This window comes from Scyliorhinus canicula, chromosome 13, assembly GCF_902713615.1.
Source record: "Scyliorhinus canicula chromosome 13, sScyCan1.1, whole genome shotgun sequence".
NCBI classification, from domain to species: Eukaryota; Metazoa; Chordata; class Chondrichthyes; order Carcharhiniformes; family Scyliorhinidae; genus Scyliorhinus; species Scyliorhinus canicula.
In genome coordinates this window covers 72,949,637-73,093,815 of record NC_052158.1, presented here as the reverse complement: position 1 = coordinate 73,093,815, position 144,179 = coordinate 72,949,637, and the positions used below count along the sequence as shown (strand labels likewise).

Here is a 144,179-nt window from a genome sequence, read left to right as displayed (position 1 = left end):
GGGATTCTGCAGACTGCTGGTTTCTTTGCCAATGTCCATTTTACCCTGCAATCTTTGCGTTCTTCCATTTTGTGTGAGAAAGTGGCCAACCCAGGTGGCTACACTAAAGTAGACATGCTGAAGGCTTCAGTTCAACACACACCAAGTGAACTGAAAATGTTTCATTGAAACGAGGCTAGGTGCAAATTATTTTACATACAGTAAAACAGCCCCATTTCAGGAACGCAGTTCAGCGCCACCCTCTCAAGGGCAATTAAGGATGAGTATTCCTGGTCTAGGCCTCGTCCCATGAAAGAAGAATTTAAAAACGTAAATGATGGTTCAAATCAAAACTAACATTCTCAATTAACTTGAAATCTGTTCTTGCAAATAAAAGTGCACTTTCAACACCATAACCAGCCAAGCTCACATCTCACGTCCAAAACATAAGACTTGGCTCCTCCCTCTGCAACTGGATCCTCGACTTCCTGGCCCATAGAGCACAATCAGTAAGGATAAACAGAGACATCTCATTCACAATAGCCCTTAATACCGGGGTCCTGTAAGGCTGCATACTTAGCCCCCTACTATATTCCCAAGACATACACGACTGTGTGGCAAAATTCGACTCCAACTCCGTCTACACATTTGCTGATGACGCAACCATAATGGGTTAGATCTCAAACAATGAAAAGTCAGAGTACAGGTTGTAGTGATCTCTATATGTGCATGTACACAAGGGGTTAATGTGAAACCAGTAGCACCACATGATCACTAGAGGGCCGGACCAACAAGAGTATAAAAGGCAACCACATTGGGGCACTTTCCCTCTCTTGGGTGCACTGTGACCAGGGCAATAGCAGACTAGTTCAAATGATTAGTGGAGTTACGTATAGTTACCGTAGTTAGATCTTGTTCACCTTATCACTAGTATCAAAGTTAAAGTAAAGAACTCATGTAATTATTGTTGTAGTTACTCAATAAATCTTTTGTTACTACTGGACGAGTTCGAATCTTCATCATCGAGATTCAGAATACCTCATCACTAACCAAGGATTGAGTAGCACATGTTACCTACCACACAGGTAACAAAACATGGTACCAGGCATGTTGGCTTTAACAGAACTAGTTAGATTAGGTTAGACAAAAAGAGAAGAAAATTCACACTGGATATTCGACTGTGGAAGACTTTGCAGCAAATAGATCCTCGACAACTAACTGTGGGTCTCATTGGACCTCTAGAGCAGCTGGAAACAACCAGTAATTTAAGTTATGACTGGAAAAGATTTGAACAGATATTCCAAATATTTATCGCAGTTAATGATTTAAGCACGGTTTCTGATGCAACAAAAATAGCAATACTACTCTCAATAGGAGGGCATGAAGCTAGAGAAATCTATAATTGCTTTAATTACTTAGAACGTGAAGACAACACCAAATTTGAAGTAATACTCAAAAAATTTGATGAACACTGTAAGAGTCAGTCTGGTGGGATGTTGGAAAGATTTAACTCTTATCATAAATGCCAGAGAAACGGAGGGCACATCACTGATTTTATTACAAATCTCAAGTTAATACCACAAGGCTGTGATTATGCTGATTTCAGAGACACTATGATAATGGTTCAATTATTTTGAAGGAAGAACTTTCACAAGATAAGTATCTAACTCTGAAACTGCTATGCAAAAATGCCGTGCTTATGAACAAAAACAATATCAATACTGTGAGTCTTTACAAACACAGAATCAGTATCTAGAAAACAAAATCGGTAAAAATGGCACGAACACTCACCACGAGGCAGAGGCAGGATCTCACTCAATGCAACGGCACTTTTTGATTGGCAGCCATCTTAAGCAAGAGCGTTCCGGCCAGTACGCACATGCACACTTCTCAAAAAGAAGGAAAACGGCAAAATACACTCGAGATGCCGCGCATGCTCAGTTGCGAAAAGAGCGCACAGTAAAGGAAACTCGAATTGCGCAAGGAACTGACTTTTGGGCTCTTTTAAGGGCCCCCAGCGATACTTGCTCGACGGCTCCTGACGTGGGAAGGTGTCTGCAGCGGATCCCCAGTGGTCTATGATCTTGACCAGGAGTGGGGCCAGCAAAATAGCGGTGGCAGAGCTTAAGAAAAAGCGGGAGAAGAGAATCAAGATGGCAGCCGGCGGAGGCCTCGAGGAATGGAGGCAGTGGGCGCAGTTGCAGCAGGAAACTCTCCAGCTATGTTTTCAGGAGCTTAAAGTGGAGCTGCTAGACTCGCTGAAGGCAAATGCAGACAAGCTGCTGGCGACGCAGGCAGCCCAGGGGGTGGAGATCCGGGAGCTCCGACAACAAGCCTCCGAAAGAGAGGATGAGGCCGCGGCCCTCGCGGTAAAGGTGGACATGCATGAGGCGCTCCATAAGAAGTGGCAGGAGCGGTTCGTGGAGATGGAGAACCGGTCGAGGCGGAAACATTTGCGGATCCTGGGCCTCACGAAGGGGCTGGAGGGGTCAGACCTGGGGGCCTATGTGGTCATCTTGCTGAACTCGCTGATGGGAGCTGGGTCCTTCCAGGGGCGCCTGGAGCTGGAGGGTGGCCACAGAATACTGGCCAGGAGGCCCAAGCTAAATGAGCCTCCACGGGCGGTGCTGGTGCGGTTCCACCGGTTCACTGACCGAGAGTGCGTGCTTAGGTGGGCCAAGAAGGAGCGGAGCAACAAGTGGGAGAACACGGTAGTGCGGATCTACCAGTACTGGAGTGCGGAGGTGGCTAAGCGGAGGGCCGGGTACAACCTGACGAAGGCTTCTGCTCCACAGAAAGAGTATGAAGTTTGGCATGTTACAGCAGGCGCGTCTGTGGGTCACTTTCAAGGACCGGCACTTTTATTATGAGTCCCCGGAGGAGGCGTGGGCCTTTGTGCAGGTAGAGGTTGGACTCTGACTGAGGGTCGGGGGTTTGTAAATAACTGTGTTAACTTTTGGTGGGAAGGGTCTCTGTTTTATGCTGTTTTATGCTGTTTTAAGCTGGTTGTGTGTTGGTTCTTGGGCGGGTGGGGTGCTGTCTTTTTTGCGTGGGAGGGGTCGGGCAGAGGGAAAGCGCGGGCTTTTCTGTTTCCCACGCTGAGGGTGGATGGGGGCGGGGTCGGAGCTGAGAAGCGCGGGCTTTTTTCCCATGCTCGAGCGAGAGGGGGAGGAGGAGGGTCTGCTGATGGGTCTGGGGGAGGAGGAGTAGCCCCACGTTGGGGGGGGATCGGAGGTGTGGCGGGAGTCACCGCGGTCAACAGAAGTTGGCTGGCTCACGGGAGTGCTACGGAGGGAGTAACGCAGCTGGGAGGGGATCTAACCTGGGGGGGGGGGGAAGGGGGCGATGGGGTGGTGGAGGGGGGGGTGTACCGGGTTGCTGCTGAAATGGCCAGGAAGGAGCTGGAGTATGCGGGGGGGGGGGGGGGGGGGGGGGGGGGGGGGGGGGGGGGCGGGCCGGAAGGGTTTGCCGCCGTGGGGAACGAGCCGAGCGGAGGGCGCTGGCCTGGGGCGGGCAGGGGACGGGTTATGGCTAGTCGGCAGGGGAGAGGGGCAGGGAGCCCTCTGATCCGGCTGATAACTTGGAATGTGAGGGGGCTGAATGGGCCGGTCAAACGGGCTCTTGTGTTTACACACCTGAAGGGGCTGAAGGCGGACGTGGCTATGCTCCAGGAGACGCACCTGAAGGTGACGGACCAGGTTAGACTGAGGAAGGGCTGGGCAGGCCAGGTGTTTCATTCGGGGCTGGATGCAAAAAATCGGGCGGGTGGCGATTCTGGTGGGAAAAAGGGTGTCGTTTGAGGCGTCAAAGGTGGTGGCTGACAGTGGAGGGAGGTATGTGATGGTGAGCGGCAAGTTGCAAGGGGAGCGGGTGGTGCTGGTGAATGTCTATGCCCCAAATTGGGATGATGCGGGTTTTATGCGGCACATGCTGGGCCGCATTCCGGATCTAGAGACGGGGGGCCTGATACTGGGGGGTGACTTTAACACAGTGGTCGATCCCCCATTGGATCGATCCATGTCCAGGACGGGCAGGAGGCCCGCGGCGGCTAAGGTGTTGAGGGGGTTTATGGCCCAGATGGGAGGGGTGGATCCTTGGAGGTTCGTGAGGCCGAGGGCCAGGGAGCATTCATTTTTTTCCCACGTGCATAAAGCCTATTGCCGGATCGATTTTTTTGTCTTGAGCAGGGGGCTGATTTAGAGGGTGAAGGACGCCAAGTATTCGGCCATAGTCATTTTGGACCATGCCCCGCACTGGGTAGACCTTGATCTGGGGGAGGAGAGGGACCAGCGCCCGCTCTGGCGCCTGGAGGTGGGACTGCTGGCGGATGAGAAGGTGGGCGGGCGGGTTCGGGTGTGTAGCAAGAGGTACTTAGAGGCCAGTGATAATGGGGAGGTCCGGGTGGGGGCGGTTTGGGAGGCATTGAAGGCGTTGATTAGAGGGGAGTTGATTTCCATCCGAGCCCATTGGGAGAAGGGAGAGCAAAGAGAAAGGGAGAGGTTGGTGGGGGAGATGGTGAGGGTGGACAGGAGATACGCGGAGGCTCCGGAGGAGGGACTGTTGGGGGAGTGACGTAACCTTCAGGCCAAGTTCGACTTGCTGACCACCGAAAAGGCGGAAGCTCAGTGGAGGAAGGCACAGGGAGCGGTGTACGAATATGGGGAGAAGGCGGGTAGGATGCTGGCGCATCAGCTACGTAAATGAGACGCGGCCAGGGAGATTGGTGGAGTGATGGATAGGGGAGGCAATGTGGTGCGAAGGGGGGTGGACATTAATGGGGTCTTCAGGGGCTTTTATGGGGAACTGTACCCCCCGGTGGAGGGGGGGGGGGGAGGAATGGGGCGTTTTTTGGATAGGCTGAGATTTCCGAAGGTGGAGGAGGGACAGGTGGAGGGGCTGGGGGCGCCGATTGAGCTGGAGGAGCTGGTCAAAGGGATAGGCAGCATGCAGTCGGGGAAGGCGCCAGGGCTGGATGGGTTTCCGGTCGAATTTTACAAAATGTATGCAGACCTATTGGGCCCCCTGTTGGTTAGAACCTTTAACGAGGCGGGGGGGGGGTGGCTTTGTCACAGGCGCTGATTTCCTCGATCCTTAAACGGGACAAGGACCCCCTACAGTGTGGATCATATAGGCCAATCTCGTTGTTAAATGTGGATGCCAAGCTGTTGGCGAAGATCTTGGCCACAAGGATAGAGGACTGTGTGCCAGGGGTCATTCATGAGGACCAGACAGGGTTTGTGAAGGGAAGGCAGCTGAACACCAATATACGCAGGCTTCTGAATGTTATAATGATGCCGGCGGTAGAAGGGGAGGCGGAGATAGTGGTAGCATTGGACGTGGAGAAGGCCTTTGATAGGGTTGAGTGGGGGTACTTGTGGGAGGTGCTGGAAAGGTTTGGGTTCGCGGAGGGGTTTGTCAGTTGGGTGAGGCTGTTATATGAGGCCCCGATGGCAAGCGTAGCCACGAATAGGAGGAGATTGGAGTACTTTCGGTTGTACCGGGGGACGTGTCAGGGGTGTCCCCTGTCCCCTTTTCTCTTTGCATTGGCAATTGAGCCGCTGGCCATGGCGTTGAGGGAGTCGAGGAATTGGAGGGGTCTGGTGTGGGGTGGGGAGGAGCACCAAGTGTCATTATACGCAGATGACTTGTTGCTTTATGTGGCGGACCCAGTGGGGGGAATGCCGGAGGTGATGCAGATCCTTAGGGAATTTGGGGACTTTTCTGGGTACAAGCTCAACCTGGGTAAGAGTGAGCTGTTCGTCGTGCATCCGGGGATCAGGAGGAGGGAATTGGTAGGCTCCTGCTGAAAAGGGCGGGGAGGAGCTTTCGATACCTGGAAGTTCAGGTGGCTAGGAGCTGGGGGGCCCTTCACAAGCTTAACCTCACTAAGCTGGTGGAGCAAATGGAGGAGGAGTTCAAAAGATGGGACATGTTGCCGCTGTCGCTGGCGAGCAGGGTGCAGTCCGTCAAGATGACGGTGCTCCCAAGGTTTTTGTTCCTGTTCCAGTGCCTCCCCATCCTTATCCCGAAGGCCTTTTTCAGGAGGGTCAATAGGGGTATTACGGGATTTGTATGGGCGCATGGGACTCCGATGGTGAGAAGGGTGTTTCTGGAGCGGGGCAGGGATGGGGGGGGTGGGGTGGCTGGTGTTGCCCAACCTCTGTGGGTACTACTGGGCTGCCAATGCAGCGATGGTGCGTAAGTGGGTAATGGACGGGGCGGGGGCAGCATGGAAGAGGATGGAGATGGCGTCCTGCGTGGACACGTGCCTGGAGGCACTGGTAACGGCGCCGTTGCCGCTCCCTCCAACGAGGTATACCACGAGCCCAGTGGTGGCGACTACCCTCAAAATTTGGGGGCAATGGAGACGGCATAGGGGGGAGGTGGGGGGCTCGATGGAGTCCCCGATATGGGGGAACCACCGGTTTGTTCCAGGGAGCATCGATGGCGGGTTTCTCGGCTGGCACAGGGTAGGTATTAGGAGTTTGAGGGACCTGTTTGTGGATGGGAGGTTCACGAGCCTGGGTGAGTTAGAGGGGAAGTTTGGGCTCCCCCCAGGGAACATGTTTAGGTACATGCAGGTTAGGGCGTTTGCCAGGCAGCAGGTGGAGGGGTTCCCTCTGCTGCCCCCATGTGGGGTACGGGTCAGGGTGCTCTCGGGGGTGTCGGTTGGAGGGGGGAGGATCTCGGACGTGTACCACGTCATGCAGGAGGTGGATGAGGCCTCGGTGGAGGAGCTGAAGGGTAAATGGGAGGAGGAGCTGGGTGAGGAGATTGAGGAGGGGACGTGGGCGGATGACCTGGAAAGAGTGAATTCCTCCTCTTTCTGTGCGAGGCTTAGCCTCATACAGTTCAAGGTGCTGCACAGGGCCCACATGACTGGGATGAGGATGAGTAGGTTTTTCGGGGGCGAAGACAGGTGTGCTAGGTGCTCGGGGAGCCCAGCGAACCACGCCCATATGTTCTGGGCATGCCCAGCGCTGGGGGAGTTTTGGAAGGGGGTAGCAAGGACGGTGTCGAGGGTGGTAGGATCCAGGGTCAAGCCAGGTTGGGGACTCACAATTTTTGGGGCTGCAGTGGAGCCGGGAGTGCAGGAGGCGAAAGAGTGTTCTGGCCTTTACGTCCCTAGTAGCCCGGTGGAGGATCTTGCTTCAATGGAAGGATGCGAGGCCCCCAAGCGTGGAGGCCTGGATCAATGACATGGTGGGGTTCATCAAATTGGAGAAGGTGAAATTTGCCCTGAGGGGATCAGTACAGGGGTTCTTTAGGCGGTGGCAGCCTTTCCTGGACTTCAACGCAGAACGGTAGGAAAATAGGCCGGCAGCAGCAGCAACTCCCGGGGGAGGGGGGTGGGGCAGGGAGGGAGGGAGCGGGGGGGGGGGGGGGGGGTGTTTGTTTCGGGGGAAGGGAGAAATGTGTATATGTGTTTATTGAATATGCCGGGTGTTTATCTATTTCTCCTTTTTGTAGTTACTGGGGGGGGTTCGTTTTGGGGGTTAGTGTGTTTTTCTTTTTGTTGTTGTCATTTTCTGTTTTTGATATATTTTTGAAAATCTCAATAAAAATTATTTAAAATGATGTCAGAGGACCTGGACCACACCCAATTAAAAGGGAAATGCACAAAAATTAACAAAAATAAATTTAAAGCTGCAAAACCCAATTTTCTTACCTCAAAAGACAGAACAATGCACGAACTTACACCAGCAGTTGAAAATAACTTTCACAACACCCTGGAACAAGCAGTCTGCACCACCCAAAGTGAAGAGCACAATGACAACTCCGAAACCAAATAAGATGATTTGTTCATTGAACATGAAGACAACGATAACAGCTCCGAAACAAAAGAGATGATTTGTCTACCAAACAATACACACAATACTACTCAGACATGACTGAGTTATTCAGATATGCTGATCACAGCATCAGCAACATGGTTGCAAAGCTCAACACGACTCTACTTATGGTAGATGAATCCAATACCATGATGCCATGGCAGATCGTCGATACATTGGATGACAGCAATACCCAAGAAGAAGATAACGCCACACAGAGAGCACAGAATGACTCCGTTGAGAGATCAAAGATCGAGTCTACAGCGAGAACACTGCATGACTCCACAGAGAGAGCGATGACAGACTCCACAGAGAGAGTGATGAAAGACTCCAAGAGAGAGCGATGAAAGACTCCACAGACGGAGCAATGAAAGACCACAGAGAGAGCGACGCAAGACTCCACAAAGAGAGCGATGCAAGCCTCCACATACAACTCGGCGACAGGCTCAAATATGGAAGCAAGCAAACACTCCATAGCGAACGCCATGCATGAACAAGACCATGAAGGTCTATAAAGCTTAATTGAGCCACCAGAAGGAGACTATGATAGTCTACCCAGCTTATTTCAGCAACCAGAAGAAGACTATGAAAGTCTACCCAGCTCATTTAACCAACAAGAAGACACTCCCAGCTCATTTAACCAACAAGAAGACACTGAACGTCTACCCACTGTATGTGAGACAAGTGACGAAGAAATCACAATTCCCATACAGGATATGCAGGATCACAGCGAGAGTGACACATCTCAGCTTGTCTGCACAGAAGCACTCAACCATCAGAGGAGGGCTACTCATGAGTCCACGAGAGACCACATCAAATGAAATCGTGAAGATTTTGACTCCAGAAGAAGAGCACCAGGAGCCCAGAGAGACCATGTCAATTGAAATCTTGAAGATTTTGGCTCCAGAAAAGGAGCACCAAGTGTCCAGAGTGACCAAGTCAATAGAAATCCTAAAGATTTTAACTCCAAAAGAGGAGTGTAGCCATCTGGGATGGCCACTTAAAATAAGAATTATGGACGGTCGCAAAGCATAACAGGAAAAATGGCCAATGTAAGGTTCAGGCAGGCTCAGAGCCTGAATGTCTATTTGTGAATGAAAAATCCAGGCAGCATCAAAACCCCCAACCAATTAGCGTGTTGATGGCCCATCTCCGTAAGACAAAAGACTGATGCTTGTGCAACCGATACAATCCCAGACATTTCGGCACCACTTCCTGTACTCAGGAAGCATCAACCACAGGCTCAATGACCGCTTAGGACATGCCCGGCCATCAAGGCACCCGCCAATTTATTGGCTCAAATCAAATCTAGTGATCAAGAATTACCCAATTAATGGGGTCCAAACTGAAGGACCGCCAAAAAGAGCGCAAAACTCCCCAACGATAAAGAGCGACTGCCATGTGTTCGACCTCTCTTCGACCTGGCACTCCGGCAACGTCTACCTCCAATTGCAGCACTGTGGCGGTGGAGTTGATCCTATGCAGTGCTTCGCTCCGGAGTCCCCACCCTATCTCAATCCCCAGGTCCTCCTCCCATTTCTTTCTTGTTGCGTCCAGTACGGTGACGGCCCTTTCTATTAGTCGGTCATATATGTCACTACAGTTTCCCTTGTCTAGTATGCTTGCGTCCAGTCGTTCTTCCAGTAGTGTCTGTTGTGGCATTTGTGGGTATGTCCTTGTCTCCTTTCGTAGTAAGTTTTTAAGCTGCAGATACCTTACCCTGGCTAGCTGAAATTTCTCTGTCAATTCGTCCAGTGTTGCGACCCTACATCCATGTATAGGCCCCTGACTGACACCTTTTGAAGGTGGCGTCAGTCAGTGCTGGTGTGAACCTATGGTTGTTGCAGATGGGAGCCTTGTCCGACATTTTGGTCAGGCCAAATTGCTGCCGCAGTTCGTTCCAGGGTTGGAGGGTGGCTATTACCACCGGGCAGCTGGAGTGCTTTTTGGGTGGGGATGGGAGTGCTGCCGTGGCGAGGGCCCAGAGGGAGGTCCCCAGACACGAGGCCTCCTCCGCACGCACCCACTTGGCCTCTGGCTCCTTGATCCATCCCCTTATTCGCTTGGCTGTCGCCACCCAGTGGTACAATTGTACTTTTGGGAGGGCTAGCCCCCCCACCCCTGGATTTTGCACAGAGTCCCACTCTATGCAGATGACCTGCTCCTCTACATTTCAAACCCACAGAGCAGCATGGGCGGAATCATTGCGCTCCTGAAAGAGTTTGGAGCCTTCCCGAGCTACAAACTCAACATGAGCAAAAGCAAGATCTTCCCAGTACACCCGCAAGGGGGGGGGGGGGCAGCACTAAAGGGGCTGCCGTTTAAACAAGCCCAACACAAATTCCGCTACCTGGGGATCCAAATAACCCATGACTGGAAAGGGATCCACAAATGGAACCTCACTAGTCTGACGGAGGAAGTAAAAAAGGACCTGCAAAGATGAAACACATTCCCACTCTCCCTCGCGGGGAGAGTCCAGATGATCAAAATGAACGTACTGCCCAGGTTCCTCTTCCTGTTTAGATCCATTCCGATTTACATCCCCAAGGCCCATTTTTTAAAGCGCTGGACAAACTAATCATGGCATTCGTATTGGGAGGGGGGGAGGGGGGGAGGGGGGGGGTTAAAAATGCTAGGGTCCCAAAGAAGGTCCTACAAAAAAATCAGACAACAAAGATGACATACAGAATCAATACCACAAACACAAGAAAAAGCATAAATCAGACAAAAAAGTGATTCAACCATTCAAATACCTCATTGATGACTTCTTGGTCACTTAACCACAGGAACACTGACGACGTTCACAAAAAATAACAACATCAACATCACCACTTCAACAACAGAAGAAGAAAGCAACTCGACCGAACAAACTCATAAAGTATGGACTCACAATTTTTTAAATTCAGATTGGACTAATAAATATTAATTGGCTTTGTATAATCATCAAGATCATCACAACTTGTACATAACATAATTTGTCTACCTATTTCACGCAAGCGAAAAGCCTAAGAGGTTAACTATATTAACATTTGCTGGACTAACTCATTGATTTTATGTAATGCATTTGCAAACTGCATCCATTATGTTTGTTCAATTTTCTTTACAACATGCAGAAAATATGTAACATGAAAAAAAGGGAGATGTAGCGATCTCTATATGTGCATGTACACAGGGGGTTAATGTGTAATCAGTAGCACCACATAATCACTAGAGTGGTATAAAAGGCAACCACATTGGGTCTTTCTCCCTCTCTTGGGTGCACTGTGACCATGGCAATAGCAGACTAGTTCAAATGATTAGTGGAGTTGCGTATAGTTACCGTAGTTAGATCTTGTTCACCTTATCACTAGTATCAAAGTTAAAGTAAAGAACTCATGCAAGTATTGTTGTAGTTACTCAATAAACCTTTTGTTACTACTGGACGAGTTTGAATCTTCTTCATCGAGATTCAGACTACCTCGTCAGTAATCAAGTATTGAGTAGGACATGTTACCTACCACACAGGTAACAAAACACAGGAGAGAGAGATAGAGAACCTATTGGCAATAATCACTCCCTCAATGTCAACAAAACAAAGGAGCTGGTCATCAACTTCAGGAAGTGAAGTGTCGTACATACCCCTGTCTGTATGAATGGTGCTGAGGTGGAGATGATTGACAGCTTCAAATTCCAAGGTGTTCACATCACCAACAATTTGCCCTGGTCCATCCATACCAATGCTACGACCAAGAAAGCACAACAGCGCTTCTACTCGGCATGTCCACATTGACTCTTACCAATTTTTACAGATGCACCACAGAAAGCATCCTATCGGGCTGCATCACAGCTTGGTATGTCAACTGATCAGCCACAACCGTAAAAGACAACAGAGAGCTGTGAACACCGCCCAGTCCATCACGTGAACCCGCCTCCCATCCATTGACTCTGTCTACACCTCCCACTGCCTTGGGAAAGCGGGCAGCATAATAAAAGACCCTTTGCACCTTGTTATTCTCTCTTCCAACCTCTTCCAGTGGGCAGAAGATAGAAAAGTCTGAGAACACGTACTAACAGATTCAAAAACAGCTTCTTCCCCACTGTTGCCAGACTCCTGAATGACTCTCTTATGGACTGAACTTATCTCTCTATGCATCTTCTCTATTGTTATTAGAACTATATTCCGTATGCTTCACTCAATGTCTATGTATTTACATTGTGTATTTATCGTATGTACTATGTTTTTTCATGCGTGGAACGATCTGCCTGGACTGTACGCAGAACTTTTCACTGTATCTCGGTATACGTGGCAATAAATAAATTTAAATCTAATAATGATAAACCATTCAACATTATGAAAGGTTTACAAGCCAACTGAATGTTCTCCGTCTAGTTTTTTGGTCTTGCCCAGCCCAGAGTCCCTTTTCTCATCAGTCAGGATGTCATTTCCAGATATCAAATGGACTTGACTCATGACTTTGTCATGTTATCTTTGTGTTCTTAAAAAGAAAACTGCCTGTCCTTCCCAACTTCATACCAAAGTAACGGATTGGACAGTCTGGCAGTAAATCAAATTGACTACCACTTTCCCAGAGTATTTGTGGAGCCGACAATCCCCTGCTGGGTATCTAGCACTGCAGTCTGGAGTGGTGGCCTGAACTGTGATAGTGAGTCAATTATTGCCTCTAATTATTGTCGAAAACTATAAGGATAATCGTCTCATTTGCAAATGAGCCCTCTCTTTGTCTCAGCAGCTGCAAGGAAGATTAGAAACCCATGTGAATTGCTCAACTTTAAAAGAGTTGAGTACAATTCACATTTTCTGCGAAAATCGTCAAATAGGTTCTAAGACTAAAGATCAACCTCAGCACTCTTGAAGTTTGGAGGCAATTAACGTGCTGGTTCCAAGATAGGACATGTATGGAGACATGTAGCCCCTGATTCTTGGGCAAGCCCTCCCCTCCCCCGAAGGGCAGGAAAAAAACAGGCAATTTGAGGAAAATCCATATGTTATTTCCTCAAAAGGTCGAGGGAGACTCATTACTGAAAGATAACACCCACTATTCAACACCCAGTTCTCCAGCACTGTATAAGTTATTATCCATAATCACACATTTGGTTGCAAACTAAAAAAGGAATACACAAAGCTGAAAATACCCAGGTGTATTGCCAATATTTGAGCCTGGAATAATTCATTTTCAACCTGTTATTTTCAATGATAATTAGAAGTAGGTTATTCTTTTTAACACAGAAATAGCAAACTGACATATCTCAGGTAGGAATCTATAGTAACAAACTGACTGACTTTAATTGCTTCCTGTGGGACTCCAGAAGACATTACAGTGACTTGGATTGATCCTGACGGACACATGTCATTTGAACAGAAAGTGATGCATTTGTGTTTCATCTGCTCCAAGTGCTCCAGACATGCATAACAACTGACAATTTAACTCACAGACATTACCGCAGATGAGGTATATAATTAAAGTGACTGCTCTAAAATGTCATGTGTACTGTTGGAAATGACTGCTTTGGTTTTACAACAAAGAAACCGTGTGACGAATGAAAAGATTATTAAAAACAGCAGTAATGTAAGTAAACAAACAAATTCACCACAAATTCCTGATCAGAAGATATTCTGCCTTTAGAATATTTGGGGACAGTTTCAGTACAAAACCTTGGGGGTTGTAATAATGCACGTTCACAGAATTCATTAGTAACACAAAAGGCATTTATTAATAAGAAAAATTGCACAGAGACCAACAGCCTCACGGCTGTCCAAGAGCAGCCCACCGGCTGCCCTAATCCCCTATATATCTTCTAGATGTCTTCCGCCTAAGAGAGAACTCCACCTTCTGGGGTGATTAGCCACTCTTATCCAAATTGGACCCTCAAGACAGGTGCCTAAACTAAAACTGTGTGCACTTACGGAGTCCGTATCCTTCCACTCCCAACCTATTCATATATTTGTCGAGATGCCCTTTAAATGCTGCTATCGTATCTGCTCCCACCACCTCCCCAGGAAGCGTGTTCCATATATTTACCACCCTCTGTGTAAAAATCTGTTCTAAACTTTTCCTCATGCACGTAAAACCTGCGTCCCCGAGTACTTGACTCTCCTACCCTAGGGAAGAGCATCTGACTATCCACTCTGTCCATGCCACTCATAACCTTGTAGACCTCTATCAGGTCGCCTCACAACCTCCGTTGTTCCAGTGAGAACAGACTAAGTTTATCCACCCTCTCCGCAAAGCTAATGCCATCCATACCAGGCAACATCCTAGTAAACCTCTTCTGTACCCTCGCCAAAGCAGCCACAGCCTTCTAGTAGTGTGGCGACCAGAATTGTAGACAATGTTCCAAATGAGGCTTAACTAAGGTCCTGCAACATGACTTGCCAATTTTTATATTCAATGCCCCGACTGATAAAGGCCAGCATGCCATATGCCTTCCTGACCATCTTACCCACATGGGTTGCCACTTTCAGTGATCGGTGGATATGCACGCCCAGATCTCTCTGCCTGTCAATACTCGCAAGAGTTCACCAATTACTGTGTAATTCCTACATGCCTTGGACCTTCTGAAGTGCATTCACTCACACTTGTCCGGATTAAACTCCATCTTCCATTTCTCCACCCAAGACTCCAACCAGTTTATATCTTGCTGTATCCTCTGACAATCCTCTTCACTATTCGCAACTCCAGCAATTTTTGTGTCGTATGCAAACTTACTAATCAGACCATCTACATATTCTTTCAAATCATTTATATACACTACAAATAATAAAGGTCCCAGAACTGATCCCTGTGGAATGCCGCTAGTCATAGCCTTCCATTCAGAAAAGCACCCTTCTACTGCTACCCCCTGTCTTCTGTGCCCAAGCCAGTTCTATATCCAACTTGCCAGCTCTCCTCTGATCCCATGTGACTTCACCTTTTGTACCAGTCTACCATGAAGTACCTTATCAAAGGCTTTATTGAAGTCCATGTATACAACATCTACTGTCTTTCCCTCATACATCATCTTTGCACTTCCTCGAAAAACTCAATCAAATTAGTGAGGCATAACCTCCACTTCACAAAACCATACTGTCCATCACTAATAAGTCCATTTGTTTCCAAATGTGAGTAAATCCTATCTCTAAGAATCATTTCCAATAATTTCCCTAACACTAACATAAGGCTCACCGGCCAAGTTCAGAAAAACATGTTAGGTAATTTGTACATTCTGAATTCTCCCTCCGTGTACCCGAACAGTGTGACGACGAGGGGCTTTTCATAGTAACCTCATTGCAGTGTTAATGTAAGCCTACTTGTGACAATAAAGATTATTAAACCATTATTAAACCTATAATTTCCTAGGCAGCATGGTGGTAGCTCTGTAGCCTCGAGGTGCTGAGGTCCCAGGTTTGACCCCAGCTCTGGGTCACTGTCCGTGTGGAGTTTGCACATTCTCCCCGTGTGCGTGGGTTTCACCCCCGCAAAGCAAAGATGTGCATGGTAGGTGGATTAGCCACGCTACATTGCCCCTTAATTGGAAAATTGAATTGGGTATTCTAAATTTAAAAAGAAAATAAACCTGTAATTTCCTGGATTATCCCTGCTGCCCTTCTTAAACAATGGAACAACATTGGCTACTCTCCAGTGCTCTGGAATGCTGCATGTTGCCAATGAAGATCCAAAGAATACTGTCAAGGCCCCAGCAATTTCCTCAATTACCTCAATTATAGTGGGGTAGATCCCATCAGCCCTGGGGACTTATCTACTTTAATACTTTATAAGATGTCGAACACCTCCTCTCCATATCTCCATATGTTGCCCAGTTCTTATGCAACAACTTAAATTTATTTAGTGCCTTTGTCAGAATAAAATCTACCAGGGAGCTTAATAGGAAGTCTGAGCATCTTAAGACGATAATAGGACAGGTGAACAAAACCTTGGTCAAGGAGTTAGATTTTCAGGGATGTCTTGAATGTCTTGAAGGAGGACAGAATGGCTGAGAGTATTGGGGAAGGAGTTCCAGATTTAAAGTACCAGGTAGCTGAACTCCCGGTCACCATTGGCGGAGAATTTAAAATCAGGGCTGCTCAAGAAGGCCAAATCTGGAGAGCACAGATATCTCAGAGGTTTGGGGGCTGGTGAAGGTTTATCGATGCTATGGTGGTAGGAATGTGCAAGGCTCTGGAAGGATTTGAAATTAAAATAATTTTAAAATTGAGGTGGTGCTTTACTGGGAGCGAAGGAACACAACTTCTTATTTTCCTACTTATCACACAATAGTCATTACACATCAGTGACATATAAGAACATAAGAACATAAGAACTAGGAGCAGGAGTAGGCCATCTGGCCCCTCGAGCCTGCTCCGCCATTCAATTAGATCATGGCTGATCTTTTGTGGACTCAGCTCCACTTTCCGGCCCGATCACCATAACCCTTAATCCCTTTATTCTTCAAAAAACTATCTATCTTTACCTTAAAAACATGTAATGAAGGAGCCTCAACTGCTTCACTGGGCAAGGAATTCCATAGATTCACAACCCTTTGGGTGAAGAAGTTCCTCCTAAACTCAGTCCTAAATCTACTTCCCCTTATTTTGAGGCTATGCCCCCTAGTTCTGCTGTCACCCGCCAGTGGAAACAACCTGCCCGCATCTATCCTATCTATTCCCTTCATAATTTTAAATGTTTCTATAAGATCCCCCCTCATCCTTCTAAATTCCAACGAGTACAGTCCCAGTCTACTCAACCTCTCCTCATAATCCAACCCCTTCAGCTCTGGGATTAACCTAGTGAATCTCCTCTGCACACCCTCCAGCGCCAGTACGTCCTTTCTCAAGTAAGGAGACCAAAACTGAACACAATACTCCAGGTGTGGCCGCACTAACACCTTATACAATTGCAACATAACCTCCCTAGTCTTAAACTCCATCCCTCTAGCAATGAAGGACAAAATTCCATTTGCCTTCTTAATCACCTGTTGCACTTGTAAACCAACCTTCTGTGACTCATGCACGAGCACACCCAAGTCTCTCTGAACAGCGGCATGCTTTAATATTTTATCGTTTAAATAATAATCCCGTTTGCTGTTATTCCTACCAAAATGGATAACCTCACATTTGTCAACATTGTATTCCATCTGCCAGACCCGAGCCCATTCACTTAACCTATCCAAATCCCTCTGCAGACTTCCAGTATCCTCTGCACTTTTCGCTTTACCACTCATCTTAGTGTCATCTGCAAACTTGGACACATTGCCCTTGGTCCCCAACTCCAAATCATCAATGTAAATTGTGAACAATTGTGGGCCCAACACGGATCCCTGAGGGACACCACTAGCTACTGATTGCCAACCAGAGAAACACCCATTTATCCCAACTCTTTGCTTTCTATTATTTAACCAATCCTCTATCCATGCTACTACTTTACCCTTAATGCCATGCATCTTTATCTTATGCAGCAACCTTTTGTGTGGCACCTTGTCAAAGGCTTTCTGGAAATCCAGATATACCACATCCATCGGCTCCCCGTTATCTACTGCACTGGTAATGTCCTCAAAAAATTCCACTAAATTAGTTAGGCATGACCTGCCTTTAACGAACCCATGCTGCGTCTGCCCAATGGGACAATTTCTATCCAGATGCCTCGCAATTTCTTCCTTGATGATAGATTCCAGCATCTTCCCTATTACCGAAGTTAAACTCACTGGCCTATAATTTCCTGCTTTCTGCCTACCTCCTTTTTTAAACAGTGGCGTCACGTTTGCTAATTTCCAATCCACCGGGACCACCCCAGAGTCTAGTGAATTTCGGTAAATTATCACTAGTGCATCTGCAATTTCCCTAGCCATCTCTTTTAGCACTCTGGGATGCATTCCATCAGGGCCAGGAGACTTGTCTACCTTTAGCCCCATTAGCTTGCCCATCACTCCCTCCTTAGTGATAACAATCCTCTCAAGGTCCTCACCTGTCATAGCCTCATTTCTATCAGTCGCTGGCATGTTATTTGTGTCTTCCACTGTGAAGACCGACCCAAAAAACCTGTTCAGTTCCTCAGCCATTTCCTCATTTCCCATTATTAAAACTCCCTTCTCATCCTCTAAAGGACCAATATTTACCTTAGCCACTCTTTTTTGTCTTATATATTTGTAAAAACTTTTACTGTCTGTTTTTATATTCTGAGCAAGTTTACTCTCATACTCTATCTTACTCTTCTTTTTAGCTTTTTTAGTAGCTTTCTGTTGCCCCCTAAAGATTTCCCAGTCCTCTAATCTCCCAGCACTCTTTGCCACTTTATATGCTTTTTCCTTCAATTTGATACTCTCCCTTATTTCCTTAGATATCCACGGTCGATTTTCCCTCTTTCTTCCGTCCTTCCTTTTTGTTGGTATAAACCTTTGCTGAGCACTGTGAAAAATCGCTTGGAAGGTTCTCCACTGTTCCTCAACTGTTCCACCATAAAGTCTTAGCTCCCAGTCTACCTTAGCTAGTTCTTCTCTCATCCCCTTGTAATCTCCTTTGTTTAAACACAAAACACTAGTATTTGATTTTACTTTCTCACCCTCCATCTGTATTTTAAATTCCACCATATTGTGATCGCTCCTTCCGAGAGGATCCCTAACTATGAGATCATGAATCAATCCTGTCTCATTACACAGGACAAGATCTAGGACCGCTTGTTCCCTCGTAGGTTCCATTACATACTGTTCTAGGAAACTATCGCGGATACATTCTATAAACTCCTCCTCACGGTTGCCTTGACCGACCTGGTTAAACCAATCGACATGTAGATTAAAATCCCCCATGATAACTGCTGTACCATTTCTACATGCATCAGTTATTTCTTTGTTTATTGCCTGCCCCACCATCTCGTTACTATTTGGTGGCCGATAGACTACTCCTATCAGTGACTTTTTCGCCTTACTATTCCTGATTTCCACCCAAATGGATTCAACCTTATCCTCCATAGCACCGATGTCATCCCTTACTATTGCCCGGATGTCATCCTTAAATAACAGAGCAACACCACCTCCCTTACAATCCACTCTGTCCTTCCGAATAGTTTGATACCCTCGGATATTTAACTCCCAGTCGTGACCATCCTTTAACCATGTTTCAGTAATGGCCACTAAATCATAGTCATTTACGATGATTTGTGCCACCAACTCATTTACTTTATTCCGAATACTACGAGCATTCAGGTAAAGTACACTTATGTTGGTTTTTTTACCTCTGTTTTGAATCTTAACATCTCCAGTTTTATTCCTTTTGTTATTACTGGGCCTATTCACTGTGCTCCCCTCAGTCACTGTACCTTGTACTGTCGCCCTTATGGATTTCTGACTATGTCTTCTCTGCCTTGCACTTTTCCCCTTCCTTTTGTTTCTGTCCCTGTTTTACTACCTTCCAACTTCCAGCATTGGTTCCCATCCCCCTGCCACATTAGCTATAATATGTAGACTGTATATTTATGTAGAAAGCCGATCATTGACTAGAGGCTTGAAATTTACAGCAGCGACAATTGCCCTCTCGCAATAGTTTATAAGTTGCCAACAATTCTTGAATCTCCCCAGCTGAAGCATTGGTTTTACAATAACAAACCACATGAGCAGATACAGACCTCCAGACCTGTGTGTTACATGCCAGGGGCTCTTTTAATATGAAATGAAACCTCTTTAGACTTCCTTGTCCGACGCTGCAGGCTTAGATCAGGGCAAACAGGAATCATTGACAGCACCTGGACGTTGAGGGATATATTCGAGCCTGCTGCTGAAACATGAAGGTGAAAAATAATCTGCTTTGCAGCAGATAGATAGTGTTCGGAAATCAGAAACAGCCGCTCACAGGAAAAGTACAAATTACCATCAAGTTTTAGATGGTAAGGCCCACGCCACAGGAAAACCAAGAAAAGAGGTAAAAATGAGAAAAAATTCAAATGGAAACAATGGCAAAAACTAGTTACCTATGTGTCAAATACAGGAAAACATCCAAACTGGAACGGACGCAACCTTCCCAAAAGGGAACAAAGCCCCCGGCGTTTCCCGGCACTCGCAGTTGGCTATTCAACACGATTCATGTTGAATAAAGGGCCTGAACAGGGAATGTGCATCCGAGACTTCTCATAGCCTCGTTTTTTTTAGAATCGAGATCTCCGCTCACCGGAACTACCCGTTGCACCGAGAGATCGAATGCCATTTTTAAAGAATCTCTGACCATCCCCCCAGCTCAAGCGCAATGTGGGAGGATTCACCAGCCCCCCCCCCCATGCCGACAAACCCCAGCCCGATCGCGCCCACATGCAACAAATGCCAACCTGGCACCCTGGCAGTGCCCCTGCCAGCCTGCAGTGCCAGACCAGGCACCTTGACAGTGCCATCTGCCCCAAGGGTCATTCGGCAGGGGGCCTTCGATCCCCTTGGAGACCCCCATGAGTGTTATTCCATCTGGTCCCAGTTTGTGGGGATCAGTAGCAAATGGCATCGCCCGATGTTCCCGAGGTGAAGGGTTTGAATCCCAAAGTCTCAGGTACCTCGGGAATATGCACATTAGAGTGAGACTTATTGCCTCGCTCTATTATGCAAATTTGATAAAAGGTGATCCCACCCATTGTGGGTAGGATTCACCTTGCAACATCTCTTGAGATTGCGTTGAATCTCGCGAGGCGTTGCAAGCTGGGTAGTTCCCGGAGCGGCGTCTCCTGGCTTTCGATGGCCACACTGTATCCGGAATTCTGCTTTTCCGGCACAGCGTGGCCAGAGTATTGCGCCCGATTAGTCCATTTGAATGAATAGCAATGGAAACATTAAAGAGAAATGTGCCCGAGAAGGGCATATTAACAGATTGCAATGCATCTTAGCTCAGAGTAGTGTAATAAATTGATCAATTGGTTTATTATCAATTCAGCAGTAAACATGCATTTTAATTTGACCACGTGGTCCTGTGCCTTGGGGCCGTTAGCGCTGTGATAACTCCACTGGGCATCGCGGTGTGCTCTTTGTCAGAGTTAATCAGTTGGTTAACCAACCTTTGTATTGACAATGTGTTGGCAACATCGATTTACCATATTTCACTTATTTTAGTAGTAACTTCACTCAACCAATACAGGAAAATGTACTTCAAGTGCATGTTTACCTCACATATTTTCCTATTCATATCATTATTCCGTAAACAATGATATAATGCACACTCAATGATCAAAAAGTGATTGCACATACTCCTTTAGTCTTAACATTCTGCAAACAAAAACATTCTGTTGATATAATTATTAATATCTCACGCTCCATGACAGTGTCTATTACTTATTTGTGCGAATCAGAACTGTAATAAGTTACATTCAATAATACATCGGACAACACCGTATCAACTTTAAAAAATCTAAATAGCCAGTGTTCATTTTGTGAAGTTTTTCAAATAAATTTAGAGTACCCAATTCATTTTTTCCAATTACGGGGCAATTTAGCATGGTAAATCCACCTACCCTGCACATCTTTGGGTTGTGAGGGCGAAATCCACGCAAACATGGGGAGAATGTGCAAACTCCACACGGACAGTGACCCAGAGCCGGGATCGAACCTAGGACCCCGGCGCCGTGATGCAGCTAGGCTAACCATGCTAGCCACCGTGCTGCCACTCATTTTGTGAAGCTGATGTCAGTTATTATATTGGCAAAATGCTCATCCTCATTTGAAATATAATAATAATCATCTTTATTGTCACAAGTAGGTTTACATTAACACTGCAGTGAAGTTACTGTGAAAAGCCCCCAGTCGTCACATTCCGGCGCCTGTTCAGGTACTCAGAGCTCTATTCAGAATTTCCAAATTACCTAACAGCACGTCTTTTGGGACTTGAAGGAGGAAACTGGAGTACCCGGAGGAAACCCATGCAGACATGGGGAGAACGTGCAGACTCCACACTGACAGTGACCCCAGCTGGGAATTGAACCTGGGACCCTGGAGCTGTGAAGTAACAGTGTTACCCACTGTGCTAAATATTCCTCTGACCTCACGCTACTCTAATTCAGTAACCTCCTCATCCCCAGAAGCAGCCTCCAGTCCCAAAAATTCTCTCATTCCTTGTTCTCGTCACTCCATCTCTGTTGGTCACCGTTTCAGGCAGAACACCCTTAACACTTGGTCCTCAAGAACTGTCTTCCTCATTATTGCTGCTTTCCAAGTTTACACAAAACCATTCTCTTCTACCATGTCCTTCCCTATATCCTTTCTAATCTGGGCCTGTTGTTTTGTCCTCCGATTAGGGAGCAATTTGAACTTTGAACGAGGAATGCCACATAAATGTGCAGTCATTGTGTTGATCTCTTACTAAACAAGATGAATGCACCATTCAGAACCACTTTGTGAATGTTTTAATCACTGTGTGCCTCTGTGAATAATCCAATGTAATCTAAGAGCCCATTCCCTTGGTGTCACCATTCCCGCTCATCAGAAAAATCAAGCACCTCAGCGTTTTCTGATGCTGTGGGCACCTTGCTAAAATGGAAGCTCAGAATGTTCTGGAAGGCTGGAATAATTTTAATGGATTATACTAAAGTTCTGTGTATGTTTGAATGTCCACGAACACTTATATGTACAGATCTGAGATAGTGATGTAAAATATACCATTAAATCCACAAGCAGATACTAACTCCTAATTTTTGCAGCTAACGTACTCAGTAATAATGCAATAAATGCTGATAAAGAGTCAGCTGGTCAGGCAGCATCAGCGGAGCGTGAACAAGAGTTAACATTTCAGGTCGATGACCTGTCAATGGAAGTAATGATGCATTTGTTCCGTTGTCTTGGAAACTAAACACTTGCATCTATTTACTTCAGGTTCACTGCATTTCCCCTTAACACACCAGTGAAGCTGTCAGGAAAATAAAAATCCAAACGTTGCAAGACCAGACACATTTCTGTCTTCAGATTCACATCATGCAGTAACCATGGGTTCAATTCAGCAGCAAGTAACATTATTTTTGAACAAGGCGGTAAATACTTTGGGGATGCCTTTACTAAGAGATGAGATGGGTTTTTAAGTATTATACCAGTATCCAAACCATCGATTGAATTACACTGTTGCACCTTCAGTCCAGATACCCATTATTTGTCATTTGAAAGGAATTCAGGACCGGCATGTTCCTGTGAGGAAGAAGGATAAATACGGCAAATTTCAGGAACCTTGGGTAACGAGAGATATTGTAGGCCTCTTCAAAAAGAAAAAGGAGGCATTTGTCAGGGCTAGAAGGCTGGGAACAGACAAAGCCTGTGTGGAATATAAGGAGAGTAGGAAGGACCTTAAGCAAGGAGTCAGGAGGGCTAGAAGGGGGTCACGAAAGGTAATTGGCAAATAGGATTAAGGAAAATCCCAAGGCTTTTTACATGTACATAAAAAGCAAGAGGGTAGCCAGGGAAAGGGTTGGCCCACTGAAGGATAGGCAAGGGAATCTATGTATGGAGCCAGAGGAAATGGGCGAGGTACTAAATTAATACTTTGCATCAGTATTCACCAAAGAGAAGGAATTGGTGGATGTTGAGTCTGGAGAAGGGTGTGTAGATAGCCTCGGTCACATTGAGATCCAAAAAGTCGAGGTGTTGGGCGTCTTGAAAAATATTAAGGTAGATAAGTCCCCAGGGCCTGATGGGATCTACCCCAGAATACTGAAGGAGGCTAGAAATGAAATTGCTGAGGCCTTGACAAAAATCTTTGGATCCTCACTGTCTTCAGATGATGTCCTGGAGGACTGGAGAAGAGCCAATGTTGTTCCTTTTTTCAAGAAGGGTAGCAAGGATATTCCAGGGAACTACAAGCCGGTGAGCCTTACGTCAGTGGTAGGGAAATTACTGAAGAGAATTCTTCGAGACAGGATCTACTCCCATTTGGAAGCAAATGGATATATTAGTGAGAGGCAGCGTGGTTTTGTGAAGAGGAGGTGGTATCACTAACTTGATAGAGTTTTTCGAAGAGGTCACAAAAATGATTGATGCCGGTAGGGCAGTGGATGTTGTCTATATGGACTTCAGTAAGGCCTTTGACAAGGTCCCTCATGGTAGACTGGTACAAAAGGTGAAATCACACGGGATCGGGGTGAGCTGGCAAGGTGGATACAGAACTGGCTCGGTCATAGAAGGTAGAGAGTAGCAATGGAAGGGTGCTTTTCTAATTGGAGGGCTGTGACTAGTGGTGTTCCGCAGGGATCAGTGCTGGGACCTTTGCTGTTCATAGTATATATAAATGATTTGGAGAAAAATGTAACTGGTCTGATTAGTACATTTGCAGACGACACAAAGGTTGGTGGAATTGCGGATAGCGATGAGGACTGTCAGAGGATACGGCAGGATTTAGATTGTTTGGTGACTTGAGCGGAGAGATGGCAGTTGGAGTTTAATCCGGACAAATGTGAGGTAATGCATTTTGGAAGGTCTAATGCAGGTAGGGAATATAGAGTGAATGGTAGAACCCTCAAGAGTATTGAAAGTCAGAGAGATCTAGGTGTACAGGTCCACAATGTCACAGAAAGGGGCAACACAGGTGGAGAAGGTAGTCAAGAAGGCATACGGTGTGGTGAGATAACCACTGTAGTTATGTGTACTGCAGTAGGGGGATGTATGCCTGTACCTGTAATACAGGTTCCTCCGGTCAGCCCCTGCCGGCTAGCTCCGCCCACAGGGAGCTTATGTATAAATGTATGAGAGCTGCTCAGACCCTCAGTCTACAGTTGCGGATGGAGGGACAACATCGTACAGCAATAAAGCCTCTATTGTACTAGTCTCTCGGCTTTGAGTATAATTGTTAGCGCCACAATTTATTGCTGTACGATTTCCCAGTCACCATGGACATCAGAGTCAAGCCTGACCGTCTGCAGCTGGATCCACATTCGCCTCACGCCAGAAAAGACTTTGATCACTGGCTCGCAGTCTTCGAGGCCTACATCTCTTCAGCACACCCTCCCCCGACGGAGGCTCAGAAAAAGCAACTCCTGTACTCCAGACTTAGCTCCAGCGTCTTTCCGCTCATTCGAGATGCGACCGACTACACCGCAGCTATGGAACTGCTCAAGGAGAATTATGCACCATCGACGAACACCCTGTTTGCGAGGCATCAACTTTCTACTCGCGTCCAGCAGCCGGGTGAGTCAATTGAGGACTTCTGGAGGGCCCTTATACCTCTGGTACGAGACTGCGACTGCCGGGCCCTCACAGCCGCGGAACATTCGGATTTACTCATGCGCGATGCCTTCGTTACAGGCATTGCATCGGACCCCATCCGGCAACGACTGCTGGAAGGGGTCGCCCCCGACCTCGCGGCCGCAAAGGCCCTGGCGCTCTCCATGACGGCCGCCTCCCGTAGTGCGCACACTTACTCCGCTAGCCACTCGGCCCACCCGTCCTACCCCTCGTGGACCCCGCAAACGGCTCCCCAGGCCCATCCGTCCCACCCCTCGTGGACCCCGCAAACGGCCCCCCCAGCAGCCGCCCCCGCGCACTATGCCTGCGCTGCCCGCCGCACCGCACCCCCTGGGGGTCCCCACTGTTACTTCTGCGGCCAACAGAAGCACCCTCGCCAACGCTGCCTGGCCCGCACAGCGACCTGCAAAGCTTGTGGAAAGGAAGGCCACTTTGCAGCGGTGTGTCAAGTCCCGGACGGTCGCCGCTATCGCGCCGCCGGTCCCCACGCCTCAGCCGCTCCCTCAATGGGCCCCGCCGTCCGCTTCCCCCGACCCCACGTGCAATCAGTGGGCGCCGCCATCTTTTGCCGCCCCCGCCACGTGCGCCCCATGGGCGCCGCCATCTTCATCCACCACAGTCATGTGCGTTCCATGGGCGCCGCCATTTTGTTCCGACCCCATAACGTGCGCTCCATGGACGCCGCCATTTTACCCACAGGTACTGCGGATGCCGCCATCTCGTCTCCAGGGGCCGCCATCACGGGACACGGGTCGCTACCGCTCTTCGTCGGACTCATCTGACTCAACCGCCGACCAACCACTGCTCGCCTCCGTTACGCTCGACCAGTCCCGTCCTCGCAACCTGGCACCCTCTTCCACATCGGTGCTGGTCAACGGCCATGTGACCTCCTGCCTCATCGACTCCGGGAGCACCGAGAGCTTCGTCCACCCGGACACGGTAAGGCGCTATTCCCTTGCGATCCATCCCGCCGACCGGCAGATCTCCCTTGCCTCCGGTTCCCACTCTGTCCCAATCCGGGGTTTCTGCCTGGTTAAACTCACTGTACAGGGTGTGGAATTCGACCGTTTCCGTCTGTACATTCTCCCCGACCTCTGCACTTCACTCCTACTAGGCCTGGATTTCCAGTGCAATCTCCAGAGCCTCACCCTCAAATTCGGTGGACCCCTACCTCCCCTCACCGTTTGCGGCCTCGCGACCCTCAAGGTCGAGCCCCCCTCCCTCTTTGCCAATCTGACTGTGGATTGCAAGCCCGTCGCCACCAGGAGCAGACGGTACAGCACCCAGGACAAGGCCTTCATCAGGTCCGAAGTCCAGCGGCTGCTTCGGGAGGGTATCATCGAGGCCAGCAACAGCCCTTGGAGAGCCCAGGTGGTAGTGGTTAAGACCGGGGAGAAGCACAGGATGGTCGTGGACTACAGCCAGACCATCAACCGGTACACGCAGCTCGACGCGTACCCCCTCCCCCGCATTTCTGATATGGTCAATCAGATTGCACAGTACCGGGTCTTCTCTACTATTGACCTGAAATCCGCCTACCACCAGCTCCCCATCCGTAAATCGGACCGTCCCTACACTGCCTTTGAGGCGGACGGTCGTCTGTACCAATTTATGAGGGTTCCCTTCGGCGTCACGAATGGGGTCTCGGTCTTTCAGCGAGAAATGGACCGAATGGTTGACCGGTACGGATTGCAGGCCACCTTCCCGTACCTCGACAATGTCACCATCTGCGGCCATGACCAGCAGGACCATGATGCCAACCTTTATAAATTCCTCCACACCGCATCTCTCCTTAATCTCACGTACAACAAGGAGAAATGCGTGTTCCGCACAGACCGCTTAGCCATCCTTGGCTACGTAGTCCAAAACGGACTACTGGGGCCCGATCCCGACCGCATGCGCCCCCTCATGGAGCTCCCAATTCCCCACTGCCCCAAGGCCCTCAAACGCTGCCTTGGGTTTTTCTCTTATTACGCCCAGTGGGTCCCGCAATACGCAGACAAGGCCCGGCCACTTATCCAGTCCACACATTTTCCCTCTCGGCCGAGGCACAACAGGCCTTCGCCTGCATTCGATCTGACATAGCCAGGGCGGGGATGCACGCCGTAGACGAGACTCTGCCTTTCCAAGTAGAGAGCGACGCTTCAGATGTTGCCCTTGCCGCTACGCTGAATCAGGCCGGCAGACCCGTGGCATTCTTTTCACGCACCCTCCACGCCTCCGAAATTCGGCATTCCTCTGTCGAAAAGGAAGCCCAGGCAATCGTTGAAGCGGTGCGGCACTGGAGGCATTACCTGGCCGGCAGGAGATTCACTCTCCTCACTGACCAACGGTCGGTAGCCTTCATGTTCAACAACACGCAGCGGGGCAAGATCAAGAATGACAAAATCTTGCGGTGGAGAATCGAGCTCTCCACCTTTAACTACGAGATCTTGTATCGCCCCGGCAAACTCAACGAGCCCCCAGACGCCCTCTCCCGAGGTACATGTGCCAGTGCACAAGTGAACCAGCTCCGTGCCTTGCACGACAGCCTTTGCCATCCGGGGGTCACCCGCTTGTACCATCTGATCAAAGCCCGCAATCTGCCCTACTCCGTCGAGGAAGTACGGACAGTCACCAGAGACTGCCAGATCTGTGCGGAGTGCAAGCCGCACTTCTACCGGCCAGATCGCGCGCGCCTGGTGAAAGCATCCCGCCCCTTTGAACGCCTCAGCGTGGACTTCAAAGGGCCCCTTCCCTCTACCGACCGCAACACCTACATCCTTAGTGTGGTCGATGAATTTTCTAGGTTCCCCTTTGCCATCCCATGCCCAGATATGACGTCTGCCACCGTCATCAAGGCCCTGGATTCCATTTTCGCCCTGTTCGGTTTCCCCGACTATATCCACAGTGACAGGGGATCCTCATTCATGAGCGATGAGCTGCGTCAGTTCCTGCTCAGCAGGGGTATCGCCTCCAGCAGGACGACCAGCTACAACCCCCGGGGAAACGGGCAGGTAGAGAGGGAGAACGGGACGGTATGGAGGGCCGTCCAGCTGGCCCTACGGTCCAGGAACCTCCCAGCCGCTCGCTGGCAGCAGGTCCTCCCTGACGCGCTCCATTCCATTCGGTCGCTACTGTGCACCGCAACTAACAATACACCCCATGAACGTGTTTTTGCCTTCCCTAGGAAGTCCACATCCGGAGTGTCGCTCCCGACTTGGCTCACGACTCCGGGCCCAGTCCTTCTCCGTAGGCATGTACGGCACCACAAGCCGGAACCCCTGGTGGACAAAGTACACCTTCTCCACGCCAACCCTCAGTATGCCTACGTGGAGTTCCCCGACGGCCGCCAGGACACAGTCTCGCTCCGGGACCTGGCTCCCTCAGGTGCCGATCCCATGCCCACACCCCTTCCTGCGCCAACCCCAGCGCCCCCCTATTCGTCCCCATCAGGTCCATCCCTCATCCCCCTGCCCACCCTGGAGGACATGGAAGATTTCGGCTTGCTCTCGGAGTCATCCCGCCAGCAGCCAGCACCAACACCGCCAGCACCTGCACCATCACCGCCTGTGCCGACGTCACCACCACAGCTACGCCGATCACAGCGGAACGTCCGACCACCGATTCGGCTCAACCTGTAACCTGCTAACCGGATGGACTCTTGATTTTCCTTGTTGGACCCTCTTGTAAATAGCATCCTTTGTATTAGAGTTACATGTCACCCCCGCCGGACTCATTTTTTACAGGGGGTGAATGTGGTGAGATAACCACTGTAGTTATGTGTACTGCAGTAGGGGGATGTATGCCTGTACCTGTAATACAGGTTCCTCCGGTCAGCCCCTGCCGGCTAGCTCCGCCCACAGGGAGCTTGTGTATAAATGTATGAGAGCTGCTCAGACCCTCAGTCTACAGTTGCGGATGGAGGGACAACATCGTACAGCAATAAAGCCTCTATTGTACTAGTCTCTCGGCTTTGAGTATAATTGTTAGCGCCACATACGGCATGCTTGCCTTCATTGGCCAGGGCATTGAGTATAAGAATTGGCAAGTCATGTTGCAGCTGTATTGAACCTTAGTTAGGCTACACTTGGAGTATAATGTTCAATTCTGATCGCCACACTACCAGAAGGATGTGGAGGCTTTAGAGAGGGTGCAGAAGAGATTTACCAGGATGTTGCCTGGTATGGAGGGCATTAGCTATGTTTTCACTGGAACAACGAAAGTTGACGGGCGACCTGATAGAGGTCCACAAAATTATGAGGGGCATAGACAGAATGGATAGTCAGAGGCTTTTGCCCAGGGTAGAGGGGTCAATTACTAGGGGGCATAGGTTTAAGGCGCGAGGGGCAAGGTTTAGAGTTGATGTACGAGGCAAGTTCTTTACACAGAGGGTAGTGGGTGCCTGGAACCCGGTGCCGGAGGAGGTGGTGGAAGCAGGGTTGATAGTGACATTTAAGGGGCATCTTGACAAATACATGAATAGGATGGGAATAGAGGGATACAGACCTAGGAAGTGTAGAAGATTGTAGTTTAGTTGGGCAGCATAGACAGCACGGGCTTGGAGGGCTGAAGGGGCTGTTCCTGAGCTGTACTTTTCTTTGTTCTTTGTTCCTTGTTCTATTCTCTGTGCAATTGCCCCTGTAGATCAATGGAGGATTTCATTTCCAAAATGATCAGATGTAGAGTCTTTTTTTCTGCTGCTAGCCCATCTGTTGATGAAATAAAACTGTCCTGGCAGATCCAACAGAAATGCCAGTTTGACTTAGTGAAAATAAAATTCCAATGAGGCTATTGCTTATTGATTCAGTTACAGAGCAGATTAATTGGACTGAGAGAACCAGTTGGCAGAGGTTTCATCATGAAAAAGCCAGCCTGGTTGCAAACGGTAGTCTGGGCCTTGCAGGAAGGAGGAAATTCCCAAGGATATAGCAGACACTACCCTGCAAAGAAAAGAGGGAAAATGGAGGAGGTGAGTAACTCTGTGGGATGGGAGAGCTACATTCATACACGACTGACCATCAAAATTGATGTGTTGCTGGTCTAGTGATCCAGAGAATGCGCAGTCAAATCCCATGCTGTTTGAAAATTTCAAATCGCTGAGGATATTCTTTTATCGGCCATAAGCAACTGCTATTAGGAAAAGTGCCCATTCAGGATTTTAGGTTGCCAGCAAGCCACCAAAATGCCATACCCCAGATGAAGCGGTATGTCGTCAGACATCACTTTCTACCCTTGGCAGATTTTTCTACTGTCCAAGATGAGGATCACAAACAATACCGCAACCGTGCTCAAAAAACTCAAATTAAGCATGAGCATAATTACTGGGTTTAACCAATACACTACAACCATTAGTCACAAATACATTACAATAAATTATCCATATGATCACCCATCGAGAATTCAACCCCCTGCCAATCGTATCTTCCGGCAGCTGATTAAGCTGCCCTGTCTTAAGCATTGAATCATCTTTTTCAGTGATCTTTATACCCTTTCTTCCCAATGTGGACAGGATGGTTCATTGACAAGATTTTACTGCCCTGCCAAAATCCACCTTACAATTGTGCAATGAGGCATTCAATTAATCATCAGAGACTCATATGACAATGTCCATTAGTTTCGACTCCTTCATTGATTTTTGACCCAAGCATGGCTATTGCAAGATACTTATGAGTAACGCCCGTTGCGTGGAGAACTAAGGACAACTTTATCCGACAAAGCAAAAAAAAAACTAACCATGTCTTCCAGACTCTCCACATTCCAAAACTAGATATTGTCAATCAAATTCAGTTTGTGTCACCCTCTCGCAGATTTCAGAACAGCCAAGACTAACTGAATAGCATTTTAAAAATCTATCAATCTCTTATCTTTCTGTTTCTCGACATGTTGATGTCTGTGTATGTAAAACTTCTTCAGAATTCTGACTTGACATCAAAGCAAAGCTTAGCTTTAAACATGTCTATCGATTTCGACCCATTTCATGACTCTTTGGGAGCCTAAAAGCTTACCAGTGACTCTCTTCATTTGTTATGAAAACCATTCGGCAGCTTCATATCGCCAACATTCTGTATTTCATTATAAACTACCAATGCTCCCTCGGCTGAATAGCTCCCACAATATCCCAAACACAAATCTTTATTTTTTACTTTTTTTATAAATTTAGAGTACCCAATTATTTTTTCCAATTAAGGGGCAATTTATCACGGCCAATCCACCTACCCTGCACATCTTTGGGTTGTGGGGGTGAAACCCACGCAGATACGGGGAGAATGTGCAAACTCCACACGGACAGTGATCCAGGGTCGGGATTCGAACCCGGGTCCTCAGCGCCGTAGGCAGCAATGCTAACCACTGTGCCACCGTGCTGCCCTCACAAATCTTTATTAACGGTACTAGTACTCATAATTCTTTCCTGGGATGTGGATGCCAATGGCAAGGCAATTACCCATGCTTTAATTGCCGTTGATCTGAGCTAAGCCATTTCAGAGGGTAGTTATGAGTCAACCACATTGCTGTGGGTCTGGAGTCACTTGGCGCTGCTGGCCTTGTTGTGCATTACAAGCCAGCTGTTTAGCCTACTGTTCTGAACCAGCTCCTTGATAGATAGATGCTGTTGTAGTTTGGCAGCTAGCTCCTTCAGGACTCAGTCAGCTCAATCAGTAATGGTGCTACTGAGCAACTGTTAGTGATGGATATGGAATTCCTCAACCTAGAGTACATTTGATGCCCTTGTTATTCTCACTGCGTCTTCTAAGTGGAATACTGATTCACACCTGAAGGGGGCAGGGTGATCAGTTATAATCAGCAGATTGCTTTGACCATGTCAATACTGAGGACTCCTGGAATTATTGATTCTAACTGGATACCATTGTGCCATCGCTTCTGGAGGGTCTTTCCTGCCGGTGGGATATATCCACGGATCAATATAGAGGAGTTTGGGATATCGAGTGGAGAGTATGGTTCGGTAAGTATGACTTGTTGCTGGACTAGTCTGTGGGACAGCTCTCACAATTTTGGCACAATGCCTCAGAGGAGGCCTGGGCAAGTCATGCTTTTGTGAGATCCTACACCTAAGTTGATGCCTGGTGGTCCATCAAGTTTAATTCTTTTATGAATTTTCCGAATTTCCTGTCTATGTCCTCTCTGAAAGACAATCCCAGACAAAAAAAATGGAATTGGAATTATTTTCACTGGGAATTTGGAGGTTATTTACCATGGGCAGAAAGTAGTTCATTTTACTTTATTGATATGAATTGCAGAAAACCGGAGCACCCGATGAAACCCACGCCGAGAGGGGAACAATGTGCAAAATCCACACAGTCACCCAAGGCCGGAATTGAACCGGGTCCCTGGCGTTGTGAGGCAGTGGTGCTAACCATCGTGCCACCATGCCGCCCTGATTCTGTCTCCACAGACACTGCCAGACCTGCTGGGTTTTTCCAGCATTTTCTATTTTTATTTAATATTTTTAGCAATCCGCAATATTTTGCATCTGCTCTAGCATGTTCAAACTTGACAACCGCCCACCTGTAACAGGAGATGGAATTACCACCAGCTTTTCATCTAATGTCTGTGTCAGTAACCCAGGGATGGCTGAAAATTATGCTACCAAGCTCATTGGGCGGAATTTTCCAGCTGCGCCAGCCCCGAGACCCTAAATTACAGCCCAAGGTTAATGGACCTTTAAGTGGTCTGTTAAATTTTCCATTCCTCCCTCACCAATTCCTGCGATGGGGGGGGAGGGAGGGGAAATTTACCCCATCCTTTTGATCGGTGTAAATGATTTGACCAATTAGCACCAGCTGGAGGTTACCTTTGTTGCAGAGTGAACCAAAATTTTTTAAAAAGAGATGCATTGAGAAGAAACAACAGGAAAATAAAATTGTTTTTAGCGTAAGGAGGAAGAAAAGGTTAGTAAAGGCAAATGAGGTGATACAAGCTTTGGGCATGCTTTCTGACCCAGTCTGATCTTTTTAAATGCTGCATCAATGAGCAGTCTTTTCGCAAACTATGTGCAGAGCTCCAGTCAGGTCCTGAGGGCAAGTCTGTTCAGCACTGCCTTGTCACCAGTATAGTGGTCCAAATCAGTGCTCAATTTTAAATCGCTGGTTTCTACCCAGCTGGGATTTGATAGCTATCAACCAATCATCCATCTATAGCCAGGTCGTAGCAGCCTTGATTCTTTGGTCAATTCCCTAAATCTGCATCTTTATAAATTCCTCTTCCTTGACAGGTCCACATCCGTCTGAGTGCGCTTACTGAAATCACCAGCACTGTCACCATATGAAGTTATTTGCTGAAACAGGAAAGTTTTCCAGTCAATGAATAAGATAGCTGGTTTGTTCTGTCACTACCACTGCATCCATTTATGCTCACAGTGCTATTAGGGTGGCTCTATTTTAGCGTTAGTGTTCATGTGCAAGTGGTTTAAACCAGTTCTGCAGGAATTGTGATGCTTAGTAGGAACTGTGGGTCAATCATTTTTTACCTGTATAAACAAGTATCTAGTATTAGGAAAACAAAGGTAGTTTTAAGAGATTTATATTTCTTTAGTAAACATTAGAAACAAGAGTGTTTAATTTAATGTTTCTGTGCCTGGAAGGGCAAAATCTATAGATAGTTAGATTCATGGTGGGCAAAGATGTTTATATGTGTGGGGGTTGGTTAAGTTCCAATTGTGTGACTACTGTGTTTAGAGGGCAACAGTGTGAAAAACAAATAAAAGGCATAAGCATGTGGCGGATGCTTAGCAACAGGAGGTCCATGGAAGGTAAAAAGCTTTGAAGTTTTAGTTCTGGTAATTTGAGAGGAGCTGGCGACTGGGGCAGGATTCTCTGAGCCTCCCTGCCGAAATCGTGATCGGCGCGGGCTGGAGAATGAGCATTAAACCCGAGATCGGGTCCGATGCCGCTCCCCAGAGAATCAACGGCAATTGGGCGCGTGTGGTCGACGCAGCGCCGGTTGAAAGAGGGGGCCATTGAAAGAGGTCCCCGCGGCGATTCACCGAGTGCAGTTGGCCGAGTTCCCGCCGGCTTGGTTCTCTCATGATTCCACCCGGCGGGAACTCGGCGTGGCGACTGTAGACTCAGTCCGTGGCCGCCCTGGTGGGAGGGCGGGGGGATCATTCACGGGGTGGGGAGGGCTTCCAGGATGGCCAGGCTACTGATTGGGGGCCACTGATCTGCGGGCGTGCGCGATCTGGGGGGGGGCTATCTTCTTGGTGCCGGTCCGCGGTGTGGATTGGCCATGTCTCACAGAGCGGCTGATGCAGGTCGCTGCTGTGCGCATATGCAGATCCCCGACCGGAAGTGCAGGGCCCCGTATTGGCAGCCGGAGCTGCGAGGACTACTCCGGGGCCCTGATAGCCCCCTGCAAATCGGAGAATCACACTGGACTTTCTCCAGGTAAGTCCAGAGTGATTTGCGCGCTTTTTCACGCCCATTAGGACATAGCCCCATTTTGGAGAATCCCGCCCAGGATCTCAGGGAGTGAACATCTCTTATCTCTGTCAGAAAAAACACTGGATTGGATGGGAACAGCAAAGAGGCAGTCTCCCTAAAGAACACAATGCAATCCAGATGACTAGGGAAATGGGACAGAAAGACTGTCCAAGAAGTCTGGAGTTAAGGGAAAGAAATTCAAAAAGGGGTCGGTGTGAAATCCTGGACTGGATTCGCTGTTAAAAGTGGAGTGGAAGGTTTGTTTGAAAGTGTCATTGTAAAACCTGGGGCTGGATTCTCCGACCCCCCCGCCGGGTCAAGAATCGGCGGGGGGACGGCGTGAATTCCGCCCCCGCCGTCTCCCGAAGTCTCCGGCGCCAGAGATTCGGCGGGGGCGGGAATCGCACCGCGCCTATCGGCGGGCTCCCCTCGGTGATTCTCGGGCCCGCAATGGCTGAAGTCCCGCTGTTGTCATGCTGCTCCCACCGGCGGGAATAAAACACCTCCCTTACCGGTGGGACTGGCGGCGGGGGCAGGCTCCGAGGTCGATCTGGCCCCAGGGGGGTGCCCCCACGGTGGCCTGGCCCGCGATCAGGGCCCACCGATCGGCGGGCAGGCCTGTGCCGTCGTGGCACTCTTTTCCTTCCGCGTTGGCCATAACCTTCACGATGGCGCTTCACTTCAACCGCTGATGCTCCGGAGCATGCGTCGGAAGTCCCTTCAGCCCCGGCTAGCATGGTGCCAAAGGCCTTTCCCACCGGCCGGTGGGGCGCCATCCACTCCGGAGCGTTGCCTAGCCCCTCAAGGTTATGGCTTTGCCCCCAAAGGTGCGGAGAAATCCGCACCTTTGGGGAGACCTGACGCCGGAATGATTCACGCCACTCCATCCCGCTGGGACCCCCCGCCCTGCCGGATAGGGGAGCATCCCGGCCCTGGATTGTATTTCAGAATGCAAATCGCCAAGAGAAAGTTTTATTTTGAGAGAAGAATTCAATGCATGTTTTGGAAGTGGAGTTTGGAAACTCTCATGTGACAATCATCTGCGGGATTCTGAAGAGAGAACCACAGATACTAACTTGGGTTCAGAGCGGAACATTTACTTGGCCACAGTTACCTTGTGTGCTTAAAAGGGACATTTTGTGTTAATGAGACCATTGTAGCTTAAGTTGTACTTTGTAATCCATGTTAACCTTTAAATCTGTGTGTATTTGTTAACTAAGGGGCGGAGTAAAGGCATATTGTGCGATAATCCAACTTTTCATGTTCAATAAATGCTTCTTCTTGTTATTAAAGCTAATTAGCAGTCCTGCGACCTTGTTCTTCACTTTTTAATAAAGAAAAATAAAAGTTATGGGATGGGATTCTCCGTCGGCCGACACCGGAATTGGGAAACGTGGTTGAGTTCACCCCAAATCCAAATATTCCGGTGCCTCAACAGCGGCGTCAATGCATTCCACTCCGTATATGAAGGAAATGGCATCAGCTTATCATTAGCGGGCAAGGCCTGGTATTCTCCGAGGCCTCCACAATACTTTACCTTCACTGGGGTGATTTCTGAGGCGAGGTTCACTTGAACTTTTAAAAATTGTGAAACAGGCACCTGCTGATGGAAGGGGAGGGGGTATGGAAAATGTCCAACATCGCCGTAGTTTGCTGACAGTTGTGCCGCTGGCTGAGGGGGAGGTGGGGGCTACTGCCAGGGCCATGGGGAGTACTGGGGAGTGGCCGGGAGGTGGACCGTGGGGTCGGCGCAGATGGGCACAGAGCACTGTTGCCACGGCCTGCAAGGCAACCATGCAGTTGCGCATGACACTGACTGCCCACTGTGAACTTAAGGTTACAGATCGTATGTGTCCCCCTCCAGGGCACCCGCCGAGCTGCCCTCTGGCTCCAGCCGACCCATCAGTGGGAAGGGTGTGCTCCAGCGCAACCAGTGCCTTCTTCTTGGCTGGGTGAGTGTGTGTGGGCAGTGAAGTGAGCCACGGCTTGTCAACCTCCCAAGTGTCAATCACTGACCCGGAAAATTGTGCACTGTTTCTAATTGGAATCGATTGTGTTCCATGTGGTGCCGATGCTAACCCCTCCACAGTTGCTGAATCGGTCCTGTTTTGCTGTTGTGGATCCTGTACGCAAATCCTGTCCCGGCGTCAACACTTAGTCTCAGGAACGGATAATTCCACCGTGGGGTTTTTCAGCCAGGGTTAATTCTGGATTCTTCCCATTTAGTTATAACATCAACTGGGATCGTAAAACTACTTTAGGTTCCAGCAAAATGGACAGAATGTCACTGGCCCACAAATGGTGGAACAAGAATGGGGAACCATAGAATCATAGAACCATAGAATCCCTACAGTGCACTAAGAGGGCATTCGGCTCACCGGGTCTGCACCAACCCTGTAAAAGAGCACCTGAACTAGCCCTACCCCCGCTCTATCCTCTGAGCCCCACCTTATCTACACATCTTTGGAAAATAAGGGGCAACTTAGCATGCCCATTCAACCTCACCTGCACTTCTTTGGACACACAGGGCAGCTTGCCAACATAGTTCTCCTGGGTGGGGTATTTTCTCAGGCTCCAAGACTGGATGAATAGGGTGAGGGAGGGAGACTGCAGCCAATTTACATCCCTTAAGGCCTTATTATGGGCTATTTTATGGAGCCAGGCATTTTGACCACTCCCCCATGCTCAGTGCTGGAAAGGCTGCATGGTTCAGGGAGGCAGCATTGCTATGGCACCGCATCAACGTGTCAGCTGTCAGAGCCAGAGACCCATCAGAGATGGAAGTTCTGTGGTCCAAAGCTAGGGCTGCAGACAAGGTTGGTCACCACGATCAGCCCAGGCCTCTTGCCTGCTTCAGCAGGGACCATCTCTCTTGGTTGTACTGCTAAGGCTTCGCAGCTGCCAATGGACTGATTGGACTAGCAACATCAGAAGTTTGCCCACTAGGCAGCAGATCAAGGGGGTGGACAATGAAGAGGCCGCATGTGGTTGAAAGAAAACTTCACCCAGCTCAACCCTGCTCCCACAAGTGCCGACGATGGGGTTAACACTTCACCCCACATCGGGGATCTGATGCCCATATACAATTCAGGCCAACGGATAAAGTGCATCATCACTCAACAGACATTTTACATATTGAAAATTGGGGTGAGGTGAAGATGTGCATGTGGAAATATTCACGCTTTTATTTGTTCCTGGCATAATTGCATAACCTGGATTCATGCTCTTCGTAGCAGGTAAATAGAAACTTGTGTACTTGTTATCACTATATCCTGCTGATTTTGGATCACCTTTGCCCTTGGTAAAATACACACAAAGAACATAAACCATGAGTTCCAAATTCCTGCTGAATAACGAATCAAATCAGCAAAGTTGAAATAATATAATTAAACCAAAAGACACGACAGGGGTTTACAATGCTATAATTTTATCCAGTAAATTCACTTACTCCGTATGACAGTAATATTTCCTGGTGGAAGGAAAACATATCATTTCAACATGGGCACAAATGAACACTCTGACATGTAATGTAATGTGACTGAAGTGCTGCTTTATACATCAATCCACATTCCACAACACAGCAGTTTACACATAAATACACAGTTAGAATGCGGTGAGGGTAGAAAACAAACAACCAGTACCAAGGAACTGACATATTTCCACATTATATAATTCAACTGATTTAAACTAATTCATTTGAAATTTGCAGAAAAAACACAAACAGCACAAATAAGACAGTTGAAATAATATACCTCTCATATCATTCGATATCACATCCATTTATAAGGTTTGAAAGTGTGAAATCATCATTTTCTGTCAACTACAATACCACATTAACTCTGTGTCTGAACCAGAAACTATTCATTTTCCTTTGGTTAAACCAAGTAAAAATATGTAATCATCCCATCCTCTTTTCATTTCCAAACAAAAGGGTGATTGAAAGGATTGCTGTTCTCCTTGACTTTTAGGCACTGTTAGACTTCGGCATGTGGCAATCTTGTTAGAGCAGAGACAGTAACAAAGAGATTTAATAGGGATGTGCAAAATCACGAGGAATTTTGAGAGTGTAATTAAGGAGAAACTGTCTCGCAATGGCAGATGGAATCAAGGGTTATGGGGAAAGGGCAGGAAAGTTGACTTAGGAATGTTGGATCAGCCATGATCCTGTTGAATGGCAGAGCAAGATTGAGGGGCTGAACAGCCTCCTGTTCCTATTTCTTGTGGTCTTATGGGTCAATAATCAGCGGACACAGACTTTAAGGTGATCAGCAAAAGAGCCAGCGACAATTTGAGGAAACATTATTTTTTAAACACCATAAATTATTGTCACGGGCAGAATTTGTGTGTTCCATTTTATTTCCCATGATCAATTTGTTTGCATGTAAAAAAGTATGTGTTTTCTTACTCATAAAAGTAATTGATCCAATTACATTATTTCCAGCAGCAAGCTTCTTGCATGTTTAAAAACAATTGGAGGTTATTTGTTATCACACATATTCCTTAATTTTAAAATGCAATGTCGCACTTAGTCAACGCTCACATGATCACACACACCAAGATTAGTTGCAGATTAAGGTAAAGCAATATAATTCCAATTTATGATTGTCTCAGTCTCTTTTGTGCCAGGCCTGTAATTTCTTTGAAGAGTTGAGCAGGTGAAGATCTTGTGAAGCCAACGATTCCTGGTAAGCTGCGAGGCGTCTTTGGTTTAATTTGTTTTAATGAGGTTGGTTCTCAGATGAACTCGAATTTGCTCCCATTATCAAGGCATTGTTGTTTATTACCATGACTGCTTAGATACCTCACAGCTGATTCACTGGCTTTCTGGTGGACCTTTGTCTGCAGAAAGGCTTTTTTTATTTCAAGAGCATATAAAACATAGCTGTCTCATCATGTGACATTTTTTCAACCCAAAATCCTTTTAAAATAAGCCGGTTGGTGAGGTAAATGCTATGCCCTATGCTGTGGCTTTCACACCTTGATAGAATGAGACAGGCAGTGTCTTTGTATTTGAATGTTCTATTCAATTTGAAATTACGTTTTGAATTAGTTTCAGGAGAAGGCATTGAGTCAACATCAGTCTGAAGGCTTATTTTTAAGCTAAATGATCCTCAAGTGGCCATCTTTTTGTAGTATTTTGCAGCTTTCTAAAATATAAAAATGAATCTGTTCAAAATATACTGGGGCATGACATCATGATGATCTGGAATGAATTGCCTAAGAGGGCAGTTGTAGCAGATTCAATACTTTCCGAAGGGAATCGAATGAATATTAAGGGAAAATATTCAGGGCTATGAGAAAAGAGCAAGGGAGTTTGTCTGATGGATCAATCTACCAAAGAGTCTGCACAGACACAAGGAGGCAAATGGACTTGTGTTGTATCAAAGTAACAGTGTGGTGCAGGATTCCTCCTGGGATATTGGAAAAAGATTTTGTGTGCCCATTCTTCTTGAAATCTAAACTGACTGAAAACTGTGCAGATGATTGCTCAATTAACTCTGACAGATTACAGCATCAAAAACTGGAGGTTTCTTGTTGTGCAAAGGATACGTTTTTGATTGAGGGATCAAAATTGGGCAAGCAGGACAGGGGAGATAACATCCCTGCATTTCAAAAGTAATGACAGGCCTTTTACATCCATCAAGCAGACACATTGAGCCTCTGTTTAATATCTCATCTGAAACATGCGCCGCTGACATTGCAGTTCTCCCTCAGCACTGGGGTGTCAGCCTTGGGGGATTGTTTTGTGCCCAATCCCTGGGGTGGGATTTGAACCCAGAACCTTGTGGCTCAAGGAATAGTGACATAGAGATAATAGAACCCTTCCACAGCGACATAATAGAAAAACATGTGAAATATGAATATTGAACAAAATGTAGACAACACAAATTTCAGAATGGAAGATTGGCCAACCCCATGGAATTCTTTGAAATAACAGAAATGGACAATAAAGACAACAGAGTTGATATAATTGTTCTGGGCCAGGGTTTAGAGAACCCCAAAGCGTATCATGGAGTACACCTGACCCACAACTTTTAATAGCGTGTGGTTATAGGGAGCACACGGGCTAACCTTACAGGTGTAGTGAACAGAGAGTATTTTTTTAAAAGTTTTTTTAAATATAAATTTAGAGCACCCAATTATATTTTCCAATTAAGGGGCAATTTAGCATGGCCAATCCACATACCCTGCACATTTTTTGGGTTGTGGGGGTGAAACCCACGCAGACAATGTACAAACTCCTCACGGACAGTGACCCAGAGCCGGGATTCGAACCCGGGTCCTCAGCGCCGTAGGCAGCAATGCTAACCACTGTGCCACTGTGCTGCCATGTGAACAGAGAGTTAAACTACTTTTACATTAAAACAATGTTTATTTATGAACTCAGTTAACCTTTTTAAGACATACAGTGAACATCTTAGCAACCATCAATTCAAATCCAAAAGAATACAACACTCTAAGTAATCCTTAAACTTTCCTTCTAACATCCATAAAACAAAAAGAACTCTTTGTACAGAAATACATCAGGTTTAACTTCACTACTGAGAACATTTACCACGTTGAAATCATCAAATGGACATTCATAAGCTTGCAGAGATTCATACACATCTTGCTGTGACTGCGGTATCTAAAACAAAAACAGAAAACTAAAACAAAACTAAAAAACACACACATCCAAGTTTTCCCTCAAAGTGAAACTAAAAAGCAGAGTCAGAGCTCTGCTCCACCCACACTCTGACATTACTGCAGCCACTTGAGCACACAAACATTTCTTAAAGTGACATTCCCATGACAATAATAGATTTTGATTTTCATAAGTCTTTCTTGCAGTGTCAATGTAAGCCTTCTTGTGACACTAATAAAGATAATTATTATTATTAACTGGGGTGGAGGAGCAGAGATAACTAGTGGTACAGGTACATAGAATTAGCAATATTAGCAATACAAGTTAATACGGCAATAAAAAAAGCACCTGGGTTAATTTTCTATAAGGATAGAACTAAAAAGCAGAAACATTAGTCGAAATTTCCCAGCCCTTCCCACCAGTGGGATCTTCAGAACTGTTGATGCCGACCCCCCCCGTGGCGCGTTCCCCACCAGCACAAACTCCGGTAGACATCCGCGAGACCAGAAGATCCCACCAAAGGCCAATGGCGAGCCCTTGGAAAATATACCATGGTGGGGGCAGCTGGAAAATCCCACCCCTTATGGAAAAGTGAGAGAAAACTTTGGTTAGGTCACACTCGGAGTACTGTGAATAATTCTGGACTTCATTTTCTAAATAGGATAGAGAGGCATTGGAGAAGGTGGCAGATACTGTACGAGAATGATACCATTCTGAGAGATTATGCGCATCATTTAAAATGATCAGGCATGGCTCTTTTCTGTAGAAAAGTAAAATCCAAGGGATGATCTGATAGAGGTTTTAAAGATTCTGCAAGGTTTTGATTGAGTCAACATAATGAAGGTGTTTCTAATTGCAGGAGAGATCAGAACTCAGGGTCACAAGTACAAGATAGTCATTATTAAATCCAATGGGAAAATTCAGGCAAATTCTTTCAGAGATTAATTTTTCATTATTCATTTCCAGGATTTGGGTGCCGCTGGTTAGGCCAGCGTTTATTGCTGATCTCTAGTTGCCCTTCAGAAGATGATGGTGAGTTGTCTTCTTGAACCGCTGCGGTCCTTGAGGTATAGGTAAACCCACTGTGTTATTAGGGAGGGAGTTCCAATATGTTGCCCCAGCGACAGTGAAGGAACGGCGATATATTTCCAAGTCAAGGTGGTGAGTTACTTGGAGTGGAACCTCCAGGTGGTAGGGTTCCTAGGTATCTGTTGTTCTTGTCCTTCTAGATGGTAGTGGCCATGGATTTAGAAAGTGTCATCTAAGGATCCTTGGTGAATTACTGCAATGCATCTTGCAGATGATGCAAATGGCTGCCACTGTCCGTCAGTGGTGGAGTGTTTGAATGCCTGTGGAATATGGGAGCAATCAAGTGGGCTGTTTTGTCCTGGATTGTGTCAAGCTTCTTGAGTGTTGTTGGAGCTACATTGATCCAGGCAAGTGGAGACTATTCCATTTCACTCTGATTTGTGCCTTGTAGATGGTGGAGAGGCTTTGGGGGGTCAGGAGGTGCGTTACTAGTTGTAGGATTCCTATCCTTTGACCTGCTCTGGTAGACACAGTATTAACGTGGCTAGTCAAGTTCAGTTTCTGATCAATGGTAACCCCATGATGTTGATTGTGGGAGATCCAGCCATGGTAATGCTATTGAACTTCAAGAGGTGGTGGTTATGGCCATTTCCTGGCACAAATGTAACTTGCCATTTGTCAGCCCAAGCCTGGAGTTTGTCCAGGTCTTGCTGCATTTTGACATGGACTGCTTCATTATCTGAGGTGTTGCGCATGGTGCTGTAAACACGCCACACAATGTGATTAAATGCAACTTTTTCAAATCTTGAAAATGCAGTTTTAAATGTTATTAACAAGTGTTCTGATCTCAAAATGTGATTTAAAATGGAATTTGAACACCGAGTTTAGTAAAGGAATTGCACCATAAGGCTTTGCATTTGAAACAAAAGCCTTTAAACAAATTAGGTTCTACCAACTTAACACTATTGCATAAATACTTGAACCTAAAAATCTAAATAACTCTCCTAGTTCTGCTGTTTAGCTCATCCAAGAGTTCCCCGATGCTTTACAGGATCTTGAGAGGATGATACAGATTTCCTTTGCTCATGTGATCATCCACAGTTCCATCAAGCTGCAGTTACTCAGCAATAACTTGCTCATGCCCCCTCCCTTTAGGAGTACGCCTCACAAAGGCCATGGGACATTGTCTGAGGCCCCCCCCCTCCCCCCACACCTCCTCCCCCCCCCCCACCACACCCCGACCAGTTGAGTTCCAGACGGTGTGGGTCTCCATGGTCTCACCTGTCGGGAACTCGGTGTGGTGACTGCGGACTCAGTTCAGTGCCGCCACAGTTGGGGGAGTGCCAATCTGCGGGAAGGGGCTGGGGGCACTGTTGGGGTGTGGTCCAGGGCTCGCGAATTTTGCAGGCTGCATACGGCCGCTGCAGGCTGTCACCGTGCGCAGCCACGGACCCACCAATTCTCCGGGCTCTATCGGCAGCTAGAGCCGGGTGCTCTACGCTGCTCAGTTGCTAGCCCCCAGCCAAACAGAGGATCGGTGGCCGTTTTATGACAAATGTTCGGTCGTAAAATTCCACCGGTCCCACGCTGGCATGGGGACATAGCCTCAGAATTGGAGAATCCATCCCATAGTTTCAGAAATGGAGAATCAGCCCTTAATATTTCTGGACTGCAGCATGAACTGAAGGACTTAAAAATTAAAGTAAATTCTGTTTATTGAAATAATCATTAGTGACCAACACGGGCAACCAGTTCTTTCCATGAATCCTTTGAAAATGTCATAATCTATACTATCTTAATTTTTAAAAAAGAACAGGATTTCAATTAAGTAATTTATTTCTTTCCATTGCATCACATTTGAAGCACAAGACCAACATTTTATTCTCGCAAGTAATTTTTCTGAAGAATCTTACTACGTCAGTCACATCTTCTAGAAGGTAATGTAATTAGTTTACTGGTTTCGAGTTTTGTCTGAACCCGAGTTGAAGCTTGATTGGAAGCACCAAGAACTGAGTCATTATAGGAGTACTTTGTTTGGCTTTCCTGGAATGCTGATTTTTCCAGAATAAATTAATTGAATCATGAGACTCCTAGTTTTCTCACATTCTCTATGAGTTATCACCGCCAAACCCAATAAGATTTTTTAAGTGTCTAATTATTTTAGCCGGTTCCTATTGCTTTTGGAATGAACTCTGGTTTGAAGTCATCGATCACGTATAAATTCTATTTTATGACTATCCTGTCATATCCTGCATGCGGCTTACAGGTTGGGAAGGATGATCTTCCCCATGGTTCTTGCCGAGTACGAACTCCCTTGCAGAGAGGCGGGGGAACTCCATTCAGCTATGTATACAAGGTCGGCCAGTAAGGCACCGACTGTGAGAGACCTAGTAGGGATCTACTCAGAGTTGTATATAACGTAACTGTTATTAAGAACTGTTATAAAGAACTGAAGTTCCTTATTATTAATAGGTGGGGACTTCCTGTGACCTTATTAAGTATCCCATAGATCCAATCATCTTGCAGTTGCAGACAAGTATTCAGCGTCTTATTTACACAGGATTAACCATCACCCTCCAAGGACAGGGAGCTGGATTCTCCGATTTTGAGGCTATGTCCCCATGGCAGTGTGGGAACAGTGGCGTTTTACGACAGAAAAAATGGCGTAAAGCAGCCACTTATGCTCCGTTTCGCTAGGGGCTAGCATCAAGGCAGCGTAGAGCACCCGGCTCTAGCTGCCGATACGGCCCAGAGAATTGCTGGGTCCATGGCCGCGCATACACACAGTGTATGCAGTGGCCGCGCCATGCTACATGGTGCCGGCTGCTTGCGGACCTGGCCCACAAATTCGTCCCCCCCTTTGGCCAGCTCACACTCCCTGGGCCAATCCCCAACAGTGCCCCCAGCCCCTGATAAAGTCCCCCCTGCGCACGGATCGGCCCTCCCCCGACTGTGGCGGCACTGGACTGACGTCACGCTGAGTTCCCGTCGGATGAACCAACACAACCGACTCCGTCTGGAACTAGGCCGGTTGGGGGCAGAGCATCGGGGAGTGGGCCTCAGGCAATGTCCTGAGGCCGTTGATACGGCACACTGCTTTGGAGGTGCCGGAGCATCATGAAAGCGGCACCACCCCCAATTTGGTCATAAACTTTGATTCTCCGGCCGATCGATGAATGCGATTTCAGTGTCGGCAACCGGAGAATCCGGCCCAATAATTCCATAGTGTTATATCTTTGAGTTTGCCGCAAAGAGAAAAGGTATGGAGGTATCCACACTCTGGATTCTTACAAACAGAATGAAAGGTTTTATTTCAGAATATTGCTCGGAAAATCTTAAATGGACAACTGAAGCCCGTGCAAACACTCTGCTAACGTCACTACAGATCACATGATGCTTCACCAGAGCAATGTATTCTCAGATGCCTAACACATCATAATGCCCCCCTTTCCAGGAAACAGGTCAGGTACCCTTTCCCCTCTGAGTTGGAGAGGAAGGCAGATGTGCAGATTAAGCCCTGATGTGGAGATGGGAGTGTATCAATTTAGTTCTGTGGAAAACCCCTTGAATTAAGCTCCTAGATTTTCCTCTGCAACTGTCAATATCTGTAATGGAAAATAGAAAAACATGCCTTTGGTTTTGTGCTGTTGAAATTTTCAGTGCTTAATCTTTTCTTCTCGTTCTGTACAAACTGCAACCCAGAAACTTCACGACAGTAGCCCCTTTCTGCTTTACAAGTTTAAATTGTATCTGAGGGTCTCCTGTTGATGCGACATGTTTAAAATGGTGAGAGATGCCGCATTTGTCATGTAATTTTCAATTATTCCACGGTTAGAAGAAAACGTTGATGACCAGGAAGCTAGCAGTTACTAGTCATTAGCCCTGTTCAAAAAATGCTGTGAAGACTCTCAACATTCTGTTTGACAAATTAATGGAATTTGCTTGAATTTTAAAAAGAAATGAATCATTGTAATACAGCAAACCTCTGTGTACAACAGGCATTAGTCAAGTTGGTTATAGGTACCGGAGATTATATATTTCTGTAAATATCTCACCAGGGTTCATTACTTCAAGAGCTCTTGAAGACAAATGTATACATTAAATGGTGCCATGTACTCTTTTTTGCTTCTGTGAATTGTTTTCCATTGTAATTAAATATTAAATATGACCAGTTTACATTGTGCAAAGTGGTACAAAAGTGTGATATTTTCTCCAATCCAAATTGATGGAGGTGTTGAAGCATCCTTCATATTTTCCAACAAGCAACTTATCACGATCAGAGTAAATTGTTAGAACTGGGCTACATTGGACTGAATAAGCCACATAATGGAGATGCAGACTTCTGTATGTACAAACCTCTGATCCTTGCAAGTGTCATCTCTACAAGAAAATGATCTCAGAAATAGCCCAGGCAGTTAACGTTGTCATTCCATCCTTTTTATTATGGTCGAAGCACACAATTTTTTGCCGCATTTCTTACAATTGTTTTCTTTCGCAACAGGACTTGAGACAGTATACACAATCGCACAAGGATTTAATTGCATTATTCAGGAATCCAATAACATCAGAGCTCCGCTTTAGTCATATTCTTTGACAAGAGTGGAATGGTATTGTCCCATGGAGAAGCATATTATACATAGCACATTAAGCATGCCCAGGCAGAAATACTAAAAATAATCACAGGTTTGATCTGCCATACATTTTACGATAGCGAATCTCAACTGGTAGGGCAGCACATGTGCATGGAATGGTCGTGCCAGACGACAACCAATAGATTGAGTCCATCTTAGCCAGAGATCCATTTTTCAAGAAAGAAGGATAAAGAACATAGTTGAGGAGTGTGGCTGTGATATTAATTACACTCTTCAGTTTGTCTGATTGCAAATATTTGTCAGTGTAGCATAAATGCATCTGATAATGGCTCTCGGCTGCGTTATTACCAGCAAATATCCATTGTGGCCCCTCACAGAATACCATTATCCCTGTGTAACTCAGCATTTCAGATCAGAAATCAATAGCCCGTATCTTCCTCAGAGTGGTAATCTCCAGCAGATTGCCACTATGGCCGGATTTACCTTCACTGGGATTCTGAAGCCCCTGTCTCGCCCAACCTTCCTCACTTAAGACTAGGTACAGCAGCACACCCCCGGCTGCATCAGCGAGGGGGTAACTGGTGCACTGAGGTAAATCACTGCCCCTTTTTACTGCAGTCGTTGGGTAAAGGAGGTGGGGTGGGGAAAGGGACAAATTAAGGGAGCAGGTAAGTTATAGAATTTAGGCAATGGGTGTGGGGTCGCACCTGGCTTGGGGGGGGGGGTGGGGTTTGGACCTGGTGTGTGTGTGGGGGGGGGGGGATCGGACCTGGTGTGGGGGGAGGGGTGGTTGGCTGAGAGGGAGAGGTGTGAGGTCAGTGGGGGAGGGAAGGAGGGGGTCAGTCTGGGATGGAGCTCAGTTTAGGAAGGGCCTCTGTTCAGGATGTAAGGGAGGTAGGGAGGGAGGGAGAGGGTTCAGTCTGGGAGGGGGGGGGGGGGCAGTCCGGGACTGAGGAGTGTCAGCCCAGAAGGAAGGGCGGGGGAGTCAGTCCATGATGGGGGCTCAGTCCAGGAGGGGAGTCAGTCCGGAAAGGGAGGGAGGAGTGGACCAGGACATATGGCGGTGGTGGGGTTGGGCCATCCTTCGGAGGGGAAGGGTTCAGGTCAGGTCTTCGCTGGAAGTGGGTGTGGGAGGCGGGGGAGGCAACCAGGTTGGGTGTAAAGGTATTGTTATGGGTCCTCTGGGGAGGTTGTGTGTGTGGGGTGTCTTGTGTGAGGCTGGGTCTGGGTTTTCAAATAATTATTCCACAGTTCGAACTATTTTTTTCCCTTCTAACTCTTTCAGAGTAAAAGGTAAAGGTAAAGTCGCCATTGTCCCAGATGACCAATGGCTGCTTTCCCCTTTGAGGGGGAGAGCTGACTGGTGGTGGTTTAGCCTGAAGATCACTACACCTCAACCAAGGTGAAAGGCTGAGAAGGCGGGCCCTTCATTAGTAACTATCAGGGTAAAACTGGCAGAACCATCCGATTAACCGATTAAAATTGCTTAGGTCAGATCGTTCCCAGTGTAGCGCAATTGTCCAGAAGAAGTTAGTGCTCCTGGGCAATTGCTGGGTAAACGTGGGAATTCCCTCGAGGAATTTCCAGCACAAAATGGGGGGTACCCCTAAATTTGACTCTGGGGAATCAGGATGTTGTGGGCCATTGCCATTCGAAGCAATCTCATTCTGATCAGCTGTCAGAATAATACTCGTACTTTGAACTTGGTTTACTTTTGGTGGATTTATTGAACATGTTCTGTTTTCTGTCATGCACAGTGTGATCCAACGAATGATGCAAGACTCGCTAGTTAATTTAGCATTTTGAAAATCCAAAGGGGAACGATACAAGATTCAAGATATGCAGCGACTGAAATCAAATAAAGATGGATGGTTGAAATATCAAGCTTACATTTATCAAGCATTTTTCATATTCTCAAGATATGTCTAAATATGTTGTCATGATCAAGATGTGATGAAAATTATATGTGTATTCATCAACTGGAATATTTTGTAGAGTCTTTTTTTCTATGCTGTTAAAAATAGAGAATTGCTGAACTAACACATGGTTCAACCAGTCACCTCCTGCCTTGCAGCAATTTCAAGGTGACAATGGCAATGGCGATGAGGTGCCTGGACCAGTTACCTGTGCACAAAGGAAAATCTTCACAAGACATAAACTCCCATAATGGTCAAAACGTTATCAGGCCTAACACCTGTGTTCAACAAGGGGAGCAGCTGTTAATTAACCTGACAGTAGTAACTCCAAAAACAAAAGGAGCCCTGAATCCAACTAGGGCTGAATTCTCCCGCCATGCCCTTCGCACAAACGAGCAAGACGCAGACCATGGAAAAGTCCATTGATCTTGTGTGGGATTCTGCGGTCGCCAGGCGGATGTGGCTGGAGAATACCGGCCCTAGATTCCAGCCGTGGGAGTATATATCCTGGGTCCAAAGTTGAGGAGGTATCACATGACCTCATTCCACCCCCCCCCCCCCGCCCTCGCCCCCCCAAGCTACATTGTGATAATGTCTGCTGTGAAACTCCTCTTGCACGTGTGTAAAAATTAACCAAATCCTTTCATTTGCATCTTACTTTGAGGTTGAGGTGCAAGTTATTAACAGAGGATTGGAACATTTCCAAATTTAAGGGTTTGGTAAAAATATTCAAAAGGGGAAAATCAGATATAAGAGAGCCTTTCTGTTTATGGACTGGTAGAGAGTAAGGAAATAAGGACAGTTTAAATGGACCCCCCACCCCCCCACCCCCCCCCCCCCACCCCCACCCCCCTGCTGCCCGTGACAATGTTTACAGCACTTTTGAAATGTAACCACTATTATGTACGCAAATATGGTGGCGAATTTATACACAGAAAGGTCCAAAACACAGCAATGATGTAAATGACCGCATAATCATTTTTGGGGGGATATTTATAATAATAATACGAATCTTTATTGTTGCAAGTAGGCTTACATTAACACTGCATTGAAGTTACTGTGAAAAGCCCCGATCGCCACATTTTGGCGCCTGTTCGGGTGCACTGAGAGAGAATTCTAAATGCCCTAATTACCTCACAGCACATCTTTTGGGAATTGTGGGAAGAATGCAGAGCTCCCGGAGGAAACCCATGCAGACAAGGGGAGAAAGTGCAGACTAACCTGGGAATCAAACCTGGAACCCTGGAGCTGTGAAGCAACAGTACTAACCCCCATGCTACCATGCCACCCGTGAGAGGGAAATGTTAGCCAGGACAGAAAGAGAACTCATCATCACGCAGTAGCACGGAGTCTTTTCTGGGCACCTGAACAGGCAGATAGCGCCTCAGTTTTTAAGATTCCATGATGCAATTCTCTTTCAGTATTGCTCCGGAAAGTTAAGCTGGCAAAGTTTTAGGATGAGGACTTCAACCCACAAGCAGCTAACACAGAGTTCGGAGTGCCGTCACTAATAATCTACATTGGACTGCAAACAGAGAATATATGGGAGGTCAGCCATCATTTAAAAGAATACAGGTTGCCATTGTCATGTGAGAGTACCTTTAAGAAGTGGGTGTTTATAAATGGGTGTGTCTATCAATATCTGTAGTGAGAGTACCTTTAAGAAATGGGTGTTTACTAGTGCAGTGATGTCAGAGGGTGGGTGGAGCTGGACTGTCTGTCAGCTTTTTACTTTTGTTTTTGAGCAGGCTGCAGGGTGTATTTTAGTTTCGTTTTCAGAGCTGGATAGCTGCAGTCACAGCTAGAAGATATATGAATCTCTCTCTGTAATCTAAAGACCGTAAATCTATTCTGGAGATTTAAAACTAATAACAGTCATGACTTTAACCAGATGTGCTTCTGGAAAAAGGTGTTTTAAGTTGTATGGATGTTAAAAGGAAAGCTTAAAGGATTACTTAGTGTTGTAGTCTTTGCGGATTGTATTTGAATTAGTGGTTGCTAAGATGTTCACTGTATGTTTTAAACAGGTTAACTTGAGTTCATAGAATAAACATTGTTTTGCTTTAAAAAATACTTTTCCATTTCTGCTGTAACGCACCTGTAGGGTGGGCCCTGTGCTCCCTATACCACAATCTATTAAAAGTTGTGGGTCGGGTGAACTCCATGATACACTTTGGGGTTCTCTAATCCCTGGCCCATAACACCATTTTGAACGAGACATCGATTTTGATGAAAGAACCAATTTAAAATATTCACTGTCCTCATTTTCCTTTCAGATGCTGAGTGATCTGATGTAATTCTTAAGCAGTTTCTATTTTTACTTCAGATGTCAAAATATTAATAATTCTTATCGTCTCTGGGCAGCTGATCTGTCCTTTGACATATTGCAATTCAACTCTGTTATACTGAGCTAACAAAGTTTACAAAATAGTACGGTGAAGGCCAGCAGAGGCAAAGTTACAAATAAATGAATTCGAGGATGAAAGGAAAGAGAACAGCAGCCAGATATTATGCAAAATGAGAAAATGAAGATGTGAGAAAGGATTATATAAATGTTTCTCCACACGATAAGTGAAAAGGATTAACATAAAAGTTCAATGCTATTCTAAAATTAATGTATTCACAGAGCATGACAGACCATTCATATTTCAACTAATGTGAAAAGGTTGAAGACGTTATTAAATTAGTCCAGTCAAGCTGAGGAGCTTGGTGTAGGAAAATCAATGATTTATCAGCACTAAAATGATCTGGAAAGAATAGAATTAGGTTGATGTTTCACAGGACTTATGGTAATCAGCTGGTGACAATGCAAATTTGTTTGATAACTGGAAGGAAGTATGCAATGGCATGCAAAGCACTGCTTTCTTTGTGAGATGAGATGACATTTTCTTATATATTTTACCCGCTTGGCTGATTCACCTGTAATGCAGGAAACTAGTAGAAGTTAATAACCACATTTTTATCATCATGTAATTAGAATATTTCCCTGGAGGTGAGTTTTACATCTGTTATCAGTCCCTAATACAGACTTGCACATGCCTGCACTGATAGCGGTCCCATGCCAAGAATCCTGTTCAAGCCTCACTAAAAGAGGGAGCAATTTCCTTTCAGATTCAATTATACAATAAATAAAGTTAAACAGAGACCTGCAAGGATGGTCACACCCACCGAGAATGTACGTTTGTAATCATACTGGGCACTGCAGGATATGTACAAGGTACCATTTGGAGAGATTTCAGGAAAATATCATTTACTAAGTGTCCATTAGTGCTCAGTTTCCCCTGTTCACTTTTTCTCTTGCATTGGATCAAACATCAAATTCCTCTTGCACTATTTGGACATTTGATTTTTTTTTTCCAACTAGACTACGCGAATGACTGTTCACATAACTCAATGCTATTTAATACATCAACAAGTGCAGTAAAAAATAGGACACAGAGCACTGTAAATAGCTAGAGATAAATTAAGAATCATTTGATTTCCCTTCTCCACATGAAAAAGTCAACGTCTATATAATTAAAATCTTGGCAAGGAATACCTTCTTCCTTTCATCTGTTTTTGGTTCATTGTCACTAAATTGCAAGGTACGATGTGAATTTGTGCCAAGGAGACTCACGGTAACCCAAAGGATTTCTTCTTTACAGATTGTGTATGGCTACTTATTTCAGAACGTGAATCCTTTGATGTAATGTTATTGAGCGCAAAACCTGTGTGTGTACACATCAGGCAAATATGTATCTACCGATGCCACATACAAACATGATACACATAAATCTGTACACATCTATAAACTATCTTTTCTTGCCTAATTATCTGCAGAAGTGTTTACATACTTTTCTCATTAGAACGGAGAAGGATGAGGGGCGACTTGATAGAGGTTTATAAGATGATCAGGGGAATAGATAGAGTAGATAGTCAGAGACTTTTTCCCCGGGTGGAACACACCATTACAAGGGGACATAAATTTAAGATAAATGGTGGAAGATATAGAGGGGATGTCAGAGGTAGGTTCTTTACCCAGAGAGTAGTGGGGGCATGGAATGCACTGCCTGTGGTAGTAGTTGAGTCGGAAAATTTATGGACCTTCAAACGGCTATTGGATAGGTACTTGGATTAGGGTAGAATAAGGGTGGTAGGTTAACTTCTTAAGGGCAGCACGGTAGCATTGTGGATAGCACAATTGCTTCACAGCTCCAGGGTCCCAAGTTCGATTTCGACTTGGGTCACTGTCTGTGTGGAGTCTGCACATCCTCCCCGTGACTGCGTGGGTTTCCTCCGGGTACTCCGGTTTCCTCCCACAGTCCAAAGATGTGCAGGTTGGGTGGATTGGCCATGACAAATTGTCCAAAATTCTATGATTAACCTAGGACAAAAGTTCGGCGCAACATCGTGGGCCGAAGGGCCTGTTCTGTGCTGTATTTCTCTATCTCTATCTATCTATCTTAACTTCCGAAAGAAAATGTTATTTCAGAACATTTTAAAATCAGGAGATTTGGGCGCTATTTAATGCGCAAAAAACAAAGTTCCATTTTAAGCTTGTATAGCAGGGTGTTTCTCGGTGTCTGCAGTGCTAAAAATGACCCAGCTATCTAACATGAGTCTGCTGTTTATTTTGGCCTTGGTTGGAAATGCCCCATCACGGCTGCACTTGCCTAATTTCCTACACTGACGAGCTCAGCTCACTAGTGCAGGAAGATTACTCACGGATCGGGGTGCCGTTTGTAAATACTGCCCTGGTCCTTCGACCCCCGCTCCTCCACCATGCCCTTCGGAACCCCCACTGCTACTATTTGCCTCTTAAGGCATCCTCAACCCCCTCCCCCCCTCTTCACCCCACCTCTTTACGGCAGGGCACCCTGTGCCTGATCCCTGGCGTGGGCAACCATGCACCTTGGCACTGTCAGCTTGACACCTTGGCAGTGCCCCTGCCATCCTCCCACTGCCACCCAGACACCCTGGTAGGACACTGCCAGGCTGCCTGGGTGGCAATGCCAAGGTGCCAGGTTGGCAGAGCTGCCTGGGTGCCAATGGGAGTGCCAGGTTACTACCCTGCCTGACTACTCAGGGGTCTTCAATGCCCCCCCCCCCGAGGTGCCGTCATGCATGTTCCATGTTTGTGCTAAACGGCACCATGGCGAGGTCTTCCAGGGGAGGCCTAGTTCGCAGGCCTTGGGAGAATCTAGCATACATATTTAAATGAGCAGGATGGATCTTGCCCAACCAGAGTGAGATCCAGATTGCAACGTCTCGCGAGATCTAACGAGAATTGTAAATCTTGAGAGATTTACGCCCTCGTCGCGTCACCGAATCAGGTGCAATGAAGCCATTAGATCACGCCCACAATATAAAACATTTTAACCTTATAAAATAAAGATTTAGACAAAGAGAACAGTCATGCCCTGTGCTTTTGAACTGGTAACAATGTCTTGTACCAAGGTGCAAGTTATTGGTGGCATTTTCAAAGGGGTTAACACACAGCCCAAATATATCCACCTACTGCTATTTTTGTGACATCAATGAAGTGCATTGCTGCCGGTTAATCTGTGCAGCAGTACGATAAATATTCTCTATCCTTGCTTCCATAATTCAGATATTCTCAGAATTCCATTTTCGTCTTTTGGTTTTCCTATATGAATGTGTAGATAATTATGGAGAGGGCAGTTTTCCAAAAATGACAAAAAATGGTATGGAATTAATTAAGTTTTTAGTTTATCACACAAATAATTAGACACCAAAATAATGGACAATGTCAATGTTCAAATTCCAAAAGTTGCCTTTTAATTCACAGATCACCTCACGGCATTACTTCGGTGATCCACAATATATAACAGCAACTTTTCAAACCCAATATCACAGTAGAGACCTAAATCCATCTGATGGAGGAGATTTCATGAAACAGCAGGCTATTTTTCTGTGAAGCTGACCAGAAAAATGACATGTTCCATCCAGCCAGGACTTATAAAAAAGCACTTTTACCATGTGTTTCATGGGAGATAAATTGCCACTGCACTTAAGCAATCTGTCATAAGAAAAATTTCAGAAAGACAGGTAATTCCATGTGTGTGGATATTTGCATTTCAGGCCCAATTCAATTTCTCCCCCCATACTGTGGAGATGCCGATGTTGGACTGGGGTAAGCACAGTAAGAAGTCTTACAACACCAGGTTAAAGTCCAACAGGTTTGTTTCAAACACAAGCTTTCGAAGCGCAGCTCCTTTCTCAGGTGAATGGAGAGGTATGTTCCAGAAACATTTATATAGACAAAGCCAGAGATGCTGGACAATGCTTCGAATGCGAGCATTTGCAGGTAATCAAATCATTACAGATCCAGGGAGAGGGATAATCACAGGTTAAAGAGGTGTGAATTGTCTCAAACCAGAACAGTTGGTAGGATTTTGCAAATCCAGGCCAGATGGTGGGGGGTGGATGTAATGCGACATGAATCCAAGATCCCGGTTGAGGCCCCACTCATGCATGCGGAACTTAGCTATAAGTTTTTGCTCGGCAATTCTGCTTGAATGTCCATCACATTACAAGCCATGGGGTTTTTTTTCTCATCACAGAATCACACCTTTTTTTACAGGGCAGATGGTGGCTTCTTGGTCCATCATGGCACATGGGCTCTCCAAATAATTAATTCACCGAGTGCTCTTTCCCCACCTTCGACCCATCATGTTGCACATTTCTCCTTTTTAGATAACGGTTTTGAATGCCTTCATTGAACCTGCCTCCACCGCACACTCATGCAATGCATGCAAGACCTTAACCATTTGCATGTTATTCTTGCTTTTTTGCCAAATACTTTAAATCTGTGTCCTTCTGTTCTCGAACCTTCATACAATCATATGAATTAGGAGGAGGAGTAGACCACTTGGCTCCTCCATTCAATGAGATCGTGGCCGATCTGATTGCAACCTCAACCCCACATTACTGACTACCCCACATAACCTTTCACCCCCTTGTTAACCAAAAAATGGTAAAAGTGCTTTTTTATAAGTCCTGGCTGGATGGAACATGTCATTTTCCCATAACAGCCTCCCCGAACAGGCGCCGGAATGTGGCGACTAGGGGCTTTTCACAGTAACTTCATTTGAAGCCTACTCGTGACAATAAGTGATTTTCATTTTCACAGTATCTCGCTCTGCCTTAAAATTTTCAAAGGTTTTGCTTCCACTGCCTTTTGAGGAAGAGAGTTGAGAGTTGGAGAGACTTACAACCCTTTGAGAGAAAACATTTCTCATCATCTCAGTCTTAAATGAGTGATCCCTTATTTTGAAACAGTGACCCCCTAGATCCCTAGTTCTAGATTCTCTGACAAGAGGAAACATAGGGCAGGATTCTCTGATCCCGCGATGCCATTCTGTTATGGGCCAGGGTTTAGAGACCCCCAAAGTACATCATGGAGTTCACCTGACCCACAACTTTTACTAGATTGTGGTATGGGGAGCATACAGCCCACTCTACAGGTATGGTACAGCAGAAATGGAAAAGTATTTTTTAAAGCAAAACAATGTTTATTCTATGAACATAAGTTAACGTTTTTAAAACATACAGTGAACATTTAGCAACCATTAATTCAAATACAACCCCCAAAGAATACAACACTAAGTAATCCTTACTTTCCTTTTAACATCCATAAGACATAAAAAAATTGTCTTTCAACAAAAGCACATCAGGTTTAAATTCACTACTGAAAACTGTTACAACTCTGAATTCACCAAATGATCAAGAGATAGTCTTTAAATGGCAGAGAGAACATTTCACCTTCTCTGGCTGACTGCAGCTCCAGCACTAAGACACAACCAAGAAAATACAGACGCACCAAAGTTTTTTTCAAAGTGAAACTAAAAAGCAGAGCCAGAGCTCAACTCCATCCACACTCTGACATCACTGCAGTAACTTTAGCAGACTACCATTTCTTAAAGTGACATTCTCATTCCACCTCCCCCCAAGAAAAAATAAACCATCAACTTCAAGATGGTTTCATTTTTCACCTTTTCACTATCCTTTAAGAAATGCACACAGTAAATATACCTTTTCATTTAAAAAAAAAACAGAACACGCAAACAGGTATAATAAGAGAGTCCTTTTTTTGTTCTTCTTCAACTGTAATCCCTCTGGATTGACAGCCTCTTTGAACAAGGTCTCTGCACAATGCATCCATTTCTCTACGCCTCGTCATGTCTCTTTAAAGTCAAATACTTCAGTTCAATCTGATCACAGAGTCCCTTGTAATTCTCTAACACAGGAGCATTAGTTATCACAGCTTTCAGGCAGTCAAATGAATGTTGAAACTCTACTGTCCACTGAATTCTTCAACGTTTCTTCAGCAAGTCCATCAGTGGAACAACCACGCTACAAAACCTTTGCACAAATATTTGATCAAATCCACTCATGCCAAGAAATCGCATTATTTCCCATTGTCTTGAGGGTATCGGAAACTCCTCAATAACTGTTGGTTTCACATCCCGTGTGACCATTCAACCCTTTCCGATTGTATGGCCAAGGAAAGTGTCTTGGGCTTTTCCAAATTCACTTTTGGCTAGGTTTATCATCAAACCCGCCTCCTGAAGTTGATCGGCTAACTCCATCAGATGTTTTAAATGTTCTGTCCATGTCTGGCTGAAAATTACCAGATCGTCGATGTATACCGCACAATTGGATAATCCTGAAACTACTTTGTTAGTTGACTGTTGAAATATGGCTGGGGCGTTTTTCATGCCAAATGGCATAACTTTGAATTGGTATATACCATCTGGAGACACAAAAGCTGAAATCGCCTTTGCCCTTTCTGATAAAGGTACCTGTCAGTAACCTTTAAGTAAATCCAATTTGGAAATAAAGCCAATTGTCCCACTTTCTCAATGTGATCCTCCAAATGTGGGATAGGATAAGAGTCCATTCTTGTAACTTCATTAACCTTTCTACAGTCCACACACAACTGTTGGGTACCATCTGGTTTAGGTACCATCACTATGGATGAGCTCCATTGGCTGCAACCCACTTCAATTGTGCGATTTTAAAGCATAATCTCAATCTCTTTGTTAACCTGTGCCAATTTTAAAGGGTTAAGTCTGTATGGATGTTGTTTGATTGGAACATTGTATAACCATTTTAGTACTTCCTAATTTATCTCTACAACCTTGCCCATGTGATATCAATAACTCTTTCAGCTCAGTCCGTTTGTCCTCTGGAAGTTAACTCAACAATTTATCCCAATTTTTAAGAACATCCTTGTTTTCCAATCTAATTTGAGGTATGTCAAAGTCACAGTCATCTGGAATTGGTTTGTCACTTTGAGTTAGAATCATTAAAATCTCCTCCTTTTTCTCTCTTTCCCTTTCAAAGTACCTTTTAAGCATATTCAAATGACACACTCGGTGAGTCTTCCTTCTATCTGGCGTTTTTATCTGGCGTTTTTACCACATAATTCACCTCACAGTTTCCTTTCAATCTGATAAAGTCCACAAAACCTTGCTTTTAAAGGTTCACCTACTTCTGATAACAATACTAAAACTTTATCTCCACTGGCAAAACTATGAACTTTGGATTTCTTGTCCGCTATCCGTTTCATCATATTTTGTGAAACTTTTAAATGTTGTCTAGCCAATTCACCTGCTCTATTTAATCGTTCCCTAAAATTTGAAATGTAATCCAATAATGTAATTTCTGATTTCTCACTCACCAATTTTTCCTTAATCAATTTAAGTGGTCCTCTTACCTCATGACGAAAAATTTGTTCAAAAGGACTGAATTTGGTTGACTCATGAGGTGCATCCCTAATTCCAGCAGTACAAATGGAATTCCTTTATCCCAATCCTCTGGATAAGCATGACAATAATCCCTCAACATTGTCTTTAATGTCTGATGCCACCTTTCCAATGCTCCCTCCGATTCTGGATGGTATGCAGTTGATTTAAATTGTTTTATTCCTAAATTATCCATAACCTCGTTGAAGAACCTTGAGGTAAAATTTGATCCTTGAGTCGATTGTATTTCTATGGGTAGTCCATATCTAGTAAAGAATTTAAGTAACTTCTCCACAATCATTTTAACTGTAATATTATGTACTGGAATGGCCTCTGGAAATGCAGTAGACACATCCTTTATAGTCAAAAGATATTGATTCCCACTTTTTCTTTTAGAAACCAGACCTACGCAATCAATTAGGACCCTTGTAAAAAGTTCCTCAAATGCTGGGATGGGTATTAAGAGTGCTGGTTTTATTATTGCTTGAGGTTTTCCTATAACTTGACATGTGTGACATGATTGACATAATTACATCTTTAAGTAGTCCAGGCCAATAAAAATGTTTTTGAATTTTAGGTTGACTTTTCCTTACTCCCAAATGACCTACCACTGGTACCTCATGTACAACTTGCAACACCTCCTTTCTATACCCTACTGGCAATACTTGTGATGAACTTCTGCCCAATTCTCATCCGCCTGCATATGTAAAGGTCCCCATTTTCTCATCAAGACATCACTTTTATGGTAATAACACTCTGGTATACACGCAGATTCCTCTTCCGTGTATGCTTTCTGATACATCAATTTTATTACTATATAATTCTGTTGTAACTCTGCCAATTTTCCTGAACTAAAAATATCCGCCTCATCCTCCACCTTTTCTTACTCTTTTTCAACCATCTGATCAAAAATCGTTTCTGATAATTGCACTTCCACTTCATTTTCACTCTTTGATTTCTCCTCTTTTCTTAACCTGTGACTTTGCGACCTTGTTACTATGCAATATGGAAAAATCCCAGGATATGTGTCCTTCAACACTTCAGTTGTCTGATTTTCCAATGGCTTATCAACCACAGTAGGCATCACTCCCACCTGCGACCCAGCTATATCATTACCCAAGATAGTTTCTCTATTACTATTACCACTTCACCACTGTTCACTGGATGTTCCAACCTTACCTTATATAATGGAACTCTACTCCTCTCACTGTGAATGCCACATATTACCACCTTTTCTGGGAACATTCTTCCCAAATGACATAACTCCTCATCTCTTGCCATGAATGATTGACTAGCTCACGTATCTCTTAAAATTGTGACTTCTTTACCTGCTCCACCTGATACACATGAGCAAACTTTACCCACACAAGTAAATTCTTTAAAGAGATCTCACGCCGTTTTATAAATCACGTCTTGATCAGGTGGCACAATCTTTTGCACCTCCTTCGCTTCACTTGTGCTTTCCTTGGCCACTAAGAAACCCCACTATCTTATCCTGTTTTACCATATTGGCCTTCCCAGTGCTTTTCTTCAACCACCAACACTGTGACTTTACATGGCCTAGTTTATTACGATGAAAATATTTGAAACTTTTCATTTCTTTTCCAACCCCCTGGATTTCTTTTTTAATCTGAGGTACACTTTCCTCATTATCTCCCATCAGATCACCTTTGCCTCTACCACTTGAGTGTTTCTCATGTCCCCAATTTCTATCCCTCACAGGCTGAAACTGATGTTGTAAACCAACTTTGATTTATGAACTAATTCATAATCATCTGCCATTTCTGCTGCTAATCTATCAGTTTTAACCCTCTGCTCTTCCACATGAGTTCTCACTACATCAGGAATTGAATTTTTAAACTCCTCCAAAAGTATAATTTCTCTGCGAGCTTCATACGTTTGGTCTATTTTCAAATCCCTTATCCACCTATCAAAATTACTCTGTTTGTTCATATGCACCTAAGATGGATTTTTTCACCTCCTCATACGTCCCAGAAACCTCCTCATACATCCCAGATACCTCCTCCAGTAGTGATGCAAACACTTCACTAGCCCTACCTAACAACTTTGTTTGAATCAGTAATACCCACATGTCCTGTGGCCATTTCATTTGTTTAGCCACCTTCTCAAATGAAATGAAAAAAAAAAGGCTTCTACCTCCTTCTCGTCAAACTTTGGCAATGCTTGGACATATTTAAATAGATTCCCACCAACCTTCAACTTTGATGCTCTTTCTCTTTATCCTCATCACTATCCTCAAACTGTATATTTCCCTTTAAATCCGCCAATTTTAACTGTCTGTCATGTTTCATGGCCATTTTCCGAAGTTCAAACTCTCTCTCACTTTCTTTTTCCTCTCTCTCTTTCACATTCAAGCTGCCTTAATTCTTTCTCGTCTGTAATTTGTAACTGATTTTATGCCTTTCCAATGAGTCAGACTGTATCTCAGGCAATTTTAAATGCTTAGCCACCGCCATAATTACCTCATCTTTTTGCATTTTGTCAGGTAATGTTAACTGCAATTTTTTTGCCAAATCAAACAGTCTGTTTTTAGTCTCTGGCCGTAAGGCACTGCATGTGACCGTCTTCAGCCCCAAAAACCTCCGAGCCTTTGAAAGATCCATTGTCCACAACACACTTCCCACTTATACTGAAATACCACACCTGAAAAGCAACCACAATATGCTCACCCCTCACTGTCTTTAAGTTCACTAAGCCAATCCAATAGATAGACATTTATCGCCCTTAAGCCCCCAATTTGTTATGGGCCAGGGTTTAGAGAACCCCAAAGTGTATCATGGAGTTCACCTGTCTCACAACTTTTACTAGATTGTGGTATGGGGAGCACACAGCCCACTCTACAGGTGTGGTACAGCAGAAATCGAAAAGTATATTTTAAAGCAAAACAATGTTTATTCTATGAATTCAAGTTAACGTTTTAAAAACATACAGTGAACATCTTACCAGCCATTAATTCAAATACAACCTCCAAAGCATACAAGACTAAGTAATCCTTACTTTCCTTCTAACATCCATAAGATCTAAAAAGGAACCTTTTAACAGAAACACATCAGGTTTAAATTCACTGCTGAGAACAGTTATCACTCTGGATTCACCAAATGATCAAGAGATAGTCTTTACATGGCAGAGAGAACATTACACCTTCCCTGGTTGACTGCAGCTCCAACATTGAGATGAAACCAAAAAAACACAGACACAGCCAGTCGGGGGCCGTGTCAATTCTCCCACGTAATGGGCCGAGTGCTCGACCGAGTCCCGTCGGCATCATTCTCGTGTGGTCCTACCCGTCAGGACCTTTGCGTTCTGGCTGTGGGGGGGGGGGGTGGCCTGGTGGGGAGGAGGGGGTAATCCAGTTCCGGGGAGGGGGGGTGAGTGGGGGGCCTGCACGATGGCCTGGCCCACACTCGGGGCCTACCAATCGGTGTGCAGGCTATTCTTGTGGGGACCTACGTTCGTCCGTGTCAGGTCCCTGTAGGTCTCCGCCATGTTGCGTCGGGGCCGGTTCGGAGATGGCAACCCACGCGCATGCACAAAATCGCGCTGGCCATGGTGTGCATGCGTGAACTCGCGCCAGCCGTGGCACGCATGCGTGAACATAAGTTTTTTTTTGTTTTTCCTGCCAAAATGGATTATTTCACATTTGCCCTTATCATACGCCACTTGCCATATTTTTGCCCACTAACTTATCTATATCTCTTTGTCGTCTTCTTAAGTCCTCTTCACAATTTATTTTCCTTTATCTTTGTGTGATCACCTACACTATGATCTTTAATTTTCTGAAATAACCTCTGGTGTGGCATCTCATCGAATGCCTTCTGTAAATCTAAAATCCACTGGTTCTCCTTTAGCCACAGGACATGTTACTCCTTCAAAGAACTCCAATAAATTGGTTCAGTATCATTTTCCTTTCTCAAAAGCATGTTCATTCTGTCTGTTTGCCTTGAATTTTTCCCAAGTGTCCTGCTACAGGATCTTTAATAATGGCTTCCAATATGTATTCTATGACAGATGTCAGATGAGCTGGCCTGTTAGTTTCCTGTTTTCTGTCCTTCTCCCTTTTTGAATAAATTTTCTATCTTCCATCTTCCAATCTAATGGAACTTTTCCCAAACCGCATTAATTTTGAAAAATCTAAATAAATGCATCAATGATCTCATTAGCCACTTCCTTTAAAACCTTAAGGAGAAGTCTATCCAGATCCAGGAATTTCTCAGGCCCCAGACCCAATAATTTGTTCAGTACCACTCCCCTGATGAATAGTGATATTCCCTGAGTTCCTCCATCCCTTCGATTTCCTGATTTACAGCTTTTTATGGAACATGACACATGTCCTCTTTCGGTAAAATTGATGTAAAGTACCTGTTTAATCATCTGCCATAGATAGCCCTGCTTTCCATTATCAATTTCCTCGAAGCACCTTCTATTGGACCAATGCTCACTTTGTTAACTCTTCTCTTATTTAAATATCTTGAGAAACTCTTACTATCCATCTTTATTTACAAGATAACTTTCTCTCATTCTGGTTTTTTATCCTTATCAATCTTTTTGTCATTCATTGATGTTCTTTATGTTGTTTCCAATTTTCTGACCTGCCACTCATCTCTGTGTAAATGCATGCTTTTCCTTTAAGTTTAATATTGTTTTTAACTTTTACAGTTAATCATGGGCGACAGACACTCTGCCTGGAATTTTTATTTCTTGTTTCTATTTTGTGCATTCAGAAATATCCCTTTAAACGTTTGCCACTGAAACTGCACAAATCTATCCTTTAGCACATTTGCCAGCTCACTCTATCTAACACCACTTTCATGCCCTCATAATTGCCCTCATTTAAGTTTAAAATATTGGTCTTGGACCCACTCTTCTCTCCCTCAAACTGAATGTAAAATTCAATCATGTTATGGGGCGGGATTCTCCGACCCCCTGCCGGGTCAGTGAATCGCCGGGGGCCGGCGTGAATCCCGTCTCCGCCGTCTCCCGAAGTCTCCAGCACCAGAGATTCGGCGGGGGCAGGAATCGCGCCGCGCTTTCGGCGCCCCCCCCCGGCGATTCTCCGGCCCGCGATGGGCCAAAGTCCCGCCGCTGCCATGCCGGTCCCGCCAACGCGACTCAAACCACCTATCTGATCAGCAGGACCAGACGGCGCGGGTGGGCTCCGGGGACCTGGGGTGGGGGGGGGCGAGGCGATCTGGCCCCGGGGGGGTGCCCCCACGTGGCCTGGTCCGCGATCAGGGCCCACCGATCGGCCGGCGGGCCTGTGCCGTGGGGGCACTCTTTTCCTTCGGCGTTTGCCATCGTCTTCACGATGTCGGACGCGGAGGTGACCCCCTCCCCCATGCATGCGTGGGGATGACGTCAGGAGTCGCTGATGCTCCGGCGCATGCGCAGACTTCCGACAGCCGGCCAAGTCCCTTCGGCCCCGGCTGGCGTGGCATCAAAGGCCGTTCCCACCGGCTGGCCAACCACTCCAGCGCGGGCCTAGCCCCCCAAGGTTAGGGCTTGGCTCCTAAAGGTGCAGAGACTTTGGAGTGGTTCACGCCACTCCATCACATTGGGACCCCCCCACCCCGCCGGGTAGGGGAGAATCCCGGCCACGATCTCTGTTACCCAGGGGTGCCTTCACTTAAAGATTGTCAATTAATCATCTCATTGCACAATACCAGGTCTAGTATAACTTGCCCTCTGGCTGGCTGCAGAATGTGCTGTTCTAAGAAACTATCCTGAAAACATTCCATGAGCTCTGCATCTACGCTGCCTTTGCTCATCTGTGGCAGGAATCTCCGACACCCCCACCGGGTCAAAAAATCGCTGGGGGGCAGCGTGAATCACGCCTCGCCGCTCCGACGCTGGCTGCCGAATTCTCCGGCGCTGGTTTTTCGGCGGGGGCAGGAATTGCGTTGCGCCATTCGGGGGCCGTTGGCAGTGGCCCTCCCCCGGTGATTCTCCGGCCCGCGATGGGCCAAGCGGCCGCCCGTTATCGGCCGGTCCTGTCGGGGTAAATCAAACCAGGTCCATACCGGCGGGATCTGGCTCTGCAGGTGGCCTGCAGAGTCCTCGGTGGGGCACGGGGGGATCTGGCCCCGGGGGGTGCCCCCACGGTGGCCTGGCCCGCGATCGGGGCCCACCGATCCGCAGGCGGGCCTGTGCCGTGGGGACACTCTTTCCCTCCGCGCCGGCTGCTGTCAACCTCCGCCATGGCCAGCGCAGAGAAGAACCCCCCTGCACATGCACTGGGATGACGCTAGTACATGCTGTGCATGCGCCAACTCGCGCTAGCCGGCGGAGGCCCTTCAGCTCCAGTAGGCGCGGCGCCAAGCCCTTCCATGCCGGCTGGTGCGGTGCCAGCCCCACCGGCGCTGGCCTAGCCCCTGAAGGTGAGGAGAATCCTGCCCCTGATATTTCAAATCTCTATGTAGATTAAAATCCTCCATGATTATTACTGACACCCATCATTTCCTCCTTACCATGTAATAAAAATTAGGGGCCTTTACACCAGTCCCACAAGTAATTTCTTCCCTTTATCATTCTCATCTCAACTCAAATTGCTTCTGAATCCTAGTTTTCTGAACTTAGTTCATCCGTCTCCAATGTATTAATACCATCATAAATGAACAGAACCACCTCTTCACTTTTTCTTCATTTCCTGTCCTTCTTAAGTGTCAAAAACACCTCAATATTCAGATCCAAATCTATATCAGGCTGTAACCATATTTAATCATACTTATTGGCATGTAACTACTGGCTAGAGGTGGGAAGCCACCAGCCGCCGATTTTGCAAGCGCTTCTATGTTGTGAGGAACCTTCCTTTCTATTCGGCAGCCGAGGGCCTCCAGCACCAGTGCTGCCCCGCTTCTTATGATGTGGCCAGCCTGGGAACGCCCATTGGGGAAGGCACTTAAACAGATTTTAAAAAAATTGGCAACTATTTTAACAAATATTTTAAAGTTATGTAGACTTTTTTAAACAGTTTTTGTTTGCTCTTTCTTTTAATCAGGTATTACTATTGTTGTTGATTCTTTTAAAGTAATTTTTAATTAGAATTTTTACGATTAAAGGTGATTATTATATGTGAACATAGGTTTGGTTATTTGTTTTAAATCTGTGAAACTATTTGCACTATATTATTACATAACTTTACGTATGGCATGTATAAAAATGTTAATATGTTTTCATTTAGATAATAGTCATAAAGTTTTAAAAGCACCCAAAGCTTTTTGCTGTCACTGCCCTTGTAACATCTTATTTTTTTGATCCCTGAAGTGCAGAAGAAAGCCATTCGGCCTATCAAGTCTGCACCGACACTCCAAAAGAGCACCCGACCCAGGCCCACGCCCCCAACCTATCCCCGTAACCCATATAACCTTTGGACACGAAGGGGCAATTCAGCACGGCTAATCTACGTAACCTGCACATCTTTGGCCTGTGGGAGGAAAAGGATGCACCCAAAGGAAATGGCAGTGGCACGGTGGCACAATGGTTAGCACTGCTGCCTCACAGCGCCAGGGACCTGGGTTCAATTCCGGCCTTGGGTGACTGTGTGGACTTTTTTCGGTCTCCTCGTGTCTGCGTGGGTTTCCTCCGGGTGTTCTAGTTTCCTCCCACGGGCCAACAATGAGCAGTGACCATGCTTATGTGTCCAAGGATGTATAGGTTAGGTTCAGGGGAATACGGCAGGGGAACAGGACCTAGGTAGGGTACTCTTTCAGAGGGTCGTGCGGACTTGATGTGCTGAATGGGTTTTTCTGCACTGTACGAATTCTATGGTTCTATTCCGTGGATTCCAGGAAACTCATGCAGATACGGGGAGAGTATACAAATACCACACAGTCACCCAAGGTCTGAATTGAACACGGGACCCTTGTTCTGTTTCAATGTTGGTGGTCTGGTTGAGCACTCCTGGAATCAGCCTTGGAATAGGCCTGATCGTTCCTCCACATGGATTCTTCCTTCTATCCTCTGGTACATCATGCCACTGGGCAGGCCTCTCTGGGTCGGGTCGCTGGGTGGGCCTCACTGGGTCGGGTCTCGTGGTTTGGGGCCGGGTCAGATTCTCCGGTGGCTGGATCGGGTGGTCTGGGGGCTGGCGTCAGTTCTCAGACTGGGTCAGGTTCTCCGAAGGCCAGGCCGGGTCCAACTTGAGGTTGGGGCTGGACTTCTGGTTTGGGCCTTTTCAACTTCCAAATTGGGGTGTTGGAGAAGTTCTGCCGGATGGGGTCGGGTCATCTGATCCAGTCCACAGTCCTCTGAGGATATTCAAACCTGCAAGAGAACATAAAATAGAAATGTTAGCGATGGTGTTAGTGTCAGAATTAAGTTTTAAGACATTAGTACGGTTACTGGAGATGTAAGAAGAGGATCTGTGAGAAAGATCTCACAGAAAGTCACCACGCTCGGGCTTCATCTTGCATTCAACTTCCACAACACATCACAAAGACATCCCATTGCTTCCTTGCTGAAGTGCAGTCTCCTGGCACACATCCACTCTGACATCATTTCATATGATGCTCTTTGCCTGTACCTTCTAAAGAGTGGGTAATTTATTTGCATCATCACCAGGCGGAGATGATGCCTAACTTTTCTCTCATGATCCCTGCATATACGTCAAAACCTCAAAAGAGGTTTAAGGAATTTAAGAACCCAAGTTGTAAGTGTTATCCCCCAGCGGAGGTGAAGCATGTCTACAGATTTTGAATCTGCATTGGACTCTGCAATACCTATCAGAGAGATAGTTCACATTAGCTTAGAGGAACTATAATGACATTTGCTTACAGGAGGCTTGCATATGTCAACTAAGGCATCGTTAATGTTCAAGCTTTTGAAGTGACCGCTAAGGCTTGTAAGGGTGAACATTACACTAGGAAGATTCTTAAACAACATACATTGCAAAATTCTAATTTACTCTCGCTCTGAATCAGTTGGGAGGACAGGCCTGCTAACGCAAGTATCCTTAAAGGAGTCAATAGCACTAGCATCCGCTCATATGCTTTGGATGTCAGAGTCCCAACTGCCAAAGCAAATCTTCTTTACCCAGCCCACGGAAGGATCCCGAACACTGGAGAACAAAGGAAGCTCTTCAAAGACACCTTGAAGACTTACCTCAAGAAATGGAACAGAGATGTCAATGCCTTGGAGACCTTTGCTCAGAAGAGACCTACTTGGAGTAAACTGTTGATTGAAGCATCTCAATTCTTCCAGAACACCCGACGGGAAGAGGAGGCCAGGAAAAGGAGCCTGAGAAAGGAATTCCTGCAACTTGGCATCCAAGAACCGATCCCACCTTTTGGAAACTTCTGCCAAGTAAGTGATTGAAGATGTGGCTCTAGAGTCAGGCTCATCAGCCACACAAGGACCCACAGAACCCATGACCAGTAACACTGAGTATTATAGGTGGACAATCATCGAGTAATCACCGCATTCTATCCATTGTAGTTCCTTTAATGGAATTAACATCCCAATGACAAAGCAAAGTTAAAAAACATAAAAATATATCTTCCTTTCATTTTATTTGCATTTTAAATATACTTATAAACGCTAAACACAAGTAACATAAAACATTTACCTATCAAAAAATTATCTCCCAATCTCTCATGCCTCTGCTAGACTGAAAAATTTCCATGTCAATAAAAAAGTGTAAAAACCCACCGAAAATCCGGGTAAGTGGCTCAAGTTAGAGTTTCACTTTTCATTCAGCAATGCAGGGCTTCGAGCAATCAAAAACAAAACGGCTGAGAGTTTAAACGCTTTGCGCTTCCTGCGCGCATGCCTGACCGGCCACATCTCCGGGTCATCACGCTGCGCATGTGCGTATGGACCAGCGACTTAAGTTGCAAATGATGCAGGAAGTTACGGGCCATTAAATTCCATTCACACTATTTATTAGCACTATCCGCAGTACTCCAGCTGAGGTCAAACTAGTGCCTCAGATAAGTTATAATAATAATAATCTTTATTGTCACAAGCAGGCGCACATCAGGGGCTGGTTTAGCACAGGGCTAAATAGCTGGCTTTTAAAGCAGACCAAGGCAGGCCAGCAACGCGGTTCAATTCCCGTACCAGCCTCCCTGGAGAGGCGCCATAATGTGGTGACTAGGGGCTTTTCATAATAACTTCATTTGAAGTCTACTTGTGACAATAAGCAATTTTCATTTCATTTCATTTCACATTAACAGTGCAACGAAGTTACTGTGAAAAGCCCCTAGTTCAACATAACATCCCTGCTCTTATACTCTAGGCACCTATTAATAAAGCCTGTGAGCTTTATTAACTTTTCTCTCAACCTGTCGTGCCACCTTCAATGGCTTATGCACACGTATACCAGTTTGCTCTGTCCAATTTTACATTGTCCCTCCAGGTTCTTACCAAAGTAAATCACTTCACTTTTCTCTGCATTGACCTTCCTCAGTCATGTGCATTCCACTAACTTGTCTATGTCCTTTTGATGCTCCACATGATCCTCGTCAGTTCATAATGATTCCAAGATTTGTATCATCTGCAAATTTTGGAACTGCCTTGTGTACCAGGGTCTGTGTCATTAATATATATCAGGAAGTGCAAAGGTCCCAGAACTGACACCTGGAGAACCCCACTACATTCTTTCAGCATGAAAAGCATGAATTATATATTATTCTCTTTCCTGCCAATCAGCCAATTTTGTATCCATGTTGCTGCTGTCCCTTTTGCAGCTATAACATTGATCACAAGTCTCTTATGTCCAGTGTTCTATAGGTCGGCAGGTTAGCCAGCTTGGCTTCATTCCGTTGACAATGAAAGGTTCTGGGGCGGGATTCTCCGTTACCCGATGCCTAAATCGGGAAATGCGGGGCTGGATTCTCCAATCGCCGGCGCCGAAATCGCGTTCGGCCATAGAATCAAAGTTACGACCGAATCTGGGGGCGGCGCGGCTTTCGCTATGGTCCGCCCCTTCCAAAGCGGCGTACTTTCCGAGTACGCCGGGCACCGTATCAGAAGCCTCAGGACGTTGCCTGAGGCCTACCATCTGATGCTCTGCCCCGACTGGCCGAGTTCCCGACGGTGCGGTCGCGTGCGGTCTCATCCGTCGGGAACTCGGCGTGGCGGCTGCGGACTAGGTCCAGCGTCGCCACAGTCGGGGTAGCGCCAATCCACCAGCAAAAGGGGGGGCACTATTTTGTGGGCCGGGATCGCAAGCGGCCTCTGCCATATAGCACGGCGCGGCCGCTGCAGGCCATACACATGCGGGGCCACGGTCCCAGTAATTCTCCAGAGCATATCGGCAGCCAGAGCCGGGTGCTCTATGCTGCCGACATGCTATCCCCCAGCCAAAAGGAGGATTGTGGCTATTTTATGCCATCTTATGGCATAAAACGTTTCCGTTCCCACGCTGGCATGGGGACATAGGGGGGATAGGTCGCTGACGTTGAAACCGCGTTCGGTGATGGGCCGGAGAATCCAAATTCTTGACAGAATCAGGACGGCACTGCTTCCGTGATGCTTCTCCCCCTCCACCTATCCACGGACTCAGGCTGCCCGATGTGCCGCCCCTGACCGGCCGGGTTCCCGACAGCGTACGACCTCATTGTTGAAGCTGCGGACTCAATCCAGCGCTGCCACAGTCAAGGGTGGGCTGATCCGCAGGCGAGGGGACATTATTCAGGGCTGGGGGCATTGTGGTGGGGTGGTCCAGGGCGCATGAGTCGGCCGAAGTGGGTGACCATGAAGCACGGCGCGGCTGCTGCAGGCCGCCGCCCTGTGCATGAACGGCCAAGGACACGGCAATTCTCCAGGCCATATCGGCAGCTAGAGTCGGGTGATCTAAGCTGCCTCCCTGCTAACCCCCACCAAAATGGGGAATCGGTGACCATTTTGCGGCAGTTTCACGCCACCATTCCCATGCCGGCATGGGGACATGAGCTGGATTCTCTGTTTGGGAGACTACATCCCTGTACTGGCGTGAAAACAGTGGTGTTTTACGCCAGGAAAACTGGTGCAAAAAGGCCATAAATTCCACGTTTTGCTTGGGCTCCAGATACGGCCTACAGCACCTCCGGGTTCGTGGCCGTGCATGGGCACGGCAGCAGCCTGCAGCGGCCGCCTGGTACTTCTTGGCAGAATCAGCCCGTGGACCCGGACGGCAAAAATAGTCTTCCCCTTCGCCGCTCGCAGGCCTCAGATCACCCGCCCACAGTGCCCCCAGCCCCGAATGAAACCCTGTCCCCCCCCCCCCCTCCCTCACCCCCCCCGCACGCGGATCGGCCCTCCCCTGAATGTGGCGGCGCCGGACTGAGTGTGTAAGCACACGTAACCCACGCCATCGGGAGCCCGGCCGGTCGGGGACGGCTATTGCCTGAGGCCGTGGATATGTTTTTAAGGGAAGGAGAATCCGAAAACCGGTGCCGCTCTCGATTTCGGAGTCAAAACGGATTCTCCTACCCATCGCCGAACGAGATTTTGGCGTCGGGGGTGGTCAATCAGCCCATAGTCTCCAAATCAGAGAATCCAGCCTATAGCCTCAGTATCGGAGAATCAAGCCCGTGATTTGGTGGAGAATAGCTACCGACGCCAAAATTGCAGCAGGTGCCGATTTGACACCAAATCGCTATTCTCTGTCCCCTCGAAAACAGCATCAAAGCATTTCACTCCGCACGTACAGTAAACAGCATTTTCATATTATTAGCGTGCCCGACCCGGTATTCTCCAGGGCCTCTGCGTTTCTCTGCGTCTGATGGGCCGAGTTCCCGACAGCGCGGTTCACTTTTGCGTTTAAAAATCGTGAAACCGGCGTAGCGGCTGCTGAGGGCGAGAGAGGGCGTACAGAAGGTGTCCAACATCGCCATAGTTTTCTCACACTTGTGCCGCTGGCCAGGGTGCTTCTGCCAGGGCTGGGGAGAGTAGTGGGGGGTGGCCAGGAGGTTGGCTGTGGGTTCAGGGTGGACAGAAACTGACCACCATTGCCGCAGCTGGCAAGGCAGCCATGCAACTGCGCACAGCGCCAACAGCCCACTTTGAACCTGGTGCCACGGGTCATATAGTTGTCCCCCCAGGGCATCCAGGAGGGTGCTCCCTGGGCCCAACTGACCCATCAGCTGCATGGGCACACTCCAGCACAACCAGTGCCATCTTTTTGGCTGGGATAAGTATGTGTGGGACTGTTACGTGTATATACGGCTACAGTCTGTCAGCCTCCTGAGTATTGATCATGGTCCCGGAGTGTCCCACACCATTTTTCAGTGGCACCAGTGCTAGCCCCTCAACGGTAGCAACGGTGCGGTGCCAGTTTTTCTGTCGTAAAAGTCCACGGATTCTCCGTTGGCAGCAACAGTCTCAGAAATGGAGAATCCAGCCCCTGATTGGATAAAGCATTTCACAGGGAATAGACTGACAGACAAGTGCAACCTGCCTGAAACTTAATTTACCCAAGCTAATGAAAAACATTGGGTGGGATTCTCCGTCCAGCGATGTCGGACCCATGAATCGTGATTGGGTAGAGACTCGGGCTGCACCCAAAAAATTGAAGTTAGCGCTGGGCGCTCAATTTAGCACCATGCACCAGTGCCTCGATGGCGGTGTGAACGAGTTCCATGCACTGCGCCACAGTAGACATGCAGAACATACAGTAGCATGCATTAACACATCATTAGCGGGCTTGACCCAGTAGTCTCTGGTCTCCTGCAATGCTCCACCTCTGCCAGGAAGAAGTGCCAGCAGCCCAGTTTACTTATGGTATTAAAAATTGAGGTACGGCACCATAGCTGGGAAATGAGTAAGAGGAGGTAAGAAAAGTTTCCAAAATAGCAACAGTGGGCTAATAGTTGTGCCGCTGAGTTGGGGGAGAAGGGAGGGGGTGTATGCCAGGGCCAAGGGGAGTAGCGTTTAATGGGGAGGGGGGGGGGTGACCGGGAGATGGGCCGTGGGTCAGGGTCTCCCCCAGGGACCGTGGTATCCGGGCATGGACCGGCATTGCCGCGGCCTGCAAACCAGCTAGCTGGCTGCGCACTCTGCCGACTGCCCACTGTGACCCGTAAATGTGCAGAGCGCCACCAGCCAGGGCCACCTTGTAGCCCGTTGGAGCTGGATGGGCACGCACGGAGGTACGCACCATGCTAACATGTGTGCCCTTTACCCCTGCAGACAATGGATTTCGGAGTTCAGCCATGGATGATTGGCATCTGCATGAATGCGGTGGACCTTGTGGACGCACTGAGGCTGCACAAATAGGAGATGCTCAGTGAGGATCCTGCAGAACAGGAGCCTGCTCCAGAGGAGCAAGGGTCAGCTGGTGGGGCTTTAGAACTGCCATCCAACAGGACAAGGAGGAGGTGGAAATGGGGTGTTGCAGCAGGTCTCTTGTACATCGGCAGCGCCTGTCATTTGAGGACCTGTTGGACCGAGTGTGTCGCCAAAGACTGTGGCTGAACAGGGGAACCATGCGACATCTCTGCCGGATTTTGCCACACATGGAACCACGGAGATATGGTGGATGACGCCCTTTCCCAGTGGCCTTCAAGGTTATGGTCGCCCTGAATGTCAATGCTAAGGGGTCCTTCCAGCTGTCGAGCGAGGACCTGTCTGGGATCTCACAGAGCTCGGTGCACAGGTGCATCCGTAACATCACAGATGTCTTATATGTCTGAGCAGCAGACTATATAAACTTCAATGTGGTCCAAACACATCAGGTTGCCCAGCAACGGGATCCGCCGCCATCGCAGGCACACCCCCTGACCAGGGCGTGGATCGATGGGACGCATGTCCACCTGTGGGCACCGGCTCATGTGGGGATGCCTTTTATCATTAGGACGGGCTCCCACTCCATGAATGTGCAGGTGGTGTGTGACCCCCCTCTGCACATCATGCACATCTGCGCATGATACCCAGGCAGCGTGCATGCATCATTCATCCAAACGCACACGATCGGTGCCCAACACCTTCAAGGCACTCCCTCGGATGAGGGATTGGCTCTTGGGCGACAAGGGTTATCCGTTGCGGTCGTGGATAATGACGCGTGTCCGCAGGCCACAGACCGGCGTGAAGAACCGTGGGTTACGACGGCGCCCTTGCAGCAACCAGGAGTGTAATTAAGTACTGCATCAGTGTCCTAATGATGCAGCACAGGTGCCTGGCCCGCTCTGGTTGAACCCTCCAATATATCCATAGGACGGTCTCCCACATCGTGCTGGCCTGCTGTGTCCTCCACAATAGGGGGTAGAGGAGGAGAATGAACACAAGGCTGTCATAATATACACAAGTATATGATGGTGCACAGACAGGCATTGATTGACACACAGGATGACCAATGAACACACAGAACACAGCAGCCAATCACCAGACAGGACACGGCCACTAAAAGCCAGAGGGCACTAGTATTCCCGCTCTTGGGCTGCAGCCTCTGAGACAGTCAGAGCCTGTGAGCCACAACTAGAACATCCACCATGTGGTAGTAAGATAGTCTGGTCAGGTCAGCCTCAGGTCTCCAGTCAACTCAGCATAGTGTCAACCCACAGTTAAAGTATGTATGGTAGTTAAGAGTTCAATAAAATAGAGTTGCATTTCTTCAAGTGTTCGAAACCTGTCTCTCTCACTGCTACAGTAAACACAGTCCTCGCAGACCCAGCTTACCCAACACATCAGAGGCCTTGTCTGATGAGGAGTATTCGGAGGAGCAAAGCATTGGCAAAGGCAGGCACAGGAAGCCGCACAACGTCTGTGCCAGGGTTGCCGCGTATGGGACACCCTAATCACCTCCAGGTTCGCCGGCTAGGCAGCCTGGCCACTGGCAACTCAACTCTCCCGTGCCACCCTAACATGTCACCCCACCATGGCCACCCACACCTCCCTGTACTCCATTCCCACGCACCCCAGAACCTGCACCCACCACTGAGTTTCCCACCAGCTTCACCATAGGGTGTTGACCCTGGGTGGCAGTACCAGCATGTCTGGCCCATGGGTTGGGGAATGATGAAAACCCGCAGTGCGATAAGCTCTGGTGCTCCACATCATTTGACAAAGCCTGACTTCTGCCCCGGTGTCACATTCCACTGCCCGCCCAAGTGATCCCTGCATGTGTGCTGGCCATTCCATCACATCGGCCCACAGACCCTCGGGGGAGGCGGGGTGAGAATGGGTTCCGAGGTTGGGGTGTGCTAAGTGTTGATTTGTCACACACTACATGGCGCCCCTACATCTCTGCCCCAGTCCCCTGCCACCTCCATGGCGAAGTCGGGGGAAACGTTGGACTGTCCAGGGGGCCCTGCTCCGTGCCTTCCTCCAACACCCACACCCCATGCCACCAGCCCCCCCACACCACGCAAACCCCACAACCCCCCACCACCCTCCCGTCCACCACACTATTTTCATCTGCCCAGCCCATCCCTCACACCAGTCAGAGGACCAAGGCAGTTCGGAATGTTGGTGAACAGGTGTTTAATGTGATATTTAAGGAGATTGTGCCCTAGCCCTAATGCTAAGCTGTGTGCTTAAGCCGTGCCAACCTAACTGTCCTGATACTCCTTTTAGCTGGTTCCCCAGACAGTACATCAGATGTGGAAGTGGCCTGATGAGTACCCACTCTGTGACCTGGGTCCCCTTTGGTGGCCATCCTCTGAAGCGACCAGGCCTGGATATGCCCTGCAGTCTTCTGAAGGTCACAGGTGCCACCCTGTTCTTCCCGCTGCCCATTGGATGTGCCAGGGACAGGTAGGGGGGATTCAGAGGTGCTGCGGTGTTCCAGTACTTCCCCCTGAGGGAGTCACCGGAACAGGCCCCAGCACTTCAGTGCCCGATGGTCCCTAGGTTATACCTTGGGATGGGGGATGCTGCCGGAGTGCGCATGGGGCTCCGTCACATGGCACTGCCAGTTCTGAAGTCCTACTTTCGTCTCGACAATAAAACACAGGGACTGTGCCACATCCCTCTGGGAGTGTGCCACATTCCACTGGGACCATGTCATGTCCTTCTGTGACTGGTTCATGTCAGTCAGCGTCAGGCCAATGTTCTCGACCCCGGAACAATGGCTCGTTGCGACTGGGCCAGGCTCTGGAGCGTCGCAGCAATGTCCACGGGGCCCTGGTACATGGCTGCCCATGACATGGCCGCTCTGTCCTGTGCCTCAGCCACCGGCTGCAGGCACATCCAGGCCATAGACATTCTGACCAATGACTGATACCCTCACACCCAAGGTTTCCACCGCAGGCGCCACTCGTTCGGTTTTGGACTGGGTAGCATGCATTGTCGACAGCATCTCCTTCTCCTGCAGGTGATTGGTCTCCTCCAACTGCGCCTGCACGCACTGGATGGTTAATAATGTGTCTTCCTTGTGTCACCAGCTCTGCATTTCCAGCATTGCTGGGACAACACATTCCAGAAGCATGAGACCAGTCTGGACGGCAGTTAGGCCCTGGGGTCAGGCAGCCCCCTTGGGGGGTTCCTACCACCAACTGATGTACCGCGTGCAGCATGTGCGCACCACATAGTGCCCCAGGAGCTTTTTCACTAAAATGACCCACCGAGGTGAGTGTTTCTGGCATGGTGGAGGGGGCTGGTGATAGCAGTGATGAGAAGTCGGTATTGTCCCCGGACTGGTGCTCTGGGTCTTGTGGGATTGCGGCTGGGGCGAGGGACTGTGGATGGTCCCATCACATCGGATGGTGACCCTTCAAGACATACACAAACCTTGGCACAGCCCTTCGGGCCTCTGCTGAGTGGCGGGAGATTGTGACAGGGAGCACTAGGTATCGCTGTACATGGATGACCTGTTGCAGTTTGTGTCGTACCCACTGGAGAGTATGGGTAAAATCATGGGTTGGAGAGGTTTGTGCCCTTTTTGGGCTACAATTTAATGTAGAGAAAAGTGAGGTGAATGCTGCAGGGCAGGGGAGGGAACTAGATGCTCTGCCATTTAAGGTGGCAAGGGAGCAGTTTTGGTATCTGGGGGTACAGGTAATACATGAGTGGGCAACAATGCGTAGGTGGAACCTGACAGGATTGGTGGAGGAGGTCAAGGGGATCTTAAGAGATGGGATACGCTGTGGTTGACATTGGCGGGGAGGGTGCAGGGGTGAAGATGAACGTGCTGCTAAGGTTTCTGTTTGTGTTTCCGATTCTTCTCCCCAAAGCCTTTTTCCGGAAGGTGGATGGGCTAATCTCGGAATTCGTGTGTGCAGGGAAGGTGCGGATGGTGAAGAGGACTCTGTTGCAAAGGCTGAGTCAGGGAGGGGGAGGTTGGCCCTCCTGAAACTGATGCATTAATATTGGGCAGCGTATGTGGAGAAGGTGAGGTGGTGGTGGAGGGAAGAGGGGTTGGACTAGATCAAGCTGGAGGAGGAGTCCTGTAAGGGCTCGAGGTTGAGGGCTTGCATGACGGCCCCATTACTGTTGGCTCTGAGGAACTATGTGAGGAGACTGGTGGTGGAGTTGACTATTCAGATCTGGAATCAGTTGAGAAGGCATTTTAAATGGGGCCACATGTCGATGCTGACGTCACTGTGTGGGAATCATAGGTTTAAGCCCAGCGGGGTGGTTGGGATGGATAGGTGTGGAGGGAAGAAGGCTTATGTTCTCGGAGGGGAAGGTTGCGGGGCTGGAGGAACAGCGGGAGAGGTCTGAGGTTCCAGGGGAAGTGAGTTCAGATACTGGCAGGTGCGGGGTTTTGCACGAAAGCAACTGCATTTGTTCCCCCAGTTACCGGAGTATACCGGTAATGGAAAAAATGCTGCTCCCAGATGAGGCGGGAGAGGAGGGCAAGGTGTTCGTGAAAAGGATCAAGCGGAAGTGGGAGGGGAAAATGTACATACTGTATATTTTGTTTTGATTGAATGGAGAATTGATGTTACTGATTATATTTGGAATAAAATCAATGGAATTCCAGGTCCATCACCCTCAGCTCCATGACGATGAGGACTTGCAGGTCTTCTCCGGTCTTCTCCTGCTCCCACTGGTTGTGGGCCATCTTCCTCTGGGGAGACAGATAATGCACAGTGGGAGACACTCGGACATGGGCATAACAGGGGGTCCATAGCTAATGGCCTGGTTCCTCTGAATGCTGGAAGGCAGTATCGATGTTGCCACATGGTGTGGGGTGGGGTGCAAACCGGCTGCTGGAGGATGGGGTTCAATCACCCTCGAGAAGGGGAGGGTATGGGCAACAGGAGTGATGGCAGGGGCATGGAGGTGGTGACTCACACTGGCTGGCCTGGGGCGTTGCCCATCCTTACACAGCACTGCATAAGCGTCCGCCTGGTGGAGCCGCATGGGGTGGGGGGACGAGGGTGGTGCCAGAGGTACAGAGGTGTGAGTCACTCGGGCTGCCCTGATGAGGTTGTGCAACTTCTTCTGGCACTGCTTGACGATCCTGGTGGTTGGGCCCATGGCGCTCACCGCCTCTGCTGCCTCCGCCCAGGCCCAGTTGACCTTGGCGGGTGGCAGCCTCCTTCTCCCCCTGGGGAAGAGGGTGTCCCATCTCTCAGCCATGGCATCCAGCGGTATCTCCAGCTCTTCTGGCCTGGAATGAGAGTGTGTGGAGGGCAGCGTGCAGCTCCAACTTGTCAGGCTCTCGTGACGATCCCAACCCCAGTAAATAACCTGCTGGATGGCGTTCAGATTGCACTGGATCCACATGGCACGGTTGACGGCCCATTCACATTTCCTGAATGGCTCTGGCAGTTCCATCAGGACCATGGAACACACCCCATTCAGTTCCGGTATCGCACTTAATGGAGAATTCAGCCCTCTATGTTCACTAGAAAACAATTAAAATCAACAAATGACTTATAAATTTTGAAATAGCTTCATATTTTAAACAAGGATTATATAGTACTTATATATCATTCCTCAATGCACAATGCAATATTTTACGATTTCTTCCTCATTATTTCAAAGGTGCACAAAAATACCAGCTCTTGCTGCCAACCTGCTATTGTAAAGGGGGCAAAAATCTCACAGTATAGCGCAAGTTGCTGCCATGTCACAGGTTGCTATGGTATCCCAATTCTGTCACTGAACTTTAAATCTTAATAACCAGTAACCAAATTGCATTTTTACGCAAAAGGATTTCTGTTATGAGGCACTGTCACATTTTATTGCAAAGCTCAGCACCAAATGACACTAAAATTGTCCTTTGATGGTTTGAAACAATGCGGATTGCTGCCATGGTTTGGAAACTTGTTTGAATCAGGTTTTATGGAATGTACATACAGTTCGTATTACTGCAAAGAACAGATTGGAGCAAGCAGCAGAACTCCAGGCAATGAGCCTCACTTGGTTATATTTTCTTGGTCCTTCTCATGAAGTGCAATGAAGACAGGGAAGTCAGTTAGGGAGGACCACACTCCTTCAGTGTAACCTTCCAGCATTGAGAAGCACCAGGTACGAAACCAGGAAAATCTGCCCCACCATATGACAAGCAAAAATATGCAGCAATGTGATTCTAATCTTGTCAGGTCACAAATGCCATGCTCAAATTAAGTTTTCCGTACAGGTGAGACACCTGCCTTTTCTCAGAAAAGTAGTTTTCCACAAATGTAACTTTGATGTAAAAGTAGGCGGTGTGACATTATCTATCAGGCATACAGGCAAGGGACATAATGAAATTCCAATTGACTGAACCAGTCGCCGTCAATTCACTTTTCATTTAACCCCAAATTAATCTGCGCAAACATTGAATGGGCTAACGTAGCACAACATTCTAAAACAATGGCCACACCCATTGCGCACGGCGGTGGCTGCTCGCGGCTGCTTATGGACCCGGCCTGCAAAATAGTGCCCCCCCCTTTGGCCGGCTCGCGCTCCCCGGACCATCTCCCCCCCGCCCCTGACAAATTCTCCTGCCCACGCATCGGCCATCCCCCGATTGTGGCTGCACTGGACTGAGTCCGCAGCCGCCACCCCAAGTTCCCGACAGGTGAGACCATGAGAGACCCACGCCGTCGAGAACTCGGCCGGTGGGCGGCAGAGCATCGGGGGGCGGGCCTCAGGCAATGTCCTGAGACCGTCAGTATGTGCCGCTTGGAAGGGGGCGGAGCATTGCAAAAGCGGCACCGCCCTTGATTTGGTCGGGAACTTTGGCGTCGGCGACTGGAGAATCCAGCCCATTGTGTCTACAACAACAGGTCAGAGGCTAGGTTTTCTTCAGAGTAACCCATCTTCTGACTCCCCAAAATTGCCCACCATCTACAAGGCAAAGGTCAGGATTGTGATTGAATTCTCTCCACTTGCCTGAATGAGTGCAGCTCCTACAATGCTCAAGAAGCTCGACAGTAACCAGGACAAAGCAGTCCACTCGATTGACACTGCTTACATAAACATTCACTCCCTTCACCACTGATGCCCAGTGTCAGCAATGCGTACCACCTACAAGAATCACTGTAGCAATTGCCAAGGATTTTTCGACAGTACCCCCCCATAAACCCTTCACTACTACCACCTGCAAGGGCCAGGGCATTACATGCATTGGAACACCACCACTACCTGGCAGTTCCCCTCCAACTCACTCACTATATTGACTTGGAGCTATATCACTGTTCCTTCACTGTCGCTTGTTTAAAACCCTGGAACTCCCTTCCCAGTGTTCCAACAACACATGGACTGCAACGGCTCAAGAAGGCAGCTCATCGCCACCTTCTCACGGGCAATAATTGCTGGCCTGGCCAGCGACACAGACATCCCATGTCCAAATTTAAAAAAAGAAAACACCTTTAATAATGCAGCAACAGCACACCAAACCTCGCTCACAATTGTCAACAGTAATTAATACTTCAAATAGACTTCTGGGTAGTGGAGGTAAAGACCAGAGAGTCATTCAAGAGTCATTTGAGTGTTGTGATTGAAAAGCGGGCGGTCAGGTGGAAAATGTTTTTCTCTTTCTGCATGAATGGGCCAAATAGTCTTTTTTGTCATCTCGTACACCAAAACATGCACGACATCAACTGTCTAATAGGATGACTAGGCCTCCACCTAGTGGATAATTGCATAGTGCAATGCTTTCATTGAATTCTTAATAAAACTTCCTCTCACATATCCAGTGGGAAACATGCTTCAACATCATATTTTCCTTAAATTTTCCCATTTTGGCAGAGGAATGAGGCAATTCCAAGAGAATTGTACATCTGTGCTTTCTGGTAGTCAAAGCATTCTGACAAGCAATGTTGATTGCTACCATTATTATTTATTTATTCTCCTTATTATTTATTTATTTTCTGACTCATGGCAGTCCAGATGAAAGATATGCATGTTTTCACACAAGGCTGATCACATTGTGGTATAGGAATGAAAACACTATGCAGAGACATAAATGAGTGATACATTGCAGGTTTCTGAAGTAAAATTACCATATAGAAACATAACAGACTGAATAACTGAGAATTCTAGTGGTGGAAGGATATATCTTTGCAAAGGATTTACAAGACTTATGCTGGGATTTTCCAGTCCCACCTTCTGCAGGATCAGAGATTTCCGCCAACAGGCCTTCGGCTGGTCCGTCAAACGTTCCGTCCTGCTCATGGCGATACCTGCCATGGGTAGGAACTAAAAATACCATCCCTAGTCTTTGTAAAACCATATTAGTGAGCCAAGTATATCAACCTTTTGGTCATATATATTAACAATAACTAGGAGATTGTTATATGCCCTCTGGTTATATGCATGTTGGTGGGGCATGCTAAGATAATAAGGCTGCTGTTCTCTCCACTACAATACCAGAAATTAAAAGGATATACTGTTCATTTATCTTTATCTGCGATTGTAAGGAAGACAAGTTAAAAATGAGCATCACAAGACCTAGCGTATTATGGGTAAAACGTTTACGAATACCAAAATAAATTGCTTGATTGCGAGTGAGCAAATCAATGGCAGATGCAGTGTAATTTGGATCAGTGTGAAGTTATTCACTTTGGAAGCAAAAACAGGAAGGCAGATTACTATCTGAATGGTTGTAAATTGGAAGAGGGAAGTGTGCAGCGGGACCTGGGTGTCCTTGTGCACCATTCGCTGAACTTAAGCATGCAGATGCAGTGGGTGGTAAAGAAGGCTAATGGTATGGTGGCCTTCATTGCAAGAGGTTTTGAGTATAGAAGCAGGGATGTGTTGCTGCAATTGTACAGGGCCTTGGTGAGGCCACACTTGGAGTATTGTGTGCAGTTTGCAGTGTGCAGAGAAAGGATGTTCTTGCTCACGAGGGAGTGCAGCGAAGGTTTACCAGTCTGATTTCAGGGATGGAAGGACTGTCATATGAGGAGAAATTGACTAGGTTGGTATTGTTCTCGCTGGAGTTCAGAAGAATGGGGGGGCATCTCAGGGAGACTTACAAAATTCTAAAAATTCTAACAGGACTAGACAGGGTAGATGCAGGGAAGATCATACCATTGCTGGGTGTGTCCAGAACCAGGGGTCACAGTCTGAAGATTCAGGGTAAACCATTTTGGACAGAGATAAGGAGACATTTCTTCATACAGTGGTGAGCCCGTGGAATTCATTACCACAGGAAGTAGTTGATGCTAAAAATTTGAATATATTCAAGAGGCAGCTGGATATAGCACTTGGCGATAATAAAATCAAAGGCTATGGGGAGAAAGCAGGATTAGGCAATTGAGTTGGATGATCAGCCATGATTGTGATGAATGGCGGAGCAAGCTTGAAGGGCCAAAAGGCCTCCTCCTGCTCCTATTGTCTATGTATCTACGATTTATTGCATTACTCTGTGCATGGTCATATAATGTTAGCGATTGTAATTCCTATTATAATATTTGACCTCGCCTAGTAGGCAGTGACTTCGTCCAGTGGGTAACTGAGTTTAATCAATCATTTTATTCCTTTCATGAGATGACAATGCCAGACCAGGAAAGGACAGCAGATTTCCTTCCTAAAGGGCATTAGTGAACCGGTTTCATGGTCATCATTACCGAGACTAGCTTTCAATTCCAGAATTGTGAATTGAATTTTAATTCAACCAGTTGCCGTGGTGGAGTTTCAACCCCTGTTCCCAAAGCATTAGCTTGAGCCAATGGATTGACAGTCTACTGACATTACCACCACCCTGTTATTAGACCAGATATGATCCTTATCCTGTGCTAGGACAGTCAAGATTCTATCAATTATCTCACATTAATCGATTAGAGAGGAGTAGCCTGTTGTTCCCAATTGCCACTGAACAACTGCAGGGAGTGCATATCTATGGATGTTGGATAAGGAGATATTTGGATAAAAGACAGATAAATTGCTATGAAACGCTTATATTTGAGGCTCATCCATGAACTACGTCCATTTTCTGTATGGGTGGCACGGGGGCACCAAGGTTTTGGACCCATTCATTTTTAGACAACTTTACAGTCAATCTGCGAAGTCAATCTGGATGTAAAGCCGTCTTACTCCTGCCTGAGTGAAAATGTTGTGCGTTTGACTCAAAATCCATTGTGCATCTGTGAGTCACTGCTGCCTCACAACTCCAGGGGCCCGGGTTCAATTCCGGTCTTGGGTAACTGGGTGGAGCTTGTACGTCTTCTCCGTATCTGTGTGGGTTTCCTCCTGGTGCTCCAGTTTCCCTCCACAGTCCAAAGATTTGCAGTCAGGTGGATTGGTCTTGCTAAAATTGTCCGTTAGAGTCCAAAGATGTGCAGGTATTTGGGGCTATGGGGATAAGGTGGGGAGTGGGCCTAGGTAAGATTGACTTTCTGAGGGTCAGCATAGACCTGATGGGCTGAATGACCTCCTTCCGCTCTGTAGGGATTCTATGGTCAGTAGTCAAACAGATACAATGTTTCCAAATTGGCAATGTTGGAACAGAGGCTGTGCCAGGTTTGGGATCTTGGCAGCTTTTGGAGCGAAAAGGAAAAAAAATTCTGAATCTCAATTCAATCAATAGGAGACACATAAAATCAAGCAAATACATTTTCTTAAATAAATTTTTTTAAAATACATTGCCATGCAGAAATATGTTCGGAAAAATTAAAATAATAAGGAAAGAAAGGCTGAGTCACCTTCTCTGGTCACGTGGGGTCAAGGGTTGTTCGTACCACTCAATTTAGCAGGAAAAACCAGTGCACACAGTCATGTAACAATTCCAGCATGTCACCATGCAAATGCAGCATCCCAGTAAGTTATTTTACTCATTGATTAACAATTAAAATTGATGCATGGCAGCTTATAAAAATGTCCAGTTTGCAGACAACTCCGGTTTCGGAAAGCCGGATTTGAGACACTGTGCTCATCGATCGATACCACAATAAGAAGTCAATGTCTTTGGCAAAGTACAGCAGGAAAATTGATGACAAAGGAAAACCGAAAGGGTTAAAACTTGCCTCAACACTTGGGAACAGACACAGTTCAGCCAGAGGGGAGCAGAGCATGAATGAGGAATTAAATAACCTTTGGCCTGAATTACTGAGAAAGTTGCATTGGAAACATGTCAAGCACCCAGACCATTAATCACTGCTGCCCAGCTTGATTTATCTTTAGTCATTGCAGATAACTGCACAGAAGCTTAGGGAATTGATGCATAATGCATGAACATATGGTTAAGTGCTTAGAAATTGTTTACAAGAGGGGACCTGTGGGTCGCAATGGACATTTCAGTTTCTGGAACATCTGAACCATGATCATTTTGTCTTTGTTCAATAATAAATGGACAAGAGGGGGGGGCAATGTTTTTAAAATGGAACATTTTCCTCTTCATGAACTCAACAGTGGTATGTGGTTCAGGCACATTCAGGCTTCAGGATCACATTTTTGCACATCACAAAATTCAGTCATTGAAGACTGTTCCAACGGACATCAGCTGTCATCACTGGTCCATGGACTGAATATGGACCCAGTACAAGGCACCATCAAACAGGCTTCGACAAAGAGTCATCGGACTCGAAACGTTAGCTCTTTTCTCGCCCTACAGATGCTGCCAGACTTGCTGAGATTTTCCAGCATTTTCCCTTTCGTTTCAGATTCCAGCATCCGCGGTAATTTGCTTTTATTAGGCATATACATTATGTGGGAACATGGCACTCCTGGGCCAGCAAAGATTGACAACTGATCAGCTAGATTAGAAACTCCATCATAAAACAAATCAATCAGCGATCAGACAGCTTCTTTAGACTAGAGAACTGTGCATTTAAAAAGCAACCGCTTCTTTTATCAATGCAATTTGAATCACATGAATAATTTGCATGCAAGGGATTTCAAAAATAAAAATAATGATACCTTTCTGTGTATAAAAAGATTCACCTATTTTTATTCACCAACTGTACACAATTTGGTTCTGAATCAAACCCATTCTGCTGTAGTTTTAGCTACAGATACATAATTTGTGTCTGCCAGCAGCAATGCACTATTGTGCTTGGTTACTTAGATTCAGAACAGATCCTGCAGCTCAAAACTAGACATCCAAGATGAGCTGTGCTTTACCAGCAGCAGCTACCGTGTATTCCACCACAGTTTGTAATCATGGTCCGGTTTATCCCCAACACCATCAAAGCAGATGGCCAACCCCATTTTAATGAGAAACACGGAAGAGTGAAAGGTGTCAACCTGATGAAACCACACAGGCAGGCAGCAGCAGCATGTTACAGACAGAGTTAAGTGATTCCACAACCAATGGATCAGATCAAAGCTTTACAGTGCTTCAACATCCAGCGGCAAATGATGGTGGACAATTAAACTGATGGGAGGGATGGCTCCACGTGCATCCTCAATGATGGCAGAACCAAGCACATGACTGCATAAGTCAGGGCTGAATACTTTCCAGCATCTGCATAAGTCAGGGCTGAATACTTGCCACCATCTGCAGCAAGAAGTAGTAAGTGGATGATGGGTTTTGGCCTCCTCCAGAGTTCCCTTTCATCTCTGATGCAAGTCTTCAGCAAATTTGATTCACTATCTGTGATGTTAAAAAATAGCTGCGTGCACTGGATGCATTATGTGCCCTGGCAACATTCCAGCTGCATTGCTGAAGACGTGCTCCAGGACTAGCCATACATCTTAAGCTGTTCCAGTACAGCTAAAGCACTGGCTATTACCTGATAATGTGAAAAATTGCCCAGGTATGTCCTGCTCACAAAAAGGACAAATCCATTCTGCGCAATTGTCATGCTATCTCCCTAGTTAATCATTAAAATGACAGAAGGGATCATTAAAAGTGCTATCAAGCACCACTTATTCACTCAAGGGTGCATCTAACCACTCACCTCCAGGTCTAATACAGCCTTGATTCAAATATGGACAAGAGTTGAATCCTAGACTTGAGATGGAAGTGACTGCCCTTGGCATCAAGGCAACATTCGGCCAAGTATGGCATCAAGACCACAGGTCGAAAAGGATTAGGGGTAAATTTTGTGGCTGGGGCCATTCCCAGAACAAAAGGTAGTTGGGATTAGAGACCAATCATCTCAGCCTGAAAGGTGGTAAAGTCAAAAAGACACAGTCGTACATAACCCAGCATACACCTTTATACTTGGATTTCTCAATAAACAAGACCAACAGGATCAGTAGCAAACAAACATAAACCTGAGTAACAGACAACACACTTCTGGGTATGGACACTGAGGATAGTGAATTGTGCACTAAGCATGATGGGACATACACTAATCAGACATGACCACATTCCTAGGAAGGACAGAGCATTCCTTGGCTAATCCTGGTGTTCCTTTCTTTTTGGGATTTCCTTTCCTTACTTGGGTACGTTGCATCCAGATGCAGGCCCTGATTTGGTATATTGTGTATCAGGGAGTTTCCCTTACCTTGTCAAGCAGGGGAAGAGTGTACCGCTCCCAAGACACCCAGTTGGTGGATGTCCTGATGATTCTTCTTCACTTTGTTGGTGGGGCCTCCTCAGTGGAGGATGGTGTGAAACTTACAATGTTGGTTGGGCGGGTGCAGTGCCTCTGATATGGTTAGAGGGAAGTGAGATTGGTTGAGTAGTGAGTCTTGGCATGGTGTGGGTATCCTTGGTTTACTGGAGCCTGTGTGCAAGAATACATAATGCTAAGCCAGGTCTTGTGCTGTAATTGGTAACCTGTTGCTCCCCTATACTTGGGATATTCCTTCTTGGCTAGGGTGGCCTGAGAGGGTGAGTAAGGTTTCAAATGAGCAGCTTTTTCCTTTTTTGTCTTGTGGTGAGGGGCGTGGTGTGTGCAAATCGACCATGTACTCATGGCTAGACCCTGTTATCATTAGATCCTGCGCTCTTTGGAGTATTTCTTTATCCTGTCATTGTTAGTGTATTTGGGGGTGCTGACTGCATTGATTATAATCTGAACCAACTGTATGAATATTTGTTGATCTTCTCTGCACAAATTTGTGGAATAATGATTGCTCTGTTTTGTGCCGAGGTTTGGGGATTTGTTGCATCTGGCGGTTATCCGTAAAATGGCTTCTTAGAACTAGTATCCTCGTGAATTTTTTCTGTAGTTTTTCTCTTTTTTTATTTTGAGGTTAAACAATCGTCGGCTGGTTCCTGCAAATGTACAAACAAGTCGGGGTGGATTCTGCACTGCCTGCCGCTGGCAGCGCGGTTCCCGATCCAGCGGGGAATCAAGCGTTGGGCTAACGGCGTCGATCAATTCCAATGATCCAGTCTCCGCCGGCAGACAGCTACATGCCCCACACCAGGTGGAGGATGCAAATTGGTCATTTATACCTTGATCTACATCTGATTAATAGGCTGGAAGTCCAATTTTCCACACCCCAGTGATTTTCAGGCCTCTGAATATTTCACAAGGGGCGTGGATTGGTGCCGGCATTTCCAAGTGTCGCCCTGATGTGGTGGACTATGTGGTGGGTCAAGGGGGCAAGTGCATAATGTAGGTTCTCCCAAAAGTCCATTGGAGAGCCCCCCAAAACACATATAGTGCCACCCCTGCCTCCCATCAGACCTCCACCAGAGACACCCCATCAGAACCCCCAGCAGAGGCTCCCCAACTGAGACCCCTGCCTAAAAGTTGAATCGCAGTCCAGGTAGTAGGTTGAAAATCATTTTCACTTACTCTTTCCTAACATCTGCTGTCTCTAAACACTTCTGTCTAATCAATAGCTGTAACAAGTGTTAGAGGCTTCCTTGAAAGTCAAATAGACTTTAAAGACTTGAAATGCCTTAACAGCTTTGAAATGCAGATCTTCCATTTAATTCCACACAGCAATGCATTGCATTAGCTCCCGCGGGAAGGCAGTCTTCTGTCTCTGTGAGACCAGTGATTGACAGTTTATTACTCCAAAAACAGTTGCTTGGTGGATTGTTTATTGATTTTTCCTTTCATGCTTGAATGTATCTCTATTACCCTGCTTTGATGCTAATCACAATGTTTGTAAACACTCTTTTCTATGATTTATAGGTCCTCACCACACCAAAAGCAGCTAAGTGCTTTCACTTCCTCTTTTTCTCAGCAGGAAGCATTTAACTGCTTTTGATGTAGTGAAGAGCTGTCAATTATAGCAAGAGTGCTTATAAACATTAGTGATGGATGGGTCCAGATAGAGTGTCAGGTCACCTTCATGTGTGCATGGTGTGGGGAGGGTGACTCATATTCCCATGGTTGGGGGTGGGGGGGGGACTTCACCTACTTGTCAATGCATTGTAACAGAGAGAGAATTGCACCTGTGCCAGCAGAGACCAGTAGCAAGTTTCCACTGGTAAGAGCAGTTAGTCTCCAGAACGGAGAATCTAGCCCAAACCGAAGGAAAAGATAAAATCCAACTGAAGGCCTAAAATGTAGAACAAAACAAACTAGAAGATATCCATCTGAAATCAAAGATCCCTATCTTTTATTTTTGAATGATTATTTTCTTTCCTCTCCACCACCCTTTCTCACCATGTTTTCTGTGTATGTATGTATGGTAGTTAATGAGTTCATATTAAATAATAAAAGGTTATTTGCGTTAAAATTTATTAACCTGGTGACTCTTCTTAATCAGGATCAAACCAAAGACATTGGGCGCGATTCTCCGCCCCCCCCATGCCGGGTGGGAGAATAGCGGGAGGGCCTCCCAACATTTTTCATGCCCTCCCGCTATTCTCCCCCCCCCCCCCCCATGTCACGAATCGCCGCTCGCCGTTTTTTACGGCGAGCGGCGATTCTCCGAGGCCGATGGGCCGAGCAGCCGGGCCTTCACACCCGTTTCAACACGGCAACAAACACACCTGCTCGCTGCCGTCGTGAAACGGGCGCCAGATGCCCGATTGACACGGGAGCACCGCGACTGTGCTCGGGAGGGACAGGCCCGCGATCGGTGCCCACCGATCGTCGGGCCAGCGTCCACAACAGACGCACTCTTTCCCCTCCGCCGCCCGGCAAGATCAAGCCGCCACATCTTGGCGTTGTCCAACCTGCGCATGCGCGGTTGACGTCATCGGCCATGTCAGCCGCCGTGATGCACGGGGCCGCGCTCTTAGCCCCGCCCGGGGGGAGAATCGGCCCTGGAAGTGGCCGTGTAGGCTGCCGTGGGCCACGGCCTGTCCCACGGCAGCCTTTACGATTCTCCGCATTTGCGGAGAATCTCGCCCATTGGATATTTAAGTAACTTTAACTTCACATGTGTTATGACCCCAGGTCGTGTGGGGCTGGAATTGACCGCGTATGAGCCTGGATGTCATGACAACTGATTCCATAGAAATGTCTCAAAGACAATTGCACATGTAGTTGAAAGTAATTAATTTTCAGGGTGCTGGGTGAAAATCTGGGATGCGGGACAAAATCTGCAGTTCTTGAAAGAGTTGGCACAACCATGATGGGTGAATGGCCTTCAGCTGTCCTGTAACAATAGACAGGAATCTCACTGGCAAGGTGGGGGTGGTAAGGAGGGAGACAGGGTTGGTTGCCAGCAGGAGATCAAGTCCCCGAAAAATGCTAATGTGTGAAAATGACACAAACCTGCTCACCTCCAGCTTTTACTGAACAAATGGGATGTTGGGTCATTCATTTAAACAAGCTGAGAAGCAGCTAATTCTCACTTTAACCCTGCATTCTAGCTTCAGCCAGTGAATAGATTTCCCGAGCCGAGTAAAACCTGCCAGGTTCAAAAAGACAAAGGATGCAATTCTCCCCCCCATTCCACGCCCCGCACCCCACCGCGCCGCATTGCGCCCGGGGCACGGTGCTGGCTACTCACCATTCCCACCCTGAGGAGATTGTGCAGCTTCTTGTGACACTGTTAGCTGATCCTGGTGGTGGGGTCCACGGCGCTCTCGGCCTCTGCCGACTGCGCCCAGGCACGATCCACAGCAGCGGGTGCCAGCCTCCTTCCCATCCCGGGGTACAGGCTTGTCCTCCACGGCACCCAGCGGGGTCTCGAGCTCCACATCTGTGAACCCCGGTGCTGCTCTAAGGGAGCTGCCATCTCGATGGCTGGAATGCGTGTGTTTTGGGGACTGGAGTGCTTCTATGTGGCTGCACCGAATCCCGCACGCAGTGAATCGGACAGCGTTTTACATTGGAATTGCTCTAGCTCCATGTGGCGCCGGTGCTATCCCATCAATGGATCCTGAATTGCTCCGGACAAGCACCAATTTTGTGGTGGTAGAACACCAGCAATTCAATCCTGGCATCAGTACTTAGTTCCTAAAATGGAGAAAGCAGCCCCTTATTCTGCATTTGTTCAGTCAACATATCTCTCCAAAATCAAAATTCAAAACGGGATTGCATTCGACCTTCTGTATTTTATGTCAAATCTAAGAATTCAATGCTACTTTGCCTCTCACAAACAAGTAACAACTGGAGAATATCTTGCCGATGTGAAGCACATTCCTTGGAGGCTCAAGATTCTGAACCCATTTAAGCTTGGTTTGATCATATCGAGATCGTCTGCCTAGCTGGAGTATTTTTGTGGACTATTTCTCTGTTGAGTCACTTCTATTTAAGTGGATGTCATTTCAAACAAAGGTACTTTCCTGCATCTGTTTCAATCAAAAATGTTTCTGTTGCATATGTACAAGCTTTCGCCAAGGGCACTGATTGGGTTTGTGTTTAAAACAATTCATTTCACTCATACTGAACTGTATCTCAGCTTAGTTATATGCAAAAATATGTTTGCACCAGCCACAGTCTGAGAAGACTGGGCTGTCTGCAAATTAACCATCCACCCCCCCCCCCCCCCCCCCCGCCTTTCCTTTGCACTATCACGCTATTTCTATGACCAGGGAGCAGCAGTCCAATCTGACGCATGAAAACACCCCAGCCAAGACTTTCACTCGCAGACAGACTCATCTCAAAGCCAAACCACACAGGACAAACCCCATTATAATATTCCCAAGCAATGGAGCATTAACTGACAGCTTAACCAAAGTGACACATGCATAAATCAGCTGCACCAGCCTGTTTTATAATCAAATTTGAAGGGAATGGGGGCGGTCGGAGGTGTGGGAATTTCTCTACAAGGCTAGCACTGTTGCTTCACAGCGCCAAGGACCTGGGTTCGATTCCCGACATGGGTCACTGTCTGTGCGGAGTCTCCCCCTGTCTGCGTGGGTTTCCTCCGGGCGCTGCGATTTCCTTCCACAAGTCCTGAAAGACGTGCTTGTTGGGTGAATTGGACATTCTGAATTTTCCCTCTGTATACCCGAACAGGTGCCGGAGTGTGGCGACCAGGGGATTTTCACAGTAACTTCATTGCAGTGTTAATGTAAGCCTACTTGTGACAATAATAAAGGATTATTATTATAAAATACAAGCTGGCAAACAATGGATTTTGGATTTATTTATTGTCACCGAGGTACAATGAAAAGTATTTTTCTGTGAGCAGCTCAAACAGATCATTTGGTACGTGAAAAGAAAAGAAAATACACAATAGGGCAACACAAGGTACACAATGTAAATACATAGACATTGGCATCGGGTGAAGCATACAGGAGTGTGCTATTAATAAGTTCAGTCCATAAGATGGTTGTTTAGGAGTCTGGTAACTGGAAATGTCACAGTTATATTATCCCAGACTTTTCTTACTCAATTTTAGGAGTTATCTACGAACTGTGTTACAAAGTATATCTGCTGTTCCCCCTTACACTGCCCCCACACCTCTCTAGTTTATTCTCCTCATGGTAAATACATTTTTATTGCTACGCACTTGATACGGAAAGAATTAATCCATCCGGTTTCCTCAAACAGGGCAAAAAATATCCGACTGCGCAAAAAATTATTTGAATTCCAGTTTCCCAAGCAGATGATCTAATTTGAATATCTGATAATTCATTTTGTTTTTAGTGGTGCAGTAGCATGAAACAGGATGGTGGAATAAGAAGGTGGACTGACAAAATGTGGCAGAAGGAATCCAATAAGTATATGTGAGATGATACACTCTGTTTTTCTTCATCATGCTTTGAATGGGGCAAATTTTAATAATGTGGAAGATCAGATTGATTTGGCGCTTTGGATTCAAATACAGTATCTCAAATGGATAAAGCCATAGAATAAACTAATGGAATACTGCAATATGAAAGTTACAAGGTAATGAAGAATTCATACAAAGATGTAGGAAGAGGACAGTTTAGAGTAGTCATTTTCAAACTGAGGTTTGCGACCCTTAGGTGGGTCGTGGGGCCATCGGTCGCAGCGTTCCGTATTGCAGGAAGAAGTGCCCAACAGTTGCGACGAGCCTTTAATAATGCCAGCATTTCAGTTTGCAGCAATCTCGCACACGTTTGCCCCCCAGTAGTGCACAGGCCTGGAGCCCAGCGAAGCAGACTGCATCCTCTTGACGTCAGTGTGCTGACTATGGAGCAGATTCTTTAAAAAAATCGATGGCGTCTTCTCTCCAGAAATGGCGTCATACACTGTGCCATACACTGGTGTCATGTGCTTTGGGCATGAGAGAGATACCAGCAGTGCTGGTGGGAGCTCCAGGGCCTCTGGTGAACAACCCAGTAAGCAGCTGAAATCAGGAACAAAGCAGTATAAACGGTGATTTCTTGAGGTGTAGGCTTATTAATTGTGCCAATGCAAATCAAGTGTGTTATATGCAGGGAAGGACTGACAAAAAAAAGATTAAAAACCTCAAATGTTCAAAGGCATTTGAAGAATCAGCATGGCGAGTTTGAGGACAAACCTCTTGATTTTTTTCCACAGATGCAGAGAAAACTTAAATCATCAGCGGAAGTTCTTAGCAGAAATATAACATTGGACCAACCAGGCTCACCTGTTGCATTAAAAGGTAAACAAAAATGGTGGGTCTCGAAGTTCGGCCAGTGTGGGTCCCGAAGAATGGACGGTTGGTAAAAATGGGTCCCAGGCCAGTGAAAAACACCGGTTTAGAGCAATGTTTTGCAAACTTTTTTCCGGGGATCCGTTTTTACAAAGCAGCCAATCTTCGTGACCCACCATTTTTGCTTATATTTAATGCGACAGGTGAGCCTGCTTGGTCCTCACGATCTCACTTGCTTTGTCATTCAATGTTACATTTCTGTATGACTTGTTCATCAGAGGTCCTGGAGCTCACTCCAGCACTGCTTTGTCCTGTTGTGGACTGTCCTGCAGAGCTCTGTCCAGTAAACACAGTTGTGAGATCCTAGCCTGTTTGTGTCTCTGGCCCTATCTTCCTTCGTCCAAAAAGACCCATCTCCAGCTCGTCACACAGTCCTCTTGTTTCCTTGCTGGCAGCTATAAAACCGGGAAAGCTCTCCTCAGTAATTTCGCTCCCAAAGTACGCAAGGTCAGTGTAACGGGTGCGAGATCTGCTCTCAGCCGCCGCTTCTGGCGGGAAGATGAATCGATTTGAAAAAGCCCTGCTCCTTGAACAGTGCACTGATGGATGGAGAAGATGGTCTGCCCCACTGGGCTCCGGGGCTGCACACTATTACATCCGGCAGAGGGGGCACGCATGCGCAGGATGACCAGCATTCTGAAAGCTGGTCACGGCCATTGGACACTTCTCACTGCGATCAGGAATGCCACGACCGATCGCTCCGGAACCCTCCAAACACCCACCTGTGACCCACACGATTCTGAGTTTGAAAATGACTGGTTTAGAGTTTGGCGTGCATTTCTGGGCTCCATACTATCAGGAGAAGGTTGTTGGGATAGACAGAATAAAGTGCACATTCAGTTAGATGCCCACTTATTATTACAGGGGCTGGTTTAGCTCATTGTGCTAGACAGCTAGTTTGTGATGCCGAACAAGGCGAGCAATGAGGGTTTAATTCCTGTACTGGCTGAGATTATTCATGAAGTCCTCACCTTTTTAACCTTGCCCCTCGCCTGAGGCGTGGTGATCCTCAGGTTAAACGACCACCAGTCAGCTCTCCCCCCCAGAGGAAAGCAGCCTATGGTCATCTGGGACTATGGTGACTTTACCTTACCTTATTATGAGGAAACACAAATATGAGGCTATAATTTCCATGGAATGGTAATCAATGTCAGATTAGCACTGGGCTCCTCGTTATAAGTGGTTTTATTCATTTCTGCAGTAGTGGTCATTCTGTTTTGATACAATTCACTCAGTTGCTTCTCTCTACGGCACTATAATTCTGGTGAATTTTATTCAAATCTAATTCAGTATTTATCTCATTTATAATGCTTGGGTTTTATTCATAAACACATGCTTCTATGATGTTAAGTCTTATGGTTCCCAGAAGTTAGAAATCATACTTTCAAGCATAAATAATGGAGCAGATATCAAGGGTGAGATTCTCTCACCTCCCCGCAATGTGTTTCTCAGCAACAGGTGTGATTTTCGGACTTGGCCATTCTTTTTTTTTAAACTTAGAGTATCCAATTCATTTTTTCCCATTAAGGGGCAATTTAGCGTGGCCAATCCACCTAACCTGCACATCTTTGGGTTGTGGGGCCAAAACCCATGCAAACACGGGGAGAATGTGCAAACTCCACACGGACAGTGACCCAGAGCCGGGTTCGAACCTGGGACCTCGGTGCAGTGAGACTGGGCAGTTCTTTGACGTTACTTGCTTCCACAAGGTCTTTGAGATCGGAGCCTGGTAGAAATTTTTTTTCTTTCTTCGCAAGTTTATTTTAACACACGGAGATTGTTTTTAAACGTTCTTCTTTCGCTAAACCTTTCTTTTTTACGTTAAGCAAGTAGTCCTGGTACCATGTGATGTTCTCTGCTTTCTTGATAAGGATGGCTTTGATGTGTAGTGTTCAACAAAGAACATCAAGCAATGTTGATAACAAAGCTAATTTATTCACACTTCTTATAACTAGATTCAAACGTCTTACTAAGATGCAAAGATTGCTAAATAAACTACGCTATCTACAGATCTCCTGAACACATGACTACTTTTTATCCCACCTAATTACCTTCCCCCAGAATCAAGGGTGTCACTAATTCTGTGTTACTGCTCTTGATCACCATCTGGTGGTTAGCTGCATTTCCTTCAAATTGTTAACCCTTCATTTACCATACAATATCCATATTGTCACAGCAGGAGGTGGATCTTTTGGTCCAGCCACAGTGGGATTTTGCATTGAATCCACTCCACTCTGCCAGAAACCCGCAGCGGTGGTGTGCCGTCGGCAGGACCTGAAGCTCTTCATATGCTGTGAAGTGGTATACTCCTGTATTGAAAGGCTGACTGTAATGTAATGGTGAGGCATTCTGGATGGACATTCTGTGGAAACACTGATGGGACACTTGGGCAAAGATGCAGATATTTTGGGGGGGGGCTGCTGACAAAAAAAAATCACAGGAGCAGGGGAGCAGTGGGGGGGAAGGTTTGTGGAAGGGGCGAGGTGGCTCTCCTGGACTACCCTTCACTCAGACCACACCCACGCCCCCTCAGGTCTACTTAGAATCCCCAGGCTCTCCCCAACCATCCATCTGTAGAGTGGCAGCTCATGGTTGGCATCTACACGTGCAAACTCTGAAGGTTTGGACAGCTCATGCGCAGCAGCACAGTGAACTTGTGAAGACAGTCTGAACAAACTCCATAGAGAAATCCAGAACAAATAACAGGCAGCAGAGCCCTCATCCAGCCTTCATTGAAAATTCCAGGACAATCCCAGAGACTCCAGGACGGTTGATCACCCTCACCTAATAAACAAACACACACATAATATAGTTCCTAACACTTTACAAAAAATAACAATGTAAAACATTGTTCATTTAATTTTTTCAGCACTTCATCGTTTGTTACTTTTTCTGTCCAGCAGATTATTCCCATTCTCCTCCAAACCCACATTTTAAAGCTTTTAGTAAGTTGTTTTTTTCTTTCCATGAGGTCCAAGTCTCATATTCATACACTCCAAAACACTCCAAATCAAGTTGCTTTAAAAACTGCTTCTTGCGTTGTTTATTCAGCTTTTGTGCTTCCTAAATGCTTGAATTCTTGCACCTTCTACTTCTCTTCCTTCCATGAATATATGAGTATTCCTTAGTGATTTTGAGATATTTACCTCCTTGGTTTTACCAATTTTCAGGGTTTCCTCCGGGTGCTCCGGTTTCCTCCCACAGTCCAAAGATGTGCAGGTTAGGTGGATTGGCCATGATAAATTGCCCTTAGCGTCCAAAATTGCCCTTAGTGTTGGGTGGGGTTACAGGGTTATGGGGATAGGGTGGAGGTGTTGACCTTGGGTAGGGTGCTCTTTCCAAGAGCCGGTGCAGACTCAATGGGCCGAATGGCCTCCTTCTGCACTGTAATTTCTATGCTAAATCTATGATTCCAAAGTTAAGGCACGCTGTTACCAGTCTACCTACTAGCTCTTGTCCTCTGTGTATGTTCCAAGTGCTTTGTCACCTGGAAATCTGATTCAAGTTGTCATTTATCCCTCCTCGCCATCATAATGCCATATTCTGTTTTCAAATGCTTCTTTAGACATTGCTTCTCCATAGACATCAAAGTGGATTGGTGATAAGCAGCAGCTTTATCAAACTCCTCTACCAATTACCCATATAAGCTTACTTGTGACACTAATAAAGATTATTATTATTATTATTAATCTCATTTTTGAATGCCTCCCACCGATTTAACAATTGTTTCTCCTCTTAGCTCTATCCAGTTCACCATCATCAGCTCACCTCTCAGCTTTTTAAAATGTGTCTTCCCCAGTTTAGAACGTCTACTCCTGCTCTATCTCTTACCTTTTCCATAGTGATGATAAACTAACTATAATGATGATAAATCTAACTATATGGGTGGAACAGTGGTTAGCACTGCTGCATCACAGCACCTGGGATACGGGTTCAATTCTGGCCTTGGGTGACTGCCTGTGTGGAGTTTTCACTTTCTCCCTGTGTCTGCGTGGGTTTTCTCCAGTTTCCTCCCACGGTCCAACGCGGTGTAGGTTAGGTGGATTGGTCATGCTTAATTGCCCTTTTGTGTCTAGGGATGTGTCCGGGTTAGATGGGCAGTTGAGTGAGCCTAGGTAGAGTGTTTGGAGGATCGGTACAGACATGATGGGTCAAATGGCCTCCTTCTGCACTATAGGGATTATACACGATAGTTACTTCACCAAAATGGTCAAATTCACTCTTCCAGGTTAATTTCCTTAAACTAAATCTAGAATTGCACCCCCTCTCACTGGGTTTGTTACATGCTGGCCTAAAGCAATATGCAGGGGTACAAGGAAAAGGCAGGGGAATGCCATTGAGCCATAATGTTCTTGGAGGGCCCATGCAGACATGATGGGCCAAATGGCTTCCTCTACGCTGTAATAATTCTGTGATTCTGTGAATGCAATTCAATTTCACACTCCCACCGTGTCGCTCACGCTGTTCATATCCCAATTGATATTAAGGTAGTTGAAGTCCCCAGCAATTACTGCTGGATTAATTTGGGGCAGCAGGGTAGCATGGTGGTTAGCATAAATGCTTCACAGCTCCAGGGTCCCAGGTTCGATTCCCGGCTGGGTCACTGTCTGTCTGGAGTCTGCACGTCCTCCCCCTGTGTGCGTGGGTTTCCTCCGGGTGCTCCGGTTTCCTCCCACAGTCCAAAGATGTGCGGGTTAGGTGGATTGGCCATGCTAAATTGCCCGTAGTGTCCTAATAAAAGTAAGGTTAAGGGGGGGGTTGTTGGGTTACGGGTATAGGGTGGATACGTGGGTTTGAGTAGGGTGATCATGGCTCGGCACAACATTGAGGGCCGAAGGGCCTGTTCTGTGCTGTACTGTTCTATGTTCTATAGCTCTTCATTCGCCTGAGGAAGGAGCAGTGCTCCGAAAGCTAGTGTCTGAAACAAACCTGTTGGACTTTAACCTGGTGTAAGGCTTCTTATTCTGTTATATAGTGACAGACCTGTACCCACCAACACTGCACTGTAATATTATAGGGACACACCTGTACTCATGAGTACAACACTGTGGTATGATAGTGAGGGACCTGTACATACCAACATGCACAGGTGTTATACAGTGACAGACTGTACCCACAGCACTGCAGTGTTATATAGTGACAGACCTGTACCCAGCAAATCGGCACTGTAGTATTAGTGACAGACCTGTACCCATCAACACTAAACTGTAGTATTATAGTGACAGACCCAAACCCACCAGCACTGAACTGTAATGTTATATACATCAAGAGCCATACCCAGGGCTGTAACACGGTGTTTTACAGTGACACACCTGTACCCATACTGCCCCCTAGTGTTTTACAGTGACAGTATGACCCAGATTTGTACCCATCAATATTCTATTGCAGGGTTGTACAGCTCAAAACTATGCATTCAGATACCCCAATTGTGCTGCAGTTCAATTCAAAACCTCAAGGCATGCTTGTTAGGTCATTTGGACATTCTGAATTCTCCCTCTGTGTACCCAAACATGTGCCGGATGAACGGACATCGCGCAACAATCGCCAGGCAGGAATGTTCCTTTCCAGTCGGGGAACTCTCCAGCGGTCAAGCGCATTCAGCCTCTGATATCCGGGTAAGCATTCTCCAAGGCAGCCTCCAGGACGCACGACAACGCAAAATCACCAAGCAGAAACTTATAGCCAAGTTCCGCACATATGAGTAGGGCCTCAACCGGGACCTTGGAGTTATACCGCATTACATTCAGCCCCCCCATCAGGCCTGGGCTTGCAAAATCCTACCAACTGTCCTGGTTTGAGACAATTCACACCTCTTTAACATGGGGTTACCCCTATCTCTGGACCTGTAAAGAATTACCTGCAAATGCTCGCATTCAAAGCATTGTCTTGTATCTTTGACTATCTGTATATATGCTTCTGGAACATTCTGGGGCAGCAGGGTAGCATGGTGGTTAGCATAAATGCTTCACAGCTCCAGGGTCCCAGGTTCGATTCCCGGCTGGGTCACTGTCTGTCTGGAGTCTGCACGTCCTCCCCCTGTGTGCGTGGGTTTCCTCCGGGTGCTCCGGTTTCCTCCCACAGTCCAAAGATGTGCGGGTTAGGTGGATTGGCCATGCTAAATTGCCCGTAGTGTCCTATTAAAAGTAAGGTTAAGGGGGGGTTGTTGGGTTACGGGTATAGGGTGGATACGTGGGTTTGAGTAGGGTGATCATGGCTCGGCACAACATTGAGGGCCGAAGGGCCTGTTCTGTGCTGTACTGTTCTATGTTCTATGATTGTTTTTGTACTCAGAAATGTGTCTATATGTTTGCTGTTCAAACTCCCTTCCACTATTTGGGGGTCGATAGTACCATTGTAGCTGTGGGGCTGCTCTTATCTATTTCTGAGCACAACCCTATGGCCTCATTTGCTTATTAATTTAGGATATCATCCCTCCTCACAGCTGTAATTGATTATTTAATCCTACAGTCTCACTTTTTTTTTAACAAATCACCCTCCCTATCCTGCCTGAAAACTTTATGTTCAGGCATGTTGGGCTGCCATTTTTGCCCCTCCTTATGCTAAGTTTCCATTACGGCGATGACATCACAAAAAAGTTAATATACAGGTACAGCAAGTAATTAGGAAGACAAAGGGAATGTTGGCCTTTGTTTCAAGAGAGATTGGAGTATAAAAATTGAGAAGTCTTACTACAGCTATAGTCGGCATTGATGAACCATATCTGGGAGTACTGTGTGCGGTACTAATCTCTTTACTAATCTCTTTAATTAAGGAGATATATATTTTTGCATTGGAAGTAGTTAACACAAGAAAAAGTAGCAGGAGTATAGCAAATGGTTTGAAGAGACCACTCCACCATTCAGTATCATAGCTGCTTTTGGGCTCCAGCTCTACTTTGTTGCCTGCTTGCCATATCTGTTGCTCCAAGACCAAAATTCTGTCCAGAAGAGCCTTAAATCCATTCAAAGATGGAGCTGCCACAACCCTCTGTGGTAGAAGATTCGCAACCCTTTGAGTGAAGACATTTCTTCTCATCTCAGTCCTAAATGATTGGCCCCTTATCTTGAGGCTGGGCCCCCCTGTAGTTTATAGCAATGAATACCATCTCCCAGTGTACAATATACCAAGTACCTTCAGACTGGGGAATGGGATTGCAGATTGACTCTCATTCTTCTAAACTCCAGAGAATAAAGTTCCAATTTACTCAGCCTCTCATCATAAGGGACCAATCCAGTGGACATTTATGTTACCAACCCCGATGCAAGTATATCCTTTCTTAAGTATGGAGATCACAACAGTATTGCAAATGTGGTCTCTCCAAAACACTGTACAACTGTAGCAAAACTTATTTATTTTTGTACTCTAATCTCCTTGCAATAAATGGTCTGCACGCCATTTGCCTTCCAAATTGCTTGCTGTAACTGCAAGTTAACTTTCTGCATTCCCTGTATGAGCACACCCAAGTTGCTTTGAACATCAACATTTACAAGTTTCACATCTTAAAAACATATTCTGCCTTTCTATTCTTACGATCAAAATGAATAGCTTCACACTTGTGTTCGGATTCTGCACCAGCCCAAAACTTGTTAGGATACTGGACAAGAAACGCAAACACTTTTTAAAATTTGTGAAACTGTTGAGGAAAGGATACTTCACCACAGGAGTAATGATTCTGACCAATAGGTGCATTTTATATCAAAACAAACTTTAATTTAAACACAGAATTAACCACATTAACATCAAAGAAACAGCTTTACAATTAACAGTTAAACAGTTCTTAAACACAAGGAAAAGTTTTAACTTACTATCTATAACTGCTACTAACTCCAATTAAGCAACCCAATATAGTTCAAATGCCACTTATAAATGAACTTGCTTAGTTGTGTAGACCTTTGAAGAGAGTTTCTTTCAAGAGCATACTTAATATACTTCTGCTCAACATCGCAGCATTTGGCGAGGCTGCTGTTCAACTTAAAATCCTTCTGTCTTGTCGAACCCAAATCCTGCAGCAAACTGCAAAAGTTGCAGACGGACTTGGCTCCTCCTGTTAATTACATCATCTGTATCCCACTAAGATGTCACATGACCTGCTTAGCTAGGACTAACTGCAACCCCTCATCAATTATCCACTTCCAGGGAATCTCCAGCAATCATAATAATATCCTAATTAGTCTTTTATCTGTAAGTGGTTGGAATCAATCATGACCTTACCTCTTTCAACTCCTTAATTACAGCTTTAGCAGACACGCAGTCTGAAAACCTTAAACTAGGTTCTTTAATATTATTACTCCCACAAATATGAAATACAATATCAATCAATTTTGTACATTCATCACACTTCCCCATATTCGATTCCATCTGCCACCTTGTTGCCCACTCACTTAACCTGTTTATATCTCTTTGCAGTCATTCTCTGTTCTCCCCAGAGCTTACCTTTCCACCTACCTTCATAACATCAGCAAATTTATACAAAGAGACAGAGAATAGTGTATTGAAATCATTAATATTTATTGAGCTGACGCCCCAGCACTGCTCCTTGCAGCACTCCATTAGTCACAGCCTACCAACTTGAAAATACCTTGTTTATGCCTACACTAATCTGTACCTTTGCCAACTCATTAATATATATTGTAAGTAGCTGCTGCCCCAGCACTGCTTCTTGCGGCACTCTATTAGTTATGGCCTGCCAACTTGAAAATACCCTGTTTATGCCTACTCCCAGCCTCTGTCCATTCACCAGTCCTCTATCCATGTTAACATATTGTCCCAAATTTCATGCGCTCTTATCTTGCCTAATACCTTTTGTGTGGCATCTTATCAAATCCCTTTGGAAATCCAGGTGTACAGGCTCTACTGGTTCCGCCTTATCTACTCAACTAGTTACATAAGCAAAAAAACTCTAATAAATTGGTCCCTTCCCACGCGGACGTGTTCTAATTATACTATGCTTGAGTGCATTGTTAAGACTTCCTTGATCAGCATTTTCCCAACATCTGATGTCAGGATCCTCATGAAAATTCCTGTTTGTACCTTGTTTATTCCCTTTATTTTCTTGTTTTGGCTTCTATAATTTTTGTACCTGGACAAATACTGGGCCCCTTACCTTTAAGATGGCCTTCTCCTTTAACGTAAAAAAAAATGAATCCAGCAGGAAGCATGGACATCGGTGATGACTCATCTTGATGGACTTGGCTATCGGCCAATGAGCTGTTTACTTTGCCAGGATCTTGGCTGATAGTCTGTGATGTTTGGTGCTGACCATTCAGGAATGTTCTGCTAGGGACAAGAAGGCTTCATCTGGGTTTTAGTTTTGGTTTGATCAAGAAGCTGAAGGATAAAAGCCCTGATCCCTCTCTTACCCGATGGATTCTGTCTAAAGGTTCAAGTAAAGATCTTTCACTCTCTACAGCCAGATTGAACTGCAAAGAAGTTCAGTCCAGCAACAGCCGCAGGCAGGGCCAGTTGTTTAAAGAACCCTCTTTAAAATCTCATGAGGAGAACTTTGTTTTGCCTCAGCAAAGCTAGGGTACATTCTGGTGCTGTTGGAAACAAGTAAGAGTTACACAAGCCTGAGCTGGATCTTCGGAGTGAAAGCCCAGGTTAATAAAAGTGACTCCTGTTGCTCTGTTTGCTATAAATATAGCAGTCAATATGGTCTCCTTCCTTAATCCTAATTATGTTTACATTTAAAGTCGTCAGGTATCTCTCGGTACCGCCACAAGGTTCAAACCCAAATACTGATCAAAGAGCCAATACACCAGTTAGTTAGTTCAAAGTCAATACTATTTATTTACACACACAGTAAGATCTACTCATGCACGACAGTACTACAAACTAAACTATCTCTAACGCTAATGCCTATACTTAACTTCTGGTGCCCACTCAGTCAGAGGAACAATGGCCGTTGTTCGGATCTGAGGTTGCTGGGTTCGAAGAGGTACAGGAGAACAGCTAAGGTCATCCACCTGGTAGCGAGCGTTGACCTTGAAAATATTGACACCTTGGAAAACATTCAAGACTCAGGTCCAATCTAGAAGTTTCTGGTGATGCTGGTGGACAGGTCTCTCCGCTTTGAGAGCCAAGTCCAAGGGAGCGAATGTCTCGTGGGGGTTCCTTCTTTTACCTGGAGGAGTTTCGCGCGCTTTTAGGTGGGCCTTAAACTTGGCCCCAATGAATTGGGTCGCTTCTCGATCACTGTTATCGATCTCACCAATAAAGGGGTGGGTGCCCTGAAGGCTGGGCGTGTCTTAGGTGGCCGTTGGCCTTGTTTTGTTTGTGTCCTTCTGGCGCCGGGATGTCTGCAATAGTATCGGTTACTTGGTTGGCATTCCTTTGTTCCTGGAGATAGGCCATCAATATGCTAATCGACCTATAGTTTCAATTCCGTCTGGGAGCTGTTTCCCAAATATACATTCAGGCTTCTGTGCCTGCTTGTTTTCTAGCATTGTCCACAGTTTCCTATATTCTTTGCAAGCGTCCATTTTGTATTCTGGAAGTGGCCATCCCAGATGGCTACACTCCCCAGAGAGAATCCCACAGTCTGGGGATTCAGACTGAATGTTTCAGCCAGGAGATTTTCATTAGACATCCAACTGGTGGTTCTCAATCACCACATTTTGGAAGGACAGTCAGCTGCAAAAACAATTTCAACATCCAGAGCAAGGACATATATCTGCCATCTCACATGAATCCTGCTTTATTTGTCTCCTCCCCTTCCCTCTGTGTGTAAACATCTTGTGTGTGTTTAGGTAGAGGGTGGGACAGTAAAAGGGGCGAGCTGGAGATTATCTGGCTGTTATTCTATTGTGATTATTGCATGCCTTATCTCTGTTGTTGTTATAAATAAACAGTTGCATCTCACTTACAAATCTGGTGCCCGTCAGTCATTGGAGCAGTCAAGGGTCAAATATCTCAGAATCTATATACAAATTATTCATCAATTCACTTGTGTTTGGACTCTGGGGCTTGTGGGACTGGAATTGATACGTGCACCAGCTCAGAGTGTCAAAGCACTAATGTTAGGCTAACCGACCTGCTGGCCATTTGTCTTTCCTTTTTGTCTTGAAAGCTGTTTTTTTGCTGGGTTCTAAATTGCATCCCCTCAAACCATACCCCTCGTCCCCAGCGCAGAGCCTGGTTAATGAGTAAGAAAGGGTCAATCAAAACAGGGTGAAGCACCTCCTTATGTCCTGGGCTGTGTCAGTTACCATGAACATTCATTAGTAGCCTCAGAAATACTCAGCAGCTGAGGCTCAGCCAAACAATTCCTCAGTGGCAGAACAGGACGGGGAAGATTTACCATCTCAAATATCTGAATGGCTATGCTGACAGACAAAGGCTACAGAAGAATGAAACATCAAATCGTCTCAGTTTTCTTGACATCAAACCAAGGTTTTGTTCTGTCAAGGCACAAGTGGAAGCTGGTGTGCAATGGTTTCTCCACAGTAAAAGACGTCAAGTACAGGCGCCTTTCTATTCAAGCACATCCCCCAAGTCACGTGGAACCAGAAAATGACTGCAGGAGAAGGACTTTGTCATCGAGAAGCTTCCAGTCATGATGTGACTCAGAGGCGACAGCTACAAGATAGCCATCTTGCTCTTGGGTGTGGCAAGAGTGCTTTTGAGCAGCTAAAACTGTGACTGATCCACTCTGCTCGGTCCCTATTGGGAAGATGACGAGAGAAATGTGCCTAAACATAGGCCGAACTTCTCTGGCCCTTCCTACGGCAGGGTCTTCCAGTCCCACCAATGGCAACTCACTCCACGTGGAATGTTCCCCGACAGTGGAGGGTGCGGGGCAGGCAAAACACCATAGATAGACATCGGTGAGACTGAAAGATCCCACTATAGCGGATGGAAAATGTGGTGTGCGGAGGCCGGAAAATCCCACCCATATTTTGCCTCACGTCTCCGGACTAGATAGCCACATCCAGCTAGATAGTCAGTTCAAAAATAATCTGTTGGGATTGTTCCTGAATACAAGAATTTTAGAAAATCACAGCTAGCACGCCCAGTATTTCTGAAGCCATCTCTTTCAAGGGATGGTGGAAGCCATCAGGTTCCAGGATTTGTTAGGTTTTCATCCCTTAAGATTCTGCAATATTTTTGTCTCTCATTGTAATTATCTTAATATTCTCACTTTTTGGCCTCTAAGGTACCCTCTATTTTGGGTATGTAACTTGTGTCTTCCACTGTTCAAGACAGACAGAAAATAATTGTTCTCTGCCTTGGCCATTTCCACATTCCTCATCAAATTTCTCTTGCCTCTGATTGTAAGGGGACAACATTCACTTTCTCTACCTTTTTGCGTACTTATTAAAGCTTTTACAATGTTTTTTATATTCCTGGCTTTATTCCCATTTCTCTATTTGTTTCCTTTTTGATCAATCATTAGGTAGTCCTCTGCTGGTTTCAAAGCATTCCCAATCCTCAGACTTGCAATATTCTAAACTGCTTTTAAACCAATACGATCCTAAACTTCCTCAATGAGCCAAGGATTGGTCTTTCTTGCTGAGATTTTGTCCTTCAATGGAATCTATTTTTGTTGAATATTTTGAATGATTTATTTATATGGTTCCCACTGTTCATTTACTGCAAACCAGTTAGCCCATTGATCCAATCAAACTCTGCCAGTATTCCCTCCTACCTAAAAAATCCTTGGCCGGGATTCTCCCCTACCTGGCGGGGCGGGGGGTCCTGGCATGTTGGAGTGGCGTGAACCACCCCGGCGTCGGCCCGCCCTTTCCGCACCTTTAGGGGCCAAGCCCTCACATTGAGGGGCTAGGTCCGCGCCGGAGTGGTCCCCACTCTGCCAGCTGGCGTGAACAGCCTTTGGCGCCACGCCAGCCGGAGCCGAAAGGAATTCGCTGGCCGGCGTAAGTCCGCGCATGCGCCGGAGCGTCAGCGGCTGCTGACATCATCCCGGCGCATGCGCAAGGGAGGTGGTCTCTTCCGCCTCCGCCATGGTGAAGATCATGGTGAAGGCGGAAGAAAAACAGTGCCCCCACGACACAGGCCCGCCTGCCGATCGGTGGGCCCCGATCGCGGGCCAGGCTACCGTGGGGACACCCCCCGCTGTCAGATCGCCCCGTGCCCCCCTCAGGACCCTGCCGCCCGCCCGCGCCGCCAGCTAATCCCGCCGGTCAGGTAGGTGTTTTATTCCCGCCGGCGGGAGAGGCTTGAAAGCGGCGGGACTTCGGCCCATCGCGGGGTCGGAGAATCGCCGCGGGGGGCCCGCCAACTGCCGTTTCCCGATTCCTGCCCGTGCCGAACCTCTGGTGGCGGAGAATTCGGGACACGGCAGGGGCGGGATTGACGCCGGCCCCGGATGATTCCCCGACACTGGCCGACCTGCGTGACCCACCATTTTCTCTTACCTTGTTTGCTGCTGACAAAAATGGAGGATATGGTTTTGGGTCACTTTGGCCCTTGTACACGCTCCTCCAATGGAACCTGTTGGATGAAGGTGAAGCCTTCCGGTGTCGGAAAGTATGGAGTCTCCATCTGTCCAAAGTTCTGAATTTTTCTCCTGTAAGATTTTATCAAATAAACCCCCCCCCCCCCCCCCCCGAACTTGTAAAAAAAAAATTTTTTTTAATTAGTAAAGTAAATGAAAAAAAGAATAAAACCCACCCGAACTTATAAAAAAAATAAAATGAAAAAAATAAATAATAAATGAATAAAAACCACTACAGAACTTGTAAAACAAAAAGCTGCAACTGTTTAAAAAAATAACGGCCACACTGCGCATGCGTGCCTGATTATCGGCGCGCATGCGCAATGCGGCCAAATGTTTTTTTAACATGTTCGCGGCCGCTTGCAGCCGACGTTATGAAAATCCGGCTGCTGCGCAGGGATTTGCGCGATCGGGAGTGCCGCGGACAACGGCTCCGCGACCCTCCTGACACCCGCCCGCGACCCACCCGTGGGTCGCACCCCTGACTTTGAAGAGCACTGGTATAAAATCAGAGGGGCTGGTTTAGCTCACTCGGCTAAATCACTGGGTTTTAAAGCAGACCAAGCAGGCCAGCAGGACGGTTCAATTCCCATACCAGCCTCCCCGGACAGATGCCGGAACGTGGCGACTAGGGGCTTTTCACAGTAACTTAATTGAAGCCTACTCGTGACAATACGTGATTTTCATTTCATTTTCAAAATGATATCAGAGGAGATGTGTGCCAGAAAACTGCGCTTCAGAAAGGAAGCACTGAGACACCTTTGTGAAATGTTGAAGGGAGACCTGAAGTCAAACTCTAACTGCCCTATGGCCTTAACAGTGGGATTGAAACTCACGACAGCACTAAATATTTTTGCACCTGGGTCCTTTCAACATGGCATTAGTGACATATGTAACATTTCACAGAATACTGATCAGACCTGCATTCACCAGCTGAAGCTATAAATGATTTATTAACATTAACTGTGGGTAAACGATATCCAAACCAACAATGAATAATAGTGAGATCATGCACAAACAACCTCTCTTTAGCTTCCTCCAGCCAGTCTGAGTAGTCACCTAACTCTAACACTCCTAGTGGTCAGTTTTGTATTTATAAATTTACTTTTGTTAATAAATGTTTTCCATTGAACTTTACAAGCTTCTACAAATGACTTACTGAAACATCAAAGCATAACATTTAATAATGAAATAATTATAAATGAATAAGATTATTGAAGTTAACAAGGCAGAACCATAATAACATGGGTAAAACAGTGGCACACTAGTTAGCACTGCAGCCTCACAACACCAGAGACACGTGTTCATTCAGACCTCGGGTGACTGTGTGGCGTTTGTACTTTCTCCCTGTTTCTGCAAGGATTTCCTGGAATCCACGGAATAAAATCATGTCATTCCTACAGTGCAGGTAGAGGCCATTCGGCCCATCGAGTCTGCACTGAACCTCTAAAAGTGCACCTTACCTAGGCCCAGTGCCCCTTCCTATCCTCGTAACCCCACCCAACCTTCAGACACTATGGGGCGATTTTGCATGGCCAATCCACCTAACCAGCACATCTTTGTAGTGTGGGAGAAAACCGTAACACTCAGAGGAAACCCACGCAGACATGAGGAGAATGTCTCAGCTCCACACACACAGTCACCCAAGGCTGGAATTGAACCCAGGTCCATGGCACTGTGAGACAGGAGTGCTAACCACCGCCGCTGTTTCCTCCCGCCACTTTGGTTTCGTCCCAGAGTCTAAAGATGTGCAGGCCAGGTGGATTGGCCTTGCTAAATTGCCTTTAGTGTTCAAAGGTTAGGTGGGGTTAGATAGGGCGGAGCCGTGAGTAGGGTGACCTTTCGAAGCATCGGTGCAGACTCGATGGGCTGAATAGCTTTCTTCTGCACTACAGTGATTCTATAAACACTAATTAAAACTATCAGGGCAGCACGGTAGCATGGTGGTTAGCATAAATGCTTCACAGCTCCAGGGTCCCAGGTTCGATTCCCGGCTGGGTCACTGTCTGTGCGGAGTCTGCACGTCCTCCCCGTGTGTGCGTGGGTTTCCTCTGGGTGCTCCGGTTTCCTCCCACAGTTCAAAGATGTGCGGGTTAGGTGAATTGACCATGCTAAATTGCCCTTAGTGTCCTAAAATATAAGGTTAATGGGGGGGGGTTGTTGGGTTACTGGTATAGGGTGGATACGTTGGCTTGAGTAGGGTGATCATTGCTCGGCACAATATCGAGGGCCGAAGGGCCTGTTCTGTGCTGTACTGTTCTATGTTCTAGATGTTACAAAGACATTGATAGCAAAACGCCCTGAAGGACTTTAAAAATCTTCTGACCATAATTTAAATTAAAACATACAAATATTTTTAACTACGCCCGCGTATAGTTATATAATAACATAGTGCAAATTTAAATAGTTTCACAGATTTAAATCAATAAACCAAAGCTATGTTCACTTACAGATACTCACCTTTAATCTTAAAAAATTAAAATTAAAAATTACTTTTAAAAAATCACTAACAAATGTATAAAAGAAAGAGCAAACAAAACTATTTTAAAAACTTCGACATACCTTTAAAACACTTGTTAGCTATATTGCCTGTTGCCTTCAATATTAAATATATGGCCTGTTGTCTTCAATATAAAATTGCAGTTAAAATGCCTGTCCCCAATGGGTCCCAACCTAGCCTATCATAAAGTGTCACGGCTACACTCCTCCTGCACCGTGCTGGAGCCTGCACTGACTGTTTCGATGGAGGCCCCAGCCTGCCAAATGGAGAGGAAGGTTCGTCACGATATCCGAGCGCAAATAAGTGCGCATTTTTCCCTTCCCAAATCGCCAGCCCATGACTTTCCACCTTTAGCCGGAAGTTACAGGGCATTGTGTACGCTGAAATAACTATTTCCAAATCTTGATCATCTTACAACCATGTTTCCGTAATGGTGATTAACTCTAAACCATTCACCTCTATTTGTGCCACTATCTTATGCTTTGCGCCTTTAATTTCTATGATCATTTGAAATTTGGAGTTCTTGCATTTGTCCAGAGGAGTGCAAGACAAACAGCTTTGGCAACATCTTTTACAGCAATAGCAAAAAATATTCTCAGCTATAATTCAATCCTTTGCATGTCCCAAGAATGATCTTGCTCAAGTAAATCAATATCCAGGCAGCATGGTGGCAGAGGCGCCCTGCTGCCTCAAGGTGCCGAGGTCCCAGGTTCGATCCCTGCTCTGGGTCATTGTCCATGTGGAGTTTGCACATTCTCCCCATGTTTGCATGGGTTTCGCCCCCACAAATGTGCAGGGTAGGTGGATTGGCCACGCTAAATTGCCCCTTAATTGGAAAAAAAATTGGGTACTCTAAATTTTGTAAAACAAAAAGTACATCAATATCCTTCATGTGGCACAATATCTCTGAACTGAACAAAGTATTCTCTAGGTAATGCTCCTTATTTGGTTTTGTTTGGCATGTTAACTCTATTTGCGTAACAGAACCATTTTGCTTTAAACTATTGCTCCAATATTCACTATCTATTCCACATTTAATTATATGATACCCTCTATTTGTTCAGCATTTTGACACCAACGTGCATCGCTTTTCAATTTATCGAACCTGAGTGCATTGCAAATTGCCTGTGCAAGTATCAAGTCTGCGAATCCTGTGAATCCATTTGGATATTTGCCTCTCCGAATCAATTTGTTACCTCAAACAATTTTTTCTCCTCGGCAAATATAGAAATCCTCTTTACAACAGTTCGTCCAATAATTAATAAACACAAAGGTATACAGATACGAAAAGCAATATTCTCAGATGAGTGTTACATTTATGAAGTTAAACTATTCATTTCCTCCCCATCTTTGTTTACTCCCCTATCAGATCACATTTTATTGAATTCCATTTGCAATAACCTTCCCAATAAGGGGTTTCAGTGATATTCTGTGAAACATTTGGAATTGAACTAATATTACTCAAATTTTCAAACTTCTGGGACTTTTCCAGTCTCCAACTAATCATGAATGTGTACCAAAGGTGCTTTGGTTTCACTTTCTCTTTTTTGATACTCTCAAATATGACATTAACGTGCTTTGTTCACTTCATGGTCTCAATAAAATTCTTGTTTGCTAATCTTTGTTTTCAGGAGATTGCTTCTGAGGTCCTGATTACCAAGTCTGAAATATGCTTCCTTTGTCTTTGTGCATACTTATTTGAAATAATCTTTCAACAGCTCAGACACGCTGTTTTCTTCAGTTTAGTGGTTGTCTTTTTCTATAAACAATTCTTTAAGTCCTCTAAAGTGGTAGGCACTGGAAAAGTTGGGGACGGGGGTGGGGACGGGGGTGCGGGAGGAGGATGGGGGGGATGGGGTGGGGGGTGCAGGGGGGGGGGGGGGGGGGCAGCCCCCTGCTGCACTCCAGCAGACCTGGAAAATCCACTGAAAATTAGCATCAACCCAGAGTGTTGTCTCTGCACCTTTTTCAGAAGGTTTCTTGTTGTTGGACAAGAGTCCAGCCTTTATTCCCCACCTTACAAGAAAATAGCATCTGCAGGGCAATGGCTCCAAACAAGATCCCTTGCCCCTCATGTCCAGGCTAACATTCCTCCCTCAAAACAAGGTAACCATAAAACCAAGTAATTGGTTGTTCATTTAATTGCAGTTTGTGGGACTATGATGCGTACATACAATTTTGTTGTTTGCTGGTACAAAAATGTGACTAAAACTTCAAAAGAAATATTGCTAATTAAATGTAAGCTCTTTCTTACCCAACTTAATGGCAGTATAACTTGAGCTAAAAGCTTCCTTAACAAAAATTGTAATTATTTTCAAAGAAAGGCATATCTTAATACCTGGATTAACTAGGTCATACCTGGACAGGTATAAGTGTGGAACCATCCCCCAGAATTGAGCTCAACTAATCCCAGCCATTTCCATCCCCATTGGAGACACTGCACAGTTCCTTCATCTTGTGTTGCAGTCAAGGTTCACGTGGCAGAGTTTCCCTATTCCGAACCGATAATTTTCTTAATGATTTTTCCTTAAGCTAAATGGCACTGCAACATTTTCTACAATGTTTTTCCTTACCTCAAGGGCACCAGGTTGATTGTATTTGTGGATCTGAGGATTCCGATCGCTCCACCAAGTCCCTGACTTCTCTATTCTTAGATAAACTGATTCAGCATTTTAAGATCTCTGACCATCATTAAATCCACACCAAGGGCAGGATCTTACCATGTTTTTTCAAAGTTTCGATTCCGGTGAGAAAACTGGACAAACTCAACAAATATTCAGCCTGTTTTAACAAAATATATTTTTTCCCCCCCACATGATTCACGCTGCCCTCATGGCAGCTTGCCCCTGATATGCTCGCCCCGGCAAAACGTAATCTCTGTCATCAAGGGGCGCTCCTTTTAAACGTCTCCCCAGCACTTGTTCCAAGTCCAGTAAGGGGATGGTTGCCAGAAAGACAGCACCACGGATTCACAGAGAGAGCCCTGTGCAAAATTCTGGGATGGTGTGGGGAAGAGACATGACATCCTCTATCCACGTGTAGACCATGTAGATGTCCATCAAGGGAGTACACTGGCAGTGTCCGTGATAGTGAGCACCAGCTCACTTCATAAGAGGATGGGGCAACAGTGCCGGAAGAAGATGAATGATGTTATTCATAAACCAGGGTAAGTCTGCCTCCTAATGTCTTCCGCTGCACCCCTTCACACAGTCTTCAGATCTCACAGTGATCTATCTCTCTGACACCTCACGGATTGCCAACACTTGTCATTGACGCACTCCTTAGACTTCCCATGACCCTCCCCCAGTAGATAATTGCCACCCGATTCTCACCGTATATTCCACCCGCTTCGCCATTCACGCTGACAATTAACACAGACTCAGTGTTACGTCCAAGACTTTCCTAATGTAATTGCAACCCTATTTCCCACTAGATTTGCTCAAACTACCTGTGTAAATTGGGCCCAATGCTTCTCATTTACTGTCATTTCAAGACAATAGAAGAAGGCAAGTTAATAAAGGCACTCACAACATTCAACATACAACAGGATCATTCTCTGAAGAAGAGACAGACAAACTCAAAACAATCATGCTTCTCTCTCCACAGATGCTGCCAGACCTGCTGCGCTTTTCCAGTATTTTCTGTTTCTATTGCAGATTTGCAACGTTCTCAGTATTTTTCCTATTACCATAGCAGGATGATTGCTGATTTTACCATCATTGTTGAAGGAAGGATAATGTCAATCTACTGTTCCTTCATCAGTTGATTAGAGCCTCAGAGTGCCGAAGAGCAGTGCAAAGAACCCCGGAGACAAATCATTAGGGCACTCGAGAAATTGTGGATTTTTTAAAACCATTTTGTTTACCCGTTCTCAAAATAGCCGACATGGAAAAAAATTGGCTGGATGATTCATGACTGCCTGTCAATCTGGTAGTAAAGAGTCTTCCCAGTTGGCATCGGGAAATGATGCACTTTGAGGATGGACATACACAAAATACGACAGGGCAGCTGGAATCTGAAACAAGAACAAGTTTTTAAAGTCGTTTCTTTTTGTTGCAGTTTTTACATTCTCCCTCCTTTCAGCTCTGACGAAGAGCCTTTGGTCTCAAAATGTTAACTCTGTTTCTCTACTAATAGATTCTGGCAGACGGGCTGAGTGTTGCCAGCATCCTCTGTTCTTGATGAGGATGGACATGTTGGGTAAACATTGGCAGAAGCAGGGTGGTGGTTGGGGGCATGACATTGTGATAATCTTTCTAATTGGAGTTGATCACTGCCATTTGGTAAAATCTTCTAAACTGGTATTTGTGAAAAAAAATGGCTGAGCTGTCAACCTTATCATCAATTTTGTGATTCTTATCCAAAGAAATATCATCATCATCATAGGAACCTATTGAAGAAATGTCTCAATGGTTTTGAAGGTTTGTCTCATGTATTATTTGTCCACTCTACAGCCCTTTTTGGCTATGATTATTTCTTTGCCTCCCAAGGCTGTGCATGATGAGGTTGATACTCTGCACTTTGCAACTTTAACTTTTTAATCATTTACTTTGTCAGACTATAAGTAGCAGTCAAACACAGTTCAGTACAATTGTAAAAAATAACACACGTGAACAACAACCCACCACCTCACCCCAAAATTAAGAAGAGAAATCATTGTAAATCTTAAACATCCTGGTGAAAAATATTGACATTCAAGGGCACGATTCTCCCAAGAGGGAGAATCCCAAGAGGGAGCTGCGTGTTTCCCGGCACTCATAGTGCGAAGAAACTCATGGCTATTCAACGTGATTCTCACTGAATAAGGGGCCTGAAGGGCAACCCACAGCTGAGGCTGCACATAGCTCTGTTTTGTACAGTGGGGGGCTCTGCTCGCCAGAACTCCCCATTGCACCTAGAGATCAGCATCCCAATATCTGAGGCCCTCTAAACAATCCCCAACCTCCCCTGAAAGCAGTGTAGGGGGGTCCCCAGTTTCCCCTCACATGCCCCCCAACACCCATGACAGGCAACCCCCGCCTGATCACCCGCACTCAAAAAATTCCAGCTTGGCACCTTGGCCAACCTGGCACACTGGGAGTGTTCTGCCAATGGTAGCACCACCTGGGCAGTTGAAGGCTGTCACCCAGGTGGCACTGTCAGGGTAGCCAGGTGGTACCAGCAGTATCAGGGTACTGTCCTGTTCAAAAGGCATGCAGCTGGGGGCCTCCGATCCCCTTGGAGACCCTCACAAGTGCCGTTCCATCTGGTCCCCGTTTGTGGGGACCAGTACCAAACGGCGCTTATCTAAGGTCTCCGAGGCAAAGAGGTTGAATCCCAAAGTTTCAGGTACCTCAGGAATCTGCACAATGGAGAGAGGCTTACTGCTTTGTTCTAATATGCAGATTTGCCAAAAGGTGATCCCGCCCATAATGGGCAGGATTCAGATTGCAATGTCTCACGAGATCGCGTTGAATCTCGCGAGGTGTCGCAGCCAGGTACTTCCTGAGAGCAGGGTCTCTAAACATTCAATGGCCACGTCGTGCCGTGGCGAGCTGCTTTTTGGACGCAGCGTGGCCGTTGGATCACTGCCAAAGTATCTGAGAGGGCATTTTTTTTTTCCCCAGAATGCCAAAAAGGTTTTAAATTAAGACCTGCAAGCCAAAATCTTTGATTCAGATTCAATCACAAGCTAAGGACTCTGGATTGTTTCCATGACAGTTTAATGAGATCCAATCCTTCATTCAGACTGATGCTCAGACAATTGGCTATTTATTATTGCTGCAGCCTCTTCTGTTAGCTTGTTGTTGTGCCCTCTGCATTTCAGGAGAGATAATCGAACCTGGGGTCTTTGACCCTGGGTATGTTCTAGAATCCACAAACAGAGCAGTGATAAACTACCTGCATACCATAGGATTAGCCTCTTGAATTCAAATGAAACCTCGGCCATCATTTAAGTTCATCATGCAATGGGCCATTTTCATTGTCAGCTGCACAGCCCAAGTTGTAAAAATACATTTTCACATAAAACCATCTTTCAAGTAATTCACTAATTGCTTGCACACAATCCAATGTATCCTCAATAGAATTTAAGAGGGACGTCAAGCATAATTCTTTTTTAGTTCCTTTTCAAGAAATATTAACAACAACAAAAATCAAGGCGAAAAGCTGGTGTCATTCATTTTGGCCCCGTCTGTGCAGACCTATTTGTCACTGCAGAACATCAGGTCTGCCTGCTGTTATAGCAGCATGCTCACTAAACTCCAACACAGTAATGGATAGATCAAATCTCTTTCAACTTTAAAGAGGAAAGCATTTTTTGAACTGACCAAGACAGAATTTTAATCTGACCGTATTAAAATTCAGCATCCCAGAGCCCTTTCCAGAATCTATACTGTAACATCTAAATTGATCCAGTGGCTGCCATCTTTGAACTGACTCAAGCATGTTGCTATAGCAGCAGCCAGGACCCAGCATGCCACGGTGCACACTCTCATCAGCATTCACTGATAAACAATATCAGATCAGCAAAAATGCAGCTTCCTGACATTTAACCGAGAACAAAAGTTGAGATTATCTGGTGGAAAGCAAAGCTATCCCTCCTCTTAATATTTCTAAGGTCAAACTAAATGGCCTTTTAAAAAATAAATTCACTAAGATAAGGTTCAATGACAAGAAGGTGACCTCAATGAAGGCTCTGTGAGTTGGATGATAAGATCCCTTTACATTCCTGCTGGCAGGCACATCATTAGCTCAGAAATTGTACTAACTGAAAATCACAACAGGAGATTAATTTCTGACCTCAGCTAATGAGATAAATAAGGTTAGTGGACTGAAGGAGGTTAGTTATTGCATTGAAAGAGTTTGCTGGCATGTATTGAGGGAGGAGTTGGAGATAAAAGTTCCATGAAAAGTGGTTTATTCCCTGTTCTTTGTCATTTATTCAGAGTGTGCCTTCTTTGTCATAATTCCCTTTGTTTAGTGAATGATTCAACACAGGGGCTTTCTGGCATGTCATCGCATTAAATGAAGGACAATGAAACTCCTTTATTCCTCGCCATCTTAAAACACCCAATAATTTAAAAGATTCTTGATCCTTGTGCTTTCCACAGGAATCTTTTGACACTCAAAAGATCCTGAGAGTTGTTTTCATGCACACAGCTCCTCCCTGGTCAAGCTGTCAATGCTGTCCCAGCCATCTAAGTGACCATTTCAATTTGCAAATCCTCAATCAAATGTGCCTCGGGTGACCCCACACCAATCCAAATCCCAGGGGTGTGATTTACTAGCCGCGCCCCGCTAGAATGGGGGCAGGATGAGGCCAGTACGGGAGAGGCCACCCCCGGGATCCCCGACTGCCAGTCTCACAGGGCTAAGTGTGTTTAAGAACCGGATATGACCGGTTCCTGGCATTTAGCAGCCGCCCCAAGACGACTCCAGCTGGGCGCCAATTAGTACAGGTCCACACAGATGTAGACAAGGCAGAATGGCACCTGGTGTGTCTCTCAGGCCATTGGAGGCCGCGGGTGGTTAGGGACAGGGCAGGGTGATGCTCTGGCTCTCCCCTGACATCTGGCTACCTTAGAACTGCCAAGGTGCCCTGGTGGCACTGCCAGGCTCACAGGAGCGGTGCCACTGTGCCCGGATGCCACGGCTGCACTGCCGGACATTTTAGGACACTACGGGCAATTTAGCATGGTCAATCCACCTAACCTGCACATCTTTGGACTGTGGGAGGAAATCGGAGCACCCGGAGGAAACCCACACACACACGGGGAGGACGTGCAGACTCCCCACAGACAGTGACCCAGCCGGGAATCGAACCTGGGACACTGGAGCTGTGAAGCATTTATGCTAACCACCATGTTACCGTGCTGCCCAATGCCCAATGGCAATGTTATGGCAATGCCCAGCAGCTAGTTGGTAATTGGTGCTGAATGTAAAGTCAGGGCCTCCTTTCTGGAATTGAACAAAGTATCAGAATTCTGCAGTGACTCTCAACAAGAAGCATCTTTTCATTTGTAGACAAAAATATTCAAAGCATTGCTGTTAGGCCACGATGATCAGGAGCTCTGTTCCAATAACAATACTGTATTCAATATCAACAACAATGGACAGCATGGTACCACAGTGGTTAGCACAGTTACTTCACAACTCCAGGGTCCCAGGTTCAATTCCAGCTTGGGTCACTGTCTGTGCGGAGTCTGCACGTTCTCCCCATGTCTGCGTGGGTTTCCTCCGGGTGCTCCGGTTTCTTCCCACAATCCAAAAATGTGCAGGCTAGGTGGATTGGCCATGATAAATTGCCGTTAGTGACCAAAAAATGTTGGGTGGGGTTACGGGATTAGGGGGGAAGCGTGGGCTTGGGTAGGGTGCTCTTTCTAAGGGCTGGTGCAGACTGAATGGCCTCCTTCTGCATCGTAAAATCTATGATTCTATGAACTCCTTTCCCATTGCTGCTCCACCAGGAATTTACCTTTGGCCACTGTCAACAAGGTACACAACATAATATTCAGCAATGTCAAATGCTCAAACTGTTTTGGGAGTGACAGGCACTGGCAATTTACTCAAATAGTGTAATGAGGCCTTGGGCCTGCTTTTGGTCCTCCCTTTGGCTATCTGGTTCAGGTGCTGTTGGTTCTGTGCCCTATAAGAGGCAATAACTAACAATTACACTTATGTTTCCATAATCTAATGGGAAAAATAACCTGGCTTCAAACTAATATCCTTACAGTATTTGAGTAAGAAACTGAGCATCAGCAATTCATAGATTCATGGCATCCCCACAGTGCAGAAGGAGGCCATTCAGCCCATCATGTCTGCACCGACCCTCCAAAAGAGCACCCTACCTTGGCCCACTTCCCCACCCTATCCCATAACCTCACCTAACCTTTGGACACTAAGGGGCAATTTAGCATGGTCAATTCACCTCACCTGCACATCTTTGGATTGAGCAATCATGTTGCTCAACTTATCCTGGGAAAACCTTCATTTTCAACTGTTGTGTTTTCTACACCAAACAAAGATATAAATCACATACCCTCTGGGGCAATGAATGGGTAATGAAGCTATCATCTGAAATTAGCAGTGGGGTAGTGTTACTGGCCAAATAATGGTCTGCCTATCCCACATAAGATCAATGTAATATCGGGATTGCTGACAAAACTACTTTGCAAAATGACGGCACCAAATTTTCTAGTGTAAAGAATTGATGAAAAGCAGGAAAGCATTTCTGAATAAGGAATGAGCTTGAGGCATACAAGCATTCAGCACCCTTTTTCAATACCTTTGATTTTTGGCCCATAAAATTTGCGACTGTGAAACTGCCGTCAGTGGAAAGAAACAATGCCCATTATAAAGCAGGATTTCTTTTCAGTTCCACCGCCTAGTTATGTTGTTTTATCACAGCTGCCACAAGCAAAAAGGAAGGTAAGAGTATGTAAAGCATCGAGAAACATTCAGTTTCAGGTGTGGCTCAGATATGGGAATGGACGAGGGTGAGATTGAATGAAGACGGAGCTGTGTAACAATGGGTTTGGGTGAGATTGGATTGGGTGGAAATGAGATTGGTGAAGGTGAGATCAGGTAAGGACTGCATTAGGCAAGGATGGGATCAGGGACGTTAGGGTCAGTTGAGGATAATATCAGACCAAGCGGCAATCTATCCACATTCACTGCAAGAAGAAAGATCCCTTGAACCAAGTGAGGTTATAGGAAAGTATTCCGATTAGCAGAAAAAAAAAAGGCAAAAAATACATTGGAGAAAGATTATTTATGTTGGACTATTTCCCTGAATTGTTGGTATTTCCTGAATGTGTTACCATAGGTGGATTGGCCATGCTAAATTGCCCGTAGTGTCCTAAAAAGTAAGGTTAAGGGGGGAGTTGTTGGGTTACGGGTATAGGGTGGATACGTGGGTTTGAGTAGGGTGATAATGGCTCGGCACAACATCGAGGGCCGAAGGGCCTGTTCTGTGCTGTACTGTTCTATGTTCTATATATTTTTAATTAATGGAAGAGATTGTGCAGCACTGTGGGGCAATGGTTAACACTGCCGCCAAGGTCCCAGGTTCAATCCTTGTTTGCATGGATTTCACCCCCACAACCCAAAAAAAGATGTGCAGTGTAGGTGGATTGGCCATGCTAAATTGCCCCTTAATTGGAAAAAATGAATTGGGCACCCTAAATTTAAAAACAAATAATGGAAGAGATTAATGCAGTCAAGATCTGAAGCAGGTATGCTGTATTTCAACATTCCCAACCAAGAATTCCATTGCTTTGGTGATGCCACTCTCAGTGGTGTGCCTAAAAATCTATTGCATTTTACTTCAACTACAAAACAAACCACAGTGGTGACATTTCCTCATTCTCTATATTATATACAGAATTATAAATATTCATATTTACTATCAGTGAAATTCCAAATTCAGAATGAAAGGAAAATGAGGGAAGTTTACAAAAAGGAGAAACAAGCACGACCTCCTGGCAATCTATCGACAGGCATAAAATGAACAGAAATACAATATGGCCGCTGCAGTTCCTCAGCTGACCTTTCACCTCTCAGGAAATGGTGATGACCTGGCTGCAACAGCCACTTCTGGACGTCCTGTCTCATTACCCACTTGCCTTACAATGCAAGTCGCTTATCAGAGGAGGCATCAAACCAACAGCTCAGATGGAGGTAAAATATCCCAGGGCACAATTTTAAGGAAAATAATTGTTCGCCAGCAACTATGTCTTATGGACCTGGCTAATGCGTAAACCTCAACCAATAATATTTACACCGATTATCTGATCATTATCACATTGCTGTTTGTGATCCCACATTTCCTACATTATAAAATTACTTTATTGGCTGTAATATGCTTTGGGGTGGTTCTGAGGTTTATGAAAGGTGCTAGATCAATGCAGTTTCTTTTTCTTTCATATCGCAACGAAACGTGCTATAAAATAAGTGCTATAAAATAAAATAAGAGGGGCTGGTTTAGCTCACGAGGGGCTGGTTTAGCTCACAAGGCTAAATCGCTGGCTTATAAAGCAGACCAAGCAGGCCAGCAGCACGGTTCGATTCCCGTACCAGCCTCCCCGGACAGGCGCCGGAATGTGGCGACTAGGGGCTTTTCACAGTAACTTCATTGAAGCCTACTCGTGACAATAAGCGATTTTCATTTCATTTTCATTTCATTTTCATAAGTGGGTGGTCACATTTATTTTGAGTAATGGGACTTAACAACAGGATAAGATCATAGAATGGATTCAGCAAAGTAGGAGGTCATTCAGCCCATTGTACCATGCCAGCCCTCTGCATGAGCATTGCAATTAGTCCCCCTCCCCTTTTTTTTCACCACAGCCCGGCAATTATTTTCTCTCTAGATAACTGTTCAATTCTATTTGGGAAATCATGATTGAATTTGCCTATAGCACACCTTCGGGGAGTGCGTTCCAGATCCTAACAGCTCGCTACGCAGGAAAAGGTTTCCCTCATGTCTCTTTAATTCTTTTCTCATTCACCATGAATTAGTTTCCTCTGGTTCCCAATTAAAGGGAACAGTTTCTCCCCAGCTACGCCGTCTAGACTTGGTTCGCTGTCTGTGCGGAGTCTGCACGTTCTCCTTGTGTCTACGTGGGTTTCTTCGGGCGCACCGGTTTCCTTCCACAAGTCCCGAAAGACGTGCTTATTAAGTTAATTTGACATTCTGAATTCTCCCTCAGTGTACCCGAACAGGTGCAGGGATGTGGCGACTAGGAACTTTTCACAGTAACTTAATTGCAGTGTCACTGTAAGCCTACTTGTGACACTAATAAAGATTATTATTACATTGTGATTATGAACCCAGTGTTATGAAATCTCCTCTCAACTTTTGCCACGAAGGAGAACAGCCATGCCTCTCTCATCTATTCACCTAATTTACATCCCTCATCCAGGAATCCTTTTTATACAGTATTTTTGTGCCTTCTCTAATACCTTCACATCTTTCTTAAAGTGTGATGCCCATGTAGCCACCTGGGGTAGCCACTGCCCAACACAAAATGGAAGATTACAAAGAATGCAGGGAAAATGGACATGTTGCAAAAGCAAGCAGCTTGCAGAAGCACTTGTGTATTCTGACTGCTGCAGAAACCAGACAGCACTGTGAAAAAAAAGTTAGCATACTAATGAGGCGATACCCGGTGATTCCCAGGTACAATGGAAACAAGTTAACTCAAATCGCTACATTGAATAGAAGGCCAGACTTCTCGGCGCCAAGAGAAGTCTAAAACAATAAGCCCCAAGAACCGCCCAGTGATCGAGGGACTGCCCCGTTATTGGGGAAATTCAAATCAATCGATTGGGAAGAGATCCAATCGATTGCGAGTGTATAGAGTGTCTGCCCAGGTGGGCGCAAGACCCTGGGAGAGGTATAAGACAGAGACCGCGACCCCAGCTCGCTCTCTTGACCAGCTCTCCTGACCAGCTCTCTTAGCCAGCCTCTCCTTGACCAGCTCTCTCAGCCGGCCCTCCCAACAAGAACACCTTTGTAGCAGCTCTCGAACTTGACCACGGAGAGGAGAGGCAGCAGCTGCCATCAAGTAAGTGTCATACAATGCACGCTACGAGAGTAGACACTCCTGACCCCTTTAGTCCACACCAACTGGAAGCCTGCGGATCCAGGACAAAGCTAGATTCAGTTGTTCCCTGATCCGGCAGTTCCCTTATTCCAGATAAGTATTTGGCCTGTTAGTGGTAGGATTAGCCTAGTCTTGTAGTTTTATATGCATAATTAGTAGATAACTGTATTATAATAAACGTGTCTTGTTTGAACTTACTAACTGGTGTATGGAGTTATTGGTCTGAACTTGAAACTTGTGGCGGTATCTTAACGATACCTGGCGACTCTAGAGCTAAGGAACGAAACAGAGCCAAATTGAGTGCAAAGCACACTCACCCAGAACGAGCAACACCCAAAACTGGACACAATACTATAGCTGTGGCCAAATTAATGTTTCATAAAGATTCACCATAATCTCCCTGCTTTTGTACTCCATGCACAGAAGTGAAAATGATCTTCTGTCTATTTAAAATCTTCCTTAAATAGGTTGTCTGCTGTACCTGGTAATGAATGCTCCTCCAAACTAACATAATTAGCAATCTGAATATATTTGTTCCTGGAATAAATAATCAATTCTGCATCAGGCTCAAATTTGGAGATTACACAAATCTCTTTGTAAATTATGTTTATTAATTTCCTTCCAGCTTAATTTATTTTATGAATAAAAATAACACTTGTGGTGAAAATCATTTTCCATCATTTTTGTATGTGAATAGCACCATTCGTAAAAATAAGATGTATTTGTCGAGTGCACTAATCAGCATTCCTAGATGCACAATTGAAATATCACTCACAACTTAGTGAGAAGGGCTATTAACAAATAACCAATACCGACCAAGAATCTGTATGCCACTCTGCGATAATCTGCTCTGCTGACCCAGTATTGTATTGGATGAATCGCAAACCATTTGAAAAAACTAATGGGTTGTATTTTACGGTCTACCGCAGGCTGGTTTGTGGGCAAGGGAGTCTGTAAAATTATGCATTTCTCTTCCCACCCTCACAGAGATTTTATGGGGATGGGGAGAGCAAGGCCTAGGGCGGCCAACCCATCCTTACCCCACTTGAGGCCCTTATGCGGTCAATTAATTAATTTTTCTTTATCAGTTGGCATCACTGGCAAGACCAACAATTTTTGCCCATCCACAACTGCTTGAAGTGAGTATTTTGCTACGGCCTTTCGAGGGCAGTTAAGAGTCAACCCGCATTGTTGTGGGTCTGGAGCCACATGTAGGCCAGACCATCAGCTAAGGGTGTCAGATTTCCTTCCCTGAAGGACATTAGTAAACTATGACTGTGGGCTCAATTCTCTGGCCTTGTTGCACTCTCGCTTGAGCGAAACAAGGTCGGTGAATGCGGGAGAGGCCTGCCCCCATAGGCGGCATTGGGATCTCGCCATAGCATGGTGAAAAACTATTATCACCACTTAAGCCTTATTTCCATATTATTAATGGGATCCACCCTGTGGTAGTCACCACTGATGTATATATTGTATATAGAGGATATTGATATAGGTGCTTTACGGTAACGCCCCTGTACTACAGATCACTGCCTGCTGGCTCCGCCCAGTAGGCGGAGTGTAAATATGTGTGCTCCCCGTATAGCAGCCATTTCATCAGCTGCTGTAGGAAGCCACATCTCAGTGTAATAAAGCCTCGATTACTTCCTACTCTCATCTTTGCGTAATTGATAGTGCATCACACCCCATATCCAATATGATTCCCCCAATCCCATGATTCAGCGGCCTCCCCAGCAAGTGGTCACACTGGCGCCAATTAGTACTCCTTTTTAAAAAAATGTGAACCTGATGCTTGGGTTGCTGTGGGAAGCTGAGGAGGTGAGCATCCATCTTCGCTCACAGGCATGCTACCGCTATGCTCAGGGAGGGTGGGAGCAACCGGAGGATGCAGCTCCCGTTGGGGGTGAGCCGCCATGGGGAGCTGGGGTTATTGGGACTGAGGGGTCCTACAGGTTGATAGGAGGGGGAGGTGGGGAGGCATGCACAGGTCCACCATGCCTCCCCTGGAGCACGTGTTCCCGTAACCGGTGCAACACTAGCCTCACCATGTCTACCCCACCAACCACCCACAAGTCCCACTGACTGCAGAGGCTGCTGGCTGTGCGGCTGAAGTCTATTGCTCATAGGGAATTGGCAATTGTGGTTAAATTTGCACTTCACACATCCCAAGTGAATCCCTGTGGGCAAACGGGCCATGTAGCATGTGGGCTGCATTGCCCGGCATTCCAATCACACCTTGGTGTATGGGCACTGTGCCTGAACAATGCAGGAGGCAGCATCACAGACGCCTAGGCCAACCTTCAATCAGCCAGGAGTAGGCCCCAGCCCAGGCACATGTCCACGGCTGGGTGTGTGTGAGCAGGGCATGTCGTGTGGGGAATGGGTTGGAGGTGTATCTGGGGGATGGAGCACTGGATGGGTGGTTGGCTCACATCACAGAACAATGAGCCAGAGGCGTCATACTGGTTGTGCCGAGGGTATTTTAATGTTCAACGTACAAGTGCACACTGCCCCACTATCCCAATGGTGCCACCACACTCATGTATATCATGAGAGGCAGACAAGCAGTGATTGACACACAGGATAACCAATGAACACACACGACACAGAACAAGCAATCACCAGAGAGCACACCACCACTATAAAGCCCACAGGGTATTAAGGCTCTCCCTCTGTCACAGGACACGGCTAGGGAGATAGTCACAGTGCACAGGCCAATGAACAGCATCACCATGTGGTAGAGAGCTAGTCTGGTCAAGCCAGTCAGAGATTATCAGTTAAGTTAATTGAGTGTCAACCCACAGCAGATTATGTACAGCAATCAGCAGGTTCAATAAAACAGTTAGACCATCTCCTATGTCGAAGCCTGTTTCACGTTTTACTGCATCCAGTTGCAGTCGATGTTAGACCAACACAGATGACACATCATGGTACAGGGAGCTATTAACTCTAATGAAACCTACCTCGAATGAATCTGTAATGACCAGCACGCAGCCATCCAGCAGCCTCCTCCACAACTCCGGATCTCCGGCAACCTCACCGCCAACTGGCAAGTCTTCAAACAGAAGTTCCTCCTGTATATCGAGGCCTCCCATCTCGAGGCAGCATCGGATGCCCAAAAGATCACACTGTTCCGATCGACTTCGGGGGATCGTGCCATCCACATCTATAACTCGCTCACGTTTACCGATGACGAAGACAAGACGAAGTTCAAGACAGTTCTGCTGAAATTCGACAACCACTGCGACATTGAGGTGAATGAGAGCTTTGAACAGTGCATCTTCCAACAGAGACTTCAGGGTAAGGATGAACCTTTTCAGTCCTTCTTGACCCAGCTCCGCATCCTAGCGCAGTCATCTAATTATGACTCGACGGCTGATTCCATGATCCGGGATCAGATCATTTTCGGGGTCCAGTCCGACTCCCTGCGGGAGTTGACCCTTTCCATCGCCATAGAAACGTGCGTTGTCCATGAGCATGCCAGGAATCGTTACTCCCGCATCAAGGCAGCAGAAAATGCAAAACTAGCTTCCCATGAGGCAGAAAGCGTGTAGGTCATCGCAAAAATGCAAGGCCTGAGCATCGAGGAGAGTGGCTGTTTGGCGCGCTTTTCCCGGGCCTCTAAGCATGCGCACCACGACCGGGTGGACGACGAGGCCGAAGATCCCGATGCGCATGTGCGAACGTCGGCCGACCGAACTGCGCATGCGCGATGGTGCACAGAACGCGCTGACGTCAGCGTCATGACGTGTCCAAATTGTGGCTCCGCCCATTTAAAGCGGCAATGTCCAGACAAAGGAAGGCGATGTGAACTCTTTAGATCAAATAGTTTGGATGGGGTAGTGTTTGTGCAGTGTGTCCAGGAAGCTTTTCTAACACAGTATGTAGATTGTCCGACCAGAGGGGAGGCCATATTGGATTTAGTACTTGGTAATGAACCAGGGCAGGTGATAGATTTGTTAGTGGGGGAGCATTTTGGAGGTAGTGACCACAATTCTGTGACTTTCACTTTAGTAATGGAGAGGGATAGGTGCGAGCAACAGGGCAAGGTTTATAATTGGGGGAAGGGTAAATACAATGCTGTCAGACAAGAATTGAAGTGCATAAGTTGGGAACATAGGCTGTCAGGGAAGGACACAAGTGAAATGTGGAACTTGTTCAAGGAACAGGTACTGCGTGTCTTTGATATGTATGTCCCTGTCAGGCAGGGAAGAGATGGTCGAGTGAGGGAACCATGGTTGACAAGAGAGGTTGAATGTCTTGTTAAGAGGAAGAAGGAGACTTATGTAAGGCTGAAGAAACAAGGTTCAGACAGGGCGCTGGAGGGATACAAGATAGCCAGGAGGGAACTGAAGAAAGGGATTAGGAGAGCTAAGAGAGGGCATGAAAAATCTTTGGCGGGTAGGATCAAGGAAAACCCCAAGGCCTTTTACACATATGTGAGAAATATGAGAATGACTAGAGCGAGGGTAGGTCCGATTAAACAGTAGCGGGAGATTGTGTATTGAGTCTGAAGAGATAGGAGAGGTCTTGAACAAGTATTTTTCTTCAGTATTTACAAACGAGAGGTGCCATATTGTTGGAGAGGACAGCGTGAAGCAGACTGATAAGCTTGAGGAGATACTTGTCAGGAAGGAAGATGTGTTGCGCGTTTTGAAAAACTTGAGGATAGACAAGTCCCCCGGGCCTGACGGGATATATCCAAGGATTCTATGGGAAGCAAGAAATGAAATTGCAGAGCCGTTGGCAATGATCTTTTCGACCTCGCTGTCAACAGGGGTTGTACCAGAGGATTGGAGAGTGGCGAATGTCGTGCCCCTGTTCAAAAAAGGGAATAGGGATAACCCTGGGAATTACAGGCCAGTTAGTCTTACTTCGGTGGTAGGCAAAGTAATGGAAAGGGTACTGAGGGATAGGATTTCTGAGCATCTGGAAAGGCATTGCTTGATTAGGGATAGTCAGCACGGATTTGTGAGGGGTAGGTCTTGCCTTACAAGTCTTATTGAATTCTTTGAGGAGGTGACCAAGCATGTGGATGAAGGTAAAGCAGTGGATGTAGTGTACATGGATTTTAGTAAGGCATTTGATAAGGTTTCCCATGGTAGGCTTATGCAGAAAGTAAGGAGGCATGGGATAGTGGGAAATTTGGCCAGTTGGATAACAAACTGGCTAACCGATAGAAGTCAGAGAGTGGTGGTGGATGGCAAATATTCAGCCTGGAGCCCAGTTATCAGTGGCGTACCGCAGGGATCAGTTCTGGGTCCTCTGCTGTTTGTGATTTTCATTAATGACTTGGATGAGGGAGTTGAAGGGTGGGTCAGTAAATTTGCAGATGATACGAAGATTGGTGGAGTTGTGGATAGTGAGGAGGGCTGTTGTCGGCTTCAAAGAGACATAGATAGAATGCAGAGCTGGGCTGAGAAGTGGCAGATGGAGTTTAACCCTGACAAGTGTGAGGTTGTCCATTTTGGAAGGACAAATCTGAATGCGGAATACAGGGTTAATGGTAGGGTTCTTGGCAATGTGGAGGAGCAGAGAGATCTTGGGGTCTATGTTCATAGTTCTTTGAAAGTTGCCACTCAAGTGGATAGAGCTGTGAAGAAGGCCTATGGTGTGCTAACGTTCATTAGCAGAGGGATTGAATTTAAGAGCCGTGAGGTGATGATGCAGCTGTACAAAACCTTGGTCAGGCCACATTTGGAGTACTGTGTGCAGTTCTGGTCACCTCATTTTAGGAAGGATGTGGAAGCTTTGGAAAAGGTGCAAAGGAGATTTACCAGGATGTTGCCTGGAATGGAGAGTAGTTCATACGAGGAAAGGTTGAGGGTGCTAGGCCTTTTCTCATTAGAACGGAGAAGGATGAGGGGCGACTTGATAGAGGTTTATAAGATGATCAGGGGAATAGATAGAGTAGACAGTCAGAGACTTTTTCCCCGGGTGGAACACACCATTACAAGGGGACATAAATTTAAGATAAATGGTGGAAGATATAGAGGGGATGTCAGAGGTAGGTTCTTTACCCAGAGAGTAGTGGGGGCATGGAATGCACTGCCTGTGGTAGTAGTTGAGTCGGAAAAGTTAGGGACCTTCAAGCGGCTATTGGATAGGTACTTGGATTAGGGTAGAATAATGGAGTGTAGGTTAACTTCTTAAGGGCAGCACGGTAGCATTGTGGAAAGCACAATTGCTTCACAGCTCCAGGGTCCCAAGTTCGATTTCGACTTGGGTCACTGTCTGTGTGGAGTCTGCACATCCTCCCTGTGACTGCGTGGGTTTCCTCCGGGTACTCCGGTTTCCTCCCACAGTCCAAAGATGTGCAGGTTGGGTGGATTGGCCATGAAAAATTGTCCAAAATTCTATGATTAACCTAGGACAAAAGTTCGGCGCAACATCATGGGCCGAAGGGCCTGTTCTGTGCTGTATTTCTCTATAAGATGTCTACAGTGTGGAAAGCCTGGGCATTACACGGCCTTATGCAGGTCCGTTCCACCTACCAACAGCCAGCGATCTCAGCTGCAACGCAGACGTGTCCACTGTGTACAACAAGGCATGCAGGATTCGGATCCCGACAGCCCAACAGGCCCCGATGCTGACTGCCTCGAGTCTCCATACCGGGTGGGCATAATCACCATGCGCGAGCTGGCTTCCACCGTGCCTGCAAATCGCATTTCAATCCTCACTGTGGATCCTGACGACGAGTGGTGTGCTGTCGTCACGGTTAACCAGCCTCGCATCCGATTTAAATTGGACACTGGTGCATCTGCAAACTTCATATCAGTGTTGGACCTCGACAGCATCCGAGACCAACCTAGCATTCTTCCACCAGCCTGCCAGCTCCTTGACTACAATGGCAATGCCATAGCTGCCAGTGGATCGTGTCAGCTAGGTGTATCTCACAAGGCATTCAAAGCGATGTTACGGTTCGAGATCGTCCGGCCTGACAAGTACCAGCCTCCCCAAACAGGCGCTGGAATGTGGCAACTAGGGTCTTTTCACAGTAACTTCATTGAAGCCTACTCGTGACAATAAGCGATTTTCATTTCATTTCATTTTCACAAGGCATCTCTGCTCGGTGCTCGCGCATGCAAACTCCTAAATCTGGCCCTGCGCGTCCATGCCATGTCCTCGACACCGGCGACTGCCTCGCCCAATGTAAATCTCCGGCTGAGATAGACGATATTCTCACACAATACAACAACGTGTTTGATGGAATGGGCACGCTCCCATATCGTTACAAGATATTGCTCAAACCGAATGCCATCCCGGTCATCCATGCACCACGCCGGGTGCCGGCTCCTCTCAAGGATCGTCTGAAAACGCAGCTAGGAGAGCTCCAAGACCAGGGTATCATCTCAAAGGTCACGGAATCAACAGACTGGGTCAGCTCCATGGTCTGCGTTAAGAAGCCCTCTGGTGAACTCCCGCATTTGTATTGATCCCAAAGACCTGAATTGCAACATCATGCGCAAGCACTACCCGTCCCAAAGCGTAAAGAGTTAACCTGTGAGATGGCTCATGCCAAATTCTTTACCAAGCTGGCCGCCTCCCATGGGTTCTGGCAGATACAGCTGGATGAGACCAGTCGGAAGCTGTGCACGTTTAACACTCCGTTCGGCCGCTATTGCTACAACCGCATGCCTTTTGGTATCGTATCAGCTTCCGAAGTATTTCATCGCATAATGGAGCAAATGATGGAGGGCATCGAGGGGGTGCAAGTCTATGTGGACGACGTGATCGTCTGGTCCACGACGCCTGAGGATCACATCGCTCGCCTCAAACAAGTTTTCCAGAGGCTTCATGAAAACGGCCTCCAGCTCAACAGGGTCAAATGCTCATTTGGTAGGTCCGCTATCAAGTTTCTGGGTGACCACATTTCACAGCAGGGTGTGCAACCTGACACTGACAAGGTGCTGGCAATTAATGCCATGAAGACCCCAGAGGACAAAAAGGCAGTCCTCCGTTTCCTCGGTGAATTTTCTTGGAAATTCATTGCCAACATGGCTTCCCACACCACAGCCCTCCATCATCTCATAAAAAAGTTGACAGTGTTCCAGTGGCTTCCCGCACATCAAGCGGAGTGGCTTGAGCTGAAGGCGAAGCTCACCACAGCCACAGTCCTGGCATTCTTTGACCCAACCAAGGATACCAAGATATCCACAGAAACAAGCCAGGATGGCAATGGGGCGGTGCTCTTCCAGCGAGACGAGTCCTTGTCCAGGGCCATGACTCCGACCGAAAAATGATAGGCCCAGATCGAAAAGGAGTGCTTGGGTCTCCTGACAGGAATAGTCAAGTTTCATGGCTACGTATACGGCCTGCCAAAGTTCATGGTGGAAACAGACCACAGGCCTTTAGTCCACGTAATCCAGAAGGATTTAAATGACATGACACCTCGGCTGCAGCGAATTCTTCTTTGTCTCCGCCGATATGACTTTGAACTCGTCTAAACACCGGGTAAAGAGCTGATCGTCGCGGATGCCCTATCCCAATCCGCCACCACGCCGTGTGAACAGGGAGACTTCATTCGCCACATTGAAGCACAGGTGCAGTTGTGTGCCAGCAACCTCCCAGCCACTGATGAACGAGTTATACAAATACACGAAGAAACTGCCAAAGGTCCCCTACTGCTGTGCGTAATGAAGCACCTCTCCCATGGCTGGCAAAATGGGCAGTGCCCCCAGTTCTTCAACGTTAAGGACAAGGCAGGACATTGCCTACACAGTCCTCAACTGCACAACATGCCAGAAGTTTCAACCAGCTTAGTCCAAGAAAACGCTGCAACAGCACGAGATCGTGACCTCTGCGTGGTCCAAGGTGGGGATATACTTCTTACACGCCAATGGGCGTGATTACATGCTCTTGGTCGACTACTTCTCCAGCTGCCCGGAAGTGGTGAAACTGTCGGACCTCACATCCAAGTCCGTCATCAAAGCTTGCAAAGGCTTGAGATACCACTCACGGTAATGAGTGACAATGGTCCATGTTTCTACAGCCAAGAGTGATCCGACTTTGCAAGATCCTACCACTTTAGTCATATCACATCCAGTCTCCATTACCCGCAATCAAACGGGAAGGCCGAGAAAGGGGTCCATATTGTCAAGCAGTTGCTGTGCAAGGCTGCAGACTCAGTTTCGGATTTCAATCTGCCGCAATTGGCATACAGGGCAACCCCTCTGTCGACTGGTTTGTCTCCGGCGCAGTTGCTCATGAACCGCAACCTGAGGACGACTGTTCCAGCCATCCACGTTCCACACCTTGACCACCTCACGGTGCTGCAGAAGGTGCAGCGATTCAGGGATGAGCAAAAGATCACATATGATGCTCAAGCCATGGATCTGCCTGTGCTGGCTCCAGACGATGTTGTTCGTGTTCAGCTGCCTGAGGGAGGTTGGTCATCCACAGCTGTTGTCATCAGACAGGCTACTCCCAGGTCTTTTGTTGTCCAAATGGCTGATGGCTCCATTTTACTGCGCAACAGGAGGGCGCTGCGTAAAGTTCGCTGCCCATCACCCGACTGTACTTCTCCGCATGTAATCATGCCTCCGTCGGACGTCTTGCACCACGAGGCCACCGATCTGGCAGCGATCCCACCTGTCCACAAGGCCACCAATCTGGCAGCGATCCCACCTGTCCACAAGGCCACCGAGATGGCAGCCATCCCACCTGTCCAGGTGCCGGCGTCCCCCCCTCCACCTCTGCGGCGATCGACAAGAATCCGTCACCCACCACAAAGACTGAATCTATAGACTTAAATCTTGTAAATTTTGTTCAGTTTGCTCTGTATCTGCACGATAGAAGCTTCCCATGTAAATATGTTCATTCATTCCTCACTTGTACATAGTTATGCATGCATATACAGCCATGTTCCAAAATTTATTTTAAAAGGGGGAGATGTCATAATATCCACTCATGTGTATCATGAGATGCAGACAGTCAGTGATTGACACACAGGATAACCAATGAACACACACGACACAGAACAAGCAATCACCAGACAGGACACCACCACTATAAAGCCCACAGGGCATTAAGGCTCTCCCTCTCTCACAGGATGCGGCTAGGGAGATAGTCACAGTGCATAGGCCAATGAACATCATCACCATGTGATAGAGAGCTAGTCTGGTCAAGCCAGTAGGAGTTTATCAGTTAGGTTAATAGAGTGTCAACCCACAGCAGATTATGTACAGCAATCAACAAGTTCAATAAAACAGTGTTGGACCATCTCCTGTGTCGGAAGCTGGTTTCTCGTTTTACTGCAGCCAGTTGCAGTCGATGTGAGACCAACACAGATAACACATCAGAGGCATCATACTGGTTGTGGCGTGGGTATTTTAATGTCCCACGTACAAGTGCACACTGCCCCACTATCCCAATGGTGCCACCACACTCTCCCCACACTCTCTCCCTCTCCCCCAAACCCCCCACAATGCCCCTTCCCCCAATGCACGCTTCACTCCTTATCGCCCATCCACCCTCAACCCCTCCCCCACCACCATGCCCTCAGTGATCCTCGATGTGCTTCTCCTTCTTTGCTCCACTGATATATGGCATGTGGTCATGTTGTAGTTGTACAAAACTCTGGTGCGGCTGCATTTGGAGTATTGCGTGCAGTTCTGGTCGCCACATTATAAGAAGTATGTGGAAGCTTTGGAAAGGGTACAGAGGAGATTTACAAGGATGTTGCTTGGTATGGAGGGAAGATCATATGAGGAAAGCCTGAAGGACTTGAGGCTGTTTTCGTTAGAGAGAAGAAGGTTAAGAGGTGACTTAATTGAGGCATACAAGATGATCAGAGGACTAGATAGGGTGGACATTGAGAGCCTTTTTCCTCAGATGGTGATGTCCAGCACGAGGGGACATAGCTTTAAATTGAGGTGAGATAGATATAGGACAGATGTCAGAGGTAGGTTCTTTACTCAGAGAGTAGTAAGGGCGTGGAATGCCCTGCCTGCAACAGTAGTGGACTCGCCAACACTAAACGCATTCAAATGGTCATTGGCTAGGCATATGGACGATAAGGGAATAGTGTAGAGGGACTTTAGAAGGGTTTCACATGACGGCGCAACATCGAGGGCCGAAGGGCCTGTACTGCGCTGTAATGTTCTACGTTCTATATCTAAATGTATCCTCAGGATGCACATCAGAGCTGGAGGCATCCAGCTGCTTACCATTTCCTGTGGCCTTTGATGTTCCTGGCGGCCGTCCTCTGGGGGCTGTGGGGCTGGAGGACCCTGACACACTTGTCAGCTGTACGTGCACAGCCCGGCCGCCCTGTTCCGGGTGCCGGCTGTGACACTCGGCCTTTCCATGGGATGGGACCGGATTGCTACCCACAGCCCTCTCCTCCCGGTTTCTTCCCATAGGGCCCTTGGGTTCACCTCGGGACGGAGGGGCAGATGGTTCGATGCCCATTTGCCCTTTTATCATCTAGTTCTGCCAGCCCTGGTGGTACCTTAATGCCTGCACCATGTTGTCGACGCCCTTGGCAATGCTCCTCTGTGATTGGGCCATGCTCCAAGTGGCTTGGCAATGCCCACCTGCAACAGGGACAAGCTCCACAGCACCTCATCTGAGAAAGGGACATGTCCCGCAGAACCTCATCAAGGTCAGCCGTGTACTGGGTCACAGCCCCCATTGAGTCGGACAGACTGCTGAGGCTCTCAGTCATGGCTGTCACTGACTGCACCATTGTAGAAGCCAGGTAACCCTGAATTGAATAAACTTCACAATCCTAAGATCCTTCAACTATGCCTTGGACACTTTCACTCATGCTGCCGACATCGTGCACCAGGCTTTCCACTGCAGTCGCCACTCTAGCATTGTTGGCCTCGGTACTATGCATTGTCAGCAACATCTCCTGCACCCAGAACCTCTGCGACTCCTCCAATCGACTATGGACCTGCTGAATGTCCAGCACCACTCTACTTCACCTACATTGACATTTCTCTCTGGATGTCCCAGCCGTTCCATAACATCTCCATCAGCTCTGGATAAATTTGTTCCAGAGACTCAGCAACTGATGGGACCCAGCTGGGTCCTGGGATCCAGCAGCCCTCCAACTGCTGCCTCACCTGAGGGTTCCGGCCTCCACCTGATGTCAATCGGCAACTGTATGATGCTCACAAGATTGTGCTCTAGGAACCTGTCCACTAACGTTTCCCACTGAGGTGCGTGTCTCTGCACTGGTGGAGGGTGGGGATGACAGCTGTGATGCATCGGCTGTGACATCCACCGGGCTCTCCTCCGAGGTGGTCTCATTGGAGGCAGGGGATGCAGCCACCCCGGATGGACCAGCTCTGTTGGCTGGAGGACCAATGGGATAATGATAATGGTCAGTTGGAGGGATGGGTCAGTCTTTATGGCATTAACAAATCATGTGTGACAGTCCATCCTTGGGGCCCCGATGGATCCTCACCTCTGCAGGGTGCGACGACCTCCCCATTGGTGACCACTCTGTCCCCAGCCACCCCATCACCTCCAGGGCCCATTCCACAAATGTTGTGGGTTTTCTAATTTCCAGCACCACTCTACTTCACCTACATTAGGTATGTCCATTCTAATGTCTGACACCGCTCCGGCAGTCTGAGCCCTCTCCCGGCGATTGTGGGACAGCGTCTCTTCCGGAGACACAGAGAGTGCATTGTTTACCACACATGTGGTTTAAAGTGCTGGGGGCGAGCGGTCTGAAAGGAGGTTTGGGGTGATGGGAGGATTGGGGTGAAGGGTGGGTTGGGGGGGAAGATGGAGAATTCGGGGGGATGGTCACGTTGGGGGGTGGGAAGGTGCCGAGGGAGGGGGGGGGGGGGGGGAGTCAACTCACCTGTGCTGCATGTAGATTGTTGACTTTCATGCAGCACTGGAGGCATGTCCTCCTGATCACACTTTCCGAACTTACAGCTGCTGCCACTTCATCCGAGGGGGCACTGGCTGTCCCATGGCTTATCCTCCAGACCCTCAGGGGAATGGGAAACCCTCCTGACTTCCACCACATCTAGGAGCCTCCCCAGGTCCGTGTTGCAAAACCTTGGGGCTGGTTGTCATGGCGCCATTGCTGTGACCTGAGTGGGGTTGGCTGTGCAAGTGCTGTATCAGTGCTGCTCGATCTTATTAGAGGGGAGTTGGTGAGCGCGGTGGGGCCTCATTAAGTGGACGATTTAACCTTGAATAGCCTTGCAGGCCTCACTGGGCCTGCACTTAGAAATCTTTCTGGATTTTATCATAGAATTTACAGTGCAGAAGGAGGCCATTCGGCCCATCGAGTCTACACCGGCTCTTAGAAAGAGCATCCTACCCAAGGTCAACACCTCCACCCTATCCCCATAACCAGTAACCCCACCCAACACGAAGGGCAATTTTGGACACTAAGGGGCAATTTATCATGGCGAATCCTCCTAACCCGCACATCTTTGGACTGTGGGAGGAAACCGGAGCACCCGGAGGAAACCCACGCACACACGGGGAGGATGTGCAGACTCCGCACAGACAGTGACCCAAGCCGGAATCGAACCTGGCACCCTGGAGCTGTGAAGCATTTGTGCTATCCACAATGCTACCGTGCTGCCCCGTGAATATTCATGCCCTGAGGCTAAGCTTTCTATTCCAGACTCTTATGAAGTTCATTTACATTTCACCAGCTACCATTGTGAGATTTGAATGCACGTTCCCAGAACCTCTAGCTTATGAACCTACCGTAATTACCACAACACCCCTGACAGAAGACCCCCAAACTTACCTCCGTGCTGGGTTCCTGAAAGTTTGCTCTGTGGGACAAAGTGGCATTAAGGATAAAGTAGTAGCATGGATAGAGGATTGGTTAATTAAAAGAAAGCAAAGAGTGGGGATTAATGGGTGTTTCTCTGGTTTGCAATCAGTAGCTAGTGGTGTCCCTCAGGGATCTGTGTTGGGCCCACAATTGTTCACAATTTACATAGATGATTTGGAGTTGGGGACCAAGGGCAATGTGTCTAAGTTTGCTGATGACACTAAGATGAGTGGTAAAGCGAAAAGTGCAGAGGATACTGGAAGTTTGCAGAGGGATTTGGATAGGTTAAGTGAATGGGCTATGGTCTGGCAGATGGAATACAATATTGACAAATGTGAGGTTATCCATTTTGGTAGGAATACAGCAAACGGGATTATTATTTAAACGATAAAATATTAAAGCATGCTGCTGTGCAGAGAGACCTGGGTGTGCATGAGTCACAGAAATTTGGTTTACAGGTGCAACAGGTGATTAAGAAGGCAAATGGAATTTTGTCCTTCATTGCTAGAGGGATGGAGTTTAAGACTAGTGAGGTTATGCTGCAATTGTATAAGGTGTTAGTGAGGCCACACCTGGAGTATTGTGTTCAGTTTTGGCTTCCTTACTTGAGAAAGGACGTACTGGCACTGGAGGGTGTGCAGAGGAGATTCACGAGGTTAATCCCAGAGCTGAAGGGGTTGGATTACGAGGAGAGGTTGAGTAGACTGGGACTGTACTCGTTGGAATTTAGAAGGATGAGGGGGGATCTTATCGAAACATTTAAAATTATGAAGGGAATAGATAGAATAGATGCGGGCAGGTTGTTTCCACTGGCGGGTGAAAGCAGAACTAGGGGGCATAGCCTCAAAATAAGAGGAAGTAGATTTAGGACTGAGTTTAGGAGGAACTTCTTCACTCAAAGGGTTGTGAATCTATGGAATTCCTTGCCCGGTGAAACAGTTGAGGCTCCTTCATTAAATGTTTTTAAGGTAAAGATAGATAGTTTTTTGAAGAATAAAGGGATTAAGGGTTATGGTGTTCTGGCTGGAAAGTGGAGTTCAGTCCACAAAAGATCAGCCATGATCTCGTTGAATGGTGCAGCAGGCTCGAGGGGCCAGATGGCCTACTCCTGCTCCTAGTTTTTATGTTCTAAATGCTCATTGCTCTCAGAGCTGCTGCAAGAACCATAGAGATATAAGCCAATCAGATGACCAGCAGCTGTCAGGGGCGGGATTTATTCCCCAGTTGCTCTGGAAGCCCAGACAATTAACTCTCCTTAGAGTGCCCCTGTGAGGCAGCAAGGAGGAGCATTAGAGGGGGAGAGGGCAGTGACCCCCACCACTGGTGCGGCATAAAACTCTGACGCCTGAAAAATTCTGATGGAATTAAATGGGTTTTTTTGGGTTTGAAAGTGACTGTATGCTGGAGTTTAAAGTCGTTGGTGGGATTTTCCAGCCCTCCACCCCTGCGGTCGGTTTTCCAGTCACAGCTCGCCATTGGCCAGCGGCAGGATTTTCTGGTCCCGCTGAAGGCAGTGGCATTTTTTATGGTTCGCCATGGAAACCTGTCAGGCAATGGCGTGCCGCCTCTGCTGCCGGAACACCTGCTGAGAAGAGGTGGGGCCAGAAAACCCCATCCAATGGATTTCTGCAGAAATAGAATCATAGAATCCCTACAGGGCAGAAGTAGGCCATTCTGCCCATCGATTCTGCGCCAACCCCTTCGAATCAGCACCCTACTGAAACCCACTCAACTGCCCAATCCCCGTAACCCCACCTAACCTTTGGAGACAAAGGAGAAATATAGCCTGGCCAATCCACCTAACCTGCACATCTTTGGACTGTGAGAGGAAACCGGAGCACCCGGAGGAAACCCACCCAGACATGAGAAGAATGTGCAAACTCCACGCAGACAGTCACCCAAGGCCGGAATTGAACCCGGGTCCCTGGCGCTGTGAGGCAGCAGTGCTAACTACTCTGCGACTGTGCCGTCCCTCTAGCCTGATTCTCGTTATTCACAGGTCGAATATCAGCTTATAAGCACCAATGGAAATGAGTGTCTGAAAAAATATATAGAGGATTATGCTGCCTGAACAGTCTTACTTGAGAGATGCAGAATGAGGAGTTGGGACATCTGAATACGTGAGAAAAAATACATGTAAAAATGGCGTGAGCTGGTGGAGGGAGTGGGGTGGTACAGAGAGATGACATCTATTTATTTGGAGAGGCCCATTCCTCATTGAAAGCCAGGTTACTATCCATTTTCTTGCAGCTTTTCACTGTTTACCAACAGAATTAGAATCCTGATGTTCCACATGGAAAGGGAGAGCTAAACTCATTTTAACATCACCGTGAGTAATATCGCACTTAACGGGTGTTATCGTACGTAACGTAGGTGAAGGAGATGAAAGATAAATTCCTGTAGTCTTATCGAAAATCAGTACAGTATTGGCTCTTGCCTCTGAACAAAGCACAGGGAAGAAAACCATAATTTAGAATAGCAACTGAACTAACAGATTAATTATTTTAAAAATCAGCGTTAGCTCCGTCACTTCCTCTGTCGGATACATGCTCGAGGAACATTCAGTAATCTCTGAATGCAATTCAGAAGCCTGGCCGTTTGGTGAATTATTTCAAGCTTGAAGTTGGATCTAGACACAGACTTTAATCAATGGTTAATGCCCAGTGAAGACTACCCTGACTAAATAGCTGACAGTGAAACACTGCATTCTGAACCATTATTGTTGCCGTGTGTCGACTGGACGAGAAGGAGAGCTGCTTCTCATTCACCCTGATCCACCCTGTCTGTGCCAGTCTAAAGCATTCGGTTTCAATGAAAATCTAATGGCATTGGCAGAATGCAGCCTTGACTCGGTAAAACCAGCTGCACTATCACCTCTGAATCGGGATGTTTTGGTCTCAAGCCCCACAAAAATACTTTTTATGTAGCATCTTTTACAACCTCGGGCTGTCTGGAAGCACTTTCCAGCCAATTAAGTATTTTTCAAGATTAGTCGCTGCTGTAATATGGGAAACATGGTAACCAATGTTGCCTCCGCTAGTTCTCCCAAACAGCAATGTGGTAATGACTGGATAATCTGCTTTTTGTTAATGATGTTGATCAAGGGATAAATACTGATCAGATCACCAGGGAAACAGCCATGTTCTTTTTCAAAAGTACCACGGGATCTTATGCATCCCCCTGAGAGAACAGATGGAGCAAGTCTAACAGGCCAGCACTCCTTCAAGTGCTGTATTTGATCGTCAGCCTATATTTTTGTTTCAATATTCTGGATGGGAGCTTGAACCCTCAGCTTTACTCGTTCAGAGGCATAAATGCTACCAACTGGACAACAGCTGACATCAAAGTCCCACTTGAGGTATTTGATAACTGATAATTCACCTCAGTGATGCTATGTGAGCCATTAAACCAAGGCCCAAATAGGGGAGTGATCTCCAGTATCCTGGCCAATATTTAGCCCTCATACAATGCACAAAACCGATTATCTGACCGTTATCACATTGCTGTGTGTAAAATCCATTTCTGCATTTCCTACCTCAGAACAGCGGTAAAATTGCAAAAAGTATTTCATTAGTTTGAAAGTGCGTTGGGAAAATCCTGGCATCGTGATAGGTGCCACATAAATGAAAACATTTTATGTACTTTTAAAATATAAATTAGTCATTGAAAATTAATCGTGCATGCAAACTGGGAATCTGATGTTTAATCTATTAATAATGATGTGCTGATTCGCCAAACATTCCTTTTTAAGCCTGTGTCTGCCTTTCTGTGCGTCCCTCTCTTTTAATTCTGTGCTTCTGTTCTTTTTTACACCTGTGTAATAATTCCCGTTCACCAGTGAGGTAAGTAATAACTGCAACGTTTATTTACGTATAACTACAATGCAGAGGCTCGCAGCCTCGTGGCTGCAAGTCGGCTTCCAAGAGAGAATGGATACAGAAACACACATTTGCTGGGGCGATCTACAGTCTGGTCGCTGATTGGTTACCCTGGTTACCTGGGTCACATGACCCTCTCCGTGAAGGGGACAAACATCACAACCTGCCTCTTCCTCTTGGCCCTACACACTTTCTATTGCTGTTGCTCCTCTATGTCTCTGGTCTGCAACTCTTCACATCATTTGGTACATCTCTCAGGCTCACTATTTCCACAGGTGGATGTAGAATGGAAGAATCAAAGCCAGTTGATCTAATGGAGCCATACATGTGATGTAGGGAGAAAGGTGTGGCATTAACTAACACAGGTTTTTCTTTAATTTATCTAATTAAGAAGCAATTTAGCGTGGCCAATCTACCTACCCTGGACATCTTTGGATTGTGGGGGTGAGACCCACGCAGACACGGGGAGAATGTGCAAACTCCACACGGATAGTGACCCGGGGCCGGGATCAAACCCGGTTCCTCGGCACCGTGAGGCAGCAGTGCTAACCACTATGCCACCACGCCACCCCAACTGACACAACATTAATGGACTTGTGTCCACCAAACAGCTGTATGATTACAAACAGGAAGTATTTATTCATTGGATAAGCAAATTGAAACAATAACATCAAAGAAAATCTCGGAGATTAAGAGTTTTGCATGTTAGTTACAATTTCTGTGGCCATATTTCATTATTAATGCACATTCTAGAAGTGGTATTATCTGCTTTTATTTGATATAATTTTAAAAAGATAATGTAAAGTCAAACTTTTTTTTAAAAATGGCTTCAACCAGGTGAATGCTTGAAATATATTTGTGAGGTTATCTCTGTTGTGTGGATTATCTTGATTTGCAGATGGGAAGTGCATGTCAGACCTCATGACCATATTCAAAAGCAAGCTCTATTTTGTGAAGATGTACTCCCGAAGCTTCTTAAGTTGAACAAACAAATTTTATTTACAAAGTAGCTTCTTTAGCTAGTCCATATTAACTGTAGTGTTTTTCATGCATTTGTGCAGATTCAATGGGGCAAAGGGCCTCTCCTGCACTGTATTATTCTGTGAACGCTTCCAATTAGGAAAGCTCCACCCTTTGGAAAGGTTACCCATATTCGGTGTTCAGTGATGTCCAGACCACATGGCCCTTACTCAGTAAGGCTGGTCTTATAGTGACAATAAACACATCCCTCCCCCTTTAACTCCTGTTTACAATGCTTATTTAACAAATTACTTTATACAGGTTGTAGTAATCCAGGAGATACAAAGTTAAAGGTTAAACCAAATTCATTTTAACTCCAAAGCAAAGCCACACCCGCAGCATACAACACCAACCCGGGGCTAACAGGAACTCCCTGTCTGGGTCTGGGATGGTATATAAAAGGCTAACTAATGAGTCCCAGCTGTACAGGCCTCAGCCCGTTAACATGGGAATTTGTACTCAACGAACCCTGCAGGGAGATCAATGAGTGATTCCTCGTAATCCTCGTGAGGGTTATCATGTCCCTTCACTCCCCCACACTCCCAAGTCCAGATCCTCCCCCTCGCTCCCATGACCATTAAACCTCCTGCTCTGCTTTGCAAACAGCCTTGAGTCCATCATCAGTGGAATCAGATCTGGGGGAGTAAAATGGACAGCGATCACCGCTTTCTCACTGACGTTGAAGGGTAGCGATGGGGGTTATACCCCCAACGTCGATTTCTGCCTGCCGGTCCGTGACTTCAGTTTCCATGTCAGAGACTGATTAGAACATAGAACATAGAACAGTACAGCACAGAACAGGCCCTTCGGCCCTCGATGTTGTGCCGAGCAATGATCACCCTACTCAAACCCACGCATCCACCCTATACCCGTAACTGAACAACCCCCCCTCCCCCCCCCTCACCCCCCTTAACCTTACTTTTTAGGACACTACGGGCAATTTAGCATGGCCAATCCACCTAACCCGCACATCTTTGGACTGTGGGAGGAAACCGGAGCACCCGGAGGAAACCCACGCACACACGGGGAGGACGTGCAGACTCCGCACAGACAGTGACCCAGCCGGGAATCGTACCTGGGACCCTGGAGCTGTGAAGCATTTATGCTAACCACTATGCTACCGTGCTGCCCTTCAGATTCTTCAGCTTCCTGTGGCATGCCTCATGGGTGCACCATGGGTTAAGTCCCTTGCCCGGTGGTAGGTTCCAAAGACATTGAGGGCATCACCCTGCCCAGAGTAGTCTCTGCAGTTGAGGGTTCCCTGCTCCAAAATGGCCCGCAGGCTTTTCTACAGTCCTCCCCCTGGTCTTGACCTTGTATGACACCCGACCAGTCTTCTCAACTACCACTCCTGGGATCCAAGGGGACCTGTCTCTGAAGTTGCAGATATAAATGGTATCTCCCAGAAATGGTATCTCTGAAAGTCCTGTTGGGTGTCATAACCTTTCTTTTGAGCCTCCTGTTTTGACTCCACTTTCCCACTTAGTTTAGGAAACAGTAGACTGTCTGACCTGGAGTCACTGGTCCATCAGCAGCTCTACTGGTGCAACCCCGTCTTCATATGTGGCATGGTCCTGTAATTGGAAAGGAACCAAGCCAGTAAGGTATCAAGCAAGGCAGTTGGTTTGTTCCTTCATACCGTTAAAAAACATTTTGGGCCATCCTTTCATCCAAGCCATTAGAAGACAGGTGGTAGGGCGCCATCTGAATGTGCTTCATCCAATTGGACTTTGAGAACGCCGAGACTTCTCCGCTGATGAAGGGGGTCCCATTGTCTGACACGAGGACCTCCGATGTCCCATGAGTGCTAAAGGAGTGCTGGAGTTTTTCTATAGTGCCACTGGAAGTCATGGAGGACATCTGATACATGTCCATCCATTTAGAGTGGGCGTTGGCCAAGATTAAAAATATTGACTTCATAAATGGCCTGGCAAAGTCCTCATGTACCCGTACCCAAGACCTACCTGGCCATTCCCGTAGGTGTAGTGAGGCCGGCGGAAGGAGCTTCTCATTCTCCTAACATTAGGGGTACTGTTTCATCAAACTTTCAATGTCGCAATGAAGCCCAGGCCACCAGACCTATCTCTTTGCAAACATTTTCACCTTGGAGGCGCCTGCGTGACCACTGTGGAGCTCCATCAAGATGGGGTGCTGGAAGGGCAGCACGGTGGCCTAGTGGTTAGCACAACCGCCTCACGGCGCTGAGGTCCCAGGTTCGATCCCGGCTCTGGGTCACTGCCCGTGTGGAGTTTGCACGTTCTCCCCGTGTCTGCGTGGGTTTCGCCCCCACAACCCAAAAATGTGCAGAGTAGGTAGACTGGCAACGCTAAATTGCCCCTTAATTGGAAAAAATAATTGGGTAATCTAAATTTAAAAAAAAAAAGATGGGGTGCTGGCCAGGGTGAGGGATAATCACTCGGGCTGCCCACATGATGATGCCATCTTCTACACTGAATTCATGGCATTTAGACAGGAAGGGCTGCAGGTCCTCTGTGTGGTGTCCTGGAATTCCGCTGCATAGAATCAAATGGCATAGTTTCACCAACATGGCATCTTTCTAAGTCCATGTTTGATGGAAATGGTGGGGGGAGGGGGGCGATGAACCTGTGGGTAATGGTAGGTGACCCAGGGCATCAGAATTGGCAATGTGCGTTCCCGGGTGGTGCTCGACAAGAGTGTGCAGCGGTGAATCGAACAGAGGCGATGGTTGGGATTGCCTTAACCTCCTTAAAAAGACCAAACAGGGGTTTATGGTCCGTGATTATCGTAAAATGCCAGACGTAGAGTCTGGATGAATTTCTTCAGGTTCAAAAAGGTTTCTTGATGGCAGCACTGACTGCTGGAGCATCTCTCCACTCAAGTGGTCCACGTGTTCATGAATGATCCATCCCTCCATGTTTATTTGGTATGAAAGGGGTCCGGTCTCAGAGACAATAATTCCGGGGATGCAACTTGGTTCCACTGCCAAAGCATTTCACATATACAATAATACCGTAACTTTCCCAGCTCTACAATGTGGATCGTGGCTGGCTTTCTGATGACCTTGGCTGGTCTATACCCTCCCTGGTAAAATTGCAAGCTTGAGGTTCATTCTCGTTCCAAGATGATGTTTCATTAGCAGCTCTGCAGGTGGAACTCCTGTTGTTTTATGTGGAGTGGTATGATAGTTAAGGAGGAATCGTGAGATTGTGGTTTCCAAGGTTCCTTCTGACAGTTTCTTTTGGCCCGATTTGTAAGTTTGGACAGCTGTCGCGGTTAGTTTGTTTGATGCTCGGTGATACGGCACAGTTTTGATGTGATTAATACCATTGAGAGTGGTAAAATATTGAAATTCAGCACTTGTGAATACAGTTCCATTGTCTGACACAATGACTTTGGGTAATCCATGAGTTGGAAAGCATTGGTGTAATCTTCCAATGGTAGAATGCGATGTAGGTGACTACACCTCAAAAATCTCCAATCATTTTGAGTGTGCATTGACCACGAGCAAAAACATTGTGCCCAGAAATATACCAACATAGTCAATATCAATCTGTACCCATGGCCGGCCAGGTTATTCCCAATATTGTAGTTGGCAGCTTTTGTTGCAGTTGGCACTGTCATCAGTACAATACCAGCTTTTTGATATCTGCATCAATACTAAGCCACCACACGTAACTCCTGGCATGCATCTTCATCTCAGAGATGCCAGGATGCGTGTTTTGTAATTCAGTCAGGAGCAACTCCCTGCCGGGTCTAGGAGCGACTACTCTTGCGCCCCAGAGTATGATGCCACCCGGAGAACGCAATTCATTTTTGCAGGTCAAGAATTGTTTCATATCCTCAGAAACCGGATCATTTACCCATCCTATAAGTATTTTGTCTCTCAATTTGAACCAAAATGGATCTCAATTGCTTCAGTTCCTGATCTGCTTCATACAGTTTGACCAACTGAAGCCGACCATCCATCACAGTGGCTGATGCCCCTCTAACCATTTACATGTTTGTGACTTCCCATTTATCTGGAGTGTTACAGTAATAGGGTTTGGTTTGACTGCTTTAAGATTAAAAAGTGAGTAAATATCAGAATCGCTGGTGTCAGATTCTTTCACATTGTGCACATGTAACGTCTTGGTTCATTGGTTACTCAGTAGCCTTGCACTGTCTTGCATTGTCTTGCACAGTCTTGCACTATCTTGCTCTGCACTGTTATTTCAAATGTCCTCTTTTGTGACAATAATGGCACCCGGTTTCCTTAATCTGACATGATGCAGGAGTGTGGTTGCCCCCACATTAATAATGTGCCCCAACAAATTGCACCTTAAGAATCATTGCATTATTGCTTCCGCTGTATTGTTTTGTTTTGTGGCTGAATGTGGAAATGTTTCCCACTTCACAGCTGCTTCAGCGGTTCTGGCTGACTGCAGGTTTATGCTCTAATTGGTATACGGCACAATTTTGCACACTCTGCAGCTCTTGTGTACTTTCCATGTACAGCGTACTCTTGTGTACTTTCAGCACTTTCCATGTCCAGCGCTATCTCCATT

The 144,179-nt window shown here is 46.6% G+C and overlaps 1 protein-coding gene across 1 annotated transcript; it reads left to right on the top strand.

Moving 5' to 3' along the window:
* Window positions 1-26,219: 26,219 nt before the first annotated feature.
* On the top strand, window positions 26,220-112,172 carry LOC119975614 (the record flags this gene model as incomplete). Its single annotated transcript, XM_038815404.1, is given in 7 exon segments — window positions 26,220-26,985; window positions 26,988-28,324; window positions 29,755-29,916; window positions 67,512-67,613; window positions 92,315-92,399; window positions 110,555-110,644; window positions 112,063-112,172. Coding segments are annotated over 7 exon segments (2,652 nt in total), but the record flags the coding sequence as incomplete, so codon positions are not given.
* Window positions 112,173-144,179: the final 32,007 nt, after the last annotated feature.